The sequence below is a fragment of the Notechis scutatus genome, chromosome 1 (genome assembly GCF_049901735.1).
Source record: "Notechis scutatus isolate UNSWTSFEM ecotype Mainland chromosome 1, rNotScu1.2, whole genome shotgun sequence".
Classification (NCBI taxonomy): domain Eukaryota; kingdom Metazoa; phylum Chordata; class Lepidosauria; order Squamata; family Elapidae; genus Notechis; species Notechis scutatus.
In genome coordinates, this window is record NC_142009.1 from 277,160,952 (window position 1) to 277,305,130 (window position 144,179).

Genomic DNA, 144,179 nt, shown 5'->3' on the forward strand with positions numbered 1-144,179 from the left:
CTGATATAGATACAAGATACCTTTAGGATTCTGCAAATGGATATTTAAATAATCAAGTAGACAACCACTATAAGTGCAAATAATTTTCCAGGAAAACTGAGTTTAATGAATACCTCCGATCTATTTTGTGATCAAAAGTCACAAAATATGAACTAAATGTTTAATTAAACTTCTGAATATTTTAGAAACTTGTGCTAATTTGCATTGATCAGTATAAATACGTAGAACAGAAAGTTCTATAGAATGTATATAAACATGCATGCGTGTATATGCCTTTCATTTTAAAACTGCCACCTTATCCATATAGATAAATGATACCAAAGAATGTAAAACAAAAATAAAAGTAAAGCCACTTTCTTTAAATATATGTCCCAGCCTTGCAGCTGAATCTGGTCAATCAAATCCTACTTATGGCAGATTTCTATATTAGATTTATAGTTTACCTGGTCTTCAGTATGCACATGCATACAAAGTTCGTGCAACTGAACTTTAAAGAGATATAAACTGCATTCTCTAGAATGATGAAGGTAAGAGTTTGCCAGACAGAGTGAACTGAAAGTTGCTCTCCTTCTTCCAAGTCTACAAGTGGCTTTATAAAATTAAAAAAGTATATATTGAAACCAGATCAGATTTGTTTATAAAAGAAAATGAATACAAGAATTATACAAGCACTAAATTATAGAAGCACTTTTCTTTTAAAGAAATTCACAATTCGGTTCAAAAATTTGGATCCCCAAACTCCTAAATTATATTCCTGGACAGAATCCAGCCTCAAGGATTCTTAGTTACTTCAGAAATGATGATCAATGATCTATAAGCATGATCTATCAATGATCTATCAATGATCTATAAGCATTCTGTGTAAGTTCTCATCAGTTTCATACACAATAAACCTCTTTCCTAATTATATCATTTTTGAAAAATAAAATCATTCTCAAATTTTTCTAAGCTTCACCCTATAGCATTCAAGCACATAGTGTTGTGGTAGAGAGGAACTTACCAACTTTTAATGAGAAATTCAACTTCCTGCAACACAGAGCACAGCAAACCTATTTGGTTAATACCATTTATTCTACTATACTATTCTTGCCAATGCAAGTTACGTCCTAATACATGCAAACAGTTATTGCTACTAAAGTTCTATTTATTGTCATCTTATGGCTTTATTTGCATCAGGGATTTCCCCCACCCCCCACATACTGTGCTATTTTGCATTCCAGTTTCAGAGGTATTTTTCCATCAATTCTCCCAATCATCAGCCCCATTTTATTCAATTATACTGCTGTTCAGAAGAGAGCCCCAAAAGATCTCAAGGTCCTTACAATTCATCTCCAAACAACACACCTTGCCACTTTCAATGAGAAAATAGAGAGTTCTTTAAATGTAATTCTGCAATTTACAGAATTACAGTTACATTACAAGTATCATATTATGTTTTGCCAATAAAGAAATACAAAGTCAAAGACATCTTTTCTCTCATCAAGGTGGCCATTTATAGAGAAGTTTTTTTTAAAAAAAAGATGCAGTATCCCCTTTAAGCTAAAAGTAGCATTTAAACCATAAAGATCACAAAGAACTAGATTCATAACTTAAAACATGACTTGTTTAAACCAAAAATAAAGTAGATGAGTTACCTAACTGTGTAATTTCAGAAAAGAGGGGGGAAATCTACTAAGATTAATTACTGTAATATATAGATATTTGGATGCAAGAAATAAATGTGACTAATTAGTAAGAAAACTCCAACAAATGCTTTACCAAAATAATGAGGTAAGCAAAAAGAATATTTTAATAATAAACAATGCTAATAACTTAGATGCATTCAGAATTAGCAGTACAGTGACAGTGTTTCTAGATTAGTCAATTTTGCAAGATGCTACTCTTGATTAATAGCTGCCACATTGCAGATATGTGCAAGCTCCAATCTATCATTCAGTTTCTACAAGCAACAATTACATTGTAAAAGATTACCAATTCCTGTCTTAATGCAAGCACAAAAACAATCAACAAATCTGATTCAAAAACATATCAAAACTTTTTCTGGAAAAAAGCATGAATGGGAAAGACTAGTCATATGCTTATTCTAGTCCCTAAAATTTAAAAATTTACACTATCAGTTTTTTTTTTCTCATTATAGCAAAATATTCCATGATTCACAAGGGGTTTTGTTAAAGATTATTACTTCTATTAGGGTTTTTACATGCAGTTAAGTGCACTCAAAATATACCTGGCTGGTTAAAGATTTTCATGCAATCACTATGAAATTCACATCTCACTGATTCTATGCAGCAGTTTCTTCTACCATTGCCTAGAAAGGACACTGCATCTTTAGACCATGACCATAACCATGTCAGTTTCCTATAAGTTACATAATCAGCTTCATTAATTTGTCACTCTGAAATTGTAAAAAAGTACTACTAGGCTCATGCACTGATCCTAACATGGCACTACAGTTTTGCTACAAAGCACTAATGCTTATGGAACTATACACATTTTAAAATGGAAGACATTGGTGATTTTGTTGTTCTCAAACAACTTGTAACATTTTGTCCACAAGTATTAAAATATATTTATATGTATATATTATACTATTGCACATGCCCCATATTTGCTTCATCTTTCAGATGTGAAAGATTTCCTGCCAAGGTGGACAACAGATGAGTATGTAAAACTAAAAAAAAAAATGAGGCAATATTGCCTGCGAATAGAACTGTTAAGGAGATGCACATGGATAACTAAACTAAAATTATTTCCTGGGCATAGAGAGCAGTGTTGTTGTTTTCTCAAATGCTAGGTTTACTCTTAATTCAGTCCTATTCAATAGAAATAGATACATTGTTACAGTGGCATTTAGTGAGAAAGGAGATAAAGAATCGGTTTTCTTCTTAAACAATATGATCGTTTTCTAATTATTTGGGGAAACTAAATTACATTTCCCCCCCCCCCGCCCCCAATGTACTGTATTATCTTCTCCACAAAAATCTCTGAGGTATAAATAGCTAAAGCAACATCCAAAAAAACTGATTAAATTCACGCTTTCTAATTTTTAGTAAGAGTTTCAGAGAACAACTTCATTAAGATAGGTTTTACTTCTGAAGCCCTGATAAATCCAAAAGGTATCCAAATTATTTTAAAATTTAAACTTGTGTATGAGTAAATTTCCAAATTTCACAACTCTTTTGACTATTAAATATTTCATTTTTGTCCTGTGGCTATAGATTTTAAGCCCTCTGAAAGTGTTCTATTGTAACACTTAAAAAAAAAACAATTGTACAGGTAGTCCTTATTTAGTTCTTATTATGCCAGTTACAATAGTGATGAAAAAGTAACTTTATAACTAATCCTTGCATTTATATTTGCAAGTCTGTAAAGCAAAGGAAAGCGGAAATAAGATCTCAACAACAAGTCAGTTTCATTGACTGACTGCTTTGCTTAATAACCAAGATGCCAGTTCCAACTGTGGTTGCTAAATGAGGACTACCTCTACTTCATTTTTATTCAAATAAAGCAAAAATAATGTTTACTCTTTTATCATATATAAGCTAAACACAACATGATGACAAGCAAATATAAATGCTTTGCTCGGCATATTCCCCTTATTAAACTATTTAAAATATACAAACATCCCAAATGTTCTTCTAGCAGCCACTTTAACTTTGAAAAATAACGATCAGCCAAAAGCATTCAACATTCTTAGCTATGACTAACAATTGTGTTACAAATGTACTTCCTTTAACTAAGAGTGAGGATATTGTTAAAACTATTAGCAAACCCACATTAACCTTTTAATAAAACTGAAATAAGGTGCTCCATGGCTCAGCAAGGGAAGAAGACATAGGCCTTTGCACCCATTGTGGCAAAAAGCAGCTTTTAAACCAGCCTGAAATAGTCTAGTAGAAACAAACACGATGCAAAGAATGTTCTGCAAAACATGTTTAGAACACAATTCCCACCTTAACTCTGGGTGACCTATTAAGAAATAATAAAGAAGCCCTTCCTGAGCATGTCTAATTTTTGTTCATGCAGTGGAGTTTTACATACAAGGTTATACTGGCATTGTTCCTTCTTTCAGGTAAAAGCCTGGATAATTAAGTCATTGTTCCTTTTATTGTTGAATTCCTTAGGGAAGAAATGGGATACCAAGTAAATTCTACTGTCCAAGGATTACTTTCTATACCTTTAAGTCTCCAACCTTCATTTTGTGGGACATATTATCAATATCCCCACTTTCCAGCTTTATAATTCAATTATACATAATTCAATTGATGCAACTTTACATAGTTGCATCAAGATTTACTTGCATCAAGATTCCATTAAAATCTAATTATAAACTGGCTCTTTTAAGGAAGGAAAATCTTTCAAACTATTTCTCTTTTTTCTTTTGTAACACATGTACATTCATGGTCCTTCTGCCACATTTTTTCATCAAGATTTATGAGACATTGTTTCAAGAACATACCAATTTGTTAAGTTCTCCAAAGATTTTGTGGTGAATTGTTTTACTAAAGTATACTGAATGAATCAAAGTGTTAACAAGAATTAACAATTACTCATATTGTAATGCACAATCATGTTTAAAGGGCAAAAACCATAAGCAAAGGCCTGGTTTACATGAGAGTCCATATATTCATTTTAGTTGCTTTGCAAGGATTGTACTTTCATCCCGTATAATTCTGCTTCATGTGGTAATTTTTTATGATGAGAAGATGTAAAAGAATCAAAGCAACATGTCTTCATTTCCATTTAGAGAAATAGAGTTTTCTTCTCAAGATGGGCATTCAGGAATAACAACTCTTTAAGAAACAGAATCTCCTGGGTCAAAAGGAAAAGACCTGGAATCAAACATACAAAAATTATTTATTTATATCTCACCTTTATTATTTTTACAAATAACTCAAGATAGTGAACACTTCCAACAAACCGTCCTCCTCCTATTTTTCCCATCACGAACCTATGAGGTGAGATAGGCTGAGAGAGAATGACTGGTCTAAGATCAGCCAGCTGCCTTTCATGGCCAAGGCAGAACTTGAACACAATCCTAACCCTAACCATTAGATCAGGGGTCTTCAAACTTCACAGCTTTAAGACTTGTGGCCTTCAACTCCCAGAATTCCTCCTCCAGTTATGTTAGCTCAGGAATTCTGGGAGTTGAAGACCACAAGTCTTAAACTTGCCAAGTTTGAAGACCCTTGTACTAAATCAAACCAGGTCTCAAACAAACTGTCTCTCAATTAATATACTGAATCTGAAAACAATATTTCATTTCATAGAAACTTGGCATTTTAACATTGAAAAATAATCTGCAGATGAATTTTAGATAATATGAACAACTGGGGTATTGTGCCATTAATTATGGTCACATTCTGCTTACTCTTAAGACTCATTAATTTCCCACAGACAGCAAGACCACTTTATAAGCCTAGAATCTGAACTATGTTTGCCTCCTGATACATAAATATCACTGGAAAACATTGTCATGAAAAGCAACTGAGTATGGAAAATAAATCTTATTTCTACTGCAAATAGCAATAGCGTTTAGATTTATATACCATCCCGTAGCGCTTTACAATGTAGAAGCATTATTTGCATATGAAAATATTTATTGTGCTAAATGTACAATATAAAGTAGTATAATATCAGTAATAACAATTGAGTTGAGGTCCCAGCCGTTTATCATTTGGGATGCAGGAGAGGCTTATTTTAGGTATTAACGGTATTTAATTGAAAGCTGGCCATGGAATAAAAAACAACAGAAAACAAATTTTCATGAAAATGATAGTAGTATATAAGCCACTAACAATAACAAAGAATGTTCAGTCATTTCAATATAACCTATATTGTGAGTTTGTAAGCAAAGCTTGCAGAAAAGAATTTATTTTGAACCAATTTTGAACCAAGGATGAGAGTTTGAACCAATTCCAAAATACACATACTAATTTTCCATTCCTACATATTTTTTATGCGTGTGTCAATCCAGAGCCTTTATCTGCTGCAGAACCCTTTCCTGAAGGCCTCTGATGGCGAAAAAGAGGCCAGAAGGCGCTGTATGCTTCAATCCGGTATTTTTTTATCGGCTGCAGAAGCCTTTCCTGAAGGCCTCTGACGGCAAAATGTAGACTGGGGGCGACATGCGCAAGTGGTGGCAAGCAGCCACAGAAGTGGGCTGGCAAGGTGAGGCAGGTGTCAGGATGTATGAGGCCTGGCTGCAACTGTCTGAAGGTAAGCAGCTCTACCCCGCTCCATCCCCACCCTGAATTGAGTTTTACCCCATGCGTCTTGCCTCACCCCATGAAACCAGGTATAACAGAGTGGGCAGGATCTTAACTAGGGCTTATTTTTTGGGGGGGTAGGGCTTATATTGGATGCATGTGTAAAAATCGAGCTAAGGATTATTTTCAGGATAGGTCTTATTTTCGAGGAACAGGGTATTATAATTTTAATAATAATTTTAATAATAATAAGCATACTATGGTTTACTGCTTTTAACGTAATCCATCCAGAGTTATCTTGTGATGAGATGGGTAGCAAAAAATATAATAAAATAAATAAATATCAGCACATCTTCAAACTACTGATAATATAAGAGGTCCAAATTAGACTGGAATGTTTTAAAAATGGGCTGAAAGAAGCTATTGGCAAACAACTTCCACATCATGCCAAGAAATCTACCAGTCCATAATTTTACCAGGAAGCAAGATTACCTTGAAGAAGTTTTTATCTTTAGTGATGGATCATTCTTGACTTCTCCTCCCTTTTGGATGATAGGGACATTTGTTTGCTTCCAATTCCATTACAATTTCTCTGTGAATGTAGAATGTTCTTAAATTATAGAAAAGTCCTGATGAAGATATTCTAAGATTAACTTCTAAAGGAGGAGACATTCATATAGAGCAAGGTTCTCCAACACCTCATCCATGGCCCAATGCCAAGCTGCAGCCTGTTGGGAATAAGGCCGTGGAAGTTGTGACTGCATGCACGTGCGAAGCTGCATTCATGAAAACAGTGCATACATGAAATAATCCTCCACCCCATTGCCGCCACCTCTACAGGTCCATCAAGCTGTAAAGATTGGGGACTGCTGATATAGACGAATGTATTCACAGAACATATAATTGGGTTTATTCTTCTGGAATACATAATTGTTATTTTCACTCAATTCTCTAACCTATTAAGATTGTTTTTAATGGAGAGGAGGGAACTTGCTTTCCACCTAATCCAGGGGTGTCAAACTCACATCGTCACATGATGCAATGCATCACATGACGCATTGCAACTCTTTCCCCCTTCGCTAAACCGGGCGTGAGTGTGGCCAGCATATGACGCATCTGGCCCATGGGCCACGAGTTTGACAGCCCTGATCTAATTTATCCTGATCTAATTTATCCTAATTTTCACCTGGAAATTTGATAGGCATTCTCTCTGCTTCCTTATTCAAGTCACCTCATTTTATACCTCACTCCCAACTTGATGAGGAATTACTAATAAGTACTGCTTATTTTCAAACCAGCTATGTATCCATTTATTTCTCATGATATCCAGCCCAAACAATACATTAGCTTGCTAAAGCAGAATCACATGGGGTACCCCACTTAACACTTCACTGAAATCAAGGCATATTTTGACCATTGATTTTCCAAATTACTATTACCCAATTGAAAAAAATGAAGGATTAGTCTGACAAAATTTATTTTGTGAAAAGCCCATTATGATTTGATAATTACTGCAATGTTTTTAAAATGTTTACAGGATATCTCTTTCAGATCTGCTCTAGAATCTGCCCACGTAACAATGGAAGAATGACCATTATGACATTTTCCCACTTTTCTTTCTTTGAACATAGGAAAAACTTTCATCCAATTATCCAGCACTTCATAAGTTTTCTAGAATTTTTCAAATATAAAGCATAAAAGCTTGACACATCAGCAAATTTCTCTAGCATTCTGGGATAGATAAATCTGTCAAATCAAAAAAAAGCAGGCCACACACAATTTGATGAACAAAATGCACTTACCTTTCATTTCATGCTGCACTGATCATTTTATCATTTTTGCCTGTAGCTTTCGGTTAATGCAAATTTTGACTTCCAACTACTATGATATATGCTTGGGCCTGGAGGGGCACAGACCTGGAGGGGAGAACAAGATATTAAAAGACACATTACAAATTGCTGTTTTCTATCTGGTAACCATTAAAGACCTTTATGTTATTCCTTCATATTGGAGCAAATCTCCACAGATATGCATTAAACTCATAATTGACAAGTTTTGACGTTATACCTTTCAAATACAAACTGAATTTATCAAACAGAAAGGTGACAAACAAGCCAGTATTTGGACTATAAAAACCCAGACTTGAATCATAAAATTCCGCCTTACTTATTTTGGCCATGTCATCTGATCAAACTCACTAGAAAAGCAGTTATGCTCAGAATAGTCAGCAATAAAAGGAAACGAGGTCATAAAAAACATGGTGGTTAGATACCAATAGCCAGACCATGAAAGAATTGAAAGAAGCTACACAAGATGGATAATGTGAAGAGAACCAGTCCATAGAATCTCTGAAAATCAGACATGATTGAACAGATAGCATCATCAATGTTCCTGAATGCTGATATGAACACCATCAACCTACCAGAAATACACAATTACATATCCTTATCCATAATTTGGATATGCAATTGGTAAATAATGGCTCGTTAAAACCTTAGCATATAGTCTGCATAAATAGTTTTGGTTTAGATTTTCTTTCACCTTCATTACATGCAACAGTATCAGAACTTTCTAATCCCAATTAGTGTTTGCATTTATCTCTGAAATAGGACAAGTACCGTATATACTCGAGTATAAGTCGACCCGAATATAAGCCGAGGCACCTAATTTTACCACAAAAAACTGGGAAAACTTATTGACTCGAGTATAAGCCGAGGGTGGGAAATGCAGCAGCTACTGGTAAATTTCAAAAATAAAAATAGATACCAATAAAAACTTTCACTAGGACAGTTGAGAATAAGTTTGATGTTCACAATTTCCTCTTTGAAAGAGACCAGTAAATAGGGAACAAGAAGATGAAGAAAAAAAGTGTGTTTTTTCACACTTTTCACACTGCAGTGAACAAAAATGGCATCGTAGGAACAGGCTTATTCTCAGTCCAAAGGTTTTTTGTGATTTCTTTCCTGATTTAAGGGAAGTTTGGGAAAGCGATATCACTATCATGAAAAGTTTAACTGATTCACTAACCCAAAAGATGATGATGATGACAGTGGGAGGCAGGAGTCACTCTCTCCCTTGCAAGAAAAAAGCAAGAGCCGTGCTTATGATCTCTCTCTCTCTCTCTCCCGGTAATACAGTCAAGCCCTTTCCAGCACGCGCAATCTGCCGCGCAGCTTTGAACCTTGCAAATGCAAAATCCGGGGTTTTGCATTTGCAAGGTGCAAAAGTGGCGGCGGATTGCGCATGCTGAAAGGGCTTGACTGTATTACAGGAGAGAGAGAGAGATCATAAACGGCTCTTGCTTTTTCTGCAAGGAGAGTGACCCCTGCCTCCCACTGTCATCAACATCTTCTTCTTTGGGTTAGTGAATCAATTAATTTGGGAAATGATCTCACTATCATGAAAGTCAGTGTTCTCTGCCCGTGGGCGTTTGAAGAAAACGCCCGCGGCATATCCATGCGCATGTAAGGGAATCAGAAATCCCGCGTTCAACGCCTAGCACGCAGCTGTGAGCAAATACTGGGAAAATCTGATTGATCAGAAGGAAGGAGGCAAAAGAGGGAGGGGTGGTGGTGGACGGAGGTCCCACTGGTATTTGTGAAACACTTGGTCGGCAGCGCTTAAAGTCAACGTCCTGGCTCCCACCCACCCAAAGCCACGAAGTCCCCCCAATTGCGCAGGCCAGAATCGCCCTCCCCTCGGGGCAGCAACGACGCCCGGTGTTTCCCGAGACAAGAAGCTCCGCCGTGCAATGAAAGCGCCCTGGCTCTAGGCTCGCGGGCTCAGAAAACAACGCGAGCCGAGGTCGCTTGGCTCCGCTCAGCTTCATTTCCTCAGCCCCAGCTGCTTTCAGTCCGCTCGGGAGGAGGGGAGGAGGTGGTGGCGGCGGCTCACGTTGTTTTCTGAGCTCTAGGCTCTAGGCTCAGAAAACAACGCGACCAGTCGCTCGCTCCGCTCAACTTCATTTCCTCAGCCCCAGCTGCTTTCAGTCCGCTTGGGAGGAGGGGAGGAGGTGGTGGCGGCGGCTCGCGTTGTTTCTGAGCTCTAGGCTTTAGGCTCAGAAAACGCGAGCTGAGTCGCTCGGCTCCGCTCAACCGTTTCCTCAGCCCCAGCTGCTTTCAGTCCGCTCGGGAGGAGGGGAGGAGGTGGTGGCGGTGGCTCGCGTTGTTTTCTGAGCTCTAGGCTCGCGGGCTCAGAAAACAACGCGAGCCGCTCGCTCGGCTCTGCTCAGCTTTGTTTCCTCAGCCCCAGCTGCTTTCAGTCCGCTCGGGAGGAGGAGGAGGAAACGAAGCTGAGCGGAGCCGAAGCGACCTCGGCTCGTGTTGTTTTCTGAGCCTGCGAGCCTAGAGCCAGGGCGCTTTCATTGCACCGCGGAGCTTTTTGTCTCGGGAAACACCGGGCGTCCTTGCTGCCCCCTGAGGGCAGGGCGATTCTGGGCTGCGCGATTGGGGGACTTCGTGGCTTTGAGTGGGTGGGTGGGAGCGAGGACGGACGGAGTCCGTGAAGTGGGGCTTGCCTGCCCTTGCTGGCTGCCTCTGCTTCCTTAGGGGCGGGAAGGGGGCTCATCTGGACCAAGGGTGAGTCTCCCCCTCAGTTTCCCCTGAAGGATCTTCCGTCGCTTTTGCCTTCTCCCTACATCTTCCCTCTGTTAAAAATCGCCCCCCACACACACACTTATTTTCGGCGGATAGATTTCGTGTCTGAGCATTCTCCACATGGCGGTGGGTCTTTCCCCCTAAAAACAGTTAAAAAGAAAAAACAATATATCCTCATGCAAGAACTTTTCTGCTTCCGATTACCCCCATGCTTAAAAGTTGCAAAGGAAACAGGGAAGCAGGGAAGCAGGGAAGCGGCTGCCCAGCTCCGGAGCTCCACACCATTTTTTTTTTCAGAGGGAATCTGACTCGAGTATAAGCCGAGGGGGGTTCTTTCAGCACAAAAAAATGGGCTGAAAAACTCGGCTTATACTCGAGTATATACGGTAATTAAAAAGCAGCACTGGGAGTGGTGGAGTTCTAGTTCCCAGTGCAAGTACATTCTTGGTCTCTGAAGCCCACCTTTAAATTTGGGGAAAACTGGAGAAGGAAATGTTATGTTTGCCATATTGAACTCTTGAAAGAACAGTAGCATATAAAACTAACAAATAAATCCCTACACTAAAATGTAAACTATTGGGAAAAATAGATACACATCCTTAAGCCTTATAGATATTTAGTAACAAAGTTACCATTAACTATTCCTCCCTAAATGCTTTACTAGATTAGGACCCCAAAAAGCACAGTGTTTAGAGTGGGATGTTATAATTACAATATTATCAATTTTATATCCCGTCTTTCCTTCAGAAGTTCAATATCACTGAATAATAACTGGCCTCAAATCATCTAGTTAATTTTCTGCCTGAGAGTAGATTAGAATTTGGGCCTCCCCAGTCTTTGTCCATCAACCTGTTATACTACACTAGTTCACCAGGATGGTCCTTTTTGAGATTTTTGTGCCCAACAAGTAACAGAAAACAGAAAATTGTCCACTTGTATTATTCTACAAAAAGCCTATTTAAATTTTTAAAGAAATATTTATTCATTATAAATACCACCATAATACACATGTGTCATATTGACCAGTTTCAAAGTTAAATCCCTCCATGACTTAACTTATGAAATATATTTATAATACGCCTAGAGTATCACTAAAATAACTACATTCTGAATACAAATATTCAGCCCCTTCATATTTTATATTAAAAGCAATGTCATACTCTTGACTGTTTTGAATAAAATATTTAAGCTACGTAAGTTGTACTTTAACTATTTTTTTTTCAAATGGTTCATTTGAAAATCTTTCAGCTAATAGAAAATATAAAATTTATTACTATGCAGCATTTCTGTCAGGTCACCCTATTTTGTGAGTTCTTTGGAAAAGTCATAAGACTCCAACAAAACTATTCAGAGGAATTCAAGACATTTTCAGGCACCAATTCCCAGCTGGGTGCCATGCTTGTCATATCTGGGGGAGGGGGGAATCTAATTTGGAGATAAGTGTCATCTCTTAAAAGTAATCACATGCCTTCAAGGAAAGAGCCTAATCTAGAATATTCTCTACTGATCTAATCCCCCAAAATGAAAAAAAAAACCACCACAACTACAATTTTGTTTCATTAGTAAGGCTAATAAAAATAACTTCGCATATAAGTCCCCTGTTTCTCCGCATCTGTCCCTTTAATTCAATATTTCAGCAGCTGAATAAATAAAACTCAGAAGTACTCATTAAAAATATCTACTCCAATAGATGCAGCTGCTTTCAGAGTAGGTGCTAATGAATACATTGCCTATGAATCTATTTGAAATTCAATCCCCAGCCATCTGCAGAATTGTCTAACAATTCTCTATTACTGGTACATCCAAAAAGATCTATTCCCTAGATGTCTCAGCATTTTCTAAAACTAGTCATTACCGACTTCATAAGCTCATTGTTCCTACCATTGCTCTTTTATTCCTATTTTTTAAAAAAAAAACCAGTTACTCTTACAAATATGCATATATCACTAGAAACTAAATTGAAAAGAGGAATTCAAAATGGAAAAACACTGACATAACATTGAAATATCAGTTGGAAAAATATATCTGCCTACATTTTGCCCTCCTACCCATTCCCATCCTAAATTTGAATTCCCAAAATACCAGAGGGCATGTAACCAAGTGTAATTCTGAATCCAGGGAAAACAAAAGAATAGCCACTAATCCAGTTTCTTAAAATAAAGGGACAGCCCACTTTTGGCAATATTAAAGTAAGAGATGGGTCACTATACAAAATGCCACGAGCAAAAAAAAATGTATCAATTTGGCAAGAAAAAAATGGACAGAAAAAAAACTCTGGGGCAGGACAAGAAGTCTCAACTACAGCCTTCCTGCGAACCTAGACTCTGTAGAGATGAAAGCAGGAGCCAGAAAAAAATCTGTAGTTTTATATAGCGCTGTATCTATAACCAATAAACCAAGTACAGGTAGTTCTCAACTTACGACCACAACTGAGTCCAATATTTTTGTTGCTAACTGAAACATTAAGTGAGTTTTGCCCTATTTTACGACCTTTCGTGCCTCTCACTGTTAAAAGGAATCACCACAGATGATAAGTTAGTAACATGGTTGTGAAGCATATCTGGCTTCCCCATTGACTTCGGTCATGGGAAGGTCACAAAAGGTGGTCGCAAGATCCCAAGACAACCTTCATAAATTGCCAAACCTTTTGATCGCATGACTATGGGGCTACTGCAACGGTCGTCAATGTGGGAAAACAACGGTCATAAGTCACTTTTTTCAATGCTGTTGTAACTTTGGTCACTAAAGGAACGGTTGTAAGTCGAGGACTACCTGGATCGAGCCTGCATTACAACCGTAATGTTCGCGGCCCAACAGAAACTCTTCCCCCACCCCCTAAAAAAACATTCTGGCTTTCATTAGCCATTCTAGTGGGAAAGGCTAGCGGTGCCTTCCTTCTCAGTCGCAGAGCTCGGTGGCACCCGAAAAGCGCCGCGTTTAACCAATCTCCGCTCTCCCCTTCCAGCTCCAGCAGAAGCAAAAAGCTGCGCCTTTCGGATACTATCACCCCGCTGGCGCCCATTATAGGTGGCACCCTAAACCAGGGAGGGAGGGAGGAAAGCAGCAGGGAGCCGTTTCGAGCCTAAGTCGGAAGAAGAGCTCAAGGTCGGTTCCAGAATCCTGGAACTTCTTCTAATCAAGAGGCGCGCGCGATAGTGGTGGGCACACACTGGGCGCAGGTCCCCGTTCACCCCGCGAATGAGCCGGGCCAAAACAACTCCTTGCACCGAGTCGGGCTTCTGTCCAACAAGGCCCCGGTGCTCGCCGCCCGCTCCGCCGCGGCGCTTGGGTTTCCCCGCTCTCTTACCCCGGCTGGGGCCCCAGGGCCGCAGCCCGCAGCAGCTCTCGCTCCACTTCTTCCCCTTCACTCCGCCATCTTCCCCTCCCTGCTTCCGGTCACCCAATCCGAGCCCGCGCGAAAGGATCACGTTGCCGACGGCTCTCCACTTCTATTGGCCCGAGCTCTTATCGGTCACCTCCCGCTTTTGATTTTTATTGGGCGGCCAACCGAGTCTTGAGCCGCCTCCGCAACACGGAAAAGCCATTGGCCAAAGCGAAAGGGGTGGGGCACGCCTTCCTTCGCCTGGAATTGCTCCGCGGCGTCGCTATAAGGTAGAAGACTCGTGGGTTGGTGCGTTCCGGCCATTCCCAGCGCCTTGAAGGAAGAAATAACCTGCGGGGTGGTTGGCGGCCGGTTTGTATTGGAAGCGACTCGGAGCGAGGAGAAGAAACGTCAGTCGGCTGGGCCTGCGGCTTCTCATTTCCCGTAGAGATGCCTGTCTTTGCCTGCCTTGAGCTCAGTCGACAGCCACTCACGCATGCGCACAACGTTCTCATACCAGCGGTCCCAGTTTTGGAATTGGAAAGGACCGACTGGGATTGACGGGAGGGACCGAGGGTTGGGGGCGCGACTGGAAATCATGGCTTACCTTGCCGTCGTGAAACGCTGAATCGCAGTGTGGTTCTCGATTCAGCATGTGGGGTGAAGATGTTAAAGCCATAGATTACAGCCTAAGTCAAAGGTCTCCAAACTTGGCAACTTTAAGACTTGTGGACTTCAACTCCCAGAAGGCTGGAGAATTCTGCGAGTTGAAGTCCACAAGTCTTAAAGTTGCCAAGTTTGGGGACGTTGGCCCAAGTGTTTTGTTTTGTTTTTCATTAAACCACCGAATGGTTTTACCTGAGGTCACAGTCAGTGTAAGTTGTTTACACACATAGGCAGTCCTCAATTTACAACAGTTCATTTAGTGACCGAAGTTACAACAGGACTGAAAAAAGTGACATGACCATTTTTCACACTTGTGAACATTGCTGCATCTCCATGATCATGTGATCTAAATTCAAATGCTTGGTAACTGACTCATATTTATAACAGATATAGTGTCCCTGGGTCATGCGATCACCTTTTGCCACCTTTTGCCAAGCAAAATCAATGGGGAAGGCAGTCTCACTTAACTGTTACTAACCTCTGCAGTTATTCGCTTAACAACTCTGGCAAGAAAGCTCACAAAATGGGGCAAAACTCACTTAACAAATGTCTCACCTAGCAACAGAAATATTGGGCTCAATTGTCATAAGTGAGGACTACCTGTACTTATTCTAGGATTGCTGAATTAACTCACCTAAAACATCTTCATAAGGCTATTACTGTTCAGATGCATTGCCTTCGTTCCACTAAAGGAGCAAATTTGCAGGAAGAACATACTGGTAGTTCTTGCTTAAATAATGCTTACTGACTTCAAAGTTATAGTGATCTTATGATCCAGTTCAACACTCCTGCAGTCAAATGACTTTGCTTGGAAACCACTTGCCTTTACCACCAGTTGTAGCATTCTGTAGTAGAGTAACTGCAATTTCTTTTTTGGCAGTTTCTGGCAAAATCCTAACCCTAACCCCTGCAAAAATAAAATTATAAAATTGAGTCTGGCTACATTTATCAGTGGAACAACTTCCTCCAAAGGTTATGAATGCTCCAACACTTGAAGTTTTTAAGAAGAGTTTGGATAACCATTTGTCTGAAGTGGTGTAGGGTTTCCTGCCTAATCAGGGTTGGGCTAGAAGACCTCCAAGGTCCCTTCTAACTGTATTCTATTCTACATTGGTGTCTCAGCTTACAACCATCATGACTTACAAATTCCAGCCTCCGTTAGAGTTATAAGTCAAATATTGTAATACACTAGTTTAAATCATAAATCTTACACGAGGTGAACTGGCTGCCAGTTTGCTTCTGGGTCCACTTCAAAGTGTTATTACCTATAAAGCCCTTCATGGCATGGGTCCATAAAACAGCAACAGGACATATTATAAAAAATTAGGTGGAAAGAAAATGCTACTAGCTATATAATTACTAGATAATAAAAACAAGATAGTCAATTTGTTTTCTTAGATCAGGGCTGTCAAACTCAGGCAGGCTGCATCACACCCACACCCAGTTTAGCGAAGGTGGGGAGGGAATTCCGATATGTCATGTGATGCCATTGTGACAATGTGAGTTTGACACCCCTGCCTTAGATTTTATAAGGACTATCATAAGTTAATTCTAGGTCTCTAATCTTCTGGCTTAAGATTCTAACATGTACATAGATAATTGAATCTAATGTCCTCCCCCAACCCATCACCTCAGTTTATTTATTCATCTACTTTATCATTTTATATGGCTATACAACTTGAGGATTGTGACACTGATCAGGTAAAACAGGGTTAAAACAGAGAAAAATAAGAAAATTAGAACATAGTACAACTGAGACCAATTACTTATGCTATAATGATTTGGAATACAGTTATCATTCCCAATCATTACAGCCTAAGTTTGGCTAACATTCTGACCTGACCCAATGCTCAGGTAAGACAGATTTTCAAGGCCTTACAGAAGGCCAACAGGGTTGGGTCTATCCAAATTTTATAGTATGTTCTGTAGGTCAGGTACCATGACAGATAAGGCCAGGGTTGTCAAACTCACAGCCTGCGACCCAAATGCATCACGCACTGGCCATGCCCACATTTGGTTTAGCAAAGGAAAAAAATTGTGATATGTCATATGATGTCGGTGTGACGATGCGAGTTTGATACCCCTGGATAAAGCAGACCTCTTAAATAAAGGAGATCACAATTTTGATCACTTCCAAATAGAGCTATTGTACTCTTCCAACTCTTGAATGGAACCCTGTGATTGACTGCATGTACTGGACGGATTGCTAACTGAAATAATAATTAAACAATTTATTGAGCACAAGCAGATTGTTCTGGGTCAAAGACTTTTAACATTTAATACACCTAAATTAGACTTTGATACCAGGAAATACCAATAATCACTAAGTCTCACTATGGGAGATGAGTCTTCAGTATTGTTTAACTCTGAGTATTGTTTTAGGATCATAATGCCTATGCATGTGTGTGAGAGAGGAAATAATAGAAAAAATAATTTTTAACTGATATTCTCAACGTCCTTATCAAATGTACATTTTCCAGTTATTCAAAAATACACACGGTAGAACAATACCAATTTAATCTTTTTTATGCTTCAACTTTACAAAACATTCTTGCCCTCTATCTTACCCAAGTTCCTCAATGCATTTTGTTACAATTACCTTTGCAAATGTTTCCGTAGCAACCATATTTTTTTTTCTTAATTTAGGCACATTTGACAGTCTAGCTTTCAAAGCCATGTTACAAGTGGGAAAAAACATTTACCTTTGTCAGTGTGATTCTTGGCACTTTAATACTTAAAAGATTTCATCTAGATCTGTCATAGCCTTTAGCCCAAGTTGCAGAGGTTTGTTTGATGGCTACATATCTCCCTATACCTATGCATTTTTGAGGTTAGGATGATAAAATTGGTTATTACTTTTGCCTTCCTTTTCAATTACTGGTATGGTTTCTTCACATTAGCTTTTGTTAATACTAAACAGCAGATGGACTAAACATTTAACTTGTGGAAAAAATCAGTACCTTGGGAGACAAAGTACTCCCTAAAGCAGTGGCCCCCAACCTTTTTTGTGCCACAGCCCGGTACCGGCATCACAAAATGATCCGCAGCCCGGTACCAGCATCAGCATGCATGACAAGGCAAGGCGAGTCGAACGACCGGCCAGCCAGCCGTCCCCTGCTTCTCCCCGCCACCTTCAACTCCTCCTTTGTACCTTTGTCGATGGGCTTCGCTTCGGGACGGCTTCAGGACGGTCACTCGGCTCGCCTTGCCTTGGGTGCTGAAAGAATCCTCGCGCCTTAGTTTCATTCGAAGCCCCCCCCCCTTCGATGAAACTAAGGCGCAAGGATTCCAAACACTGCTTTCCAACCAGAAAAGCTCACCCGGAAGCACTTTCTCGTCAAACAAGATGGCGGCGCCCAGCAAACCGGCGGCCCGGTAGGAAATGTTCCACGGACCGGTACCGGTCCGCGGCCTGGTGGTTGGGGACCCCTGCCCTAAAGAATAGATCTTTTTTTCCTGTAGCCATAGAGATACAGATGTTCCTGATGCTCAGTTTCAGAACAAGGTGTAGCATAGCAGAAGAAATGGCTGGCCAAAGTGCAACAGGTTCTTGGCTATGCTGGCTAAAAGCTGCTTGCAGACAATTGTGCATACTTTGATTCAAGAGGAACTGTAGCCCAAATCCTATCATCATCATCATGTTTGGGAGAAATTGGATTTTCTTGGGAATTGTTTTTTATTTAAATTGCTAAAATAGAAAGTTGGAATATTGCAAAGAAAAGTAACATTTCTCTGAGATTAGGGAGTGCTTAAAAAAAATTGCTCCACAATCCTAATAAGAACAGACTGCTCCGAATGTAGAGGGGGAGAGGTTAAAATTATACACATTCCTTGCAGATTTTATCTCTCTACGAAATCTTACATATTCTTTGTTGACATAATTGTGGGTGTTTCAGTCAATAGTGCATCCAATTAGAATACAACTTTATAACACTGCTTGAAATCAGTTGTAACACTTTTAGATACTTTTAGTATTTTTAGACACTAAATGTTTACAATTAAAACATCCTGCTGTATGTTGTTGTAACTCCTATACACTAATTGGAATACAATAATGGCAGTGAAAAAGTCTTAGTGAAGAGTGAACTCAACCATTTTTCTTTAAACTACTTCTTCCATACCAAATCTGAATTTCTAAGATAAAATTTCAGTCTTCTCCTTTTTCTCCTGACATTCCTGATACCATATGAAACACAGGTAAACTCAAACATGTTCACTTCCATCAGAATGATTAATAACATAATTGTCACTGATGTTGGTACTCAACAAAAATATACTCTAGCCCAATAAGATACTCAAATTCTGAGTACTCTTTTTCAATGAACAAGATCTTCATTGTTAAAAATGCATTATATTCTATTAATGCACCAGACTATCAGAGCTTTTGCCTGCACATTTAAAAGATGGTTCTTTTAAAGATTAAATACTTAAATTCTTTTGAAAAAAAAAGGCTGTTTTAAAAATAAAATAAGAATATATCATTCCGTCTTCAAAATAATCTTACATTTGGAAAAGAAAGGCTCTAGATTTAAGGTTTTATTTATGGATTGTTGATGAATACAATAGATTTTACAAGGAACAATATTAGATTACAAATACACAGGCAAAGGAAGAAAGCTTATTTGAAATATGTACGTTTCATCCATAAAATTCTGTATTTTGGTATTATATTCTTTTCTTTATAAAATGTCTCCATTATATGAATCAAGATACTTTATTTGAGAGAGAAATTGTGTTATTGTTCCTTGGATGTTTCCCTAACTGAAATTATTGATCTGCAAAAGCATTAATTTTTTGTTGCAATATAAGAAGTAAAATAATATTTCAGCTCATTAAATTGTATAAGATTTAGGTAAATTAAATACATATGCATTTGACATTATAAGAACATTTGAACAGTGCTTCTTATTAGAATTTAGCAAACACTGTAAAAAATTATATAATTTTTTGTACTCAAACTATTTGATAACTAGTGCTATTAGTTTACTATAGTAAAGGCAACCTAGCTAGAGAATTTATTTATTGTGTTCATTGTATTGTATTCATTTTAATTCTCAGATTTTGTAATGATATTTTGGAAATATATGTCTATACAGGTGCAAAAAAAATAACAGATTTTCCTACAAACATTACTGTTTCTGCTGATTTCTCAATTCTGAGCTTTGACAATTTTTTGGCTGGAAAGGCAAACAATTCAAATAGGCTCATGCAGCATAAACAGTATGAATAAAGACAGTAGCACAAAGATGACTTTCATTACACTTATACTGTAGAAATGTACTGCAAATATTTATTTAACAACAAATAATAAAAACCACAAGTATTTTAGATCAAATACATTCACAAAAAGCAGTTAAGAGAGAGACAACAGAAAAGCTTTCTATTCAATAGTCTACACTGATGAACTATATTGCAAATTACACTCTTGGCAGGTGTCCTACTTTCCTGTGGACAAATTAATAACATTTGACACATTTGAAAGGCTATAACCATTCTAGCCATTGGCCTTGTTATTCTTACCTTATAAAAGTCTTAGAGAGACTGATAAACATCTATTTAAATGAAACCAAGGGGGAGAAAAGAGGCAGTTGCTGCTATTGCAACATATACCATAATACTATTAAACCAGGTGTTTTTGTTTGAACTGTTCTCAGCTCTTCAGTGGAATTTGCCTTCTTTCTCATTAGAAGTATGTAAAATGTTACAAGCCACAGTACTTGAGGAGACATCAATTTATGGTCAGGAAATCATTCAAGAGCTGAGAAAGATGCCATGTCACTGCTTAATTTCCAAGCTGCATTGCAGCCACGTTCCTTTGTTCTGATGCAGAAGGAATGTTCTTACTGATGGACAAACTAGGACAAGTTTGGAGACATACCTCACATGCACCAATAGCAACACTCAGGAGGAAAGTGAGTAAAATAAGCTGTATTTTTAAATATTAGGATACCATATAAACTGCCCTTGTTTCATCAGTGAAGAAATCGGATACTCATTTTTTGTTCTACATCCACTTTTTCCAAAACCTGTAAAGAAAAAACACAGAATATTTCAGTTTCATTTCATTTTGTTTAATCTTGCTATTCTACAGAGGAATCCTGGTATTTTTCCTCACTGGAAATGCTTATGCTCTGTGTTGTGTGTGTGTGTGTGTGTGTAAAATTAGTCTCAATTAGAGGTTCAACTAACGAACAGCCCATCCAATTTATTCAATCTGTCCACAGGAGAGTTCATAACAGTAGATCCCAAAGAATAGCTGGAAAAATAACTCTTCATTGCTTTTTGACAGCTCAGGAAAATCAGGACTGGCCTGAATTTTCAGGAAACTTTATTTTGAAGAAGCAGGACAGCCACTGAGAAGGGCTGAGCCTGTGGTCTCTACAGATGGTGCTCTCTTGGGATCCAGAATCAATATCCCATCTAAATACCCTTCTAAATCATCCAGAAAAAGACTGCTATATTAAATGTTCTTGGTGCAGAACGATGCCTTAGCTAGCTAGCTATGATTCCTTTATATATTTTATATTTGTTGTGTTATTTATTGATTGAATTTATATTGCCACCTATTCGCCCATGGCAACTCAAGGTGGCTTACAGAATATGAAACCACATTTGAAACAATGAAAACAAAAAGAATCAAATCAAATAAATTAATATAGTACAATATAACAAAATCAAAATCACCCACCAACTCCCCACTCCACCCCTGCCCCGAGCACAGCAGATCACACAAGCCATTTAATGGGTTATTGATCTCCACCTTGAGTTGTAAGAAATAGGCAGTGTTCAAAAATAAATAGTAAAATAAATATGGCCAAGTATTGATAGTATGTAGGGGGGAAAACAATCTGGACAATCTTTAGAGGAAAATGTTCTTCCGACTGTTATAAAACAGAATGACGAATATACTCTTAACACTTGAGCAAACAGATCTTTGATTTGAAAGTTGTCACTAACTTTTACAAACTCTGTAAAGGAGATTGCACTGTCACCATCTTGATCAGCCTCCTGGATTGTTCTGTCAGCAATACTACCAAGTTGTTCATCAGAGATGTTTACACCAACCATCATCCGCAAGACCTGTAATGGACAAAAATTCAAGGAAAATGAGAAAGTAGCTTTTGTTTTAAAGTCAAACTATTAGAAAGAGTCTATCAATCTCATGGCTTGGAAGGCCACCTACCACCCATTTAAATATACTGTGTAAGTGTAAGTAGAACATGAAAGCCTCATTTTTAGATGAAAGGACATCAGCCCACATCCATTTGATACCATCAATACAATCCGGTCTTTCAAAGATAAGTTATTTAAAGAGGTATTGTTACCTTGAAAATTCAATCAAAGTAATAAATAATATTTATAAATTTTTCAATGCCTGGACACAATTCTCAAAAGTAGTTAGTGTAGGCACAATGAATGAAGTGGACAACTTGCATTTCTCATTACTTAAAACCATCCTAGCTACAGCAGATGGGAATTAGCATATCTGAGGGTAGCACACTATCCATAATATACAGAAATGGATTTCAACCAAAGACTGTTCCTTAACCAGAAAGAATAATTAGCAGAAGCCTTTTACCTAAGAATAGCTATGCAAAATCCTTAGAACACTTTCAGGAAAATGAAACAAATTCAAAACCACAAGGAACTACAAAATTGAAATTATAAACATAACTTTACCAGACTAGAAATGTGAGAAGGAATACCTACAGAAACAAGAGGGAGGTAGAACTCAACTACTATACTGGTTGCTTAATGACTATTTGACATTATGATAGACTCAAAAACTATTACTTACAACCCATCTTCCAAGTTACACTGCCATAAACATATCCCAGATATCAGGTGAGTGCATTTTGGATGTTTAGCAACCAGCTCATATTAAACTTGATTGCACCAAACTTGATTGCAGGAAATACAACTTCAGCAACAGAGTGGTCAATGTCTGGAATACTCTACCTGACTCTGTGGTTTCTTCCCCAAACCCCAAAAACTTTAACCTTAGACTTTCTACTATTGACCTCACCCCTTTCCTAAGAGATCTATAGGGGGCATGCATAAGCGCACCAATGTGGCTACCGTCCCTGTCCTATTGTTTCTTTTTATTTTTCTTATATGTATCCTTTTCATGTATTCATAAGTATGTTTATACTTATACCTGTTATCTTATAATCGCTTGACAAATAAATAAAAATAAATAAATAAAATAAAAATTATTTACAATTGGTTGCATCATCCCACAGTTAAATGACCACCATTTGTGATGTTTTTGCCATTTTGTGGCAAAAAACATTCCTTGAATATGCTGTATTCACTTAAAGTAGTTTGCTTAACAATCACAGCGGCATGCTTACTGACCATCATAAAAACAGTCATAAAATCAAGTCAGGTTACATGGTAACAACTGCAATAACTTATGACCAAAATTCCAGGCTCAGTTGTGGTTGCAAAGCAAGGACTACCTTTACGTACATAGCATTTTTTTTCCTATTGGCTTTACTACAGTATAATGTGCAAAACCACATTGAAAAATAAATATAGAAATGCCCAACTGACAAATGATGTATGTTTAGTTACCATTCAGTGTCAAGATTGACTCAGCCTTCCATCCTTCTGAGGTGGGTAAAATGAGGACCCAGATTGTTGAGGGCAATATGCTGACCCTATAAACCGCTTAGAGAGGGCTGTAAAGCAGTTTGAAGCGGTATATCTGTTGCTATTGCTATCCATTAAAAATGATCACTTAGAGATACAAAACTTTTTTAAAAGGATAAAGTAATTTCAATCAGATTAAAGTCATTTATAGATTATGCAATTTTACTCTACCTGAAGCAGTTCATCTCGAGAAATTTTATCGTCTTTATCCAAATCATATAATCGAAAAGCAACTAGAAAATGAAATGAAACAACATTAGCATCTTTGCTACATCTGCCATATACAAACCACATGACATAATCAATATGGATTCAGTGCAATAGACAGGATCATAATATAAAGGCATTCTTTTAATTTTTAAATGTTGCTAATGGACATTACATCTATGTAAACTCATTAATGAATATAAACCTATATTTCTCCAATGACAATTTATATGTAATTTACATTGTTAAATGCCAGCATAATTTTTTATCATTAAATGGTGGTTATATAAACCTTCACTGAAATCTTCAAAAGGAAGATTTCAGCTTTCAGAATAAATTAAGTTGCTGAATTAAAAGTTTAATAAATGCCCAATATTTATGTTGATTCTAATGAAATAGCCATTTCCTTTGCAATTTTGATAAGGTTTTCAATTTATTTATTCTATACTTTGATATACTTTGAATAATACTTTACAGTAATATTCTTCAGTGGACAATATTAAACTATAGAGTAAATAAATTGTACAGCACTCTATAAATCTATACTAAAGTAATATACAGACTAAAGAAAGAAGGGCAAATCTTAAAATGAAATCCATGAGGTAGAATACAAACAATGCAGTTTACGTGAATTACCATTAAAAATGTCTTACAGTGCAATTTGTTGCTCCGGCTGTTAAGAGGTTCTGGCCCATTCTGGTCTTTGTTTTTTTCATTATCTTCAATGGGTCGGAAGTGGGCCAAAGTTCTCATGAATCCACGGAAATTCACCTGATCTTCTCTACATATATACAATACTGATTGTTAGATTATTTTAACAATGCTTCAAATAAATACAAAATGAATTACTGCTATTTTTTGTAACATTCTGGCCCTACTCTAATTTTCTTTTCAATGGCTAGGAATTCAAGGTAAGCTCTTGTTCAACCAAACAGTATTGAACGGCTATAGCAAATCTCTCTAAATCAGACTATTAATTAAATAGTCAAGGTTTTATCAGTTACATGTTTCCTTCTCCCCTGCAGCCTACCACCTGGATGTTCAAATGCTGTTCCAAAATATCTTCCTAACTCTCTGGAATAGATATTTAGGGTACATAGGGAAGTCTTATAGTGCAACAATATATTATCAAACAGGGACAAAATGCTACCTTATTTATACACTGCTCAAAAAAATAAAGGGAACACTTAAACAACACAATGTAACTCCAAGTCAATCACACCTGTGAAATCAAACTGTCCACTTAGGTAGCAACACTGATTGACAATCAATTTCACATACTGTTGTGCAAATGGAACAGACAACAGGTGGAAAGCATAGGCAGTTAGCAAGACATCCCCAATAAAGGAGTGGTTCTGCAGGTGGTGACTACAGACCACTTCTCCGTTCCTATGCTTTCTGGGTGATGGTTTGGTCACTTTTGAATGCTGGCGGTGCTTTCACTCTAGTGGTAGCATGAGACGGAGTCTGCAACCCACACAAGTGGCTCAGGTAGTCATCCAGGATGGCACATCAGTGCGAGCTGTGGCAAGAAGGTTTGCTGTTTCTGTCAGCGTAGTGTCCAGAGCATGGAGGCGCTACCAGGAGACAGGCCAGTACATTAGGAGAGGTGGAGGAGGCCGTAGGACAACAACCCAGCATCAGGACCGCTACCTCCGCCTTTGTGCAAGGAGGGACAGGAGGAGCACTACCAGAGCCCTGAAAAATGACCTCCTACGGGCCAAAAATGTGCATGTGGATGCTTAAACAGTCAGAAACAGACTCCATGAGGGTGGTATGAGGGCCCGATATCCACAGGTGGGGGTTGTGCTTACAGCCTAACACCGTACAGGACGTTTGGCATTTGCCAGAGAACAACAAGTTTGGCAAATTCACCACTGGCGCCCTGTGCTCTTCACAGATGAAAGCAGGTTCACACTGAGCACATGTGACAGACGTGACAGGGTCTGGAGACGCCGTGGAGAACGTTCTGCTGCCTGTAACATCCTCCAGCATGACCAGTTTGGCAGTGGGTCAGTAATGGTGTGGGGTGGCATTTCTTTAGGGGGCCGCACAGCCCTCCATGTGCTCACCAGAGGTAGCCTGACTGCCATTAGGTACCAAGAGGAGATCCTCAGACCCCTTGTGAGACCATATGCTGGTGCGGTTGGCCCTGGGTTCCTCCTAATGCATGACAATGCAGACCTCATGTGGCTAGAGTGTGTCAGCAGTTCCTGCAAGATGAAGGCATTGATGCTATGGACTGGCCCTCCCGTTCCCCAGACCTGAATCTAACTGAGCACATCTGGGACATCATGTCTTGCTCCATCCACCAACGCCATGTTGCACCACAGACTGTCCAGGAGTTGGGGGATGCTTTAGTCCAGGTGTGGGAGGAGATCCCTCAGGAGACCATCCGCCACCTCATTAGGAACATGCCCAGGCATTGTAGGGAGGTCATAGAGGCACGTGGAGGTCACACACGCTACTGAGCCTCATTTTGACTTGTTTTAAGGACATTACATCAAAGTTGGATCAGCCTGTAGTGTTGTCTTCCACTTTAATTTTGAGTGTAACTCCAAATCCAGACCTCCATGGGTTGCTAAATTTGATTTCCATTGATAATTTTTGTGTGGTTTTGTTGTCGGCACATTCAACTACGTAATGAACAAAGTATTTAATAAGAATATTTCATTCATTCAGATCTAGGATGTCTTATTTTTGTGTTCCCTTTATTTTTTTGAGCAGTGAATTTTGCAATTTAGAATCTTAACAGAAATCGCAAGTATCAGGGTATATTTAACTGCTGCTTCTTTTGAGCATATGCAACTGGCAGCAATTGAAGATTACAGACACTATTGATTTGAATTTAATCCAGATGATATTGAAGATCTAGTCCTTAATCGGAAACTTTGTAGATTAGCATTTAAGAATACCCAACTAGATATACTCTACAAGCATTTTCTTATGGAATAAATTGAACTCAGATAACACAGAACTTACCCTTCTGGAAAAAAGGCATTGATAATCCTATCCCCCAATGGGTTAATAGCAAGTTCTGGAATGCGTTGAAAGTCTTCACGGCTACAACATCAAATAAATGAATGTCAGCTCTTAACCAATATAATTGAAGACATCCATTTAATTTTGTATGTTTGGTACTTATAGCACTACACGTTAATAATCAGTGCTGTGAAATCATGAAATATTGAACCAAGTTTAATAAAATATCTGTATATTTATACTGTTGTGATTTTGAAATGAATAATACAATACCTTCTTTAATTTGGAATATTCTAGCTTTCCCATTAGCTCGGTATCAATTTAAAAATACATTTTTACCAAATAGAAAATCTACATTAAATATGAGCAATTTCCACTATAATAAAACTACAAAGAAAGCTTATAAGAAGGCCCATCTTCAAAGAAGTGCAAGATGGTCATTTTTAAATAACTTTCAAGTTGCTACATTATTTAATATCCAATCACTTATCTAGATCTTTGTTTTGCCCTCTACATCGACTCTTAATCTTACTTTTTCGTTCAAATGCCACCTCCATTAACACCTTTCAGTAAAAGCCAAGAGTGCATTAACAAATAAATCACCATACTCAGTTACTTTTGCTTCAACTTTGTTAAACATTTTAAAAGCTTCAGGTCTTTGTGTACCAAGCTTTTTGAACTAGCTATATCTGCCCAAAACTATTCTAATTTCTATCAAAAAGAAAGCTCCCTTAATCAAAATGTTTTTCAAACATAACAAGATTGTAAAGGTATAGTAATCTACAATATTCTAGTTTCTTATAATGTATACTTCTGCAATTATATTATATTTTTATTATATTATTTTAAAGATTATATCATTTAGAATGACAGAGAGAATCACCCCTTCGGGTCTAAATGCACTTGGAAAAAAAAAGAAAAATAAGCCTGGAGTTTATCAACATATCATTTCCCAGTGAGGTAGAATACGTTATATAAAGATTTACTAAAAAAGATTGCAACCTAATAACTCAATTATTTACATTGAAAATCCAATTCAATTGCTATTTTGCCCATCGCTAAGGAAAGCAAGTGTGTTATTTTAAGAATCCTTTTTTCACTTTTGTATCCAATAAGGCCAATAAGATATTTCAGATAACTCCCTCCAATTCCTTCAACCAAATGAATCTTTTCCTGGGCTCTTGCTTCAGTTGCAAAGAGAAAACATCATGTGTTAGGAAAAGCCTCACCACTTTTTAAGAAGTCACAGACAGAAGATTGGATTCAGATTGGATCCTAAAACATTATCTTGGGACACACATTATTTATCTTCATTTGTGAGTCACAGAAAGAGTCCACATGTCTACATGAGTGCTCTCATATGCTCCACGGTACTTTTTTGTCTGTGAATCTAAAGCACAACTCCCAGAATCCTACCCTAAAATAAAATAAAAATTAAATACCTAGCAGCTATTCTAGAAAATATTAAGACTTTGTTTTTATTTGAATATTCTCCCAATGGATTTATAAATGGACATTTAATCCAGAATGTCATTGTGTAAAAGTTTCCCATAGCACATCTCTAGTAATGAATCCTACTCATCCAACCATATCTAATTGTACAATCTGAATCCCCCTCATTCAACCATATCTACCTGTGCAAAATTAACTAATTTACCTCTATTTATTTATTGGTTTGTTGTCCAATTTCTATAGCCACCTGTCTCACACATGTGATTCTTGGTGGCTTACGAAGTTGAAAACCAGAAATTACAGTACAACAATATTAGAATATAACATGTATTTATATAACATATATATATATGTGTGTGTTATATAAATATAACATATAACATAACATATAACAATATATTATCATATATTATATATAATACAAAACAATATTGTATTATATATAGTATATGGTATATGGTATATAGTATATATGTATGTATGTGTGTGTGTGTGTGTGTATGTATGTATGTATGTATGTATGTATGGTATTCAGCTTTGTTCGGGTATTTTCCCACATCATTGTAGTTGTGCTTTTAAAGTTGTAGCGTTTCAGCAGAATCTCATCTGCCATCATCAGGCTTCTGTATTGTGTTCGTTTGTGAGTCAGACTTTCACAGCTGTTTGAGTTTTAAATTTGGGGCTAGCCTACTGCTGTGCCAGAATGGTTTTTTCTTCATCCTGATTGGTTGGGAGTCTTGGTCTGTGTTTATTGGTCTTGGAGTTTGCTGTGTTCTGCTTGATTGGTGTTTCTAATATCTTCTGTCTGTTTTGTGGCTCTTTTTGTGTCTTGATTGGCTGGCAACATTGTGTTCCTGTATTGGAGGCTTTTAGTGCAGCTTGGCCCGAGTAAATGGACGGCTATCATTTGTTAGAAGCTAGGTTTCATCTGGGTGCTTGGTTGGGGTGTGTTTGAGCTGGAGGTATCAGGGGGGATCTGTTTGTGCCCAGGTGTTTGCCTGTCTATTTATTTATTGGTTTGTTGTCCATTCTTAGCCACCTGTCTCACACATGTGATTCTTGGTGGCTTACGAAGTTGAAAACCAGAAATTACAGTACAACAATATTAGAATATAACATGTATATTATATAATATATATATATATATATATATATATATATATATATATATATATATAATATATATAACATATAACATAACATATAACAATATATTATCATATATTATATATAATACAAAACAATATTGTATTATATATAGTATATGGTATATGGTATATAGTATATATGTATGTATGTATGTATGGTATTCAGCTTTGTTCGGGTATTTTCCCACGTCATTGTAGTTGTGCTTTTAAAGTTGTAGCAACGTTTCGGCAGAATCTCATCTGCCATCATCAGGCTTCTGTATTGTGTTCGTTTGTGAGTCAGACTTTCACAGCTGTTTGAGTTTTAAATTTGGGGCTAGCCTACTGCTGTGCCAGAATGGTTTTTTCTTCATCCTGATTGGTTGGGAGTCTTGGTCTGTGTTTATTGGTCTTGGAGTTTGCTGTGTTCTGCTTGATTGGTGTTTCTAATATCTTCTGTCTGTTTTGTGGCTCTTTTTGTGTCTTGATTGGCTGGCAACATTGTGTTCCTGTATTGGAGGCTTTTAGTGCAGCTTGGCTCCGAGTAAATGGACGGCTATCATTTGTTAGGAAGCTAGGTTTCATCTGGGTGCCTGGTTGGGGTGTGTTTGAGCTGGAGGTATCAGGGGGGATCTGTTTGTGCCCAGGTGTTTGCCTGGCTAGTGGTGTGTGTGTGTGTGTGTGTGTGTGTGTGTGTATATATATATATATATATATATATATATATATATATATATATATATATATATATATATATATATATATATATATATATATATATATATATATAAATATATAAAAGCTCCTACACTAACTTTTTATTCGTATTCGTTTTTGTTCAGATTCAGGTTTAAAATTTAAACAGAGAATGCCTGTCTCTATATTATATGCTTTACAGCTAAGCTTTAGGTTGAACATTAACTTCATGTTAACTACACTTTTTAAAAAATCTATTTTTGTCATTGTCAATCACCTTTAAACATGCCATTTTACCCATGAGGGGAATATTATTTACCAGGAATGTTAACTAGAAAATCTGCACAAGTCATAAAAGTAAATGAATACTGAAATGCAAGTTTCATTCTAATTAAACCTTCTTACACTGGTTTAGGTTAGAACTTAAAGGAAATGTTCATTTCTTCCGTTTGTATGCCATTAGCAACACTATCAGGTAAGCTCTACCCAAGAATAATTGTCTTTTGGATCAGTCTTGAATATTTAGTTTTGATTATTATAATTTAGAACAAATCATATACCATATATTTAACAAACCAGCCTGCCAAATTACAATTTAACATTTTCATTTTCATTTTATTTGCAGAGGTATAAATCAACAGATTGATCTATTATGAGATTGGAAAAAAATGTGTTTCCATTTCAAGCTAACATTCGTTATTCTGTTGATATCACCATGTTTTTCTTTTCCCTAAATAGTACACTTTCTGAAGAGTGTGACCACAGAGTAAGTCAAATGTAAACACCAAGTAAGTGCACAGTTACAACCATGAAGTCACCCACAAATTTTCCTATTACAATGTGTAAAACAAGGGTGTGAAGACAGAAAAAAAAGGATAGAAACATGTCATAGTTGTGCATGATTTCTATCTGACTTTAGGAACACTCATAAAGAAATCAGATGCCTACAACGGATGGATAGAATTGCGCAAAATCTTTCTATATTGCATTTATAATTAAGTAAATAATACATTCTATAAACATGAAGAAAAATGAAAATTAGGAATAATGCTAGGAACTGAAGAGATACTTTACTGTTTTATAACTCTCATTAGTATCATATTTGGCATAATGGTGACTAAGGAGAAGGCAGAAATCAAATTTTTAAGGTAAAAAGAAAAGAAATACACATCTATTGTGATCAGGACAAAGAAGCCAAAAAAGTAGTACTTATTTAAAATTAGATATTTTATGAAAAAGAATGCTGAACAAGCAAACAAATAAATAATAGACAAGTATGTCCATTAGTAAACCATTTCCCAATACACCTAAAATATTTCAAAGTCAGCAACATTGTAAGTATTAAAATAATAATATAAGGACTACTGACAAATACAATCTTAATAAATTGGAAGTGCTACTGCACTTAACACATTCAGCTTATATGTAAAGTTCCAAACAGAATTTATATAAGCTTGTTATGTAAGCTTCTGCAGGCTATTGCCTTGCCCTGTTTAGGGGAATGAAAGAAATATGAGTTCTAGGTCATAAGAATTCAGATAATGATTGGTTCTGCATTTGGCAAAAGAAAGCAATATTTATTCCAATGAACATCAACAAAAACATTTCTACATAAAAATTATCTACAAATAGTAACTTGTATTCATCAGAATGGTGCACCATACAGGATTTCATGCTAACTACACAGAGGATGCCAAATCCAAATTTCATATGTATTACATATACACATTTCTGATTTAATGAGAAGTAAAATAACAGATAATTGTGAACTAGTGTTTCAGTTCAAATATTAAATGTTAAATTTCTTTACAGATATCATTAAGGACCTTCCACATATTTATAACCAATAATTTATTAAAATAGCAAAATTATCTCTTGGCATAAAAGACTATGACATGTTGTAATAAAAATACTCATATGATTAAGCTACAGACATTTTCAGCACAACCAGATATAACTATTTTTTTTCATTGGAAAAGTACAAATTATGCCATGCCTTCCCACAGCTCAATGTGGAACAACCTGTTGAACTAAATACTTGAGCAATTTGCATGATAGGGATACTTATTACATTATAATTTTAATTTACTGAAATAATCGGGTGTACAGTAATATGTATAAAAAAATCCCACTTGAGTGGTAAAGGTAAAAGTAAAGGTTCCCCCACACATGCAGTTACAATAATAGGAACAACTCAACCAGATCTATCGATCGATCGGTTGATCAATCGATCGATCTCATTTTGGAACCACCATCTCCTTCACAGGATTTAATAAAAAGGATCTGAAGTTTGTTTTCTATAGCAATAGTATTTAGACTTATATACTGCTTCACAATGCTTTACAGAAATAGATAGAATTCTTTATTGGCCAAGTGTGATTGGACACATAAGGAATTTGTCTTGGTGCAAATGCTCTCAGTGTACATAAAAGAAAAGATACATTAATCAAGAGTCAAGAATCATAAGGTACAACACTTAATAATAGTCACAGGGTACAATAAGCAATCAAATTGTATTAGGAAACAGTCAATATAAAGCAACAAGGTTACAATCATACAGTCACAAGTGGGAGGGGATGGGTGATAAGGAGTGATGAAAAGATTAATAGTAATAGTAATGCAGATTTTGTAAATAGTTGGACAGTGTTGAGGGAATTATTTGTTTAGCAGAGTGATGGCATTTGGGAAAAAACTGTCCTTGTATCCAGTTGTTCTGGTGTGCAGTGCTCTATAGTGTCATTTTGAGGGTAGGAGTTGAAACAGTTTATGTCTGGGATGTGAGGGGTCTGTAAATATTTTCACAGCCCTCTTTTTGACTCGTGCAGTATACAGGTCCTCGACTGAAGGCAGGTTGGTAGTAATTGTTTTTTCTGCAGTCATAATTATTCTCTGAAGTCTGTGTCTGTCTTGTTGGGTTGCAAAAACAAACCAGACAGTTATAGAGGTGCAGATGACAGACTCAATAATTCCTCTGTAGAACTGTATCAGAAGCTCCTTGGGCAGTTTGAGCTTTCTGAGTTAGCGCAGAAAGAACATTCTTTGTTGTGCCTTTTTGATGATGTTTTTGATGTAAGGTGTCCATTTTAGGTCTTATGATATGATAGAACCTAGAAATGTGAAGGTCCCTACTGTTGATACTGTGTTGTCTGGTATTGTAAGAGGTGGTAGTATGGGACAGCCCTCTCAATGCAGTTTATAGAGTCAGCATAGTGCCCGTAAAAATCTGGGTCCTCATTTTACTGACCTTAGAAGGATGGAAGTCGGAGTCAACCTTGAGCCAGTGAGAATCGAACTGCCGATAGTCGGCAGTCAGCAGAATTAGCTGGCAATACTGCATTCTAACCACTGTGCCCCTACAGCTCTATAACAAGTAGTAGAATATCTCATTTTAAACTAGCAGGTTTCAGTATGATACAGAAAACTTTAGCCCACAAAATATTAGATTGGCAATTCTGTGGCATGAGAGTATCAGTGTACTCTCAGACCAAACTAAAATACAATTTTTGCCTCTCCTCCTTACAATTTTCAGTAAAGAAAGATTTTTCTCCTTGTAAAAATTTATGGAGATAAATTTTACTCCTACAGTAGATTTTAGCATAATTAAAACACCTTGTTGTCCCGAGGCTATGTGTATTAAGAATATACAGTACATATCTTTGAAAATTGTAAACTATTTTGGAACGTTAGTCAAAAGGGGCCAAAAAAATGAGGAAATGAAGAATTTGAAGTGAAAAACATTTCACAAAAAAGGAATAATGTTATTCCCACCAGTAGTTTGTTTTCTTTTGAAACTGCTTTTTAGATATTATGATTCATCTTACCGTATTTGCCGGCGTATAAGACGACTGGGCGTATAAGACGAGCCCCCAACATTTCCACTCAAAATATAGTTTTTGTTATATACTCGCAGTATAAGACGACCCCCCACTTGGAGGCATGCTTTTCAAGGCAAAAAAGTCGTCTCATACGCCCGGCAAATACGGTAAGTTGTAACACTTGGGGTATTCTGGATATAATTCTTGATTGACACCCCAACCCCTTTCCCCAAACTTACAAAGCCACCAAAATGCTTTAGAGAGGCAGCTTCGCCTTTCTCAGGCTGGCACTCAATTCCTCTCCCTTTCTTTGTGACAGCCCCGCGTGCGTGCCATCGGGACTCCAAGGGTGGGGGGATGGACAGCTGCCAACTCTCTCTCTCTGTGTGTGTGTGTGTGTGTGTGTGTGTGTGTGGTGTGGAGGGTAATTCCGGCTATCTCTGGCCTCCGCTCGGTTTTAAAGTCGCTTGGCCGGTTCCCAAGTAGCGCGCGCTGGCCGGAGACGCGGCGCCGGGTGGAAGCTCGGTGCAGGGAGGCAGATCTTTCTCTCTTAAGCGGGAGGGAGGAGGGGACAAGAGGAGGGACGGGACGGGACAGGGGGCGGGAGGAGGGCGCTCGCCTTCTTCCACCGCCCACCGGACCCTTTTCTTCCCAAGGGGACCCTGGAAAGCAGCTCGGGAGCCGGGTGGCCCTGCCCAGCGGGGTCCCATCAGGAACTTCCTGAGGACACCCCCCCCAAGCACAGCCCTCCCGGTCTTTCAAAGAGGGAGGGAGAAGCGGGAGGAGCAAATTGCCGCCCGCCCGCTGCCCAGAAGGAGGGGCGCCACAGTCCACCCCCACCACCTTCTCCCCCCCCACTCCCCGGGCCATTCACGCGGCCGGGCTGGCTGGGCGAGCGGCCCGCCAGAGACCCTCCGCTCCACCCCCACCCCACCTCCAGATTGGCTCTCGCAGCGCCCGAGCCGGGCGGAGGGTGGGTGGGTGGGTGGGTGGGAGGAGGAGGAGGAAGAGAGACTTCGGCTGGGCTTGAAGGGGCTTCGCAGAGTTGCGGAGCTCCGCCCCGTCGCTCTTGCACCGGTGACAATGTATTTACCGGCGTATAAGGCGACCCCCCACTTGGAGGCATGTTTTTAGGGCAAAAAGTGAGTCTTATACGCAAAACGGCAAATGCTTTTTTTGCTCAACAGTAAAGTAAAAGCATTTGAGACTTCCGGTTTGCAGGGCTTCGGCGGCGGCAGGAATCGTGCGCGGTTTCTGCTGCGCTCGCCGCTGGAGTGCCCTGATCCAGCTGGTTTTGGGGCTATAGTTACTCCGTAGAGGTAACTGAAGACAGGGGAGATCCGGCAGGGGTCCAGGGGAATCGCAACCCCCCTCCTCAGCTGGCTAAACTCCCTTTTCCAAAAGCGGTGGAGCGGCAGTCAGCAATGGCCGCCACAAAGAAGCTTTCATCCGGATAAGAATGTGCAGGAGGAAGCTGAGAAGTGAAAGTTTTGGCTGACTGGGATAACAAGTAACATTTAAATACCCTGGAATTTAAATTTCATTAAAGATACATCGCTCCCAAAGAAGACGGAAAAAGCGGCGAATGAAAGTAAAAAGGGAAAGTTTGTTTTTTCTCACTCTCCTTCCTTACGGTGATAGCAGATGAATGGAAAAAACGGAAAAACGCATTTTGGCATCAGCAGGTAATTAAACTGGAAAATTAAAGCCAAGGGGACAATAAAGATTTCTGAACATTGGGGGGGATTTTTATGCTATAAGTGGGAAGGGAGAGGAAAATAATTAATATTAAGATTTTGCTGAAGGAGGCTGCTTGGAATTTATAAGACTAGAGCTAAATTGTAACAAGACTTCTACAAGATACATTTTAATTGGAACTTTGCAACTGAACTGTAACCCCAGGAAGAGAAACTGTAAAAAGAAGAAAGTCTTAAATGAAACAGTCTGTGTGTATTTGGATTGCTTGGTGACTTTGGGACTTTTGGGAATTATTATTTGAAAGACTAAAAACATTTGGGTTGTTTAAAAATTTTTTCACAATGGCATTACTTGTCGATGAACTGAAAATGGAATTCAAAAAGTTAAAAGAAGAGGAACAAGAAGGGAAGGGCTCTTCTGGTTCTGTTTTCCATTTTTTAGAAATGGCGATTTCTACTTACCAGAAACTACAAGAACAAGAAGATTGGGATGAAGAAAAAGCCATCTTTAATGAACAAGCAACTTTAGTTGGGGAAGAAAAGGGAAAGAGGGGAAAGAGAATTTAAGACTTAAAAAAACAACCAAAAAAGGGAAAAATAAGGTGAAAAATCGATACAATGTCAGAAAGCAACAGAAAAGAGGAATATAGAAGAAGGTGGAGATCAAGAGGGTGGAGATCAAGAGACAAGGGGGTAAAAAGGCTAGATTGGAGAAGAAAGGAAGGGAAAAAGGGAAGAGAAGTTACAAAGGTTTGAAACAAGATGTAAAGAAACAGGATTTATTTAGAGATAATGTGTAAAAATATAATTAAAAAAGAGATTCTGCAAAAGTACATAAGACTGTATTGTTGTATTTGTATTTGGAATAATGTTACAAAACTGGAACATTATATGATTATAAAATGGGATAAAATATTAAAAGGAATATGTAAAATGTTTAAGACTTAACGATAGAGTTTAATTTGCTATGGATTATTGTTTTAATTATATTATAAACTTATTATTTTTTCTTATTTTAAAATATAGTACCGTATTTGCCGGCGTATAAGACTGGGCGTATAAGACGAGCCCCCAACATTTCCACTCAAAATATAGTTTTTGTTATATACTCGCCGTATAAGACGACCCCCCCACTTGGAGGCATGCTTTTCAAGGCAAAAAAAGTCATCTCATACGCCGGCAAATACGGTAAGTTGTAACACTTGGGGTATTCTGGATATAATTCTTGATTGACACCCCCAACCCCTTTCCCCCAAACTTACAAAGCCACCAAAATGCTTTAGAGAGGCAGCTTCGCCTTTCTCAGGCTGGCACTCAATTCCTCTCCCTTTCTTTGTGACAGCCCCGCGTGCGTGCCATCGGGACTCCAAGGGTGGGGGATGGACAGCCTGCCTCTCTCTCTCTCTCTGTGTGTGTGTGTGTGTGTGTGTGTGTGGTGTGGAGGGTAATTCCGGCTATCTCTGGCCTCCGCTCGGTTTTAAAGTCGCTTGGCCGGTTCCCAAGTCGCAAGCGCGCTGGCCGGGAGACGCGGCGCCGGGTGGAAGCTCGGTGCAGGGGAGGCAGATCTTTCTCTCTTAAGCGGGAGGGGAGGAGGGGACAAGAGGAGGGACGGGACGGGACAGGGGGCGGGAGGAGGGCGCTCGCCTTCTTCCACCGCCCACGGACCCTTTTCTTCCCAAGGGGACCCTGGAAAGCAGCTCGGGAGCCGGGTGGCCCTGCCCAGCGGGGTCCCATCAGGAACTTCTTGAGGACACCCCCCGCCCCAAGCACAGCCCTCCCGGTCTTTCAAAGAGGGAGGGAGAAGCGGGAGGAGCAAATTGCCGCCCCCGCCCCGCTGCCCAGAAGGAGGGGCGCCACAGTCCACCCCCACCACCTTCTCTCCCCCCACTCCCCAGGCCATTACGCGGGTCGGGGCTGGCTGGGCAAAGCGGCCCCGCCAGAGACCCTCCCGCTCCACCCCCACCCCACCTCCAGATTGGCCTCCGCAAGAGCCCCGAGCCGGGCGGAGGGTGGGTGGGTGGGTGGGAGGAGGAGGAAGAGAGACTCCGGCTGGGCTTGAAGGGGCTTCGCAAGTTGCGGAGCTCCGCCCCCGTCGCTCTTGCACCGAGTGACAATGTATTTACCGGCGTATAAGACGACCCCCCCACTTGGAGGCATGTTTTTTAGGGCAAAAAAGTCATCTTATACGCCGGCAAATACGGTATGTAGCTTTAGAATGTACTAAGCAGGATCTGAATGGAAATTATATATTATTTTAAGTGTTATTTAGGGGAAAGATATAAAGGCGTCATACTTCAATCAGTGATTACAGGAGAAATCTTGTGTTAATGAGAAAAGATAATAGATAATTGGAACAGACAAAAGATATAAGCATAATGATTTAAATTGAGATGAAATAAATAAAATAGAATTAAGGGAGTGAAAAGAGGGGAGAAGCTATATAGAAAATGTAGAATGGTAAATATGATATGAAATGGTATATAAAGTGAGCATGAATTCGAATTTATGTCTGTACAAAAAGATGTAACCCGGGACTAAGTCGCTTTCCAAAAAGAAGTTTTATCTTTTCATGTTTTGTGTTTTTGTTTGTGTATGTTTGTTTATTGAAAATTAATATTTTTTTTATAAAAAATAAATAAATAAAAGCATTTGAAATAAATATTCAGCATAGTTCTGTGCAAAATCTACTTCATTTTCAATTAACCAACATAAAGAAACAAACAGTCAAGAAACATACTGCAGAGTAACACTTGGAAAACCAACCATGAAAGCACTGGAAAAGTTGCTGTAATATGTACCTACAAAGATTAGAATATTTCAAGCAATAGTATTCTTTACGACACTTCATGGAATTGAAAGAGTCAAGCACAAAGAACCAGAACAACACCATGAGCTGATCAAAGTTGATGTTGCTCACCTACTTACAGGGATTTCACCAGACTGACTTTGAGTTTGGGGAATTCTGGGGGATATAGTTTGTCACTTCCTGCTACACAAGGACTCTAAGCTAGCCAACCTCTTCACATCTTCCCTCTCTCTGGCTGGAGATTTCACCAGATAAAGTTGCACTTTGAAGATGCAGGATGGAAAGAATACACATAGTCCTCAACTTACAACGGTTCATTTAGTGACTGTTCAAAGTTACAACGGCACTGAAAAAAGTGTATTATGACCATTTTTCACACTTATGACCATTGTAGCATCCCCATGGTTCTGTGGTTTACATTTGCATTCACATGCTTGGCAACTGACTCCCATGTATAAAAATTAGTGTCCCAAAGTCATGGGATCCCCTTTTGCAACCTTCTGACAAGCAAAGTCAATGGGGAAACAAGATTCACTTAACAACCGTGTTACTAATTTAACAAGTGCACTTAACAAATGTGGCAAGAAAAGTCATAAAATGGGGAAAAACTCACTTAACAAATTTTTCCCTTTACAATGTAAATTTTGGGCTCAATTGTGGTTGTAAGCTGAGGACTACCTGCGTCAACACTTTTGGAGAAAACTCCCTAAGAATACCCTGGACAGCCAAGAAAATGTAGCAAATGGATCATTGAACAAATCACTCAAGGCACAACTAACCAGGTTCAATTTATGATAATTTAGACACATTATGCAAAGGCTTCGCTCTTTGGAGAAAGCTCTAGTGCTGGAAAGATGGAAGAGAAAAACAGCAGTAGCAAGGTGGATGGATGGATTTTGTCATCGTGGTGATGGGTACAAGGTTGTAATGCCTGAAGACCAGGTTAGGGATAGATCATAGGGAAGAAAATCTGAACTTGGAAGAATTATTTCAGGAAGAAATGGCAAAGACTATTTGCATAATTAGAAAGCTAAAAGAATAACTACTTACCTTAGGGTACCATTCTCTCCTTTGTCCAGGCTAGTAAATCGACTGTATAGACGAGTAATCTGACTATGAGAAACTATAGAAAAAGAAAAAAATCAGTCTTAAACATAAATACCAACAACAATTAAGAGTTATTTTACAGCACTTCAAAACTTGGATTTTGTAATATTCCAAATTTACAAAGAAATCTTAAAATTGCTCTTGCAGAACATAAAGCTAACAAATTTATTTACTTTAGTTGTAACTTAAAAAAAACATGTTTGCAATCCACGTTTGAAAGCATTATTATCTAGACAAATTTGGAAATTCTATGATTCCTAATGTTTTCTTCAGTCTTCCTGTTTAGAAAAGCACAGTACTCAAAATACATTCTCCCTTCCTTTGCTGCTATATTGATTTCGAAATAGCTCCTTTGGCTTAGTTTTATTCCTTATCAATGGAACTCTGTTGAAGACACCACACTGCTTTTTTTTCAGGCAGTTCACACAAATGGATTCTCAGCCCTTCCTTGAACCAATCACTGCTTCCCAGAAACAATTGTTGTTTGCCGTGCATAAACATTGGGAAATAAAATTATAATGAAGAAGCAATTCTTCAACAAACAGAAGGTTATTAGAATTTCAGAAAGTATTTAACCTACGAAAGGAAGGAAAGTTAATGGAAAAAAATCTGGGTGGAAACTACCTATTAAACTGATATAGTAAAACAATAAGACTTTTTCCTGTCACCTGCAACCCTTTCATATCTTCAAAATCCTTTCCTATGGTTGGCTACCTTAGATTTTAGCAGTGTATAGTGGTAGCATGGAGGAAACACCACATCACAATCATACTACAGAGTATTTAAAGATTAAAATAATTAAAGTAATAATAGTAATAATTAAAAACTTAGACTAAAACCTATTTAAAACATATATTAAGTTAGAGGACTTCCGGTTTGCAAGCTTTCGGCGGCGGCAGGGATTCGCGACCGCGCGATCCCTGCTGCGTTCGCCGCCAAGGTTCCCCCGATCCATTTGGATCTGGGGGTTATAGCTGCCCCGTAGAGGCAGCTGAAGACAGGGGGGATCCGGCAAGGGGTTTGGGGGTGCCGCAAACCCCCTCCCCAGCCGGCTAAACCCCCTTTTCCCGAGGCGGAGGAACGGCGGTCAGCAATGGCCGCCACGAAGAAAGCTGCAGCCAGACAAGCAGGTGCAGGAGGGAGAAAGCTGGAAGAAAAGTGAAAGTTGCTTCTAACCGGGACAAGACGGGAGAAAGTGACCTGGAACCTTGAAGGCTGCTAAGTATATATTGTTCCTTGTGAGAGTTACAAGCTGCGAATACTCTAAAAGGGAAAGTTTTTTCTTTGTTCTACTCTCCTTCCTAAAGTGACAGCGAAAAAAAACAAAAAACCTTTTTGGCTGTGAGTGGGAAGGGAGAGTGAAAAAAATTAGAGCAAAATTTGAAAATAAGGAGAAGATTGCCTAGAATTGCAAAGAGTTGTTAAACATTTAAAAACTTCCAAAAAATATATTTGAAAAGGATTTGTGATTACTTTAACCCCAGAAAGAGAAAGTGAAGAAGAAGAAGGTATCTAAAAGAAATAGTCTGTTTGGATTGTTTGGTGATTTTGGAACCTTTGAGAATTACTTCTGATTAAAACATCTGGGTGGTTGTTTGGAAAAACTTTTTCTCTACAAAATGGCATCATCTATGGATGGATTGAAACTTATATATCAAAAATATGAAAGAGAAAAACAAGGAGGGAAAGATGGTCTTGGCACTATTTTTCAATACTTAGAAATGGCGGTTTATATTTATGTGAAGCAGAATGAGGATGATGGGGACAAAGAAGAAGAAGAAGAAGCCATCTTTGATGAAAAAAGGACTTTGATTGGAGAAGGGAAAAAGCAAGAGAAAAAGGAAAAAAGGTCTTTAAGATCTGGAAAAACAGCCCAAAAAGAGAAGAATAAGGTGAAAAGGGGACATTATGTTAAGAAACAACAGAAAGGAGGAAAGCAGAATAAAAGGGAGGTGGAGAGACAAGGGGTTAAAGAGGACAAGGAGAAGAAGAAGCAAGAGAGAAAGGAAGGGATGAGAAGCCCTAATGGTGGGGAGCAAGATGTTAAGAATCAAAAGTTTTTTTAGAGATAATGGATAAATCTTATTGTTAAAGGGATTCTAGAAAGGTACATAAGATTGCATTTTTATACCTGTATTTAGAAGTAATCATAGAAAATTAGAAATAATATGTAACTTAAAATGTGATAAAATATTTAACATAAATTAGTGAAATTTTTGGTTAAGAAAAAGGGAGTACTGTAATGAAATATGATTCAAGATTGTGATGTAGGGGGGGTAATAATCTTTGGAAAGCATAAGTGTTCCCACAAAGGCATGATATTTAATTGAAATGGATAAAATGTCTAAGATATAAATGATTGTTAATATTAATGATTAGAATATGGTATATTAGTGAATTTTTTTGTGAAATGAGATTTGAAGTAGAAGAAGGAGGAACATTTTAATGAAATATTGAGCTATAATATGTGATGTGGCGGGGGAATAATTATGGAAAATAGGGCTCCAATAAAAGTATGTGATTTAATTGAAAAGCAATGAGTTAAACGTTTAAGATATGAATGAATATCAATACTAATGAATAGATTTGTATTATTTTTGATAATATAGTATAATTTTAGAATGTACCAGACAGAATCCCAATGTATGTCATGTGTTTTATATTAAGTATTATAAATATAGGGGAAAGAGATAAAGGCATCATACTCCATATAGTGTACAGGAGAAGTCTTTCTTCTTTTTTTTAAAGAAGAAAAATAAATGGTTGGCTGGAACAGAACGGACAAAGAATAATAAATATTATGATACGAATTGAGAGGAGATAAATAAAATAAAATTGAGAAAATTTAAAGGAGAGGAGAAGTCATATAGAAAATTGAAAATGTTAATAAGATATGAAATGGTATGTAAAATGAATATGAATTTGAATTTGTGTCTGTACCAAGAGTTTTAACCCGGGACTAAGCAACTTTCAGAAAAGAGATTTTTTATGCTTTTATGTTTTGTGTTTATGTGTATTTATGTATTGTTTGTCTTGAAAATAAAATTTGTTTTTTAAAAAAAAAAAACATATATTAAGTTAGATGGTTTAAAAATGCCACTTTATACATAGGATTAATCACAAATGTACTGTTTGATTCAAGACAATTATTGCCTTGGAAAAGAAACTGTTTCTCAGTCTATTAGTCCTCATTTCAAGACACCTATAACGTCTCCCTGATGGTAACAATTCGAAATATATGCTTTAGATTGTAAATGCAGAATTAAAGAATGTATTTGCTCCTCCTTTCCTTCACTCAGTTTCATCCCCTCTTGTTGGAGTTTCTGCATGGCTACCTTTAGGCAACTGGCATTTGAAGCCATTTGCTCAGATGGAGGAGTCACCTTGTCTGGGCCATGTGGCTCATGCTGGCTTTTCACTTTGCATGACTTTTTCATTCTCAGTAGAAGAGAGCCTCTTGATCATGCTACTGGATATTAATATAATCTTCAACCCATTTATAGTTCTCATCCTCTGAACCTTCCTCTAAGACTTTGCCCTGACAATAGACCACTAATCCAAATTATCAGGTAACGGAAGTAAAACTATGCAAATAATACTCAACTCTTATAAGTCTATTTTGGCATAATAGAAACATTCAAAAGAAGACTTCTATTACTAAAGGAATAGCATTATCTCTATTCCATGAACACTCTATTCTGTCTAATCAGAACATAAATGTGTAGAATTCAAAATATCTATGCATAATATAAAGCAAGTAGGCAACCATTATGTGCCAGTTTGAAAAATGATTGCCATGTCCATAGATTTATGCCAATAAAGAGTTACTGTGCATATCTTTGCAGAATGCCAGTGCTAAATCAAATCAACAGGAACAGCTCTCACGTTGACTAAATAATGACTTCCAAGAACTAGCAGCTCAGGTACTTGTTAAATGATTGTCTAGGTGTTTTAGTTTAAGTAGCAGAAGTTCTGACAGTTCCAGATGAATGTAACATTAAATATGTTAAGAAAACCAATAGGGTGCTTACAGGAAATCTGCAAATCACAACACCTTTCACTCACTCACTCACTCATTCATTCATTCTTTTATACTTAACTGCCCATCTCTTTGATTTACTTTATTTATTAAATTTATATGCCACCCAGTGGTGGGATTCAAAAAATTCTACTACCGGTTCTGTGGACGTTGCTTGGTGGGCGTGGTGTTGCTTGATAGGCATGGCTTGATGGGCATGGCATGGGAAGGATACTGCAAAATCTCCATTTCCACCCCACTCCTGGGGGAAGAATACTGCAAAATCTCCATTCCCTCCCCGCCCCACTAACCTGCTTTCCTGTTCCGTTCTCCTGTGCAGAGCAACAAAAGAAGACCCAGCCGATCAGCTGGGACTCAGGAGGCAGAGAATAGATGGGGACGGGGCCAGTCAAAGGTGGTATTTGCCGGTTCTCTGAATCACTCAAAATTTCCGCTACGGTTCTCCAGAACTGGTCAGAACCTGCTGAATACCACCTCTGATGCCACCCATCTCCCAGTTCCCAAGTAACTTGTACTGAGATATTTCCGATCCTAGCAGCAATATATATTCCATAATGACATAGTCCTACCCTCTATGAATTTCCTCTCTTTTAAAACCAAGAAAATATGTTCAGTGTTGACAGTGACTATATACTGTGTGAAATACTTAAATAATTTTAATTAAGTTGTAGTTTTATATCACACATTTTATTTAGGAGATCTAAGAGATGTACATAGGTAGAGGGACTGGAGAATAATAGCCTTGAAGGACAGAAGGGAGAGCCACTATCAAAGGCAACAATCAGAGAGCCTCCAGGCCCATGCCCAGAAATGAGTGTGAGTAAATATCTCAGACAGACCTCTCCCTAACTGACATGAAGAGAAAGGGAGGGGGAAGCACAATCAGATTTGCAAAGTTTTCTTACTATAGATGTTACAATAAAAGTAGTCCTGACCCGTGAGTCATTTTTTTATAAATTTATTTATTTAGCAAATAAAAATAAAAATAACTGAATATGTCTCTCAATGGCATACAATGATGAAAATATAAAAATCATTGAATCAATTAAACATAGCTAAAATATGTATTAAAAACATAAAAATCAAGATTGTGGAGAATAACAATCACCTCAATACAATACAGCCACCTCATACGCTTCCCATATTTTAAGGGCTTTCTATAAGGCAAGCCAGGGTGGTGCCTAATTTTACCTTGGAGGGAATGACAACATTTTAAAATATATATATTATTTCTTTATATATTGATTTTAATACTGATACTCCTTCTTTTGCCTATGATCGCCCCACAACAATAACCCTGTGTTGGGCTGAGAAAGTAACTGCTTCAAAGTCACCCAGCCAGACTTCATGACTAAGATGGGCCTAGAACTCACAATATCTTTAATCTTCCTACATCATAATGTAGAAAATTTCTTTCCTTGTGAATTAGGGTTTTTTATGTAATAACACTGGTCAAATATTCAATGATCAACAATTATGCTAAGATCCCTTACTGTATCCTTGGTATTACTTATACAGTCCCTAGTTTCAGACTGTTAATGAAAATACTACAATCCCAGCTCCTAAAGTTTCTTTATCATTTTCTATTGTAGTGAAAAATGCTAACTTCATTTAAAAATTAAAATGAAGAATAAATCAGTCAAGAATTGGATCTTTTACTGCATAACAACCAAATGTGTCATAACCTTTGATGAGACTTTGCAAAATCTTCTAAAAATCCAAGTTCACAGGGTTTCCTAGTCTGCTGTTAATTTATCTGTACTAATTTAGTATCCCTATGATAACTAAAGTAGTTTTTTTTAATAATAAATATACTAAACAGTTTCCAAGGATTACTGTTAACATTTGCTGTAGTTAAGAACTGGAAAAAAGAGACGCAAAGTACACAATCAATTATCGCCTGCACAACCAGGAAGTTCAACATCTTAATTGAGAAAATTGAATTGTCAGCTGTGAACTTTTGTACCATGAGATTATTTAGCATTCTTTATCCCAACTACTCCTATTGCAATAGGTCTCTGAGAGCGGGTTTAGAAGAGAAGTCTTAAGGAGGAGGAGAGAGTATGAAAATTTGTTTGTGAGAGCAGGTGAGGCAGGAATTAAGACTAAAAAAATGAAAAGGTAAAGTCTAATTAGCTGTTCTGAAACAAGATCAACACTGAAACAGCTGCAAATACAAACTGACTCCATAGGGAAGCCCTGAAAATATTAGTCCTAACCTACCCCATTATCAATTAAGCAACAGATACATCCACTTCACCAAACTCCAAAGTGTTATTTATTGATTTTGTTTTTGATATCCTAAGTACAGTAACAGAAAATTTTCCATTTATACATCCCTAGCACAGAGGCTGGTATCAGTCTTTATTATACAAGGACACTATTGAGTTATAAATCATTGTTTTGAGTTCTAATATTTTTATGACAAAGCAACCCTATACTACTCAGTGAATGTAAGTTAGCTATCATTGATATTTAATAATCAAGGTAGTATTTCACTTAATTATTAAAAGGCTTCAACTACTGAGGAACACAAATTGTAGGTTTCAAGTTAGAACTAACAGTTGGAATAAAAATCTGCATTAAAAGCACCTTCATCTAATTCAGTATGGCGGTTGTTACCTTAAAGTGCTCAATTGGCTTCTCCAACATTTTTTTTATTTTGATTTGTCAATCGTTTATAAGATAATATGTATAAGTATATACATAGTTATGAATATATGAAATGGGTACATATAAGAAAAATAAAAGAAACAATAGGACAAGGACGGTAAGCACGTTGGTGCACTGTCAGACTTTGTCACACACATGCACAAAACACTGAACATTTGCAAGTAACTTCAAACTATATAACTTGTCTTTCCTCTATTATAAGATGGCATTGCCTAATAAACCCCACTCTTTTTGAGAACAGACAATCCACATTGGGACCCAACTCTTCCACAAAACTAGGCCCCAGGCAACTTGCTCTTTTAGTTTTAATTCCTTAACTATAAAAAGGAAATTACAATGTTATCGGGTTGTTCATCTTCATAAGATAAAGGCTGCAGCATATTTTAAGTTAAAGGTACAGCATATTAAATTATTAAAACTATGCTAAAACCTGCACTATTTTTTTCCGTTTATACGCCTTAGCACAGAGATAGTATCAGTCTTTGGACTACAGCTAGTAGTTGGACTATAGGCAAAAAATCCAAATTATATATATATATTGCTAATTGTGCTTTATTTATTCCGACAAGTCAAGGATAAATTATACTATTTATAAATATGCCAATAGTATGCATGCATTTTACATATATAAAAGCAGATATTTCTAGACTAAAGTAATAGATCTAATTCTATGGAAGAGAAATAGAAATGAAAGAATATATAAGATTAATATATTGTTGTATGACTAAAATTACATTCTATGGTATTTACTTTCCAGTATGTACTTACAGAACTATTCTGTTAGACTTACCGTAGTTATAAATTATTACATTGCATACAATCTAAGAAAAAGTACTTCATATAAATATCAATTTTGAATTGGCAACTCTATGATTATTCATCATTTTAAAAAGATCAGGATATCACAGTTACAAATAATGGTCTTAACAAAGGTTAAAATATGCACAAAAGCACAATCTTTTCTTAATGATTAACTAATAAATCAATGAGAATGAAATATGCTCCATTATCACTACAAGCCACCAAACAGAAATATTTTTAGAGGTTCATCAATGCTTATAATAAAGCAGCATAAAAATCCTAACAAAAAGTTAAAATGATTTGAATATTTATCCAATATTACAAATACGATTCTTGAACAATGAAAAATCTCCAAGTGACAATAATTCAGCAATGGGAGAATAATTTACAGCTATGTTCATATATTTTTTGACCGTATGTCAAAAAACAAAAGACAAATTTTAAAAACCTTCCAGAATTGTTCCCATGACATTATATTCCCTTATTCTAAAATGACTGGATGAGTAACTGAACTGCTATACTTGCTCTAATAACACAATAAAGAATTGAAACTACTTAATAGAAAAAAACTATTTTTTTTGTTAAACACAAAGTAATATCCTTTGGCTGCAAGGGGGGGTACTTTTTCATAGTAGGGGGTATTTATATAAACATAATTTGGCATCTGTACAACAAAGGGCTCATTCTCATGTCATCTTAACTACAGTATTAATATATATTGGTTAAAAAAAAAAAAATCTACGTCCCCCATGATGCTGTCTTCTTTTCATTTCCAGGCCACAGATGAGGCAAACTTAAAATTATACTTAATAATTCCAATTTTAAAGTTGTGCTTTCTGTTGTGCTTTCTTCCTTTTCTCAGCTCAATTTTTTGCTATGGGCACATGTGGAAAACTTCAGTGACAATGTGCTTGGATAATTTTGTTAAGCTAAGATCCACCCAGTTGTTATGAGTTACCTAAGCCTGCTGTAACCTTGCCCTTTTCCTTTATCCTGACTCTTAATGCTATTTTGGCTTGGAAAAAGACTGGACACCTGACTTCTGTAGAGTCTGTACATGTGACAGATTCTTTCCAAACATTTGTGGGATCTCACACAAGATCCTTATATACTCTAATGTAATCCTCTTTTTTTAAAAAAAAAACATTAGACCTCTGTTTACAAAACAGAACTTGCATTCCCTTTGAGAGAACCAGCTTTGTGGTTGTTTTTATAACCACAACTGTCATATGGGGAGGGTTGAAACAGTGGAAATGTTTGGCAGCCAGCCCCTTCTGAGTTCCAGGATCGTCACATCAGAAGGCAAAAAGAACATGGAAGCATTGTGATACCAACCTGCTGCATCATTCTTTTATTGCATCAGATATTTCCCTTATTCGCTCTGGGATAGGAAGCCCTTTTTTCACCATTGCTTGGAACCAAGCCCAAACATGCAAAGCAATCACAAATAGATTGGGTTTACCAAGAGGAAGGAGATTGCTGCATATTCATGTTCTCATTGGCTATTCCTATCTTCTCTTCTGTCCACTTTCAGTTGCTGGAAATGCTCAATTTACAAAATCACCACAACACCCTTATACAGGGCATGTGTGAAAACGTGTATCTGTTCTCATGATACTTTTTGTTCATCTCAATTTGTCCTTTTCACACAATTCTCACATTTACAACCTTCTCAGACAATTGCCCCAGTTCCTTCTTATGCGGCTTATCATCTTTTCCCCAGCGGTACTCATTCTTTCATCCTTATGCCTCCATCTGCCTTGTCTCCAATCTCTTGGCTTGATCTTTCAGGAGCCCATCTTCAGAAACTGATAACAAGCCCCAGGCAAGAAGAGAGGTTGTTCTGAGCCAGGAGCACCAGAAGAATTCCCTCCTGCTTTGCTGGGAGCCTTTCCCTCCGCACCTGTGACCTGCTAGCTAGGCTATTTTTGGACACAGGTGTAGTGTGCTCTTTTCAAGTCTTACCTTTCGAATTGGTTTGACTGAAACTTTACACAGGCTCAAAATACTAGGACCTGGTAGTTGGGCAACTTTTAATAGGTGCAAAACTCACCGTTTAAAGCCCCCACCTGTACTTGGACTATCCTGCTCCTCTCCCTATTATTAAGGAAAGGGATCGGCGATTGTTTTTCTCCACAGACAGGCGAGGTGACACTTGATAAAACAGGAAATGAAGCAAGAGGAATCCACCAATTGGTTTTCTTAACTTGTTCTACATTAAAATGGACAGGACAGTCCCCATTCAGGAGGCCCTACCTGCCCCTGAAGCAAAATCAGGAATGACCATTGGAGCCACCAATTCCCTGCCGGCACAAGATTTCTGCCGACTCAAGGACCCGGGATGCATTTTAACGCGGCCAGATATCTAGCCTTCCCCCAAATGCCAAGCTCTCTCGATGTCCTGTGACCGGATCTAAGGCATAGGAAGACACTTCGTTGTTCCATGAGCCGGGCCTTTTATTTATTTTTAATTTTTTTGGATACTCTGGGTCGCGCAGACGACCGATACCGGCCCTCGTTGAGCAAAGGGCTCGGGCTAGGGAGCGGGAGAGGCAGCTGGGTGGTCCCGCATTGAGCCCAAGGTGACCCGGAGACCCGAGGGAGGGCTTCGAGGCGAGTGATGGTCACGACCGGGAGAAATCACAGCGCCACCCCGCTCAATCCGGCCCCTCCGGATCGTCCGAGGAGGCGACAACGCGGAAGGGCTCGTTTGCCTCGCTCATGCCGGGACAAATGAAAGGTATTCAGCCACGAAGGAAAAGAAATTCGCCCGGTCACAATGCCAAAGGCGAAGGTCAGCGCTCTGCATCTGGCGACGTTGCCGCCGCTAATTGTTTTTTTGAATCGGTACTCACAGCCCGTCTCCTTCTTGATCTCCTCGATCTCTTCGTCCCTAAGCAGCGTAGACGCCCGAGAGCCCATGGCAGCCGCTTCGCGAACCGTCAAAGGAAAGCTCCAGTCGCTTGGCCTAGAGCCGGCGCCGGAACCAATCAGCTGCGCGGACGTCGCGCGAGCTCCAGGCGATGCAACTGACAGGAACGCGCGACGCCCCCTCCCCTCCTCTTTATCATCCCGAACTGCCCCGCCCCCTTCCCGCCCCGCCCCTCTATCGTTGCATCTGCGCAGAGGGAGACGGTGGCGTTTCGGGCCGTTGTTAGCGAGTCTCACGCCCTCCATCTCCCTTCTGGCGTCATCGCGCGGGCGATTCTCTCACCCTTGTCCCCGAAAACTACGGAATGCGGAGCACAGCGCCGGTTATACTTCCCTCATGTGTTAGCTGAGGTCAAATTGGCTTGGACCCCTTTGAACGATTATATTAGGGGGTTTCCTTGGCTCCTAACGTGGTGACATGCGGTTGCTGTTGTTTTTTTTATTACTGTGTCCTCCTCCTTACAGTACAGCGTCTAGTATCGTGAGGATTGTATTTGGGGACCCTTAAAGCATTTTTATGGTTGCCTGCTTTACATTTGCTGCCCGCAAATGCAGTGTATCTCAACCGCTGAGATGCAGAAATCCTGAGAGCTGTGGCTTGTCCACATATATCCACATAGTCTCCACAATGGCTTGAGATCTGATTAATGGATGGAGGAGTCTTGGGCGTGAAGAAAAAAAAAAATCAACTTCACCAAAGTGTCATTTATGTCCTAGAACTTGCTTTCCCCCCCAAAAAAAAGCAGGCTAACAGTTTTCCTACAAAGGATTTCCTAATTTAAGGGGAAATTCTTTCAGTTTTAATAAGGAGTGGCTATACTTGTCTTGATAACCAGTGCTTCACCCCACCCGCAAGTCTTTCTAGATTCATCTGGGTGAGGAGCAGCTCTTTCAAACCAGTTTCCAGAAGAATGTGTGAGGCCTTTTCTTAGCTCCTATGTAGAGGAAATAGAAGCGGTTACTATTTTGACTAGGTTAGGTCACTGAGCACTTAACGCTGAAAGGTGACTGTAATCGTAGCAGTCGCAAACATAATAGAAGATGGGAATAGGCAATCTGATGTTGGCCCCTGAAATGCCAACATCAGATTAGTGTGTTTAATTTAGAAAGGCATACAGAAGTGGTAGGGAGAATTCAAAAAATAAATATGGGTCTTTGGCAGTCTTTATTGAGAGCCAGCTGGGTGTAGTACTTAAGACATGTTGGAAGAAATATTCATCTGGTTCAGTTCCAAGCTGGGGGAAAAAAGCCCTGGAAACATGGAGGCTGGTTGGAAAGATGGTTGATTGATGAAGCAGAACCACCAAGCACATGGTTCTGGCTAGCTGACCACGTGGAGTTGGGAGTGAGGGCTATTTATACCTTCTCCTGGGCTTTGAACTTGAGCTTCCTGTTCCTGTGCAAGAACTTGTATCGGCTGCTGTCAGACACCCGTGGAGCTATGCAGGGGTCATAGCTGAGGTTGTCTGACCTCCCAGGTTTGGTTGAAACTTGCTGGGTGATGTAATGTCCTTAGGAGATTGCAATGCAATGGGCTCTGTGTCTTCTGCTAAATGGTCCTATTATGCCCTGAAGGGCCATAATCCCTTCGCCCTGGAGCTGAAGGTCTTTTGCTGGCCCAATCTTTCTCAATGGGCACAAAAATCTGCTGGGGGGAGAGAGATTGAGTCTGCTTTCTGTCTTTTAAGAAACACATGTTTCTCCATTTCTTATTTAGGGAAATATATTCTGCCTTTTTAATATTCCTCAAAATATTTCATTCTTCTAGGAGGGGGAGGGGGAACTTTCTACAGGCATCAGCTGGGCCAGCCTTTCTCTCTTAGTCTTAGGAAAAAGGTGAAGATTTTGGAAATTTTTCCAAGCAAACTGTGGGGAGTTAACACATTATTTACTACAATGATGTCATTTGGCCCCAGCAGTATTCTTAGAAGTGCCTTTTAGTACAGGTAGTTCTCAACTTGCAACAGTTTTGTTTAATGACCACTCGACATTACAACAGCACTGAAAAACGTGACTTATGGCTATTTTTCAGACTTTCGATTGTTGCGGCATCCCTATCATATGATCTTGGCAACTGACTCATATTTATGATGGCTGTAGTATCACGGTGTCATGCAATCATCTTTTATGACCAAAGTCAATGGGGAAACCAAAATCACTCAACCATGTTACTAACTTAACAACTGCAGTGACTCACTTAACAACTGTGGCTTAAATAGGTTGTATAATGGGGCAAAACTGACTTAAGTCTCTTGCTTAGCAACAGAAGTTCTGGGCTCAATTGTGGCCATAAATCAAGGACTACCTGTACCATTTTTTTTTTCCTTTTGAAGCAGAATGTGGGCAGACTACATTCATTCATCTGGTAGAGTGTTTTAGTTTGAGCTCTGGCCTGGTAGCAGGAAAACTGGTAGAGGTTTGTGTGGCTTAAGGATTTGGAAGTACTAAGGAGACAGGCTGGGTTGAAGACAATTTATCATAATGGGTAGGAAAAGTAGAACAAATGTGATAAAAAATGAAAGCCACATCATTTAGGAGGGAAAATAAATAAGATAGCAATAAAGAAAATCAAAACGTCTGTTTTCCTTGGGTTGTTGCTAGATATGAATGTATGGCAAGGTTTGTATATTACATTAAGTCTTAAGTGATTTGTGGAATATTTGATTTGCCAATTGTTTACAAGATAATAAGTATAAGTGTATACATAGTTGTGAATACATGAAATGGGTACATATAAGAAAAATAAAAGAATAAGAGAAACAATAGGACAGGGACGGTAGGCACGTTGGTGCGCTTATGCACGCCCCCTACAATATACTACAAGTAACTGAGTTCTGAAGTTGGTTCGCAATAAATCCTGTTTTATGAACTACATGCTAAAACCAAAGTGATATTTCAGTGTAGTGTGTGTATGAGAATGAGTTGAAAAGATCAACTCAACTCTGTAGCTTTTAAGTGTTGAGGATGTGAATCTCTGAAAGGAAAGGTTTTGAATGAACACCATAAACTGTTGGGTTCTTGATATTCTCTAAATTAGGTTGTTTTCTTGCAGATTTTTTTTAGCAAGTTAGGTAACATCAGAGCATGGGAAAGTAAGGTTTGCTGATAAACTACTATATACAGTATAAGCAACCAGCAAGATTATTTCCCCATGTGCTAATGATGTTACCTACAGTAGCTTGGTAATGAAACATCTATGGGAAAACATTAAAACTCGAAAAACATCAAGAACTTAACAGTTTAAACTTGTGTTACATATATTCTCCACTATTAGAAAGACAGAACTGTAGGTTCTGTGGAATGAGTATTAGAATTTAGGACCCATACTTATTTTTTATTAAGTTCTTAGATAATTTACATCAGGGGTTGGATTCAGCCGGTGTAACTACCATTCAGTGATTACGTTTTGCTGGATGGATGGATGGATGGATGGATGGATGGATGGATGGATGGAAGGATGGATGGATGGATGGATGGATGGATGGAAAGATAGATAGATAGATAGATAGATAGATAGATAGATAGATAGATAGATAGATAGATAGATAGATAGATAGATAGATAGATAGATAGTGTGTATAGTAAATTGAGTCCAGATGAGATTTGTACTCTTGTAGTTCAGCTTTACTGTGTATAGACCTATATTTTGTGTTTTTTTGTGTCTTTAAATTTTTTATTTTCTAGTTTCAGAGTGGTAGTTGTGTTAAAAAAAACTACCATATAAATTGACCAGGTTTTTAAGTCAAAAGAAAACACTGGAAAATCAACAACTACTTGTTTTGAAAGATGGTTTCTCATTATTTACAGAACTGGTTTAAATGGAATGGCAAACCTTTCAAAAAAACATAGGCCATCCATAAAGTTAACTATCTTTCAGGCCTGCCTGAGGGATCAAGAAACTAGCTACACTGGTTGAATTAGATGCTCTGCATTTATATGTAAATTTTAAAGTCTAGGGGAGATATTTAATTGTGTTACAAAATTCAGAGATAATCATGATGCTGCCTATCATGATAATGGAGTTAGATGAGAGAACAGTGCCGAAATGTTTAATTCTATTAAGTGGGGAGACAGTCTGAATTTCTGTAGATCTCTTCATTTTAAAGGTATACTCAAATTTTCTATTATAACATAGTTCCAATAATTTTACCTCTTTATCTTTTTGATACTTTATTAGTAGCTTTAAATGAAGGGGAAAACATGTTTTACTAAACAACATTAAATTATATAATTACAGATTGCCCAAGAAAGGCAAAATGTATAATAACTTTTATATGTTGTCATTTATTTGGAACTTTAAAGCACCATGAACTTACAAAGAAAACTAAACACAATTGTAAAAGCAACTCATACTCAGTTACGGTATATTTATCAACTTTAGACTTGAGTCTTCCTAAGTGCTATGGCCTAATGTAAGTTTGAAAGTTGTGCTGCTCTGCTGCTTCTTAAATCCCATGTCTGTGGAATTTAAATATATAATAATAGTGATTTTTTTGGAAAATATAAATTCATATTCTCCGTTTGTAATATTTGGTGTTAAATTTGAAAAGAAAGCTGTGAAGCAGCTGATTGTCATATAGGAAACTCTGAAGAGAAAGAAACAAGATACCAGAGGAAGAACACAAGGGCTTTTCTGGAACCAAGAGGACAGGGGCAGTATAAATAATAGAATTGGTACTTTCAGCAACAAATGAAAGAGACATTACATGACAATCTCTTCACCATTTCTTCATCACTTAGGGGTGATGAATGCCTGATCTTCATTTTAGCTTATATAGATATGAGAAACAGCCATATTTTGTTTCCCTGAATAAGCAGTATAGAGTAGAATAACAATATGGTCTATAAAGAAAATAGAGTAGTTTGTGTGTGTGTTTCTTATATAGTATATTAAAGTGTTTGTGTGTAGTGCGTGTGTGTGCACAGCACAATATCTTAATGTATAATATGTGTGTGTGTGTATGTATGTATATGTATAATATGTATGCAGCAGACCATATTATATGCAGTACACCATATTACAGTATATAAATAGACTAGAGTAACAATATCTATTAAGTTTGCTTTCGATTCACAGAATAGTGAAAAATGAAGACAAGCAAAGCAGTAGGGAAGTGAACAGGTAGATGTTCACTGAGAAGGAAGAGGAGGATTCTGCTGCCTTCTTTGTTCATATTGAGAGCCAACAATAAGGCAACACTGCCAGAAGCTATTTGGCACTGTCAGGGCTGGTTTACTCCCTGGGATATCAACATAAAAGAAATATTTATGAATAAATGAAATTGGGCAGTGAACTGGACTTAGTCCATGTGCTCATAGTTCTCTACTCCAGTAAGAGAGAGTAGATTAATGTATAAACCACAGCGTCTTTACAGACTAATCACTCTATTTCTCTTTTTCTGTCTCATTACATGTCTCTGTTATTTTTACTGTATTGCACATTTATTTATGAAATTTAAGCACTGCTCATTTCATAATCCAGGTGACTCTTGGCAGTTTACAAGTGCAAACCATAAAATCATTTCAAAAAGACGGAATTAAAAGCAAAATTAAAACAGTGAAAAACAATAAAAACTGAGTTACAAAGATGAGTTAAAAGGCAGAAGGAATGTTCTCAAGCCACCAACTACCCCACCCCACCCGGGTTGCGTGCCACTCTTCATTTTCTATGCCAATTGGCAGAGCCTGGTCTTCATGTTCTTCCAGAAGGTCAAAACAGTCACCTCCAGGGGCAAGATATTCCATAGGCAGAAACAGTGGCAGAGAAGGCTCTGTCAATTGAAATTATGCTTGCTGGTGAGGCATAAAATAATTATTAAACAGCTATCAACACCTAATTTGAAGAAGATTGCTGATATACTGTATGTTGTTTCTTAACATTTAAATAGTCTTTTAAACAGTGGTAAATAATTTGAGACTGGAAATCCAATTGTAAGTTACAAGTCAAGACAATTAGATTTCCAGTCCCAATTGCAGTTATAAATTGAACAGCCGCATATGGGTTTGTTTATAGCTCAGGCAAAGCACATGTCCATGAACTCATAATTTTTCTTAAAAATTGAAGACATTGGCTTTTCTTAAATCAAATTGGGTTTTTTTCCCAGTTGTCCTGGATCTGTAATCATCATATGGACGTAGATTTTTAACTTCAATTGTATCATTCATTGATGACTTATTTTTTTATAATTTTATATGCAAGATCATTCTACAGGTCACTTATTAGTCTGCATTTCTATGATTGTTTAATTATGTGGGCTTGTGATTAATTAGAGGAAGTCAGACAATGTATCATTTATTTCTTAGGAATTAAACTGGATTGTGTATCACTGGTTGGAGAATAGGTTTTAATTTTATAATTTCCTTAGCATATTTTTATATACTTCTATAAATAACAAAAGATTTATCTTTTTTTAAAAATTTAGACTGAATGCCCAACTCCTTGGAGGAAAAAATCTATAATGGATCCTAGCTCTGATTACCACTTTCTTCATCGTGTTTTGGGGAAAACTCTACACATCACATTGAAATGTGGCACATTCCAGGGGATATTGCAACATGTGGATTCCAGTCAGTGTATCTTTCTAAACAGAGGTATTACTGCTATTTTTAAATTCAGTGTCACATTAGTGTCTTTCAGAACATTTGATTTAACGTTATTTCCTTAGAGATCAAGCTCCAAGCATTTTTCTCTAAAATGTGTTTAAAAGTTCAAATCTGGAAGGGCTATGAAAGTCAAAAATGCTGGACTGAATTCCAACTTCTAGAGACCTGAAATTTGAGAAGGAAATGAATAACTCCAGTGCTCGAAGCTCTTGTGGTGTGAGTTCTTGGCAGATATAGTAGCAAAGCAGCATTCCTCTCTTTTCCTAATAATTTGTTTGCTGTAATTTTTAGGAACATTTGATATAGGATGATCAGCAAAAGAATTGTATAAATTATGATCAAGCTTATTCTTCCTAACGAGAGTTAAACTTAAAATATTGGACAATTTTAAATACCACCAAGCTAAAAATTTATCCTTGTTAATCTTTTATAGCAGAACCCATCCAGGATCAACCAAGATATGTTTCATGAACTTCTAGAAATTTGACAGTGCTAAATAGTTCATGTTATTACAGTTTCCTGGTATTGTCACTAATTCATCAATACAAATTTCTTTCTTTATATTAGCAACATTCCATCATTATAATTCATCTCCATTGATGTTAACACATTAGCAATAATTACTCCTCTGGGTCCATTGAAATTTCCTGCCTGCATCTGAGTGTAATCAACCTGATTACATTCATATAACTCCTTAATGCTCATTAATACTTCATATTAGAATTCATTTCATTATTTAAAATACAGCAGTTACTTTCAAGTTACACTTTTATAACTCACTATGATAAATTTATTAGTGGCATATTGGAGTGCAAATGGCTTGAGATTTCTTTCTATATTTCACATATTAATCCTTAGTCAATATGTATCTTGTGCAGGAGTAAGTAAATAAGTCATTATTATGTATGTGTAAGACTGAATTTCAACAGAACCTAAGAAACAAAATACCCTTAGATTTTAAATAGCTGAGAGAGGCTAATATCTGTCATCTAAATCAGTGGTCCCCAACCTTTTTGTACCAGGGACCGGTTTCAAGCAGAAATTTTTGCAAGGACCGGGGGGGGGGGAGAGAAGAGAAGGAGGCTTCGCTCTCTCGCTGCTCCACCAGCCCAGGAAGAAACTGCTTCAAAGAAGTGGGGAGGGGCTTTCCTGTCGCCGCAGCTATTCCAAAGCGCCCGTTCACCCCACCCGCCCGCCCGCGCCCTGCTTCAATCCACAGTGTCCCGTTCTGCCTGCCTGCCTGCCTGCCTTAGTTTCTGGTTGTTTGGGAGCAGCTTCGGCTGAGAATAATAACTATTCGCCTCTTTTACTCAGCCGAAGCTGTTCCGATTCAACCATTAACGAAGGCAGGCAGGCAGGCAGAACGGAGCACTGGGTTGAACCCAGCGCGCGGCGGGCGGGCGGTGGGGTGGGGAGAAACGGGCGCTTCGGAGGCGCTGCGGCGACAGGAAAAGCCCCCGCTTCTTTGAAGCAGTTTCTTCCTGGGCTGGTGGAGGAGCGAGAGAGCGACTGAGACAGCTGACCCAGAGAGAAGGACAGGCTTCGGTTGCTTCCTCCCTCCCCTTCTTTCATTTGTGTCCTTGATCCCCGATCCCAGCAGCATTCACCGAAGGTGAAGAAAGCCGCCATTTTTTTAAAAAAAAAATCTTTGCGGCCCGGTAGAGAGTGCTCCACGGCCCGGTACCGGTCCGCGGCCCGGTGGTTGGGGACCCCTGATCTAAATTACTCAATAATAGCTATCTATTGATAAATTCCAAAGTACTAACTTCACACCTTGATAGGAATGAGTCATTACGTATAAGATATGTATTAAAAGCTCCTCCTGCTGCACTTTGTGTGCCAGCTTAAGCTTTTTTTTAATGACAGGATTTAGTTTGCTGGAAAAGAGAAGTGCTATAAAAGCTTGATTTTTTTAATAAGAGTGTGTTGCTTTAACAGTGAAAATGTTAGTGAGTTCAAGCAATTTTTTAATGTATACCCTACTTTATAGCTGAACATTCAATGTATGTATTTTAAAACATGCATAAAATAAATATACAAAACCTAACAAGTCTCAATTTTCAGATTAAAAGAAAATTCTATAATTATATTAAATACATTTTGAAATGTTTTTTAAATAAACCTTATTTTAATGTTTGTATCTTATCTGCCTTTTAGGCTTTATTTACAATTATTTTATGCTTAACTATTTTGAGGTTTCTACAGAAAAGTAATGTATACATAAATAGTGAGCTTGAAATAACAGACTGGGTTTTTTTCACCATCAATATAATAATTAAATCATGTGCTTGAAAATAAAATTCAGCGACGTTTTATAGTTTTAGGGCCAGAAGCTATTTTATTAGTAGTCATCTGTCCCATCTCAGAGGCAAAGAAGATTCCTTCCAGCGTAAACCCTAACAAATGAAGACTATTTATATGGAAGAAGGTGGTCCTTCAGATAACTTGATTTGATGCATATAAGTGGGAATACTTTCTTTGGTGTGCAAATTGCAGCCTGCTCTTCTGAAGCTTCAAGCACATTAAATGCCACTGATTCTGTGACAGCAATCAAGCAAACGTAAATTCATTTATACTATAAACTCACTCGCCAAAACCAACACCAACCATAAGAACCTCCGTTGCCGCCCTGACCTAACCATACAGCAACGTGCCCGCTCACGTGCACTCCGCATTGAACTCAAAAACCGTCTAGACAATGGAGAGAAGGACCTGTACATTGACTACCATGCTGACTGTATCAAAAGTAAGCCACGCAACCCAATACTCAGCTTCTACCCTCAACCACAACCCTACCTCAACCGATCCACCATCACCCACGACTAGGCACGCACGCCCCCAACTACCTCAATTCCAACTACTGCCGGCCTTAAATGCAAACTACTCAATGCAAGAAGCCTCGTGAATAAAATACCTGAATTTCTCATCCTCCTAAATATGGCTAACTTGACATTATATTTGTCTGTGAAACATGGCTCAATGCATCTCTCCCCGACTCCATTACCACAGTAAGAGACTATCATGTTTACCGATCAGATCGTGAAAATCGTCGAGGAGGTGGTGTTGCTATATTCTATAAAAAATCCTTACATCTAAAAAATATCCAAGTTACCCAGGAGCTTGCTCTTCCTGAGACCATCATCTGTGAACTATCCTTAAATATCACAATTCGATTCTTACTATGTTACAGAGCACCTGATTATGACATCGAACATGTAAACAAGCTAAATACATTACTAACATGGGCTGCATCCTGCCCATACCCTTTTATCTTTCTTGGTGATTTCAATCTACCTCATATTGACTGGACCCTAAATGATTGTACGACTGAAATCATACACACAACCTTCTACAATGCTATTACAAATCTGGGACTGGAACAACTAGTAACCAACAACACTAGACTAAACAACTGCCTCGATCTCATCTTCTGCAATAGTTTGAATTTAATTTACGGAATACAAACTAAAGAACCCTTTTCAGTAGTGACCACAATATGATTGACTTTTGTCTCAACATACGTCCACACAAAAATCACCACAATGATGTAATCCCCAATTGTAACTTCAAAAAAGACAACTATGATCTTATAGACAACGATCTCTCATCCCTGGATTGGCAATCTCTATTCACTGGATGCAATACTGTTGAAGACCATTACAACATATTTTTACTTGAAGTCAAAAGAGTCATCAAACTATATGTACCAACAACAACTCCCAAAACAAAACAAAAAAGCAGATTACCCATATCAATAAGGAAACTTCAATCCAAAGAGATCACTCTGGAGGAAAAACAAATCTGGTCACGTTGCCAATTTCAAAAAACCGATACAAAAATTTATGCCACCAGATAAAGACCGAATGCACCAATTATCACATTAAACAAGAGGAAAACCTTCTAAGCACCAATTCCACCGTGCTTTTTACAATTTTGTAAACAACAAACTAAAAGACTCAAGGTCCATCCCTCCCTTGATAGGACCTGATGGTAAAGACTGCAACGACGACACCATTAAAGCCAACATCTATAACACATTCTTGGCTCAGTATTTGTAAACAGCAATGGATCATGCCCAGTATTTCCTAGCCGCACCACAGATAACAATAATGATCTAATACATATCGATTTCACAGAAGACAATGTTGAAAAATCACTACGCAATCTAAAACCATCTCTATCTATTGGACCGGATGGAATATGTGCCTACTTCTTAAGAAAGCTATCCACTGCCATAGCCAAACCTCTAAGCATAATCTTTGAAAAATCTTTCAGGACCAGCTCCTTGCCTAACCTATGGTCACAAGCCACAGTCATCCCCATCTTCAAAAGGGAGACCCAAGCCTAGTTGAAAATTACAGGCCAATCTCCTTATGCTGCGTCACCTGTAAAGTCATGGAATCAATTATTAACCAATCCATCATCCTCCACTTAGAGACAAATAACCTACTCTCCAATAAACAATTTGGTTTCAGAAAAAAACTATCCTGTAATCTACAACTCTTACACTGCAAAAACATATGGACGACACAACTCGACCAGGGCAAAGCAATAGGACGCAATCTACATAGACTTCTGTAAAGCCTTTGATTCAGTGGTACACGACAAACTACTCCTAAAAATAAAATCCTATGGTATCTCTGGACAACTGAATAACTGGATAGAAGCATTCCTGTCAAACAGACAACAAATGGTCAAAATCGGGAGCGTCCTATCAAATCCAGTACCTGTCAATAGTGGTGTCCCCCAAGGCAGTGTTCTAGGACCAACTCTCTTCATACTCTACATAAACGACCTCTGTGATCATATTAAGAGCAATTGCGTTCTCTTCGCTGATGATGTAAAGCTGTTCAATACCACAGACAATACTGCTACCCTACAAAAAGATCTTGACTATGTATCAGAATGGTCAAACAAATGGCAACTTCAAATCTCAACAAATAAATGCTCTGTCTTACATATTGGCAAAAAAAATCAGAAAATAAAATACAAGCTGAATAGTCAAGAACTTGTTGATGACCCAAGCTCTGTAAAGGACCTTGGAATACTCACTTCTAATGATCTAAGTGCTAGAGCCCACTGCAACTACATAGCCAAAAAGGCATTAAGAGTTGTTAACCTAATCCTACGTAGCTTTTTCTCTGGTAATATCACACTACTAACCAGAGCATACAAAACATTTGCTAGACCAATACTCGAATACAGTTCATCAGTCTGGAACCCACATTACGTATCTGATATTAGCACAATTGAGAAAGTCCAGAAATATTTCACAAGAAGAGTTCTCCACTCCTCTACTCGTTGTAGAATACCTTATGCCACCAGACTTGAAATTCTAGAACTAGAAAACGTTGAATTACGCCGTCTTCGGTCTGACTTAAGCCTGGTATATAAAATCATACATTGCAATGTCCTACCTGTCAATGAATACTTCAGCTTCAACCATAACAACACAAGAGCACACAATAGATACAAACTCAAAGTAAACCGCACCAAACTTGATTGCAGGAAATACGACTTCAGCAATAGAGTGGTCAATGTCTGGAATACTCTACCCGACTCTGTAGTTTCTTCCCCAAACCCCAAAAACTTTAACCTTAGACTGTCTACTATTGACCTCACCCCTTTCCTAAGAGGTCTGTAGGGGGCGTGCATAAGCGCACCAACGTGCCTACCGTCCCTGTCCTATTGTTTCTCTTATTCTTCTTTTATTTTTCTTATATGTACCCATTTCATGTATTCACAACTATGTATACACTTATACTTATTATCTTGTAAACAATTGGCAAATCAAATAAAAATAAATAAATAAATAAATAAATACAACGGACCAACATTCAAGTCAAGGCAGTATTTCTATAGTTTTCTACATGTATTTCTGGATTAATCTATCAATATTTTAAATTGCAGAAAGACTGCAAGTGGTATAAAGAACTTAAAAATATTAAGAGTGGAGTTCAAATTAGTCATTACTATACTTTTAACACAATAAAAGCTAAACACATATACTCACCCTGCAGAATCAAGCCAAAGAACCTACTAATATTATAAAGTAACCAGTTGGATCACTTTGGGAATATTTCAAGCAGAACAGCTATTTTGAATTATTAAACCCTTCTTTAAAAGCAATTTAAATTGGTGATCATTGTCATTTAGGATGCAGTGAATTATTTGGATTAACCATGCTTTGTATGAAGATGTGCTACTACCTATTGATCTAGAACAGAGGTGTCAAACTCACATTGTCACGGCAGCATCATATGACATATCACAATTCCCCCCCCCCCTTTGCTAAACTGAGTGTGGGCATGGCCAGCGTGTGATGCATCTGAGCTGCAGACTGCGAGTTTGACAGCCCTGATCTCGAATCTCTTCATGTTTAATTTCAATGGATGACCCTCCATTTCATCAGTTGAAAGAGAGAGAAAAACTTGTCTTTGACCTCATTTTCTTCACCTTTGTCTCACCCATACAAGCCTTTGCTCTAAGCTGAAAAGTACATTGTAGCCTCATAATAATTTTAGTTATCCATTTCTGCATATTGATTCCAAAGCCTTTGTAATGTATTTTTATAATGTATTTTTATAATATGTATAATATTTTAGACTTGGTGTGTAAAAGATTGCTAGCGAAGAAGACAGCTTTATCAAAAGTAACATTAGTGTATATTTAATTAATTAAAGAATAGAAGTTCATGGGAGGGAACTTGCTATTTCTGAATAAATTATAACTATAACTATTTAAAGAGGAAATAACTATTTCTGAATATTCTCGCCTCCTAATACATTATATTACAGTATTCAAAGATATTTTATTCTTTTTAGAATTGGTTTATTCTAACCAATTTAGAATTGGTTCTAAATTTTAGTATTAAACTGAACGTTTTATTTATCTAAACAGAATAATTTTTTATTTTTATTTATTTATTTTGTCAAATGCTTACAATATAATAGAAATAAGAATAAATACAAGTTTAAATATAAGAAATAGGAACTAATCATTGGGGACAATAGGACAGGGATGGTAGGCACAATTGTGTGCTTATGCATGGCCCTTACAGACCTCTTAGGAATGGGGTGAGGTCAATAGAGGTTAGTTTGAGGGTAAAGGAGTGGGGGTTTGAGCAGGCGACAACAGAATCAGGTAGTGAGTTACAGACATTGATCACTCTGTTGCTGAAATCATACTTCCTGCAATCAAGTTTGGAGTGGTTTACATTAAGTTTATATCTGTTGTGTGCTCTTGTGTTGTTATGGTTAAAGCTGAAATATTCATTAACTGGTAAGACATTGTAACATATGATTTTATGTACTATGCTTAAGTCCAATCTTAGCCAGTTTAATTCAAGGTTTTCTAAGCCTAGAATCGCAAGTCTGGTGGTATAAGGGTATTCTGTTGGGAACAGAGGAATGTAGTGTTCTTCTGGTAAAATACTTCTGGACTCGCTTAGTTGTATTTATGTCTGATATACAGTGCGGATTCCAGACAGCAGAGCTGTATTCAAGTATTGGTCTAGCAAAGGTTTTGAATGCCCTAGTTTGCAAATCAGTATTACCAGAGGAGAAGCTTCATAAAATTAGATTTACAACTCTTAAAGCCTTTTTGGCAATACGGTTGCAGTGAGCTTTGGCGCTTAGGTCATTCGATATGAGAACTCCAAGGTCCTTGACAGAATGAGGGTCATCAACAAGGTCGTATCCGCCTAGCTTGTATTTGGTGTATTGATTTTTTTTACCAATGTGTAGGACAGAGCATGTGTTGGTCAAGATTTGGAGTTGCCAACTGTTAGACCATTCAGACACATAATCAAGGTCGTATTGAAGGATGGTAGCATTGTCGGTGGTGTTGAATAGTTTTACATCATCAGTGAAGAGGATGCAGTTGCATATAAAGTGATCACAAAGGTCATTTATATGGAGTGTAAAGAGTGTGGGTCCTAGAACGCTCCCTTGAGGGACACCACTGTTAACTGGTGCAGCATTTGATAGGGTGTTTCCTATTTTTACTATTTGTTGCCTGTTTGACAGGAAGGCAGTAATCTGCTTGTGATGGGATCTGGAAATGCCGTAAGTATTTAATTTTAATAGTAGTTTATCATATACAAAACAGCAGTTTGTCATGTCAAAGGCTTTGCAGAAGTCTATGTAAATTACATCTATTGCTTTGCCCTGGTCAAGTAGTGTAGTCCATATGTTTTTGCAGTGTAGAAGTTGCAAATTGCAAGACAGTTTCTTTCTGAAATGAATTGTTTATTGAAGAGTAAGTTGTTTGACTCTAGGTGGAAGGTTATGCATTGATTAATAATTGATTCCATAACTTTGCATGTGACACAACACAATGAAATTGGTCTGTAGTTTTCAACCAGGCAGGGGTCACCTTTTTTGAAGATAGGGATGACCGTTGCTAAAGAACATAGGCTTGGTAAGGAGCTGGTTCTGAATGATATCTCATATATTATGCTTAGGGGTTCTGCTATGGTAGTGGAGAGCTTTTTTAAGAAGTATACACGTAAGCCATCAGGGCCAATAGATAAGGATGGTTTTAGGTGATGTAGGGCATTTTCTACGTTATTTTCAGTAAAGTCAATTTGTAAATCACTGCAGTTAGTTGTCATATGATTAGGAAATGTGGGACATGAGCCATTACTGTTTACAAAGACTGAACTGAAGAACGTGTTGAAGAGGTTTGCCTTAACAGCTTCATTGCTATAATCTTTCCCATTCGGTCCTTTTAGGGGTGGGATGGTTTTTGAGTCTTTAAGTTTGGTGTTTACAAAGTTATAGAAGGCACGGGTGGATTTTGTGCATAGAAGATTTTTCCTCTTGCTTGCAGTAGTGATTGGTTTATTCTGCCTTTATCTGTCGGCATAAGGTGTTGTATCGGTTTTTAAAGTTAGCTACGTATTTAGTTTTGTTTTTACGCCATAACGATTTTTTTTAGATTGAAGTTTTCTTATCTTTTTGGGTAAATTGTTTTTTTGTTTTTGGGAGTTACTAATGGAACATATAATTTAATGACTCTTTTGAGTTCAAGCAAGAACACTTTATCATGCTTATTCTGTTTGTTTCTTTCAGTTAAGAATTTGGAAAATGGCAGAAATGTACCTGGAATAAAGAGGTTCTTTGGCTATGAAATTGTTAATGGTGAGAATATTTTATAAATACATTCAGAAAATATTTGATATAATGTTAACTGATATTTTCACGACTTCATATTAGTTCAGAGTATTTTTTTAATCTCAGATTTTCAGCTGACAATGTTTACCATATATTCTTTGATACTGACTGAAGTATGAAAGATGTTTTAAATATATTTTTGAATATATTTTCATTAGATCTTTGATTTTATCTTAAGCCTTAGAAAACAACGGTGAAATGAATTACTATAAAACTAGTTATCAAGAAATATTGCAATTCTATTGCTTTGATTTTATTGAATTGGTTTCTATTTATAAATCAATTACATATAAAATATTTTGGATCCATTGGAATCTATAGATACAATCATTCAGTCTTCACAAAATACTTTGTAAGCCTATAGTAAGGTCTGTTGGGTAAATTCCGATATTTTACACACATTATTTCTAAAGTTTATTGAGACCCAGTTAATCTTCATTTCCTTTAAAGCAGAACGTTCCGAGATGAACAGGATTTGAAAGCTAACCTATCAAACAAAGCAATTAGGTCTAATACAATGCATGCTAAGGGCATTTTCATATGAGGATTTTGTATCAGCATTCCCAACCAGTATTGAAAACCTAAGTGGTTGGTGCTCTTTTCACAATTAACTGCATTACAGGCAGTCCTCGACTTGCAACTATAATTGAGCCCCACATTTCTGTTGCTAAGCAAAGGAGTTGTTAGGTGAGTTTCACCCCATTTTATAACTTTTCTCACCACGGTTTTTAAGCAAAACATTGCAGTTGTAAAGTGAATCTGGCTTCTTCATTGACTTTGCTTGTCAGAAGGTGGCAAAAGGTGATCCCATGACCCCGGGATACTGCAACTGTCATAAATATGAGTCAGTTGCCAAGCGTCTGAATTTTGACCATGTGACCATGGGGATGCTGCAACGGTCATAAGTATAAAAAACATGCTTAACGACCGTTGTAACTTTAAACGGTAAGTATGAATAACATACGGTGCTGTTGTAACTTTAAATGGCCACTAAATTAACTGTTGTAAGTCAAGGACCGCCTGTATAGTTTCTTTTTTCTTTTTCTTTTTGCTTAAGATCTTCTGTTTCTCACATGACATGGAACTCTTGTCTCATCTTTCATTTCATCTTCTGGTTTCTGATCCTGAAAAGGAAATGCTGGTTTTGGATTTCTGTCTTTTGTAGCCTAGATCAAACATGCAAAGCCCCCAAGACTCAGCTGGCGGGGAAGAGGGTATATTTTTGTTTTAGATGGTATAGGACTGAAGGGAGCTTCGCTGTTGGACCTGCAGCAGCTGGAGGTGGGAGAGTGACTTCTGCTTCTTGTTCAGGTCAGCAGATAGCATTTCAAGAAGAGACTGGATAGCCATTTATCTGGAATGGTTGCTTAAGCATAGGGTGGACAAGGTCCCTTCCAATCCTGGTATTCTAATTATGGATCATAATAGTAGTAGTGAGAAGTGTCTTAAATCAGGGGTCTCCAACCTTGGCTACTTTAAGCCTGGAGGACTTCAACTCCCAGAATTCCCCAGCCAAGGTTGGAGACCCCTGTCCTAAATTGAGCTAGAAGTCACTGGGAGTTTTTTCTTCACATTTTTAATCTACTGGTATCTGTGCTAATAAAATGAAAGCCAGTTTATTTGGAAAAATATTTGGAACTGTATATTATTTGAATATATAAGCTGCATGAAATTGCTCTGAAAATTGTAAATTATCTGCATGTAGTATTTCTGAATCATGCCTGCTTGTTCTCTTCCCTCTCTGCTATTTCTAATTTATCTCAAAACCTTGAAAAGTTCCAAGGTACTCTTCTGAACTTGCCATATTTAAGAAGGTCTTAAACAACAAGCTGCTATTGCAAATATATGAATGGTGTAATATGAGCTTCTTTGAGAACAAAGCCAAAATAGTTTTAGGAGAGTTAATTTAGAATAAATCATTGCAGCCTATATTCTATTTGCATAAAGCTTGCATGCAAAATTATGTAATCCTGTTGTGGTATGTAACATGCACATTTCATAGCTTGTTGCTATTTGATTAAACCTATATTCTATCATGCTCTAATCCTGGCAGGTTTACTGTGTCGGTATTCACTTTTAACTTATCTCATCTGGTTATTAAGTACAGTTCCTGGTTGAACTTTAAATCTTTAATAGGAACTGTTGATCTATGTTTCAGTGGAATTGCTCGATGACCTAGAACAACCTGCTGCAGAAAGAAATTTCACTCCTACTAGATCCAGGTACACATGAGGTTTTCGTTATGAGAAATGACTGAGATCCTGGGTATTAGGAAAAGCTATTCTCAGTGGAAAGTCTTATTTGTATACTAGTGATGTATCAAACCCAAGTGGACCAGGAACATAAAGAAATTAAGGCTGCCCACTATTATTTAATTATGTGCATGTGTATATACAGTATATATAGTATGTGTAGCTATAATACATAATATAGCCTTCTCCAATTTAGTGTTCAAGTTCTACACCATTATTTCCGGCCAAAGTAATGCTGTTATATACCATCATACTACCGGTATAAATATGTATTTGTCATGAACCTATTTTACTTTAATATCAATAAGATAAGGATGACTGTGCATATTGTTCTGCTTTCAAGGTCCTTACTCCAAAATTATGTAAATTATTGGCTAAGAAGTCAGAAAATTTCCTAGTGTCCTATTTTAGATCTCATTTCCTCCATATCCTTGTCAGAAATAATAAATTATAATGAAATTAGCTGAAGTAGAGATTCTGCCTAGACTCAGACATTGGGCTAAGTCATGTTTTTGCTTAATCATGATTGAATCCACAAGTGTTGGATGAAGACACCCATTTTACTGTGGGGTCCTTGGTGCTCTTTCAGCTTTGTTGTTTTCTTGCAGACATTTCATTACCCAGCTCAGTAACATCATCAGTGCTAGAGAGGAGTAGCATTTGCTCCCTTCTTATATACTAGTGGCTTACCCTGTCAGCGTTGGTGGGAGTGTTCTTGGTGGTTCCTTGATTAGGCTGTTGTTTACTGTTAGCTCCCACCAAGGAAGAACAACAGAAATCAAGGCATAACAGGAAGGTCTTCGCTTTGCAGGATAGTACTATAAAACCTTATGATAAGTAGTCCTCGACTAATCACTGTTCATTTAGCAACTGTTTGAAATTACAATAGCTAATGACCAGTCATCATTTTAGGACTATCGCAGCATTCCCAAGGTCACTTGATCAAAATTCGGGCAGTTGGCACGTATTTACAACAGTTGCAACATCCCAAGGTCATGTGATTGCCATTTATGACCTTCCTAGCCAGCTTCTGACATGCAAAGTCTGGGAAGCCAGATTTATTTAATGACTGCATGATTCCCTTAACAATTGCAGTGATTTACTTAACAACAGTGGCAAAAAAAGGTTGTAAAGTCAGGGGCAGTTCACGTAGCAACTGCCTTGTTTTGCAATGGAAATTCTGATCCCAAATGTGGATGTAATTCAAGGACTACCTATAATGAAGCTTATCCATCCATACTGATCTGTGGAGATAAAAGCAGTTCATTGTGAACTCCTATATTGTAACTTCTATAGGAATATTTGGGATAATTACATATTAACTCTCAGTGCCCAGGAAGGTCAACCCAGGAAGGATGGATAATTATTTTGTAAACCAATTCTTACAGATATGAAATTACTTATGATGATGAAATTATTTGTGATAAGCTAAATTTTGTCTTACTTTGATGAAAATGAGGCAACAGTTGATACAAGTCTTTAGTAGCTTTCTAAAAAAAACACAAGAGGATGGGAGCCAATCTAACATTGGAAGCAGGGGGAATTTTCAACTGATGATTGCATTGAAAGTGCCATTTACTGCCCAAATTTTATCTTTTTCAAAATTTTGTAAAATATAAATAAGAAAATTGTAGGCCATTTATTTCACATTCCTTTGTCTTTGGGACAAAGTCTATACACGTACTGAGATTGAATTCCTTAGATCTAACTTTATTTAGATCAGAATTAGATCTGCTCCATTACCCACTAGCCATGCCTCAGTTGCTGCCTTATTTGATGCATTAAAGTTCTTTCTTATCATAATCTTTATGATTGAGCTTGCCTTTGGTAATGCATTCAGCTAAAGCTGAAACCCTTTTTTTTTCTTTTGAATGATGTTTGAGTAACTAGCTGATAAAGCAAGATTTAAAGAACAGTTAACATCTGTAGCCAAAAGCATATTTGACAAAAAAAAAATCCTCATAACTGTATATAAAACAGTTTTGTTTGGGTAGGCTTAAATGTAACCAGCATCCTGTCAACAATTTTACTTTTATTAAACAAAATTCAAATAATATCTTCTACAGGGAATCTCCACTTACTAAGTTGTCTGAAATCAGCCAAGGATCACTGCGGGATCAAAGCATCCATAGAGCTAATCTTGTTTCCCCAGTGAGCCAGCAACTCTGTTTGGGTAATGTTAAGTATAAGTTTCCTGATAATTATCAAACATTCACTTCAGTACTTAATTTGTAAGTCATTTATGTCCTTCACAATGCATGAACATCCACGGAATGGGGTGGCAAACCAGTGGTGGGATTCAAATATTTTTACTAACGGTTCTGTGGGCATGGCTTGGGGGGCGTGACAGGGGAAGGATACTGTAAAATCTCCAGTCAGAGGTGGTATTTGCTGGTTCTCTGAACTACTCAAAATTTCTGCTACCGGTTCTCCAGAACTGGTCAGAACCTGCTGAATACCACCACTGTGGCAAATGATAAAATGTGTGTGATGACAATGGCATGCTAATATAGAGGTACAAATATGTAATGGCAGCATTTGTCTGAGGACATTATCATAGTTCACTAAGAGATTGCTGATACCACTTCTACTATCGTCTTAGTGTTTAGATACCTCTAGAACCATCCAAGACCACATATTGCAATGTGCTCTACATGGGGCTGCCCTTGAAGAGCATCTGGAAGCTCCAGTTGGTGCAAAATGCATGGTTTGGTGCAGACCCCGATGTGCACATATATCACCTCTCTGTGGAGCTGCATTGGTTGCTGATTTGCTTCTGGGTACAGTTCAAGGTGCTGGTTGTCATCTTTAAAGCCCTTCATGACTTGGGACCATCTAAGGGACCATCTCTTGACGGTCACATCTACCCGACCCATCAGAGTGGGGAGGCAGGGAATGTTGCAGGTCCCATCCCCAAGGAGATACATCTGGTGGGACCCAGAACAAGGGCCTTCTCCATGGTGGCTCCCTCTCTCTAGTACATCATTTCCCCAGAGATTAGAACAGCCCCCATTCTAATACTCTTCTGGAAGGCACTGAAGACTTGGTTCTGCCAGCGGGCCTGGGGAACCCAGAGTGGAATGGAGCCCATTAAATGGCTCGTGTGATCTGCTGTCGCCAGGGTGTGGGGTGGGAGTTGGGAAGTGATTTTGTTATATTGTACTATATTAATTTATTTGATTCTGTTTGTTAGTTTTTATTGTTTTAAATATGGTTTTATATTCTGTAAGCTGCTTTGAGTCGCCATGGGCGAATAGGCAGCAATATAAATTCAATAAATAAATAAATATTACTGAAATTTGGTGGCAAACCTTTATATAACAAAAAGCAAGTTTTCCTCACATTTGTCAGGAAGAAACAGTTGTATTAAGTTTTAAATGGACTAAAATGTCTCAACAGGTAGCAACATCTAATCAACCCTGGCTGATCTTGGGAAAAAACTTACTATCAGGTTTTATTCCAACCATTACTTAAGAGCTAGTGGGTGGAGATTCAAGGACACAGCTGTTTGATTAGCTAATTGTATTACAAATATTAGAAAAGTTGATATTGGAAAAGAAAGCTAGCAATGGATAACTATAAGCCTACAGCCATTTGGCACCCTCTTTTTTTTTCCCCAGTTGGTTCCTACGTTAAAATCTTATATCTCTTTTTATTTCCCTAAGTGCTGCTATGGACCAGAGTGAGACCTGGTTGATTTTCAGTTGAAGAAACAATTGATGTTTGTGAACTATTATGGTAATAGGCCGATGAAGTCTAAGACTCTTTGAATCTGACTTGGTCCTCACAAGTAGGTTGGCTTAAACCTGATCTCATTTGATGAAAGAGCACATGGAAATCCCAAGGCTACAGGGCCGATGGGGAAGCTGAAAAAGGGAAGAGTAAACCATTTTTTAATTGCCACCGAAAACACCACATTGAAAAGAGTATATAGCCACCAAATGTTGATTTCGACTCAGGGAAGTCTTTACTTTTACTTTAGGTTTATTATGCCTAGAAAAAATTCACCAAGAAACTAGAAAAAGCAGAAAAATGGAGGTGCAGCATCTAATTGGCACATATTTGCGCTCTTTTTTCCTAGTCATATTATAAATATGATCTTTCATGATCTTTTGAAGTTCAACTTCCTTTTTCTTCAACAGACATACATTGCATTCACATATTTCTAAAAGGCATATTGGGTTTTCCATTTTTTGAAATACCTGATTTATTTACGCATATGCATATATTTACATAGATACATATGCTGCAATAATGTGCTCGGATTCCCAGGAGTTTACAATAATAAAGCAATATTTAAACTAAAACAGCATTACCTTAATAATACAATACTATCTCAATACTGATAATACATATGTATCATTCCTCAAATACTCGCTGAAAAACTCTACTTTTACTAGCTTCTAGAAGGCTATTGGGACTGTTGCTGAACTGACCTCAGGATGGAAGCTGTTTGTAACATAGGGGCTGCAGCAGAAAAACAGCATGAGGTCATACTGTCTTATTTTGTTAGAGAGAATACATTATGTGAATTGATCTCCCATATTTGGAATGTCTAAATATTATAACATAGAACTAATACCTTTGCTAAGGAATGCTTTATTGTAAGCTTTATCATAGGGTGGATTTTGATGGCAGAAACAGAAGTGGTTCTTTGTTTATCTTGGGCTCTTGAACTAACATGGCACGTAGCCAGGTTATTTGAGGAATCACTTCTCCCCAGTGATATCTCTTTAGCCAATCAGGTGAGCAGAAGAGGCTTGTTGAAGGTTCTGTCCACTTGAGAATGTCATCTGCTGAGACCCAGGAGGTAGGCCTTTCTGCTACTGCACCCTCTCTATGGAACAACATTCCTATCAAAGTCATGTTGATGATTATTCCAGGAGAGCCAGAAAACCTGTTTTGTCTTATGACCCCAGGGATTAGAGCAGGGGTGGGCAAACTACGGCCCGCGGGCCACATCCGGCCCGTTGGTCTGTCCAATCCGGCCCGCCCCTTTGCAAAAGCAAAGTTTGCAGGCGGGAGCGTCTTCCCACTGAGGAGCGGGAAGGGTTCCGCCCGGCAGGCGGGCTGCTTGGAGCGGGCTGCTTGGAGCCACCTAAAGCTAGGCCGCTGCTGGTGGAGCCTTGCCCTGCCTTGGTGCCCCATTTCCCGGCTCGGTGGTCCTGCTCAGGTGGCACTTTAAAAGCCTGCTCCCAGCACCCGAGCAACTTCCCAGCAACTTTCGGCTTCCTTTTAACTCGCGGGCGCTCGCGCCTGGCCCCGAGCGCGCGGCGGAGGGGAAACCGGAGCGCCGCCGGGTTGCCTCCTCAGCAGCCTGCCCGCCCGCCGGCGGAACCCTTCCGCTCCTCAGCGGGAAGACGCTCCGCCTGCAAACTTTGCCTGTGCAAAGTTTAAGTCTGAAGCCCGGAAACCCGAGCAACTTCCCAGCAACTTTCGGCTTCCTTTTAACTCGTGGCCGCTCGCGCCTGGCCCCGAGCCACGCGGCGGAGGGGAAGCCCGGCGGGCGGGTGGGCTGCTTGGAGGAGGCGACCCGGCGGTGACCTGGGCTTCCCCTCCGCTGCGTGGCTTGGGGCCAGGCGCGAGCGCCCGCGAGTTAAAAGGAAGCCGAAAGTTGCTGGGAAGTTGCTCGGGTGCTGGGAGCAGGCTTTTAAAGTGCCGCCCGAGCAGGACCACCGAGCCGAGAAACGGGGTACCAAGGCAGGGCAAGGCTCCACCAGCAGCAGCCTAGCTTTAGGTGGGCTTGGATGCCCCTGAGCGAGGTTTGCTGTTTGTTCTCTGCTGGGACTCGCGTTTGGAAAGCATGGAAAGTAGTAGCAGGAGCAGCCGCGGTGTTACTTTTTCTTATATATATATATATTTACCCGAAGCCAAGCCATTTACCCGAAGCCAAGCTGCACTAAAGGCCTCCAATAAAGTAACACAATGCTGCCAGCCAATCAAGATACAAAAAGAGCCAAAAAACAGACAGAAGATATTAGAGACACCAATCAAGCAGAACACAGCAAACCCCGAGACCAATAAACACAGACCAAGACTCCCAACCAATCAGGATGAAGAAAAAACCATTCTGGCACAGCAATAGGCTGCCCCAAATTTAAATCTGAAACCACTGTAAAAGTCTGACTCACAGACGGACACAATACAGAAGCCTGATGATGGCAGATGAGATTCTGCTGAAACATTGCTACAACTTTAAAAGCACCACTACTATGACGTGGGAAATGTATGGCCTTCAGCTTTTAAAGCGGGTACTTACATGTATGGCCTTCAGCTCTCATCTGCCCAGAAGGTTTCTGTCTTCAGCTCTGTGCTTCTCAGAGTGATGTGAGCTTGCAGCTGCTTCTTCCTTTTAACTGCTAGTGGGGGTGTGACTTGATTGAGTGGGGGCTTACTGTGTTCTTATTGGGTGGGGGTGTGTTCTCATTGGTTGGGGGTTTGGCTGTGTTCTGATTGGTTGGGGGTTGGCCATGTTCTGATTGGCTGGAGGTGTGTTCTGTTCAGGTGGGGGCTTGGTTGTGCTCAGGTTGGTCTTAGTTACTGGGGGATTTGAGCTGGTGAGCTGTGATCTTGCTGTTTGGCTTCGAGTTCGTGGTCGTGCTGCATCTTCATGGTGGGGGTCAGTTCGCTTCATGTATGGCTCAGAGGGGTTTGAAGTGGGTAGTGATGCAGCTGCAGTGCGGCTTCTGGTCTGTGGTCGTGTCTCATCTTCTGTGTGGGTGTGAGTCTGCTTTTTACGTGGAAGTGTGGTGGTGGCATCTTGTGTGGCCCTCGTGGGTGTGGGTCTGGTGTCATTCATCATGTTAGGCACTCGTCTGTTCATGAGGGCGGGTTTCCAAATGGCTGGTAAGCGGGAGGTGTCATCTCTTTTATTCATGCTGTGTGGGCGTTTTTCTATCTCTATGGCTTCTCTGATTATTCTGTTGTTGAAGTGTTCGGTTTTGGCGATAGTTCTGGTATTTTTAAAGTCAATCTCATGTCCTGTGGCTTTGAGGTGTTGGACCAGGGAAGAGGTCGGTTCTTCTTTTTGATTGAGTTCTTATGTTCTTCAACGCGTGCACTTATTCTTCTGTTAGTTTGTCCAATGTATGTGGTGGGGCAGGCGGTGCAAGGGATTTCGTATACTCCTTGGTTTTCTAACTCGATTTTGTCTTTAGGGTTTCTTAGGATGGTGGATATTTTTCTGTTTGTGCAGAATGCTGTTTTAATGTTGTGTTTTTGGAGGATCTTGCTGATTTTGTCTGTAGTGCCTTTTATATATGGGAGGAGGGCTTTGCCGTTCTCTTGTTCTCTGTCTTGGATTTTGGTTGGGGTTTCTTTTTGGATTAGGTGGGTAATCTTCTTTCTTTGGAATCCATTGGCTGTTAGTACGTTGGTGAGAGTGTTTAGTTCGGTTTTTAGGTGTTGTTCATCAGCTAAGCATTTTGTTCTGGAGATGAGTGTCTCAGCTACGGAATTGATCTGTGCTGGGTGGTGGTGTGAGAGTGCATGTAGATAGTTTGTATGTGTTTTCTTCTGGTAGATGGTGTGTCCTAGGGAGCCATTGGGTTTTTTGTATACCAAGACATCTAGGAAGGGAAGTTGATTGTTAGCTTCTGTTTCCATGGTGAATTGTATTTTGGGGTGTAGGCTGTTGAGGTGTGTGAGGAAGTTGTTCAGTTTTTCTTTCCCGTGTGGCCAGATTATGAAGATTATGGCCAGATTATGAACATGGCCAACCCCCCAACCAATCAGAACACAGCCAAACCCCCAACCAATGAGAACACACCCCCACCCAATAAGAACACAGTAAGCCCCCACTCAATCAAGTCACACCCCCACTAGCAGTTAAAAGGAAGAAGCAGCTGCAAGCTCACATCACTCTGAGAAGCACAGAGCTGAAGACAGAAGCCTGAAGATGATGAATGAGACTTCATCGAAACATTGCCTAGATACTTCCAATCTTACGCGGGAGAAAACCCGAATAACCAAATATATATATATATATATATATATATATATATATATATATATATATATATATATATATATATATATATATATATATATATATATTTGTTTTCTGAGGTTCTCATGGTATTTGTATGTGGATCTTTGGTTATTCGGGTTCTCTCTCCGCGTAAGATTCAAAGTATCTAGGCAGCGTTTCGGCGAGGTCCCACTCGCCATCTTCAGGCTGGTGCTTTCGGCTTAGAGAGTATATAGAGAGAGATGGCAGCTCCGGTCACACACTGCTTGCACTGGCACTAAGCCGAAAGCACCAGCCTGAAGATGGCGAGTGGGACCTCGCCGAAACGTTGCCTAGATACTTTGAATCTTACGCGGGAGAGAACCCGAATAACCAAAGATCCATATATATATATATATATATATATATATATATAATATTCTTATATATAATTTGCTGCATTTTATAATGGGCCCTTTATAATGGCCTTTTATAAAATTGGTTTGGCCCTCGAACGCAGATCTGATTTTCCATGTGGCCCCCGACAGAAATTAATTGCCCACCCCTGGATTAGAGAGTGGTGCGGAGCTCATAAAATGGCTATACTGTTCTTGAGTATCTATCTTCTTCTGGTGACTTCCTCTAAGACTTTTCATACTTAACTAGACAATCCGTGATCTGTTGGGTTATCCTTTCAGAAATATTTCTTACCCAAATAAAGAAGTAAAATGACAAAGAGTGGGCACAAAAGCAATGGGAAGAGATATGTCACCCCCCCAAAACAAAGAGAGTTGACTCTTCCTTACTTTAGTTTTCTTTACTGTTCCACACCTGGAAACAGAAACATGCAAAACTGAAGCACCCTACTTTCTAAATCAAGCGTAACCTCTGATAACTGTTAGGGAGGGACTCATCTACTTGGTCTCATACAAACTGTCTGAATTGAACTGCTGCTTATTCCTCTGTAATGCACCTCCTCTCCCCTGGAAATCCTGCCCACAACATACTACCATGGGGTGACTTCTGACTTCCTACTGGCTTCCCCATTGATTTTGTTTCTGGGAAAGCTGGCAGGGATCATCAAAAATCATGATCACAATGACTTCAAACTTGGTTTGAAGATGCTTGAAATTTTAATTACATGGAAGTAATAAGCCCTGGATTTTGTACATATTGTATAAGTTAATGGGCTTGAGTCCCAGATTTTGTATGCATTCTGTAAATTAGTGGATTTGAGTTACCTGGATTCAGATTTCTGCACAATGATGCCCAGTTTGGGCTTATTGAAGATTGCAAACAGTGTTTTAGTAGTTATATATGTTTTTATTGTTTGTATGGGTTTTTTTTTGTTTGGTAATGTTTATGTTTTAATTGTAAACTTCTTAGAGTCATGAATGTGAGATGGGCAACTATATAAATTGAATATATAAATAAACACCTCAAATATTAATTTCATATTAGCATAAAATATATCCGAGCAAAAGCGGACATTGATTTTCAACTACCCTGGCTTCTACTGTATACTATTAAGTATAGGATTAGAACCTAAAATAGTATTTTTTAAAAACATGGAAAAAGCAAATATATATTTTAATGATGTTTATAAGCATAGGACTCCATTTGTAACTGAAGAGAAAAATATGGCATGTTCCTGTACAACCAACCATAATAGCTCAAATAACAAAACATATATTTATTAAAATCGTTCATAGATATATGGATTGAATAATAGAGCCAAATGGAATTTTCATGTACAAAAACTGTATATTAGGAGTTATTTATTTATTTAGCATATGATGAGAACATGACAAAAGTGAAGTAAATATATACCACACAATCCACTAAATTATATACAAAACTAATATGGGGAAATGGCAGTGGCCTCATAACTTTGCGTTGTCCTGGTGAATAAGGAGGGCCTTGTTCAGCATCCTTGACCAGAGCCAAAGGAGAGCTTGTTGTCTTCTAATGCAGGGCCGGTATGATATTGCTAAGTATTGGTAACTAGTGCACAGGAGTGGAATGCAACATGCCAGTGATGATACACATTGTCTGGTGGAATTCGACATCAACCATTTGGGGGTGTGGCTGATGTTAAGCCACACGCTAGCACAATATTCAACTGTTGGAATAAAGTAAATCAATATTAAGAATGAGGTTCAACTTGAGGGATTCTTTGGATTCTTTATCTTGTTAAGCGGCTAGCAAAATACTGCTTATCAGGAATCCAATTGAATAATTTGGTCTTGGAGGCATCTTAAGGGAGGATGCTTTCAAAAAGCACCTTTACTATCTAAACCAGCTTTATCTTGATTGGTTTGATTTATTAATCTTAGTTTATCTATCTTTGTAAAGGAAGAAACATCATATATATTTGGAAAGTACTTTAGGACAGGGGTCCCCAACCACCGGTCCGCGGACGGTACCGGTCCGCTGGAACAAGTCCTACCGGGCCGCTGGTTGCTGGGTGCCGCCATCTTTTTTTGATGAAAAAGTGCTTCCAGTGAGCTTTTCGGGTAGAAGCCATTTCTACCCGAAAAGCTCACTGGAAGCGCTAGCGCCGCCATCTTTTTGATGAAAAGTGCTTCCGGTGAGGTCACGGAAGCACTTTTTCATCAAGATGGCGGCGCCCACTGATGCCGACCGGGCGGGCGCCCAGCTGATGCGGTACCGGGCGCGGCATAAAAAGGTTGGGGATCACTGCTTTAGGAGATTATATAGTGATTACAGGTAAAGTTAACACTTTCAGAGGTTGTTTTAATTTTATTACAGATGAAGATAGCGGGGAAGACATAGAATATATTGTTATTAATCAATTCCAGAAGACATTTGGTTCTGCTGTAAGTAGTTGCTTCTTCTCAAGGGTGTTTTTATTATTTTGCTATATCCCAGGGGGCTTAAACTTGAATAATCCCAAATATCAAGAGGATTTGTTCAGGGGCTGCAATAGTGAAGCCCTTTTATATGTAAATTTCTTACATTAAAAAAATCACACATGAAAAAAGCCAACTCCAATTTAAAGTTTTCCACTATAATTAATGGAGAAACATGGTTGTTTATGGTTTTGAATCATATTTGAGCCTAAATATAGTAACCAAAGTATTCCAGTCCTCTCTTTCTCTTCCAGATCCCCTAATCAGGGTCCAAAATTCATATAATCCACTTACTCAGAAAATTGTATTGGGATAGAAATTTTGATTTCTTGTTCGTAAAATGCTTTGGTAGATTTGTCTTGTTGCAGACCAAGAGAAAACTGAAGTGTGCCTTCAGAGATCTAAAATTAAGATCTGATGGAGACGAGGAGGGAGGAAAAAGGAGCTGCCATCTTGCTAGCAGCATAGAGAATAGGAAATTTCTCATTCAGTGTACACATAGGAGGGAAGTGACTGCCAGAAATAGGGTGCAGCTTGCCAGTTTAATCAGGCACTATATATCATTGCCTGACAAGAAACAGTTCTGTTTCTGGGCAGGGCAGGCTAAGAAGCAGCTGAATTCCTAACTTCAGAGTGTCATCGCAGCTAAAGCATGGTCTGCTCTATAGTCACCACCCCTCTTTATGGCTGTAAAGTGAAAAGTGTAGCTCTATATCCAGGCAGGGCAAATTGAAGAGTAGTTGCACTCTAGAGTCCTACATTAAGATACTAGTAATGCCCTGATCTGGAGCTTGGTATGCAACTGTCCTTTGGTCAGTCACATTTGAGTGGCAAAATCTGTATTGAACTTCCCTATATTGCAGCTTCTCCATTTCCAGCAGAAGAATCCTTCAGTGGATCAAAATTTTCTTCCCCACCTAACCCCTCACCTCCAAAAGGTTGTCATATTTGTGGAGCTAAGTTAAGAATAAACCCAGCTGATACAAGATGACCCTGGGCACTATTTTTGGCACACTTTTTAATTGCTTATAGTATGTGAGGACCTGTGTGCTCTCTCAGCTTGGTTGTTTTCTTGCAGACATTTTATTATCAAACTAGATAACATTATCAGTGCTAGAAGGGAGTAGAATTTGCCCTCATTTTATATAGCTTGCCTTGTCAGTGTTGATGGGAGTGGTCTAGACGGTTTCTTGATTAGGCTGTTGTTTACTGTTAGCTTATTCGGTGGTTCCTTGATTGGGATATTGTTTACTTCTTGATTGTTGGTCTAATGTAAATCTCTCATCTGGGTATTGATTGCTGGTGAAGAGGTGTTTTGGTCTTCTTTTTTCTTTTTGGTTGTCTCTTTTGAGTGGGTTGTAGATGTTCTTTATCTCTATGTGCCTGTTGATGGGTAATTTGTCTGAGTGCCAGGCTTTCAGGAATTCTCTAGCATTTTTGAGTAAGTTTGGTCTAGGATGCTCACAGTTTCCGAGTTGAAATTATGATTGTCTGACCATATGTTGTGAAATGAAGGGGTTTTCATCATGTCTTCTGACTACTAGTTGGTTTTCATGAATGTTATCTATGTACCTGTCTAGAATCTATAGCACTCCCATACTTATAACCCAAAGTATGGATCTGGTATGTAGATGACATTGCCACACACTGTGCTTATCCAATCTTTTTTAATCTTCCTACATTTAATTATGCAGTTTAACTTTGTATTCAAAAACTAGTTTCATGTTGTTTTACATGTCTTCCATATCCTGCTATATTTTTTGTTTCCCTATTAGATGATGCACATCAAAAATCAAAGGGTATGTAGTATAGCAGCAGAGGGTGTACATTTGTGCCGGCATGGAAAACTTTCTTGGGTACAAGTAAGAATACACAATATGCCTTACAGTTTGGAATGTAAATGTAAAAAAATATGATAGTTCTCTTATTAGCAAATATAGTCTAAGAATAAATATATATCTTTGCCTTTCAGTGTAATTCCTCATTTTTGCTGTTTTATATTTTGCTGTTTTTATATCTGATGCCCTTCATAGAATTCTCAATTTCTATAGAGAGATGTTTGGGTTGTAATTTGCTTTATTATGGAAGGTGTTAGTTAGAATCAATCCATATCAGATGCATCAATTTAAATAAACAAAAATATTGCCACTGTGACATCTTTAGAATTAAGATAAGTCAAAAATATTGATACTCTAACTATATTCTAGTACTGATATTTGAATTACAGTAAATCCATAATTTTGTTCTTTTCTATATGTATTTATTATAGGTTGCAACAAAACATCAGGTTTTCTTATTTGATGTTTTTATTTTGGGAGCTCAAGTGTTCAAGAATGGATTACAAATGATACTGGAGGACCAGAATATTTTGAAAGTATGTATCTATGTAAAACAATTATCCAATAACATATAGAGAGGTAACATAAAATTATGTTCTTTAAAAAGCCAGAAAATGTGTTACTTTTATTATATTCCTTGGTCAAAATGATCTTGCTTCTTTTTCATATTTCTTAGGTTATCCATGATTGTCGCTGGCTCTCAGATTGTCTTTTTCACCAATATGGAATTGTGCTCTCCAATGTCTTTGATACACAGGTAGCTTGTCAAATACTCTTGTATGTAACCAGATTTGAAGGGAAGTAGCTTAATATGCTACTCCATAAAGTAATGTTTTGGCTGAAATGTATCTGTCCTTCATAATGCATAAAACATTCCATACAACTTACCGTATTTATCGGCGTATAACACGCACTTTTTTCCCCCTGAAAATAGGGGGCAAATGATGTATGCGTGTTATACGCCGATATAATGTTAAGAAGCCTTCGGTGAATGCTGCTGGGATCGGGGATCAAGGACACAAATGAAAGAAGGGGAGGGAGGAAGCAACCGAAGCCTGTCCTTCTCTCTGGGTCAGCTCTGTCAGTCGCTCTCTCGCTCCTCCACCAGCACAGGAAGAAACTGCTTCAAAGAAGCAGGGGGGAGGGGGCTTCCCTGAAGCGCCCGTTTCTCCCCCACCCCCACCCCGCCCGCCCGCCCGCCCGCCCGCAGTGCTCCGTTCTGCCTGCCTGCCTGCCTTCGTTAATGGTTGAATCGGAACAGCTTCGGCTGAGTAAAAGAGGCGAATAGTTATTATTCTCAGCCGAAGCTGCTCCCAAACAACCAGAAACTAAGGCAGGCAGGCAGGCAGGCAGAATGGGACACTGTGGATTGAAGCGCGCGGGGGTGGGAGTGGGGGTGAAACGGGCGCTTTCCTGAAATTTCCCTCTTAAAATGAAGATGCGTGTTATACGCCTGTGCGTGTTATACGCCGATAAATACGGTAAGTTTCTCTGTCAAGATATTTATTTTATTGCCTTTCTATTTCCTAATAACATCTCACTGATTTGCTGAAAAATATTCTTAAATCTACAAAAGCTATTTGTTGGGTTAATATTAAAATGATAATGACAGAAGAATAATCTATATTCAAGTTTCTTTTTGTGAACTACAGCAGTGACTGATTGATCCTCTCACTTTTTCTCCCATAGGTTGCTGATGTATTACGGTTCTCAATGGAAACAGGTGGCTACCTTCCACACAGGATCAGCACCTTACAAGAGTGTTTAATGCGATATTTGAGGCTGCCTGACAAATGTGTTTCTTTTTTGGAAAGCAAAGAGCAAGCAATGGAGGTAAAGATGGTTCTGATGGCATCATGGTGTGAGTTGAAGGAAATCAGATCTGCTTGTAGCCTGTTATCTATTTTATACCTTCTTCAGGTTGTAATAGAAATTATGTTGAAAATAGCATACACTTAATATTTATCCTAAATACTAATCCATGATTTTTCTTTCAATTTGCTATAGAGTTAGATGTTGCAGATAACAAGGTAGAATTTATATGCGAAATATTTAGTAGCCCTTTCAAATGAAATTTTCTGTTAGACTGTACCTGCAATTCCATGAACAAAGTCAATTTTGAGGAATAACGAAAAAATACTGTTTTATACTTTTTTCATATAGGAAGATCCTGAGGTCTGGTTTGTGAGACCCCTTCCGCCTGTATTGTTGAATGTATTGGCCCTGGAAACAGTGTATCTCCTCCGTCTCCGTTTGCTGCTGTTTGATGAAATTATGTCTGATTTAACAACATTAGTGGATAGTTACTTGAATGCATTTCGGCAAGGATCTGCAGATCCCCTGGGGAGCATCAAGGTAAGTTCAATCTCAGTTGTACACTGTTGGGTAGGATCATCTAATTTATTAATGCTATTAGCACTAATAGCACTACTAACTACTAAAATACTTTATTGGCACTAAATCCTGCATTAGTGAAGGTTTTTTTTAAAAAAAAAACAACCTTTGCTGTTATTCTGTTTTAAAGAATAGTAGTTACAAAACTTTTTAGTACATATCTTACTTTTTAGGGCATTAGCAAAAGAGAAAGTTCATTAATATTAAATAAAATGTAATAGTAAGTTAAATCAATTAAAAATGGATGCCAAATAATGTTTATATTTAAATATCAAATAAAATTGGAAGTACTAACAAGTAAGTGTTCACCTCATATCAAAATAATAGTAGTATTGGAACAGGAACTCCTGTTTTTAGAATAGAATTATTTATTGGCCAAGTGTGAATGGACACACAAGGAATTGTCTCCAGTGCATAACCTTTCAGAGTACATACAAGCACAAGTGATATTTTAATGTATCTAATGATCAGTGGCTTAATATTTTTGGGAATATTGGTGAATTTCATATTGAAAATATGCAGAAAATACTCAAGTGTGTACAAAGGATTCAAAACAGGTAGTCTGCAAGCAGCTGCAGCTTTGAGCTTTGCTTATACAGGTGTATCCATGCAAACCTCATTTTAATGCTGGGATGGAAAGCCTGGCTGTGTGTGGCCAAACACATGCCAATAATCATGTGTGAAGTTTTTTCCAAAGAACAGAGCTGATTTAATGTTTTGAAAATAGGGCTTTAAACAAGCTTTGCCAATTACCTTTGTCAAATACCTTGCACAGCCCTAGTAAAATCTCCTCAAACATTATAGAAAATATTTTAAACATTCCTTAAAGTAACGAGGGAACTTCTGCATTCAGTGCAAAGTACTGTATTCTTCACGTTTACCTCATTCATTGATAAAACATAGCACTTCAAAGAAATAATGATAATGAAGTGTTACTCTCATCTGTTTGTGTTCCTATGTTAATCAGATATCTTCTATGGAGTTACCAGAAGAACTACGACAACTGGCAGATCTTTATAACTTCCGAAGAAAAACTGCAGTGCAAAAGTTCCAGCTCAATGAGGAAGGTTTCCTTATCAGAGGAATGGGGGCAATAAGAAGAAAAAAGGCAGAGAATGAACTATATCCTAAAACATACTGTCCAGGTTTTGATAGACAGGGCAGCTGTAAAAAAGAAGAGATAGATAACCATAATAATTAAAAGCCCATAGTTGGCAATGATGACATAGGCTCTAAAATGGAAAGGGGACATTTCATGTATACTGGCATTGGAAGAAACTAAAACCAAGGGGAAAATAACCACAAAGAAAGTTCAGTTTTTCTCTAGAAAAAAATTGAGGCAGCTCTTCTTCAGCTCTGAGAAGCTTCTTGCATAAGAAGCAAAATATCTTCAAAGAAAAAAAAACCAGAAAGTCCAGTTGCCTTTTGAAAAAAGCACCTTTGGGACAACCATGACCTGGATGACTGAGAATCTCTGTAGATTTAATATTAATCTTCTTTCTTTAATCTGTTCTGTCTAATTTTCAGAAAACATAACATTCTTTTGAGTTTTTTTCCCTTCAGTAAAACAATTTGAATGTTCAGTTTAAAATAAAACTTTAGATTTGTTGTTAAACTCTTTGTGTAGAATGGATATAGTAATAAAATTCCTTATTTCCAAGGGGAATAGTGCAATGGATCTTTGTGTTATTGTGTGTGGTCTCTCTTTTAAAAGAGCTGGATCCAGTGGTGGAATTCAGCCAGTTCAGGCGAACCGATGGTAAAAATTCTGGCTGGCCCCTTCCAGGAGTCGTGTCCCCCCCCCCCCCCATGCCCCGTTTTGGCTCCCAGGAGTCTACAGGGAAGCCTACTAGGCCTAAAATGGGGCATTTTAGAGAGAGAAAGTAAGCCTTCAGGGGAGGGAGGGAGGGAGGAAGGAAGAAAAGAGAAAGAAAGAAAAGAAAGAAAGAAAAAGAAAGAAAGAGAGGGAGGGAAGGGAGAAAGAAAGAAACAAACAAGGAAAGAAAGAAAAAAAAGCCAGAGGGAAAGTAAAGTAAATGAGATTGGGAGGGAGGGAAAAAGGAGAAGGAAGGACCACAAACCCTGGCACTAGATGCAGTTTCAGAGGATGCTATGAGACAGCACAGCAATCCAGGCCTGGAAGGAGCCTTGGAGGTCATCTAGTCCAACCCCCTGCTCCAGCAGGAGACCTTATATCATCTTGGTTATTTTGGTGCCTCTTAACACAGAGGAGAAATTCCCAGAAATCCCCAGGTATTGCCAACCTCTCCCTCCTAGTAAAAAAATAACCTAGAACAAAAACTTCATGCAGTATTAAAAAGAAGAACAGAAAAGGGGGCTGTTGTGTATTGTTTAATGGAATGCTAAGTTGGCAAAATCGACTGCTAAATTGGCCATGCCCACCCAATCACACGACCACACAAAACCAGTAGTAAAAAATTTTTAATATTAACACCAATTGGGACCAGCCTTGGAGAAAGGAGCCAAACCGGTCCAAGACTGTGTTGTCCAGCTGCAGACTCCGTAGCCAGCACAAAAGGGTACCAGGGTTGATGGTATCAAAGGCTGCTGAGAGGAGAGCAAGGGTGATTTTTATTTTATTTTATTTTAATTTTTTAAGTTTTATTTGGGTTTTCACACACACAAAATACAAGTAAAACATCTTTTTTGAAAATAGCATGGTCCTGGGTTACACTTCTTTATAGACACAAACTCAATTTCATGATCATTTTTGTGTTCTATTCCATATCTTATTACTATTTTGCATTTTCTACATAGTTTTTCCCCTCTTTTAATTTTCTCAACTTTATTTTGATTATCTCATCTCAATTCAAATCATTATGTTTCTACTATTGTCTGTCCTGTTTCAATTTCATATTATCTTTTCTCATTAAACAAATTTTCTCCTGTAGTTACTAATTGGAGTATGACACCTTTATATCTTTTAATTACATCCATTCAACTCTTATTTAAACTTCAATATATACCTTAAGGTTATAACCTTCAATATAATACATAATACATAACTTCCAATCGAATTCTGCTTGGTACATTCTTATAATACACACTATATTCTTTTTTTTTTTAAAGAAAGATTGTAAATATATGTAATTATAAACCCTTATTCCATTCCAATTCAGTTCTATCATTAATATTCATTAAAGTCTTGACATCTTTAACATTTCTTTTCAATTAAATATTACACTTCGTTGGGGACATGTATAATCTTTCCATAATTAATTTTTCCCCTATTTCTCTTCACTTGTGTTTTATAAATCATTGAATATTCATTTTATTACATTTATTTATTAACAAACATTCCACCATAGTACGATAACTATTTTATCCATCATTTTGATCATACATTGTTTCATATTTTCTGAAATTATTTCTGTTTCTAATATAACAATACTATTTTATGTACCTTTGCAGAATCCCTTTTTCAATTAGATTTTCACCCATTATCTCTAAATAGGCCCTGTTTCTCTATATCTTGTTTCTGTCCTTTATAACTTCTTTTCCTTTCTTTCTTCCCTCTCTTCTTCTCCCTCCCCTTTTTCCCCCCTTGTCTCTCAACTTCTAATTCTCTCTTCTGCATTTCCCTCTTCTGTTGCTTTCTAATTTTATACTTATTTTTCAAGCTATTCTTTTTTGGGGTTGTTTTTCCAAATCCTAAACTTTTCATTCTCTTTCCCCCCTTTCCTTTTTTCCCCCCACATAAAATTACTTGTTCATTAAAATGGCTTCTTCTTTGTCTCAATCTTCTTGTTCTGCAGGCATTTCTTGTTGTTTCTCATAGTTCCAAATCTCCATTTCTAAGAATTGAAATACAAAGCCAAAAGAACCTCTCCCTTCTTGTGCATCTTCTTTGTACTTTTTAAGTTCCATTTTCAGTTCTTCTAAAAGTGGTGCCATTTTAAACACTTTTAAACAACCACCATGTCCCGGAAAACGGGACAAAATTTTCCCCCCCCCCCTAAAAGGGAAAAAAAACATTTTTTTTGCACCACCCCCCAACCCCCCCCCCCCCCCCCCCCCCCCCCCCCCCCCGGGGCCCCCCCCCCCCCGCCCCCCCCCCCCCCCCCCCCCCCCCGCCCCCCCCCCCCCCCAATTGATTTTAGTCATTCAAATGCAGTTACCAAAAATCCAGAAGTCACCAAGTAATCCAAATACTCCCGAGCTGTTTCTTCTTACTTCTTTTTTCACTTTCTCTTCCTAGGGTTTTACTATTTTGTTGCCATGTTTCAGTTAAAATGTATCTTTTAGAAGTCTTGTTGAGATTTTACTGTGAGTTCTTTTTAATTCCAGGCAGTCTCCTCCCTTCCAGATCCTGCCCTTTTATTCTTTTTCTCTCCTTTCCTGCTTTCAAAAGCTTTTGAGTATCCAGCAATCTTTATTATCCCTTTGACATTTTATTTGCAGCTTAAATGCCTATTGATGTCAAAGTAGATTTTTTTTCTCAATTTCTTGCTTAAGTCTCTTAGCTGTCAGTATAGGGAAAGGAAGAGGAGAGGGAAAAAAACCAAATCCTTTCCCTTTTTTCTCTCCTTCGCTGCTTAAAAATCTTCTTTGGGAACAGTGTTATTTTTTTTATAGTTTAAATTCCAGGGTACCTTATTTGTTGCTTTTGCTGTTTGACCCGGTCAACCAAAACTTTCTCTTCTTATCTTCCTCCTGCACATTCTTTCCCGGTTGAGTTCTTCTTTGGGGTGGCCATTTCTGACCACCGCTGCAACCGTCTTTGGGAAAGGGAGTAATGGCAAGCTGAGGAGGAGAGATGCGGCTCTCCTCAACCCTGCAGGCAGTCTCCCCCCTCTTCACCACCTCTACAGGGTGGCTTAGCCCTGAAACCAGCCGGCTCAGGGTGCTCCAACGGTGAGCACGGATCGAAACCACGCAGAGACACCGTTTCAGTCTGTCGCCAAAGCTCAAACCGGAAGGCCTCCGCTATTGAGCTTTTTGATACCTGAAACTAAATGATTTACAGGTTCTAGTAATGAAACACAATGAGCACAATAAAATTATGATACTAAGATTAAAGAAGATTAAAGAAGTACAGGTATAACAACCAGGCTTCGAATTGACAATGAAGATATTGAAGTGAGAGCTAGCTTCTGCCTTTGAAGATTGACTATCGATAGAAATGGAATGAATAATCAATACTCTATACTACACTAGTACATTGCAAAGTAACAATGATGGCATTAGAAAATATATTTGCATGCTGCAGTGTCTTTTGTACAAGGAGTCATGCAGAAAATAGTTCTTACTTGGTTGTTACATGCTAAAATTGGAATTTGAAGAAGCAGGACAAAGATTAGTACACTTTTGAATATTGATTTGTAGAAAACTCTCAAAAATACCAAGATAGCCAAGAATCCAATGAATCACAGAATAAACCAAATGACTATTCTCACTTGAGGAACAAATGTAAAATCTTACACAATATTGTAAGCCACATAGCCATGCATCTGGTGGGACCTAGAAGGGCTGTCTTTATTTATTGTGGCTCCTTCCCTTTGAAACATCATCTCTGTAGAGATTAAACCAGATTAAACTTTGACATTCTTTTGCAAAGCCCTTAAAGACCTGGTTTGCCAATGAGCCTGGGGAACCCAGAGTGGGATGGAGCCCATCAAGTGGCTTGCTTGATTGCTTATCACCATGGGTGGGGGTGGGTGGGGGTGTTATTCTTTTTATATTGGGTTTTTTATTGTAGCCACCCAAAGTCACTAAGAGTGAATGAGTGGTCATGTCATAATAGCAATAGCACTTAGACTTATATACCACCCCATGTGTTTTATAGCACTCTCTGGGCAGTTTACAATGTCAGCATATTGCCCCCAAGCAATCTGGGTCCTCGTTTTACCAACCTTAAAAGGATGGAAGTCTGAGTCAATATTGAGCTCATCAGGATTGAATGCCAGACTATGGACAGAGTTAGCCTGCAATACTGCATTCTAACCACTGTGCCACCAGGGCTCCCATAAATTCTCTCAATAAATAAAAATATGTGAGTTGAGCAGCTAAATAAATTAAGTAAATAAAATGACAGCTCAAATTAACATGCTTTGGATGCAAGAACTACATGGAATGAACTACATGGAAGGAAGCACACAGTGGGGTACCACAAGGTTCTGTCTTAGGCCCAGTATCTTCAACATCCTTCATAAACCATTTAGATCAGGGGTGGGCAAACTACGGCCCGCGGGCCACACCCGGCCCATTGGTCTGTCCAATGCGGCCCGCCCCTGAAAAAAAATCGCTGCCATTGGTCTGTCCAATCCGGCCCGCCCCTGAAAAAAAATCGCTGGGCGTGGCGTATTGCCCTGTGCCGTGTGGCCCCCAAAGCTGCAAAACAGTGCGGAGCGATCTAGGGGTAGGAAAGAAAAGAAATTTGCAAAGGCCTCGGCTGGGAGTTCGAAATCACCTTCGAGTGCGACCTCTCCGAAGGTGAGTCCCCTGTCGCGTCGAGCGACCGGTCTGTTGTTTCGATCTTCCGGTTTGCTGCTGAATCCCTTTCAGAAAGCAATTTAGTGAGACCCTCGCAAGGGTGAGGTTTAGCGGAGCCCTCGCAAAGGCGGTTTAGCGTAACCCTAGCAAGGGTGAGTCGAAGCACAAGGAAAAAAGACACGAAACAAATGATTTCTTCAGGTGAGGCAGCACATCGCGCCTGGGGCAGATGGAATTGTCCGGCGGCCCGATTGCTGCGCTGTCCTCTTTTATTGTGCTGAATCAAAGAAGGGGGTGCAGGGGATAGCAGGAAGACAAAGAAGTTACAAAGTTAATCATTGAAACCAGGCTACGTGATACAAGTAACGAACTTTGTGACTGATACTTTCAGGCAAACATGTCTTAATACTGAATACACATCTTTTAGCTGACACAGACTTCTGAAGTTAATCCTGTCAGCTTCTTTCCTGTCAGCTCAGTGGATTTTGACCTGAGAGGTATACGTGCTGGGCAGGATTTGTTCTATGGAAAAATACTAAGGCAGAATAGCCACAATTCCTCCTTTTCTTTATTTTTGTGCTCAAGATTCTAGGTAGAGTCCTTTCTCCTCCCGAGTAGTCCCATAAGGTGGCAACAAACCCTTCGGTTTGTTGATGCCTTGCAGAACCAACTCATACGAGGAAAGTCCTCATCCCCAAATCATGGCTTGGCAGAGTTAACAAAACTTCTTTGGGAGAAAAGGAGTTATTAGTGTCTATTTGCTTTTCTGACTCTAGGTCAGAGTACCATTCCACCAAAGGTTTTTGACAAGATCTTTTGTGAGAAAGCTAACCGTTTTTTGAGTATTGTTAACTTCATTATCAAGTGTATTCAAGCGATCAGTTTTAGATGAATCATTAAGTGTAATTGCTAGCAATGTGTAAGAAGAATTGACCAACTGTACTAATGGATTCACCTGGATATTGGGTTTTTGTAGAAAGGTTGATTTTAAATTGGGATTGGGACCAACATCATAATTAGACATGGATATCGAGGCGAATTGTAAAAATATTCCCTTCATCTCCTTGACCATCCCACTGACGTCCTCCCAAGTAAACCCAACCATCCATTGTTTTTTGTAAGTGTCTTTCCTGTGCAGTAAAAGTGATTCTGAGTGGATTTATTCTCTGTCCACAACAAGGCCATGAAGAGCAGGAATGCTTTGCTTGGGCACAGGTAATATGAATATAGTCATTTTTGGTAGGTGCTTCCCACCAGATATGACCTGTGGATACACAACTCCATTTTTACAATATCTGTCAACTACCCCACCGCAGGCAGAACGAGAAGTGCCAGTATTGTGAGCAGGGCAAAAATATAGTCTATAGTTGTCAGCAGGTGCTGGAGAACAGGAGCCTTGCTTGTCCCATGTATCAGCTTGTAATTTTTTGTCTGCGAATTTTTGACTCCTGTTCCCATTTCAGCAAAATCCATGAAAAGCTGAGGAAACCATGGCCATCTAGTATAGTTAGTGGTGGTATTTAAAATTTTTCCTTGAAAGTCAAGGATAGTCCAGGTATAATTTTGAGGTTGATGTTCATTTGTAGAAGATGATTGTATGCTTCGAGGAGTGCGATGATAGCCAAATCGTGGAATAGCATGAGATGCAGACTGCTTAGAGATGGAGCTGTCATCAATGAAGGCAGGATACCGAAGATGGCGAGCTCGAATGAGAGCCGTAGTCTTGCGATGAGTGTCATCATGGATGAGGTGGCGTCTTCGCACGACAGGTGGTTTATAGCGATCAGGAACCCAGGAAGATGGATGATGCAATATGCAGTTGGTGACATCACAAGGTGGAAAGCAGCAACGAAGATGCCATCATAGTTTGTCTCAGGAAAAGTTGTCTCAGAATTAGCTTGAGATGGCAATGTAAGGAAAACAGAAGATAGAGGAGGAGATGCCACTGAAGGAGTGGAAAGCAATAGAACAGTGTGATTGAAATAGGTGTGATTGTGGAAAATTCCTAAGCAAGAATAGGAACCTATAGTAAGCTGAGTGACATGTATAGTTAAAAATATTAAACAAGGAGAATAGTAATAGTGAACAGTTATGTCAGAAGTAGGAGAAAAGAAACGACCATTGTGTTGGAAAACATAATTACATGCAGGAAGGAGATTATCTTTAAAAACAAAGATAACAGTGTCAGCAAGGAAAGCAAAAATAGCATCAGGAGATGCCCTTAGTTGAGAAAAGACAGGAAGTATTGATATCAGAAGAAAGATTAGGGTTAGAGTCAGGTTTGCCATGGTAAGGTCTGACACAGCGAGCAGGAACCCAAAGCACTCGATCAGGAAGTTGGACAGCTGCGTAGCCTCGATCCCAGGTGAAGAGACCAGCAGGGCCCTTCCAAGTAGGGTCTGGCAATTGGTGGTAGTATACCTGTGGTTTGGGAGAATCAGGGGAAGGGGAGGAAAAATATCGCTCCGCTGCCGTCATAGCAGGGGTGCTGGAGAGATTGAGGAAGTTGAGGGTATAAAGACAGAGATTAAAAGTGTCTTGCATCGCCGGGAGGCTAAGGGTTTTTTTCCCTTTGATCAAATGTCGTTCTAACGCTGTTTTTAGCGTTAAGTTGGCCTCTCTATCAGGGCTTGTCCTTGACTATTAGCTGTGCTAGTGTATGCAGGACCATTATCTGTTTATATTTCATTTGGGCGTCCCAACGATGCAAAGTTGCAAATGTAATGATTGATGACATGTTTGGAGGCTTTTTCCCTATGCGGGTTTGCCATTATAAACCCTGAATAGGTGTCAATAGACACTTGAAGGTATTTCCAAGGGGCGAAAGGTGAGAATTGAGTGACATCCATTTGCCATGTTTCGCAGGCTTTCTCTCTAAGTAAGGGCTTCAACCAATGGAGAAAGAATATCAGTGGTTAAAGACAGGAAAGGTCGGGCCCAGTTTATGGTACCCAGATATTGCTGAAGTTGAACCAAGGTGGGTTGAAAAGGTAAAGACAGAGAGTTTTATTCAGAAAAGCAATGGGCTGGTATTGCCCCTCCCTTTCTCTGATATTTTGGTGGAATCAATCTATGTTCTCTGGAAAGGCCAGCCCACTAGGGGTCGCCCTCCCATTTCTTTTTCTTTGCTACTTTCTTGTTTACTTTCAAACAAACATCCAGAATTCCCCTCATTGCATTCACAGACACACACATCCTTCTCAATTTGTACACACATCTTTCCTCTTCCAACTCATCTTTCTCTTTTTCCTCAGGTTTCCAATCCTATTCTGATTTTCTCTTCTATTTCTAGCAAGGGAATTGATGCCATTACCAGCTCTATTTCCTGTAGCTTCAGTCCAGATTGTCACATCAATCCCTTCAGCTAACTCCAGAGGCCTCTTCAAAGCCTCTTTCCTTCCTTCAAACAACACATCCACAAACCATCTCTCTCCTTCCTACTTCCATTTCCTTCCTCATCTTTATCATCAAATCTACGTGCAACAAACAATCTTAGCTTCCCACTCCTGTCTTCTCAAGTACACCAGAAATTGTGGAAAAGCAGAACAATAGGGTAGCAAGACATTATTTACATAGTGTTGACACATGGTAGAGTTTTAGCAAAAGATTCCATTAATCAATAATGAGTTTTGTGTTAAGTTGAGACATAAGATCATGGCCCCACAGGTTGAAAAGTTCCCAGATTTCTTTTTATGACAAAAACAGGAGTATTATAGGGGTTAATGGATGGTTCAATGTGGCCAGCGCTCAATTGTTCAGAGACCAGAGTGGTTAGAGCGAGCACTTTTTCTTGAGTGAGTGGCCATTGATCTACCCATACAGGGATAGAGGACTTAAGAGTAAGTGGAAGAGAGGCAGGCATAGTGATATTCACGGAATGTGAAAGGTAGCTCCAAGCTGTCCTAAAAGATCCCACCCCACAGATTGAAAGCAAGGGGAAGGATATAAGGTTTGATGAGAGCAGAAGAATCATATAAGTAAGGAGCAGCAACCACACCCTCTATTGTAAGGAAGAATTGGGAATAAGCAAGACAGGTGTGGAAGGAGGCAGAGGTTTGAGAAGCGTTGTAGTTAAAGGAAGAGTAAAAACAGCACCAGGATCATCATACACAAGATCCTCTAACAGCACCACAGGAAATGTTGTGACAGGTAATTCAGCCTTTGTGGCGGGCTAGCTGAAGACCCCTCAATTAGTTTCCCCGAAGGCTGAGAAGGAGAAGGATTAGAACGACATTGTGAAGCCCAATGATAGCCTTTCCTGCAGCGAGGACAGATGGTTTTTGGCTTAGATAAGGAAGGTGGACCTCTAGTTTGGCCACAAAGAGCAGCTCCACCCCTGGCATACGACATTGATTTTTAAAATGTCCAGGCTTGCCACAGTTAAAGCAATTGCCATTGCGTGTTACAGCAAAAGCATCAGGAGGAGAAGTGAAAGCAGAATTAGGATTAGGTAATGAAGCAGTGATAGCAGTGGCAAGCATATCCATTTTATGAGTGGTTGTTCCTACAATTCTACAGAGTTGTAAAAACTCAGCCAATGTCACGCCTGACATATTAGCGACTGGCCGTAGAATTTTTTGACAATCCTGATTTGCATTAGAAAAAGCCAATTTTATAAGTAATTCTTGTTTAGCAACAGAATTATCTATCTGTCTATCTAGGGCTGTCTGAAGGCACTGATGAATGAAGCATATGGCTCATCAGGACCTTGCATAATTTTAAAAATGCTTGAGTGGACTGCTAATCTGAATCATCCACTCGCTTTAAAGCATTCATAGCACACATATGAATAATGGCAAAACTGCGGACGGGGAGAATTTTGTTGTTGTGCTAGAGTGGAGAATTGACCTTTTCCCATTAAATGATCTACAGTTACTCCAGCAGGCAAACCCCTACGAATTTCAGCCTCAACACCTTTTTCATATTCAGATTGCCACACAACATATTGCGCTGAGTCATAAGCATAGAAAAAGCATTTTCCAATCATAAAGTAACATAACTGTATTAGCTGTAACTAAAGAATCAAGTATTCCCTAGTAAAAGGAGAATGTAATCCATAAGTTGTAACTGCATCTTTTATATTTTTAAAACTTTAAACTCAATGTTGCTATGAACATTGCCTCCTGCTGCTCCAGGGATGATAGTCATAGGATAAGCAGAAGGATCTTCTGTTTCTAAAGGCAGAGGTGATGACAGAAGATTAGTTATAATACCTCCACAGGTTTTATCGTAGAAGGATCAGAAAGAGAAGAAGGAGCAGAAGGAGGAGGGGAAGAAATGTCAGGATATGGAGGTGATAAGGAAGAAATTGTATCAAGATGAGCCGCAAGAGGCTTAGTAGTTTTTGAATGAGAAGAAGGGGAATCAGAGGAAACAGGAGAAAAGATGTTTCAGGAAGACTAGAAGGAGGATAAACAATTGTTATGGCAGCCATTATCGCTCTCCAAGAAATGAGTATGTCCATGGGAGCTCTGGGAATTTCATGTAGATATTTCCTAATTTTTCCCATAAAGAATGGCTAAGAGTTCCAACAGATGGATAGGCTGGACAATGTGCCTCAATGTAAATTATAAATTTATTTAAAGATTTTTTTTCAAATAGGGTACACAGTGGTACCATTGATTTTCTGAAAGGAATTAGCCTTCTTCACTAAATTATAAAAGATCGTCCCTTTGCCCTGACGAAACTTTGAAGTGAGGAGCCCATTACTTACGTCGTACAAAACCTATGCCAGGTGCGTAGAAATGGGAGTGAAGGCGATGCACCCCTAGACAGAAGTCACACCGTGGAACCAGAAAATCAAGAGATCCCGGACGAATCAAGGGATCCCGGACGAGCCCTCAGCTGTCGCGTCGCAGCGACCGGTCTGTTGTTTCGATCTTCCGGTTTGCTGCTGAATCCCTTTCAGAAAGCAATTTAGTGAGACCCTCGCAAGGGTGAGGTTTAGATGGAGCCTCGCAAGAGCTTAAGTTTAGCGTAACCCTAGCAAGGGTGAGTGCGAAGCACAAGGAAAAAGACACGAAACAAATGATTTCTTCAGGTGAGGCAGCACATCGCGCCTGGGGCAGATGGAATTGTCCCGGCGGCCCCGATTGCTTTGCGCTGTCCTCTTTTATTGTGCTGAATCAAAGAAGGGGGTGCAGGGGGATAGCAGGAAGACAAAGAAGTTACAAAGTTAATCATTGAAACCAGGCTACGTGATACAAGTAACGAACTTTGTGACTGATACTTTCAGGCAAACATGTCTTAATACTGAATACACATCTTTTAGCTGACACAGACTTCTGAAGTTAATCCTGTCAGCTTCTTTCCTGTCAGCTCAGTGGATTTTGACCTGAGAGGTATACGTGCTGGGCAGGATTTGTTCTATGGAAAAATACTAAGGCAGAATAGCCACAGTCCCCCGCCGATCCCCCTTTTTTTCCGGGCTTCCAGGCTTAAACTTTGCAAAGGCAAAGCTTGCAGGCTGGGCGTCTTCCCGCCAAGGAGCGGGAAGGGTTCCACCCGGGCGGGCGGGCTGCTTGGAGCGAGCTGCCGTGCGGCTCGGGCGAGTGCGAGCGCCCGCGAGTTAAAACGAAGCCGAAAGTTGCTGGGAAGTTGCTCGGATTTCCGGGCTTCCAGGCTTAAACTTTGCTCGGGCAGCACTTTAAAAGCCTGCTCCCAGCACCCGAGCAACTTCCCAGCAACTTTCGGCTTCCTTTAACTCTGCGGGCGCTCGCGCCTGGCCCTGAGCCGCGGCAGAGGGGAAGCCCGGCGGGCGGGCGGGCTGCTTGGAGGAGGCGACCCGGCGGTGCTCCGGCAGCCGCAACAGGCAGTTTCGCCCAGGCTCCGCTCAGGTGTCCAGCTGGGGCTGTCAGGAGTTGCTACCGCGGCGCAGCTCCGTGCGGCTCCAGTCCCGCATTGCCTTGGGAAGGAAAAGGCAAAACCAGGAGCCGCTGAGCCTGAGCCTCCGGTGTCGCTGCTCCTGTTGGCAAAGCACCGCCCGTGGTTCTTCCTTTTTGCCTTCCTTCCCGAGGCAACGCGGACTGAGCCGCACGGAGCTGCGCCGGCGGTAGCAACTCCTGACTCAGGGGGCCTCGAGGGAGGGGAAGGAGGAGAAGAGAGGGAAGGGGGGGCGATTCCCAAAAAATCTTGTGCTGACCCGGGCCGTCTGTCAAATTTTAAAAGTCAATGCAGCCCCCGAGCCAAAAAGTTTGCCCACTCCTGATTTAGATGAAAAGTTAGAAGGGGAACTCATTAAATGTTCAGGCAATACAAAGCTGACCCTTTTACAGCATAGGTTCAAGATCCAGAAGGATCTTGACACACTTGAACACTGGGCTCTATCCAACAAAATGCAATTCAGTGGTGAGAAAAGTAAGGTTTCACATTTAGGCAAGAAAAACCGAATGCACAGGTACAGCACAGGTGGTACCTGAGTCAACAGCAATAACTGAGAGGGAACCCACAACCATGAGCCAGCAATGTGCTCCAGCTGTCAAAAAGGCCAATGCTGTCTTAAGCTGCATCGAGGGCTAGTATCAAGATCATATGAAGTGTTACTACTGCTTTATACTTCTTTTGTAAGACCATACTTGGAATACTGTGACCAGTTTTGATCACAATACAAAAAAATGATGTTGAGACTCTAGAATAGGGCTGTCAAAATCCTGGTCCACAGGCCAGATGCATTACGTGCTAGCCCCGCCCTGCCCGGTTTAGCGAAGGGGGAAAAAGTCCCGATACGTCACATGATGCCACCGTGATGACATCAGTTTGATACCCCTGCTCTAGAAAGAGTACAGAGAAGAGCAATAAACATGATTTGGCAACTGGAGGCTAAAGCATATGATGATTGGTTGCAAGAACTGGTTATGTCTAGTCAGATACAGATAATCAAAGTTGGAAGGACCCTTATAGGTCATCTAGTCCAACCCCCCCGCCCAAGCGGGAGACCCTACACCATTTCTGACAAATGGCAGTCCAATCTCTTCTTGAAAGTCTCAAGTGATGGCGCTCCCACAACTTCCGAGGGCAAGATGTTCCATTGGTTGATTGTTCTCACTGTCAGAAAGTTTCTCCTTATTTCCAGGTTAAATCTCTCCTTGTTCAGTTAGTCCATGGGTGTCAAATTCGCCGTGACATTTTGTGATGTTTTTCCCATTCGCAGAGCTGGGGTGGGCATGGCCTGCACGTAATGCATCCAGCCTGCCAGTTTGACACCCCTCACCTAATCTAATAAAGAGAAGAACTAGAGGTGACATAATAGCAGTCTTCTAATATTTGAGAGGCTGTTATAACAAACGGGGTTCAATCTATTCTCCAAAGCACCTGAAGACAGGACAAGAAGTAATGGATGGAAGCTTATTAAAGAGAGATCCAATCAATAACTAAGGAGAAATTTCCTGGCAGTGAGAATAATTAAATCAGTGGACTGGCTTGCCTGTGGAAGTTGTCAATGCTCTGTTCTAAGGTGGTAAAAAAAAGATCAGTCAGCCTTTAGTCCTGAATGATCTAGGGTCTCCTGCTTAAGCAGGGGTTGGACTAAAAGATCTCCAGCGTCCCTTCTTATTCTGTAATTCATTAAAACGAGCTCTCTTCAAAATCTATAATTGTGAAAGGTAGAAGGAAGACAATCAACAGCAAGTCAGATAAACTTGATTATGAAGGCAATGGCTGAACTTTTGGAAGACCGAAGGTCTCTGTTGAAGACCAAGCATCATGGAGAAGGTCTACCTACTGACATCAATTTTATGGCACATTAGTAATGTGGGATTTATTAATCTCTTTCCTGTAATGATATGCCCCTTATTAGTGCCAAGACATATAATGATGACACACATCCAAAGCAAAACCAGACAGCCAATTTGATATTAGGTTAGAACCTGGGATACTTTGAAGTGTTAATCCACCTCGGGCATGAAGCCAGATAGGTGACTTTAATCCAGTCACTTTGCCTCTACCCAGAAAAGGCAATGGCAAATCACTTCTGAAAATGTTACCCAGAAAGCTGCAGGGACTTATCCAAGCAGATGCCAGTACAGTCCTTCTCTTACAATCACAATTGAGCCCAAAATGTATGTGGTTAAGTGAGAATTTGTTGAGTGAGTTTTGTCCCATTTTACAACATTTGTTGTTAAGTGAATCATTGCAGTTGATAAGTTAGCAACACGGTTGCTAAGTGAATCTAGCTTCCCCATTGACTTCGCTTGTCAGAAGGTTGTAAAAAGTGATCAGGTGAACCTGGGATGCTGCAACAATCCTAAGTATGAGTCAGTTGCCAAGAGTCTGAAAGTTGATCACCTGATCATGGGGATGCTGCAAAGATTGTTAACTATTGTTGGAAGAAATATCCTTCTGGGTTCAGTTCCAAGTGGGGAAAAAGATACTGGAAACATGGAGGCTGTTTGGGAAGATGGTTTAACAGTGGACAGGATCACATGCCTGGGAGCTCCTAGGCAAAAAAGGCAGAGATGCTGACAATCCCTTGGTTTCATACCCTCTGTTGGGTCCCACCTTAGTGTTTCCTGTTCCTGTGTAAGAAATGTATCCCATTGACTGTCAGACTCCCAGGAGTCTGGGAGGGTCTAACTTTGTAGACTTTGTCTGGACCAGGGGTCTCCAACCTTGGCAACTTTAAGACTTGTGGACTTCCAGCTGGCTGAGGACCTCTGGGAGTTGAAGTCCACAAGTCTTAAAGTTGCCAAGGTTGGAGACCCCTGGTCTGGACCACATGGCTTCACCTGATTGCTGGCTAATGCAATCTTCCCAGGTGCCATGTGGTGAAATGGGTAATCCTATCATTTCTTGGGGGCCATGTCTTAATCCCACCAGCCTGGAGCTGAAAGAGGGGGGGGGGAGGCAGGGAGCTGCAGGAAGCTGCTTTGTTTTTAAAACACGTTTCTCCTTTTTCTTCATCCAGGGAAATACAATATTCTGCCTTTTTAATATTTCGTAGAATATTTCATTCTTCTAGGAGAGGGGTGGGTGCTAACTTTCTACATTGTGAAGAACGGTCATGTCACTTTTTTTCAGTGGCTTTGTAACTTTGAATGGTCGTTAAATGAACTGTTGTAAGCCTAGGACTATCTGTAGTCAAGGCTGATTTGAACACATCCAAAAAAAATCCCGAAAACTACTTTTTGAGAATCTCCGCTGGAATCCATAAAATGGAAATAATATCGCAGTTTTTGCCAATTCTAAAATAATCATCTTTAATACTGAATGGGTGCAAACAGTCAGAAAAAAAATAAATCTAAAGCATGTCAGGTATGTTTTCCGACACAGTAGCCATCTACAGCCATTGGCAAGCGAGAACGCTAGGAAAAAGGCCCGATTTTAACGTATCTGGAAGGGTGGTGAAGGTTTTTGAAGGTGTTCATAAGCCTCCTGTCCACATAGCTGGAGACCTAGTTACCCGAATCAAAGTTGAGGCCTATCTGGGCCCGCAACTACTCTTTACGCCTAGCTAAGATTAGGAGAAACTATACGTCACTTCCAGGGAGATCCCGTTGGAATCGCAGTCTCGCGACTCTTTCCTTAAGTTTCGCGCGAGAACTGCTAACTCACGCTACTTTCTGGGAGCCGAAAGCACTCGGCAATTTCCGTCACTCTCAGACTCAACCAATCGAGTGATAAGCGAATCGTTTCTGGATTACTTCTTTTGGGTTCTGTATGGGGACCGAGCGCGGGATATGAACTTAAAGTCCGCATGAAAGTTGCGGCAAAGCCCATTGGGGAATGTTGGTGTGTCTGTGCTCAGAGCACTAGCTGAGGGTGCCGCTTTCGATTATTCTGGCCTGGCTATGGCGCCTCTCCTCCCCCCCGCCATGGCTCCCCGTGTCCCTGCTCCTCTCCTCTCAGTGAGCGAAAGTGGCCGCCGCCGCCGTCCCAGCGCCCGCAGCCGCCGCCTCCTTCTCAGCAGCAATAGCGCGGCCGCCATCTTGTCGAAGCAGAAGTCGAGGGCGCCGCGGCAGGACACAGGCAGCGCCAACGCAGCAAGGGGCGAGAGGCCGGGAGGGAAAAGCGGGGCGGACAAACTCAAGACTTACTCTCGGCCTAAGCCGAGCTACGCGCGCAGGTGAGGCGCCGTGATGCCCGGGCCCGGGGCAGGTAACAGCAAAGCGGGGACCGGTTAGACCAGGCCGCGGGATCAGCCCCCGTCCGACCACTCCTTCGCAATCCCCCGGCAGTCACCCCAGCGGCCGGGCCTACTCTTAAAGGGACAGGATGTTGCCTGGGTGGAGGGGGGGGACCATCCGCTAGTGGGGAGGGTGCTGTACTCTGGGGGTCTTTCCTTTCCCCACCCCAAAGGCTTCTGCAGGGCGAGGGAGGTTCCTCAGGCGATGCCTCGCTACCTTCTGGCTTCGGGCAGCATGCGGTGTGTGAGTGTGTGTGTGTGTGTGTGTTGGTCACACCCAGTCCACGGTCACACGTGCGCACCTTGCTTGCTCAATGCCTGGCAATGGAAAACGAGGAAGCCGCCAGGCCTGATCAGTGCGCCTTTCTCTGAGTTACGGGGTTTCTAGCTGTGGGAATACCTGGGAAGAGATTCATGTTAATATGTTGAATGAATCTGAGATCCAGGTATGGCCGTTTATCAAGGATGAAATCCAAGAAAAGTGGGCATGGAATGTCAGTGTGCATCTTTGTCATCTTAATGAAAAATCTCTGCGTATTTATATATCTTAACCAGGATACATTTTTAAAAAAATGCTTCTTCGTGGAATATATCACACGAGTAGATGATGCTTCAGTGGCTTTTGGTATTGATTGTTGTGCCAAAGGTCTGATCTTTAATGTTTTCTACACACTAGTAGACCTTTAATGGCTAGCAATTTTGCCTAATTATAATTTTGGAATTATAATTGACTTTGTATATTTCTTTTGATTAAATGTACGAGTTGACCAAACGCTGCAATGTAGCATACAGCACAATAAAGGTGATCACTTTTAAAACCCCTTTTTGCATGCTTGGTCTTCACATCAGATACATTCTTGTGGTAACTTGATTGGTAGGACTTGAATATATCTTTAAACAAATTTGAGTTGAGATTGTGGAATGTAAGGTAGAATTAGTAAAACTGCCCTTGAGAAATTATTTGGAAAAAGGTGATTCAGAATGCCTGGAGTGCAAACTCAGCACTTTGAACTCAAAAAAAGATGTGGTTGCAGACAGGTACTCAAGTTTTGTTCCCATGTTCTCCAAAGCACATTTTCTGAATTGTTTCCCAAGTCTTCCACAGACCTAATAAAATGTTTATTTGCTTTCATAAAATCTTTCATAATATTAAATCAATTTTATTTTGATTAAGCATTGAAGCACTTTATCCAGTGATGTTGAATTAGAGATGTAGTTTGGGGTGTGATGTTTTGTATGATAATAAAAAAAAAATCTGTGTATAAGACATATATATCATCAGAGTGTTATTCCTAACCTAGATATTCTTCTACATTGGTCATATATCAATACATATTTATTGATTTTTATTGATTATTTATATCCTGTCTTATTTTTAGAGCTAATTTAAGATGGTGAACATATCCAACACACTTTACTCCTACTTTCCCAAGAAAGCATACCAAATATTTGTGATTATGTCTAAATACCCAACTAACAAAACACTGGTGTTTTTTCCTGAAAAGGAAATATGTTAATTCATTATTACGCTTGTTACCTTTGCAGTTACATATAGGGTTTTGGTTGAGTTATTCCTTTTTCAAATATGCTATTTTGCCTTTTAAAATTTTTCGAATACAGAAGGTATTAGAAGTATAAAAGCACAAGGAAAAGGTTTTCTCAGAAATTCTTGTACACAAATCAATTATAAATAATAAAACAATAAAAAATAAATATTAATATTTTTATTCTGAACTCATAAAATGGTTAAATGTGAAAAATTGAGCTACATTTGAAAATACATCAAATAAAAAATATCTCTAACATGAAATAGAGTCCCAAATTTTAGTAATTCATGAAATTAAGGGGGAAAAAAGATCTAAAATATAGAATACCAGCATTTCATATGTAGAAAATGAGAGTGATTGTACAACTTTTCCTTGTTGCAGAATATGCTTTTATAACTTTTTTCCCTGAACCCTTTCTCAGTGTTCTAAATGTATTTCATGCAGAGAAAGAAAATACCCACTTTTATATCTTCTTTTGTTTTATTATAATATTGGTGGACTTCTATTTGCATTTTTAATTTTGCCTGCCTGCTTCTATTAAACATCCAAAAATAAAAAGGTAGCTTATTTCTCGGAATTCAGCAAACATGCATATATTTTTATTTTTTCTAAATTTTCAGGTTCTTTCTCCAAATACATTCTTTTAACAATATTAACATTTTTGGAAATTTTAAAAATGCATAATTGAACACAATTGAATGCATTTCTGATCATGAGTTAGAGTAGGAATTAGATGCTTTGCAGCATGCTGTTTCTGGAGGCTTATAATTTTCATTTCCTGAACTTGTGCTAGTGTTAAGTAGAAAGTCACATAATCTTCCAAATAATATTTTATATAAATTCTGTCAAAGTATTACAAGATTTGGAATATTTTACCTATGCTGCTGACTATAATCCAGGATGGTACACTGGCCTGCCATGACGTCTGAATGTCACCCAAAATATAGATTGTACAGATAATTTGTGATTCAGCATATTGCGTAATCATGTTTTGTGCTAATACCACTCATGATTTATGATTTAGCCTCTCATAACAAAATAGAAAATTGAGTTCCATGAGTAAAGGTATGGTTGAGGTTTCTATGTATATAATCCTAGTGCAGCTACAAGTACAAATGGCCATATGCTATTATGGGCCATTGACATTAGTGAGCTAAAATGCTATATGCACCTAGCAATAAAAGATTAACAAACATGCCTATTTTAATTAAAATAGCAACACTGACCCATTTCCTTAGCAATACAATTGACTTAAAACAGTTATTGTAGCTTGATGATATTTTACCCAAAGCTATAAATTGCAATAAATTAGTCAATATAAGGTAATGATGGACTGTATTTGTAATGTCATCTATGTCTCCTTACCCCATCATCATAATCTCGCCTGCAGCTGCAGAGATCCTGTTGGGTCCTTAATACAAGTACAGTATTAAGCATGCGTGCAGAGTAGCATTCTCTACAGGTGGTTCAAATATTCTTGGATTAAAAACATGAATCATTTATACAAATGATTGAAAAGTGGATGCACAAAGCATAGACATTTAAATTAAAATAAATAATGATCTCTAGTGCTTACTGTAGAAGACATAACAGAAAATGCATTTGGGAAGAGCAGTTTTGAATACATTGTGAGATGTAGATGCTTTTTGCCAGAGATGGGAAGAGGAATTGCTTATTGGAAGTTATAGTAAGCTCAGACAGAACAACTTTGTTACTTGCCTTCTTAGGTCAAGGAAAATGAATCTTGTGATATTTCTCATAGCAATTGCCTATTTGTCTTATGTGTTTGAAACATGTTAATTAACTGCCAGAGTGCAAAAATCCTATATTGGCTATCAATTCTTTCCAATGGGAAAAAAGAACTAAATAAAATATGCGTTTAGAACCCAAGCCCTGTACTCTTAAAAAGAACCTTGTTTAACTAAGTGCCAACCTCATTTGCTTGACATTATGCTTAGTCTCCTTTATCTTATTCATCTATGACTGACACATTTATCTGGCTTGTTTCCAATATGTTGATGATGCCAGGCCTCCAGACTTTCTGGAAGTCATGTGAGAGGACCCTACTGTCACCCAGCCTCTTGAGCCTCAAAAAATGCCCAAGAATCAGAGTATGTTTTCCTCCTCTTTTTCTTGGAGGCTGCAAGGCCACATAAGACAATTCTTTGAAGTTTCCAGGCCTTGTGCAACCTGGAGCTGCCTGCGATATGACTTTTTTGGGGAAAAACCTATTAACTATTTATTAAATACTATAAATGTAATTAATTACTCTTGATCATGAATTGTTTCTCTTCTGTCTGGAGGAAGGGGGTGTCAGCAGAGTCAAATTAGGCATTTTCTGAACACACCAAGTTCAAGAGATTTGTCATCATTGTTCTAATACTGTTGGGAAGTATTCAGCCTGGCAGGAGCGTAAAGCATGGAGCTAGCTTGGAGTCACTGCACAACTGCAAAAGACTAGGTCTGACACCCCTCCCCAAGTACCCTGGAGCCTTTTCTACCTGTTCCCAGAAGTAGGCTGCCAGACTGGATAGATTCCTGTATTATAGGGAGAACATCATAAATCAGTTACTGTATTTTTCAGAGTATAAGACGCGCCGGACTATAAGACGCACCTTGGTTTAAAGGGGGAAAATAAGAAAAAATATTTTGCCTCCGTGCATCCTGTTTTTCTCTCCCCGGCATCCAGAGGCACTCTGCAGGCCAAAAACCTGCCCGGGAGGGCAAAAATGGGACCCGTGGAAGCCTCCGGAGGCCAAAAATGCACCCATTTTTGGCCGACAGAGTGCCTCTGGATGCCGGGGAGGGCAAAAACAGGACCTGAGGAGGCTTTGGGAGGCCAAAAATGTAAATGTAAAATGTAAATGTAGATAATATGTAAAAAACGCCATTCATTGGTTGGTCAACAGTGGTATTACAGAATAATTAGTACTATGGAGGTTATTGCTGGATTATTTCTGAGTCCAAGTTGCTAATTTATACCTCAGGTCCTTGCCATCTTCTGAACCAAGTGGCACCTGTCTGCCCACTAAGTTTGTGTCAAGAGAATAGACTGTAACCTCTCTCCTTGAGATGTTGTAGGGAGGATGTTCAGAAGCAGCTCTCTCTTTTGGAATAACCCACTTCATAAAGTGAGGGTAATCCCTTACCTGCAAATTTTTTGAAAGGCACGAAGGCCTTCATAGTGCAAGTTTGCATTTAATTAGAGGTAGTCTTTGACTTACGACCCCAATTGAGCCCAAAATTTATGTTGTTAAGTGAGACATTTGTTAAGTGAATTTTGTCCCATTTTACAATCTTTCTTGACATTTGTTAAGTGAATCACTGCAGTTGATAAGTTGGTAACATGGCTGTTAAGTGAATCTGGCTTCCCCATTGAGTTTGCTTGTCAAAAGGTTGCAAAAGAGATCACATGACCTTGGGAAACAGCAATGGTCATAAGTATGAACCAGCTGCCAAGCATCTGAATTTTGATTACAAGATCATAGGGATGCTACAAAGGTTTTAAGTGTGAAAAATGTTCATGTCACTTTTCGATGCCATTGTAACTTTGAACAGTCACTAAATGAACTGTTATAAGTCAAGGACGACCTGTATAACATTGTGTCATGTGCTAAATATTTTAATAAGAATATAGTTGGCCAACCATCTGCCTAAAGAAGCCCAGTAGTGACCTGGTTTATATTATCTTAGCGTATCTAGCCTAAATAATTCTGAACGACCTATGAGAAGGCAGCTTTTCTTATTTCTTTGCTGTTACCTAGATTTTTGCATCAAATTTGGTATCTCTAGTTTACACATCCTGTGCCATAACGTGATTTGCTTTACTTTGGCTTAGGTTTAGCATGTTATTAAACTACTCACTTATATGTAAACCATGGTTTCTGAGTTATAACATTAGATTAACTTGCCAATTATAGTTTATTCGCTGTGCAAACCCAACTAGAAAGTATGTATCTAGATTTATGTATTGTGCTAATGACGTTGATATACAATTTATGGAATAAATTGCATTTTGCTGCATTTATTCAGCAACATGCAATTTATTCCATAAACATAAATTAGCTGAAAACCAAATTATATTATGGCTTAATATAACCAAGTCAGCCCATAGCAAGGACATTCGTGGGGAGAATCAGCAAAATCAGATGGCAGTTAGGACTGCTATATTGATGTCTGGCCCTTTTGTATCTGTACCAAGGTCACATGCACATGAAAGGGAAAGGCTTCAATTGTGTACCATCTTCACTTTCCTGATTATCCATCCCTGCGCGCACAGTGCTAGCTCCTAATGTATCAAATTTGTTGTAGAAACAAAATTATGAAAGTTAAGACTTTTCAGTTCCTGTTGTGCCTTGGCTCAGTTCTCTGAAACTGCAGGTTTTGGTGCATATATCTATAGGTTTGGATTCTGCAGGATGAAGGCCTTATTGTTGGCAGTTAAAGGTCATAATTACCATACTGGTCCAGTTAGGGGTTATTAGATAGATGTTTTTCAATTTCCCAGTCTAGGAGAAGCCCAAAGACACCTAATACCTTCCATGCCTAAGGAGGGACTAGAACCTGGGGGACCTGGCACCTGCTTCAGCACCTTAACCAATATGTTGTGGTTGTCCAGTCATTAAGTCACGTTCAACTGTTTTCCATAGCAGGCCAGCCCCCGGCCCATCCTCTACTGTGCTGTAGTTTACCCAAATTAATGTACATTTTATGGATGACACTATCTAGCTGTCTAATCCTCTACCATCCCCTTCTCCTTTTGCCTTCGATCTTTCCCAACATCAGGATCTTGAATCCTCTCTTCTCATTAGGTGACCATAGAATTTGAGCTTCAGCTTCAGCGTCTGTCCTTCCAAGGAACAATCAGGGTTGATAGATTTGATGTCCTTGTAGTCTCAAGGGACACCACAGTTCAAAAGCATCCATTCTTAGGTGTTCATCCTTGTGGTCCAACTTTCACATCCATACATTACTACTGGGAAAACCATAGCTTTGACTGTACGGATCTTTGATAGCAAGGTGATGTCTCTGCTTTTTAATATGCTGCCTAAGTTTGCTATAACCTTTTCCCCCAAGGAGCCATTTTAATTTTATAGTTGCAGTCACCATCTGTACTGAGCTTGGAGCCCAAGAAAATAAAATCTGTCACTGCTTCCATTTGTTCTCCTTCTACTTGCCAGGAAGTGATGAGACTAGATGCCCTGATCCTAGTTTTCTTAAGGTTGAGTTTCAAGTCAACTTTTGTATTTTCCTCTTTCATCCTCACGAAGAGATATTGTCCGCATGTTTGAGGTTATTGATATTTCTCCCAGCAATCTTAATTCCTGGTTGTGGTTCATCCACTAGCATTTCACATTATGTACTCTGTATATAACCTAAATAAGCAGGATGGCAATATGTAGACTTGTTGTATTCCTTTCCCTATTTTGAACCAATCAGTTGTTCCATGTCCAGTTCTAATTGTTGCTTCTTGACTTGAATACTAATTCCACGGGAGATAGGTAAGATGGTCTGGTACTCCCATATGGCTCTTTAAGAACTTGCCATAATTATAGTGATCTACACAATCAAAGGCTTTAGCATAATCAATGAAGCAGAAGATGATTTTTTTTTTCTAGAACTCCCTTATTTTCTTCATAATCTAGCAGATGTTGGCAATTTGACCTCAGCCTCTTCGAAACTCACTATACTGACTCTCATGGTCATGGAAAGGATAAGCTGGTTATCTGTAGTCTGGGGTGTGATCTCTCTTTGTTGGAAGGCCTTTTTCTTTTCATTAATGATATCACCAAGAAACTTCTAAAGAGCCTTTGGTTTTCAGAGGACTATTGGAAAATCACGTCCCTTGTTCAACTGTGAGAGATAGAGCGCATTCTGTTATTTGCTACCAGTACAGGTGGTCCTTGCTTAATGGCGTTCATTGGAACTTTAGTCATAAGCCGAAAAACAATGTATCTATCTACGCTGCTTAGCAATTGCAGTTCTAGCAAGTCCTGATTGCTGCTATTAAGTGAGCATCTCACCTGATTGTGAGTTGTGACTTTTTTTCTAGCTTCACCATTGATTTTGCTAATGGGAAGCAGAAGGAAAAGTCACACATTGTGATCACGTGACTGATGAGAGGCTGCAACATAATCGTGAGCCAAGCACTTGTTTTAGTTATGTGACCGTGGGCATCCTGCAACAGCTCTAAGACTGGTTCTAACTACTATTGTTTCAGCACTGTCATAGGTTTGAACAGTTGTTGAACAAGGACTATTTGCATGTTACATTCGATGTATGTAAAATTGTTAGCATGTTTAGAGTAGTTTGCAATTCGACTAATACGTACAATAACCTGTATTTAAGGAAATGTCATACATCATAAATATTAAAGCAAAGTATGCATAGAAATTCACTATACCATGAAGAAAATGTTTGTAAAAATGCAGTATATATCATGTGAAATTCAGTATATATCATGAGAGAAGAAAAAAAGAATTGAAGAAATCATTTTGAAAATGAAAAGGGTAGACTTGACTTTTCTTTGCATTAAGAGAAGTCATCACAGAATGGCCTACAACGGGGGGTGTCAAACTGGATTTCTTTGAGGGCCAGATCAGCATTTTAGTTCTCTGTGGGCTGGCGGGAGGTGGGTCAAGATGGATGCACCCTGCGGCATCCTGCCAGCCAAAATGGGGCACAGGGGGTCCATGCGTGCCCCCATGCCTCATTTTCGCCCTCCATGGTCTCCTGCAGCAGTCTGGTCAGCCATTTTTGGCCTGCTTTTCCACCATTTTGGACCCGTTTTCCAGCCTGTTTTGGGCCCGTTTTTCAGCCCATTTTTGGCCCATTTTCGGCTAGCAGAGTGCTGCAGGAGGCCATGGAGGGTGAAAACAAGCCCCCCAAGCCTGTTTTAGCCACCAGAGGCATCGCGGGCTGGTCCTTTGTTAGTTCCAGGCCAGCCCGGCAAGCCAGATTTAACCACATCGTGGGCTGGATCCAGCCCGTGGGTCTTCAGTTTGACACCCTGGTCTACAATTTAGTAAAGAATCATAAAACTTCAAATAAATTGGTCATATACCAAAATTCATCTCTATATTTCCTAAAATGTTTTCTTGAAAAAATAACATTTTTACATATCCCGTTCATGCTTTGACATGAGATATTAGAGGTAATCCTCAATTTAACAACCAGAATTGAGCCCAAAATTTATGTTGCAAAGTGAGAAATTTGTTAAGTGAATTTTGCCTCATTTTATGATTTTTCTTGTCACATTTGTTAACTGAATCACTGCAGTTGTTAAACTACAAACATAATTGTTAAGTGATTCTGGTTTCCCCATTGACTTCACTTGTCAGAAGGTTGCAAAAGGTGATCACAGCATCTACAACACTGCAACTGTCATAAATGTGAGTCAGTTGTCAAGCCTTCAACTATAAATCATGTGACTATGGAGTTGCTGTAATCGTCATACATGTGAAAAATGGTCATGTCACTGTTTTCAATGTGGTTGTAACTTCAAAGGTCTATAAATAAACTGTTTAGGACTACCTGTATTCTGAAAAACATTTTTGAGATTCCCCAAAGATACCAGATTTTTTTCAGGGAAGATTTAGTTTGAACAGGTTTATTATATTCTATCGTATCGTCCACTATTCAATTAATTGTCTGGTTGTGTTTTTGTTGTACTAAATTCAGTTGATTAGGAAAAAAATAATATTTTTAGAAATGCACATTGGGTTTTTTTGACTTTGAGTTGATAAGTTATACAGTACTTGGTTACCATTCAACAGAGTTGAATATTATAGACTAACATTTATTTTCTATACACATATTTTGTCTCTTATAACTATTCATTTTCATGTAATTATGTCCCTCTTGTCATTAGCCATTGCAACTGGATTCAGAAATTTGTTTGAGATCCATATCAAGGTAATGCTGTTAGCATGAGAAAGACTAGGAGTATAGGAGACTTTAGAACTTTATTTGGACCAGAGATTATAACACAATTCCATTAAAGCAGATATTTGTTTGTTATGACACTAGAGGCAAAAGATAAGTCTAAAATAGACAGGATGCAACCGCTGTATAGGGAGATATACAAAATACACTATACATTTAATCAATATGGCAGACAATTTTTGAGGAATTATGATTTGTGTATTAGCAAAGATACACAAATAATTGGATAGTAATTTTTCTTTGGGAAAATACCTATGGGGAGGATATAATTTAATTGCCTATTGCAGCACTATCTCCATACTTTCTCTTTCAGGTAGAATTAACTTTATGTAGAATCAGTGTGCAATTGTGCAACTTCTGATTTCTTAACTCTATTCTGTTTGGGCTTGTTATGTGTGAAATGTGAGGTGGGAAAACAATGCATTTTCTCTAGCCACTGAAAAAAAAGATCCAGAAAATGGGTATGATATGTTAAACTACTACTTTCTGTTTCGAAACAGCTGTCCATTAGGAGACATCTTTGCATGAAGAGAGACTTGTTCTATGGCCTCAGAGCTGGGTTCAGGAGAGGATGGCAACTGCACAGAGCTGGCAACGCCTCTCTATCTGCGGTATTTGGAGAAAGCTTTGCGGTTGGATCACTTTTTACGACAGACCTCTGCCATCTTCAATAGGACTGCATCCAGGTATCAAAAATATTTTGATGTGGACTCAGTTAAAAAAGCAGTCATTTCATATTCCGGCTATCTTAATTCCTAACATTAGTTTCAATAATGGAGGTGAATGAGCTCCATAAGGATGGGGACCTGCACATAAATCAGCAGATGTCAGCTTCAGATTTTAATATTCAAAAAGGAGCAGAGTATATACCCAAATATCCACATGCATATTCTTGTGCTGCTGTTAATGCTTTTAAAAGAATGGGAGATGTAACCAGAACTTATGTGTTTATTTTTCATTTAGTTATGAAAGCATAGGGTATTTAAAAATACACATACTAAGTTTGCCAAAGTCATTACTTGTTTTCTAATGTGAACTGGAAAATTTGAAATAATGGAAGAAGAAAAAAGATTTCTAGAAAAATGGAAGAAAATTAAAAATATACAAAACTTAAGTTCCTATACAATACTGAATGTGGAAAAATGTACTTTATATAACAGCATTTTAAATTGTATTACGTTATATATTTATAAAATCATACCTGATTTTATCTTATTCAAACATCTAACACATTATGTCCATCTAGGGCCGTGATGGTTAACCTTTTCAGCACCAAGTGCCCAAAGCACGCGCATGCATCCCCAAAATGCAACGTCTGTGCACGACCCCCGTATATGCGGCCTATCCTCCGCACATGCATGCTCCCTGTGCATGCGCCCTGCGCATGCATGTGTGACTCCCACATATGTGTGGCAGAGACCCGAAGACCAGCTGGCTGATGGGAGGCATACATGCATGCACAGCGGAACTGAGTTGGGGTGATGGCTCATGTGCCCAGAGAGAGGCTCTGCATGCCACCTTTGCCATCACAGATCTAGGGTTAGAGCAGTAGTCTCTAACCTTTTATGGTCCGTGGAGCGGGGGGTGGGAGATAGTTTTGTGCACCAAATGAAGCTTCATGCGCTCGCCTACCACTTGCAAGGTCAGATTCTCAATGGGCCGCAGACTGGTACCGGTCTGTGGACCAGGGGTTGGGGACCCTTGGGTTAGAGTGTCAGGCAACAATTGCTTAAACCTGCCTGAGTATGGAAACTAAACAGAGTTGGGCATAGTTAGTATCTGGAGACCACAGAGAATATCAGGGTTTTAGGCTAGACTGAAGTTTAGCGAACATTCAAGAAGGTGGCAGTGGCAAACTGCTCCATTTTATTGCCAAAATATCTTCTGTATATCAATGTATCCACAGGATTTGTAGTCAACTTCACTTCCTTCTGATGTTAGAGTTGAGGAAAATGAAAGTTACTCTGGAGCATAACCAATTTTTACAGCATTATTCCTCTTTTATTATGATAAAATGTATATCTCTATCTTTCTTGTAGTGATGAAAGTGAGGATGGATTGGATGACAATCCTTTGCTTCCTCAGCCTGGGAGTCCCTTGATGCAAGTGAAGGAAGAGCCTGCAACCTCATTGCTTGGAGAACCTTCTGGAGCAGGAAGTTCAGGAATGTTGAACACACATTCACTCAATGGAGTGTTACAATCTGGTAAGAATGTTTTAAAAATAATTTTAGTTCTCTTTGATGATAATTATGTGAGCTAGTCTTGCAGATCACTTGGATCCAGGGTTTAATTAATAATTCATCAAAAATGCAATGTGCTTATAAGCTAACAGACATAATCAGAAGATTCCTTTTTTTGTAGTTCAGATTACAAAATGATTCAGTGGTAATTCAATTTGGAGTAAATGCTTTCTCTATTGAAAGTATCTTTAAGTTGAACTGTTTGCACAATATAAGTATTTTGATATGTTCTTTAAACAGAGCCAAAATCAGAAAAAGGGAGTCTATATAACTTTTCCAAATTGAAGAAAAGCAGAAAATGGCTAAAGGTGAGTTTTTTGTTACTGAAATCCAGATCTGTTCTTAGTGATCCTTCTATTACCTTATTCTGATCTATCTGATAGACTTATGATCTATAAAAACTGCAACATTTTCTGAAAAAAACAAAAATGCCATCCCTCTTAACATTTTATAGAATTGATGCATGTGATAAACATCACAGATTTTTAATACCCCCATGTTCTCATGGTTTGTAATGCACAGCATCAAGCTTTGATAGCTTTCCTCAGAACTCCCTGCCCCCGAGTTTTCAGTTGTCCAGTTCCTGGTTTTACTCTTTCATCTAAATGCTAAACCTGAGGTGAAAAATCCTCATCTTTTCCTTTCCATCCCTTTTGCTGATCTAAATGGGTTGACCAAGCAGCAGTGAGATGGTCTGTGGCAGTGTTATCCTTTCAGCGTTCTTGTTCCATATGCAGAAGTTAACAACGTAACTTGCTCCCTTTTATTTTCTGTTCCTTTCCCACTCCACTCCAGATGATAGCAGCTCCTTCCAGCACTACTCAAAGAAAGCATAGCTATTAGCTGATTCTCTCCAGTGTATTTGTATCTTAAGTAAGTGGGGCTGGGGGTGGGGGAGTTTAAGGATGGGGGAAACATCCACCATGATTACAAGTTGTCCTCAACTAGTTGGGACCAGAATTTCTGTTGCTAAGCAAGGCAGTTATTAAGTGAATCCTATCCGGTTTTACAGTCTTTTTTGCTATGGTTTTTAAGTGAATCACTGCAGTTGTTAAATGAATCATGTTAAGCTAATCTAGCTTCCCTCATTGATTTTGCTTTTCGGAAGCTGGCTGGGAAAGTTGCAAATGGCGAGCACATGTCCCCAAAATGCTGCAACCATTGTAAATACTTGCCGGTTGCCAAGCACCTGAATTTTGATCATGTGACTATGGGGACACTTATAAAAGTTAGGGATGGCCATAAGTCACTCTAAAAAGTGATTTATGGTCATTAAACGAATGTTATAAGCTGAGGACTACCTGTATAGGGTAGATCTGTCAAGAGTTTACTAACAATGTACACTAATGCAAACTTGTAGAAAAAAAGTCCTTACCCCCAAAACATTGGGCTTCTCTTCTTCCAACATGGCCAGAAAGAAGACTATTTTTGTAATGTGTCACTGGACCAGACATGTGGATTATCACTAAATTTAATTTCAACAAGTCAACTTCCCAGTTCACTTTGCCTGAACATATAGAACAGGTCACTGTTGAAACATTGCAAGGAAATTTCCCACTTGCTACTGATAACATTAGGAATGTGATGTTCCTAAGGCTAAAGTGGAGGTCGCCTGGCAATGATTTTGAGAAAATGTATGCATGAAAGCAGTAAAGGAGGAAATCAGAAATGTTATGTGTGCACCATCCATTGAAGCAGCCTCAAAAGATTCCATGAAGGTTAATACTATGGTAGGGGAAGAAACAGTAGGAAATGCTAAACAGTGAAACTGTTCTATGTGTGTAAACGTTATTAGTTTTTTTTTTCTCCCCCTTTTCAGAAGCTTTAATCCCATTGGCCTGTTTCAGAAATTCTTATTTCCTGTTCTGGTCATTTTGCTCACTGTTGTTGAATTGAAATTCTCTCGTTGGCAGAGCATTCTCCTGAGTGATGACTCCAGTGACAGTGAATCAGTAACTGATGAAGATGGGGAAGGAGAAGAATTCACTCTTTCAAGAGAAGAACTTCACAATATGCTGCGATTGCACAAGTACAAAAAACTGCATCAAAGTAAATACAGCAAAGACAAAGAGGTAAAAAGGCTAGAAAGAAATTTGCAAGCTAAATTCAGTAGCAAACTATAGTGAGGAGTAGATCAAATTGGCTTTTCTTCTTATATACATATATTCTTATATCCCATACTTTCTCTAAGATGCTCAGGCAGCATAAATGGGGTTATTCCACATTTTTATCCCCCAAGCAATCTTGTGTAATAGGTTGGGTTGACAGGCTCAATATTATACAGTAACTGGTTTCCTTTGTTATAAAAACGGGTAACACTAGCAAGAGGCATTGATTTCACTAGAAAGAGGGATTGGTATTACTTTCTATTTTTCCCCTCAAATTTTATATTATACCTTACCATTTTATAGCTAAGCGTATTATGTTAATATACTCAGTAATTACCAAACATAAAAACAATCTAGTAACTTGAACGTTTTATGCAGCTATATTTCTTACTTAATCAGGACTTAATTTTTAAAAAGTAATTATTTTTTTATGTCTGCTTCAGTTACAGCAGTATCAGTATTACAGTGCAGGTTTACTGTCTACATATGATCCTTATTATGAGCAACAGCGTCATCTCGTAGGGCCGAAGAAAAAGAAGTTGAAAGAGGAAAAAAAATTAAAAGGTGCATATCTATGCTAACTCTTTTTTCTGAGCATTGATTTGTATCATGTATTTATCATCAGTCTGTGAAATTTTACTAGCTGTATATTCCTGTCGCCCTACTGCCATATCAACCATAGATGCTACTATTAACTGGGGGTTCAAAGCAGTTATCAATATCTTGTTGAAATCCTGTAACTAAAGTGAAAAAGAAATGCTAGAGATTGAGTTGGGCATACTAAATCACACTGAACCTAGTGAAAGATCCTAAGACCTAGTCTGGGCAAATCTATTATGCAGAACATAATGAAGAATTCAGAATGCTGTGGTGCAGTTTGCCCATTTGTCTGCCATTATAATTACACACACTAAAAATCCAGTTATTGAAAAGGTAGAGAAAATGCTTTCACTATATATAGAACATGAGATAAGAAATAAAACATGCTTAAGTAACTGTTCAAGAATAAGGCTCTAAAACTGCAAGAGCATGTTTGTCAAAATTTTATCCATACCACAAGACCCCTTTGTTCTGATTCAGCATCTCACATTATGTGAGATTTTGGGGGTATATAATCCTAGCATGAAGAGGGAAACCTGTATTAACTAACCTGGAAGTTACTGCTATACAATAAGTGACTTACTGCATTTTAGAAATAAATCATAAGAGTGATCTTTCTGAAACAGTTTTTTTCCAATCTGATATGCTTTCTCTAAAACTGTTTTATACTTCCTCTTTTGCCATATTGTAGATTTCATCTGCATTATTAGAACTCAGTTTTATTCCTTTTTCTTTATTAACTATGTTCTCAAATATTTGAATAGCATTTCACTTAAAAGAGAAACTATAAGTGACAGGGTTTTCACATTTTGATATTGCTTATAGTCATTCTATTTGAATGATTTAGTCTTTCTTTTTCCTGCAGATTCATAGAGAATTGAGAAATTAATTGCTACTTTGAATTGGTTCCATTATTGGATGGAATATATTCATAGGCTATGAGTTAATGGTATGAATTCAAATGATTATGGAAGGAAACTGATCATATTCTGTGCTGTCCTCTTCCAGCAAAATTGAAAAAGGTGAAAAAAAAGAAAAGAAGGGATGAAGACATTTCGTCTGAGGAGTCACCGCGACGTCATCATCACCAGATCAAAGTTTTTGCCAAGTTTTCTCACGATACCCCTCCACCAGGGTCTAAGAAAAAGCATTTATCCATTGAACAATTAAATGCACGCCGGAGGAAAGTATGGCTGAGCATTGCTAAAAAGGAGCTGCCCAAGGTAGGCTCTTCAAACTAAAATATACTACTAGTGGGAATACAGAAATCATACGAGCTAAAATTATATTCAGTGGCAAATATATATATATAAAAATTCCCCCTGAATCAATGTATTCTACTTACATAATCTGGTAAACTGGTAGAAGTAAAAAGACAGGAAAGCTATTTTATTTTGGTTGTTGGTTGTGATTTAAGTCACCAGTCCCCAACCTTTGCGGCTTGGCAGCCCAGTAGGAGGGGGCAAAGAGGAACTGGGCCACGAAAGTGGCAGGCCTGCATGCACGCAGCACGCAGCACAACTTCCTGAAATGGGAGGCTAGCTTGCATGCACACGATTAACCACTGGCCCGCCGTTCATGCAAGTTGAGTTGTGCATGCATATGCTCTAGCCAGCCACTCACGTGGCCCAATGCTGAATAGGCCACGGTCCAGCAATGGGCCACAGCCCAGGGGTGGGGGACCCCTGATTTAAGCAACAAATTCAAATGAATATCATTGCATCTTCGAAGCAAGTTTATAATTATAGTTGATATTTTTAGTTGTATGAAAAAAATTCACTGTGATAGTATGACATAATATTGTATCCTTTTCCCCCCATTTTAGGCATACAAGCAAAAAGTCTCTGCCCGAAATTTGTTCTTGAGTAATAGCAGAAAGGTATACTATGCAACATTTTGTACCATACTGGGACTGAAATAAATTGCTTTTTTAATGTTTTAATATTAAAATAATTGATATCTTGTCCTTCAACTACAGTAAATTACCTATTTTTTGGTACTAATGGCACAGTGAAATGCACCTCCAGGCAGAAGAAAAACATATTGCATTGATAGGGTCTAATATCAAGTTAGGGTTAAAAATGCACTTAAAACATTTTTAATCATCAGAATTTTAAAGATTAAAAATATTTTTATCAACTTAAAAATGAAAAATAAGTAGAATAGAATAGAACAGAACAGAACAGAACAGAATAGAATAGAATAGAATACTTTATTGGCCAAGTGTGATTGGACACACAAGGAATTTGTCTTGGTATAAATACTCTCAGTATACATAAAAGAAAAGATACATGGCAAGAGTTGAGAATCATAAGGTACGACACTTAATGATAGTCATAGGGTACAATCAACAATCAAATCATACTAGGAAACAGTCAATATAAATCGTAAGGATACAAACAACAAAGTTACAGTCCTACAATCACAAGTGGGAGGTGATGGGTGATAAGAAGTGATGAGAAGATTAACAGTAATAGTAGTGTACACTTTGTAAATAGTTGAACTGTGTTGAGGGAATTATTTGTTTAGCAGAGTGATGGCTTTTGGGGGAAAAGCTGTTCTTGTGTCTAATTGTTCTGGTGTGCAGTGCTCTATAGTGTCGTTTTGAGGGAAGGAGTTGAAACAGTTTATGTCTGGGATGTGAGGGGCCTGTAAATATTTTCACAGCCCTCTTTTTGACCCAACAAAGGCACTAGGAAAACTTTCTGGTAAGAAAATTTCACAGCTGTGTATTATAACAGCCTACCTCAGATGGCAAGGAATCAACAGGTAGACTTTAATAATTAGCTTAGTATACAGATAGGCTTATGTAGAGGCAAAGAGAAATCACTCCTGGAATCACAGTTCCAGGAACAATGGTCCTTGAAGGTCAAAAAAAGCATTTTGAATTGGGCAAAGAAGGAGAACAGCGGACAGTGAAGCTGGCTAAACAAGTGAGGGCTGCCTGTAATTCTTTGAAAATGGAACAGAATGGGACCTGATCCTCTGGAACCTCAACAGTGAAAGATAAATTATACTGTCTTGTCTGGAATGATTTTGGGTTTTTTGGCACACATGTCCATTGTGTTACCCAGACATAAATTCATTAGGAATCTGTATTTGCTGTGATTGTCATTTTTTAATAGAAATAATATATTTGTACAACTATAGCTGTACTCACGGTTTTTCCCAATTCAACTTCCATAATCTATTTAGTTCCAATAAGAAGAAAGCATCATTTCCATCAGAAGGATAAACTTCTGTTTTTAATCTTAAATTGATTTCATTTACAAAGAAAGTATTTCATACATAGGACCCCAAAGTATTATTAAAGCAGCATTTGTAAATTTCAGCTCTGGTACTAGGAGATACTCAAGAATACTGTTTCCAGTGCAAGGCTTGAGAATATAAACTTCTCTTGCCAGTTTTTCTCCCTTTGCCTAATTGTAATTTGTCCCCCTTTTCTGTTTTAGCTGGCTCACCAATGTATGAGAGAAGTGCGTCGAGCAGCTATTCAAGCCCAAAAAAATTGCAAGGAAACTCTACCAAGGGCACGTCGGCTTACAAAGGAGATGCTTCTATATTGGAAAAAATATGAAAAAGTGGAAAAAGAGCACCGCAAAAGAGCAGAGAAAGAGGCATTGGAACAGCGCAAATTGGATGAGGAGATGAGAGAAGTAAGTTGTTCATTTAGGGAATGAAACCTAGATATTAACACAGCAGACATTGCAGCAAACAATCAGACAGACTGGGACACCTTTTCTGACAGATTTCACTAGGGCATAAACTCTTTTGAACTGCAGCTCACTTCATTTGATTCAACTGAAGTGCATGCCTTTGATGAAGTGAGCTGCAGCTCACAGGGCATCTTATTTTTTGCCACCATTGACTAATATGGCTCTTGTCCTATGGAGTCAGTGCAATATATGGTATCCACTGTTTTTCTTTTTCTTTCTGGAGATTATAATTTTTATTTAATTCTGAATTTTGAAATCAATTTTCTAGAGGAAGGAAAGGCAATCCTTTGGACTGGTAGGCACCTTTAGAATTCTGAGGGCTGGTCCTGAATGCTGTCCCAAAATGGTTATTGTATGGTTTTGGTTTTTATGGATCGGCCATTTACCATGAACAACGTGACAAATTTGCTCTTTTCTAGCTCCATGTAGTACTCTCAACCATTCCCACTTTTTTTTCCTGGACAGATGTACCTATCTACTATTCTTATTCTCTAAAGGGATCTACGTAAGAACCAGAAACATTTCTGTAAATAAAGATGATGCTAGAAGCTAGGGATTTAGTTTCCATTTTGCCAGTTTCCCATTCATTAGTTTCTTTTTTAATTAAATGAATCTGAAAATACATTAAGTTAGGGCAAGGTTCCTGTGAATAGATACAGATACCTGGAACTGTGCAAACAAGCATATTATTGCCTGTGAACATCATGTTGACTAGTCCAAATCTAGACTACAAAATTCTAGTAAATATTACCCATGTCATAAGTTTAATATTAATCTAAATTATTTTTAAAATTTGCTTAACAAATGTATATGCAGTCTTAGCATGCATGACATAATTTTCCAAGCTGAACCTACATTTAAAACACTAGGATTCTTCTTTAATTGAAAAACAGGATTTTCTTTTCCCCTCTCTGAGAGTGCAAAATACAAGATTCGTTGTATGTTTTATTACCTGTTAAAATTGTTGTAACTTTTGAATGTGCTCTCTTCACATTTCATTTTTTGATTTTGTAAAGTTAGACTGATCTATTTTATAATAAGTTTTAATAAGTTTGTTTTTAATTAGCAAGAATGAATAGGTTGGATCTTTCAGCTAGTTAGATATTTTGGGAGATGTATTTTTTACTCAATACATCAAAAGCCATCATTCAAGAAATCATTGTTTTAGGTCCTCAGTTGTGAAACTATTCTGTGTGAATCTTTACTGTGAAATTATTTATTTTATTCACTTATAAATGACTTTAGGCTAAAAGACAGCAGAGAAAACTTAACTTCCTGATAACCCAAACGGAGTTGTATGCCCACTTCATGAGTCGAAAACGAGATACAGGACATGATGGAATTCAGGAAGAAATTCTGAGGAAACTTGAAGATAGTTCTATCCAGAGGCAGATTGATATTGGTGGAGGAGTTGTTGTCAACATTACTCAAGAGGATTATGGTAAGGATGAAACTAAATTCTAGTGAGATTTAAGAGAATCCTATCATTGCTACATTGCATGCTTATCCTGAACTGTGAACTAGGGCTGATTGTTTAATGAGGGGCATTGCTTGCAAATGAAGTGCCTCTCTGAAACCCTTAATTAAAGGCACAAATAGTAAGACAAAGAGAGGCACTTTTCTGGATAAGTGAAACATGTTAATCAAACAATCTGTTCAGCTCTGTTTCAAACGTTTAATTTTCAGAAATGTGTGAATAGCTTATAAGTAGAGTTTTGTAATTTAATCCTTGTTTTATTTTCAAATTCTGCTTTATTATCAGATAGTAACTATTACAAGGTTCAGGCTTTGAAGAATGCTGAAGATGCTTTTCGAATTCATCAGGCCCAAGTAAGTGTGTACAGTAAAGTATAATTAAATTGGAAAGTATTTTAAATTTTAAAATGTCTGGAATTGGCATAGCAACTTTTCAATATTTCTTGTAAATTACTAGTTTTATTCTTAAAAAATAAATATGTCCATAATTAGGTAATGTGTTTTTTAAGATTAATCAGAATGGCATAGATTTTAAGTGAATGTTATCCCTTCGAACTGTATGAAGAGTAGTCCATAATAAGGTATATCAAGTATTTCAAGTTCAGAATTTGAATCGGGAGTAAAACTTAAGATGAAGATTGCAGACTGTATTAGTTTCTATTACTTTAGTTCTATCCTTCTCATATGTATGAGACCAAGTTAACAAACAAAAGATGGATCTTGTCCCATGTGTTTTTATTCAGCTGTAAACTTGGAATTTGGACTTGCTAATTTTGTGTAAGATTACCCCTCTAACCCTCCTCCCCCCTTTGTTTAGACCAGGTCTTTTGATGAAGATGCTAAGGAGAGCCGGGCAGCTGCACTTCGAGCTGCCAATAAATCTGGCACTGGCTTTGGAGAGAGCTACAGCCTTGCCAATCCTTCCATCCGGGCAGGAGAGGACATTCCACAGCCTACCATTTTCAATGGCAAATTAAAAGGTTACCAACTGAAAGGCATGAACTGGCTAGCCAACCTTTATGAGCAGGTGTGCTTGTTTTTCTTGAAGCAAAATCTTTAAAACAAATTACTTCTTGGTATGACTCCAAAAAGAGGACTGCACTAAGGTTACTTATATTGTGTCCCTACTCCTAAAATTAAAATGTCATCTGTGGAAATGAATGCACATATATTTTCAGAGATGTTTTCTGGAAAGGAAATTACAGAACTTTCCAGAACTATGATTTCATGGTCTTTGAAAACAATGATGAAGTTTAATACTGAATTGATTTTCAAGGTACTATATATTCTTATTTTTATGCCTTACTCAGATTGAAGTTTTCAATTTCATTCCTTCAGGGCATCAATGGTATCCTAGCAGATGAAATGGGGCTGGGTAAAACTGTGCAGAGTATTGCCTTATTAGCTCATCTGGCTGAGGTAAGTAGATTCTTTGTGCTTTAAACCTCTGGCTCCAAGCAAGCATCTACATTATATGCTTGAAATGAGGCCCATGTCTATGCAATGTGACTGTGTAGTAACATTTCCTTTCTGTGTGCATTATTGAATTGAGGCATTCATTTCTTTCATTTCAAAGTCCTTTCTGGTACTCAACATCTCTTATGCTTCCTGAGGCTAATTGATCCTCCCCAGACTTTTGTCTCTACTACAGCCTTACTCAAAGTATTCTTCTTTTGCCTTTCTTTTTTCTGTTTTGAACTGCAAGCCCAGGTTGCCCATGAAGAGATTTGTGCCACACTTATACCACATTAGATATCCTGAGTTACACAAATATAAGTTTGCACTGGAAAAAAAAGCAAAGGTTGCTAGGTATGCATATTACTGCCATACCTCAAAGTAATTATTGCGTTAAAAGAATTATTTAGGGTTTTTCCCCCTTCTTTTTTATCTTATTTTATGAATAAAGAAATCAATATAAATTGCATGCATTGCTTTGCTTACTCATCATATTTGATATTTATTTAAAGATTGTGTTAAACATTCTTTAATTAAAGTTTTTTTTTTTTTTTGCTTCCAGAGAGAGAACATCTGGGGCCCCTTTTTAATTATTTCACCAGCTTCCACATTAAACAACTGGCATCAGGAGTTCGCCAGATTTGTTCCAAGATTTAAGGTGACTGCAGACATGATCATTCCATAAATTCGATTTTCCTAAGTTCTTAAAAGAAATTGTAGATTTATATTACTTCCTATTCTCCTAACTCTGTTTCTGCCCTGTTCAGAAGCCTGATGTAAAAGAGCAGAAATCTGAATCTGATTAACAAGGAGTGACAAAAGTCTGAAAGAACTAAAGGACTCCTGTATAAATAATAAGTACTTATATGGGCTGTTTTTTATATATTGTAGGTGCTACCATATTGGGGAAATCCCAATGACCGAAAAGTGATCAGGAAATTCTGGAGTCAGGTATTATTCCTCTCAATTAACTAAAAAATAAATGTATTTTTGTCTTTCTGTAATAGATTTGGGAATATTTTTAATAATCAGCTTTCTTAATGTTTGTCTTCCCTTCAGTATTTGCCCTACATCTTTTTCTTATAATATTTATATTTAAGGTCCTAAAACCCCAACTCTTAACTGTCCCTATCAACTCTTATTTTCATGTACACATAAAGTCTTCCCTTCACATGTGAGAATTTCGTTCTCTCTGGCTAATGATTAGAATTAGAATTTGCAAAATGTTTGGCTTTTACTATTTAAATATATCTGAGGACTAATTGAGTGATTATCTGAATGCATATAGATTTTTTTCCTTAGTGATTTAACCTCATCTTGTGGTGTAATAAGAATAATACAGAGCTCCAGTCAAGAGAAATCCATGTTTGAAGGAAGTATCTGCTGCTGGAATGCTTGTAAATTGAACTGCCATGAAGATTGTAACCTTCTACTTCAATCATATGCATATAAATCTGCCTAATCATATGTCAGAATTTTAAATAGATAACATAAATGTCGAGATAGAAACAAGCTGCTCATTCAGCTTGGAAACTGATTTTAAAATTATTGTATATATTCGATCAATTTTATTCTTTATTTTTATACTTTATTTTTTTCCTCTGATTGCAGAAGACTTTGTATACTCAGGATGCTTCTTTCCACGTGGTTATCACCAGTTACCAACTTGTAGTTCAAGATGTGAAGTATTTTCAGCGGGTGAAATGGCAATATATGGTGCTGGATGAAGCACAGGCACTCAAGAGTAGCTCCAGGTATCTTATGTTTAATGATTTTACCAGTGAAGAAAGGAAGTTTAGATGCAGTAATTAATTGTGGTGTTAAAATGTTGTCACTTTTTTAAATGTATTTTAGTTTTATTCACAGCTAGAAAGATTCCATGATTTATTATTATTTTTTGTAAGTAGTTAGGTTGTAAGTCAGTAGAAGCACCGACTATGTTAGGTTCCATGGGCCCCGCCAGGACTATTTCCAGTAACAAAGAAGTTACAACAACCAGGTTTCTCCTTATTTCCCATTGTTTGGGTAGTGGCTTTGAAAAGCTATCAGATGCTCTTCTCTGGGCAAGCAAAGGTGGCCAAGGAAGTAGCACGTGCAGGAGAGAGTCAAGAGAGAAGAAGGAGTGCCATCAGCTGTGCTGCTTAAGACCCAACTTGACTGAACAAATTGTACTTTTATAGTTATATTTGAGCTGCTTACCATATTTTTTGGAGTATAAGATGCACTTTCCTCCCCCCAAAAAGTTAGTGGAAATGTCTGTGCGTCTTATACAGTGAATATGGGCCCATTTTTGGCCTCCCAAAGCCTCTGCACATTATGTTTTTGCCCTCCCCGGCATCCAGAAGCACTCTGCAGGCCAAAAACTTGCCCGTTTTTGGTGTCTGGAAGCTTCTGCAGGTCCTGTTTTTGCCCTCCCCAGCATTGGAGGCCAAAAACAGATGCATTTTTGGCCTGAAGAGGGCTTCTGGACACTGGAGAGGGCAAAAATGGGACACGTGGGGGCCAAAAACTATTTTTTTCTTGTTATCTTCCTCTAAACCAAGGTGCGTCTTATAGTCTGGTATGTCTAATAGTCGGAAAAATACAGTATAAATTGTTCATATCACATTGTAGAAGCGCTTTTAGAGACAGATTAAATGGAAGTAAAATCCGTATAATATTTTATTTTTCATAGAGGTCTTATGAATTAACATTATAAACACAAAAGTAGCAATGTGTTCCTTTATTGCCACTTGCTAAAACAGTTTCTTCAAAATCTCTTGGTATTTAGCGTCCGCTGGAAAATTTTACTTCAGTTCCAATGTCGAAACCGACTATTGCTGACTGGAACACCCATCCAAAACACTATGGCTGAGGTATGCATGTTTTTTTCTCATTGGTTTCTATAAATAGTAGAAATCTAATGTTTTCACACATATGACTGAGGTATAATGTGAATTCTTATAGTCTTGCCTGCCTCTTTCTGTTTACTTTGTGTCCAAAGATGCTCAGAAAACGGCATTCCTCAATCTATTATTAGGTTTTGATGTAGTGCTTACTGTCATCGTTACTGAAAGGTTTTCTGAATTATCAGTCCAATTGACTCAATGTTGACATTTTTGGAAAGAAATTTCCTTGAACCTGTTCAATATATGTAGGAAATGAGTTTTAAGATGTATTAGTTAGTGAGTTATTTATCACACTTCTTTGCTTTTGCAGCTCTGGGCTTTGCTTCATTTCATTATGCCAACATTGTTTGACTCCCATGAAGAGTTCAATGAATGGTTTTCTAAAGATATTGAAAGCCATGCGGAAAATAAATCTGCCATTGATGAGAGTGAGTATGCATGATTCAATATACTTTGCATTCAAATTCTACAACTTGAGCAGAATTGCCCACATGTCTTAACCAGTTGTTACAGGTTGTTTAGAACATTAGAAGAACTCCACTGAATCAAAGTTAAAGGCTCAGATAGCTTATTGTTCTGATCTCTCAATAGCAAACCAGATGCCCATGGAAAGTTTATAACCATGTCATTCATATAATAGTGCTGTTCCATTCACCTTCTGCAGCAATTAGTATTGCAAATATACTGCTGCCAATATTTAAAGTAATATTTAATAATTATGACTCATCGCTCTGTTGTAAGTTGTTGATGGTTTTTCAGTCACTTCTGACCCCTCATTACCCAATGGACATTAATTCTCTTCCAACTGTTTTTGATTTTTTTCAAGCATATAATCTTCTCCAATGTCTCTTTCCTTTCTTTTGCTTTGTGTGTCCAAAATAAGCTTTACCTTCACTGTTAGTGCTTTCTGTGAGCAGTTTTACTTGAGCTACTATTTTGAATGATTTGCTTCTTGCTGTGTACGATATTGTCAACCATTTTCTCTAATATCACAATTCAGAGACATTTGTTTTTCTTTGTTCAGCTGTTTTGATTATTCACCTTTCACAACCACGTTACTGTTGGGAAAACCATGGTCTTGATAATATATACCTTTATTGTCAGTGTGACATATTAATATTTTGACTATATATTATGTTTAGACAAGATCTTCCCATTTTCAGCCCTAGTTGTGACTGTTTCTTTTTTCATGGCTATAATCATTATGAACACTTGATCCTAGGAAGATAAAATTGTTCAGTGTCTTCCCTGCAAACATGCATTGTGTTGGCATAACCTGTCAACATAATCTTGGGACTTTTTAAAAAAATGCTGACCAATAGACAAGCTTTTGTGCACCCCTTTTCACCTTCAACATAAGATTCCTTAAGATTTTTTAAGTCTTCTTCACTTCCAGATATCAAAGTAGAATGCTCAATATGGCTGATATTATTGATGTTTCTTCCATCAATTTCAATTCCAGTTGCTCTAATTCTAGTTACTATTGTTCTGTTCATAGGGTAAATAAAATGCCAGTATATAACTATGGCAGATTCTTTTTCCAGTTTTGAGCCAATCACTTAGAACATTTTTAACATTAGGTAAATGATTATGGATTGTTTTTCTCTCAATTTCAGATCAACTGTCACGTTTGCACATGATCCTGAAACCTTTTATGTTGAGAAGAATTAAGAAAGATGTGGAAAATGAATTGTCAGACAAGGTGCTAATCAAAATAATAAACTTTTTTGTCTTCTTGGGGTTTTTTCCCCCATTATACATCATTGTGCGATTTTTCTAATTGATGTGAAATGAGCATTCTTAAAAATGCTTATTCAATATCTATTAGATTTGAGCTAGATATCCCTTCAGCTAAATAATCTGCTTCAGCTAAAGATATCCCTTTAGCTAAATAATCTGCTTTCTTAAAAGAAGAAGGGAAAGCTATTTTCATTTATTTTATATTTCCCCTATAGTTCCCCCAAAAACTGTTTCCAGGGAACTCTGGGAATTGCAATAGGGAAAAATTGGCAAAAAGTACATCATTTGACCAAAGTGCATCTTGGGATCCATCTTTTTTAGAGAAATGATAATATTTCTCTACTTTCAGACCTTGTGTATCTGCATATATAAATGTATTTGACCATAAAATTAATAAATCGGAATAGTAAACACTTAAAATCAAAGACAGGGTTGTCACCAGCTAATCCTTTCAACCCAGAAGCATTCAATGCTCTGGACAGGACTGTAGTACGACTTCTGAGTGTTTGTTAGGTACTTGATTTTTCTTTGCAGTGATTATCATTGCAGTGCAATGGTAATATTTTACATAATTAAGTTTTTAAATAACTTTTAACTTATCCAATATATGCACAGTTTTGATCTTTTAATGTCATACATGATAATTATTACATAAATGATACCCTTAGGGAATTCTTGATCCATGAACTGAATGCATTTTGATATATGATATTTTGCACTTGTTCTACTGAAGTGGGGAGAAAAGTGGGGCAAGGTCGACAGAATTGACACTAGTTGACCACCTCCCAAGTTGGACATAAACCTCGTACAAAATCCTCAGGATGTCCCAATGCTTTGTTATTCTTTGAAAAGGATTCACAATTGTAAAGTTTGTAATGAGAATAATAGCAAGCCAATTCTGCAAATTAAGAAGCAAGAAAAATCATAAGAGTAATAAAAGAATTGTGAAAAGAGAAGAGGGAGCAAAAATCAGTCAAATGAACAAAATCTCCATCCAGTTCCATGGATCAGTAGCTGAGAATAATCCTTGACTTTATACCTGTATCCTGTTCTGAATAGTACAAATAACGTTTGTATTTTTCTGAGTCAATTTATTTTGTAATCTTCAGAAAATTTATCATTTATGAACATAAAGTATGATACACAAATCCATAACAAAAACGTGTCACTTGTAGACTAGGCTAAATCATACAAAGCTGTGAAGAAGTAACTTTGAAAGTATCATTCCAGTTTTTCCTTAAAGAGAACTCTTATATTTCATTACTGTATGTTATATAGTAATATTCTATAGATTTTTGACAGGGTTCTTCCTATCTGTATATTTGTAGCTAGGAATATTAATTCTGCATTCGTGACATTACAATGAAGATTTCTGGGAAAAACTTATTCCCCAAGATTACTTATGGATTGTGTTTATGAACTGGGATTTAATATGATGTTCTATTGCCAATAGCTTACTCTATTTTCCTCTCTCTTAGATCGAGATTCTTATGTATTGCCAGCAGACCAGTCGACAGAAATTATTATATCAAGCTCTGAAGAATAAGATTTCAATTGATGACCTTTTACAATCCTCCATGGGCACAACTCAGCAAGCCCAGAACACTACTAGTAGCCTCATGAACCTTGTCATGCAGTTCAGGAAGGTGAGTTTAGGAAAGCCTATCATTCTGAAACACTTGTCTCAAGAAAACATTTGTAGCTTTTACCCACATTCTGTAATGAATGATTAACAGGTTGCATTTGGTTAACTTACTTAAGCCCTTCCTCCTTTGTTTTATAATTTGCAATGATAAAATTGCTACTTTGTGTAATACAATTTATAGTCTGTTGGAAAATTGAGTATTTTGGCAAGATAATATACTGTATAAGAATGGGGAAGGCCTGTACTAAAAGAATGTATGTTGCAAATTATAGTTTACAAATTGTTTACAACAATTAGTGGTTAAATGTTCAACTATGACTGGAAAGACTCACATTTAGATTTCAGTTTGGTTGTGAAGTTCTCTGAGTGACTGTGGCCCAATATCTGGACAGATTGCACAGCCTTGTTCAGAATTGATTCGTAATTGGGAATCTCATGGATTGATAGCTCCTTTTGTAATCCAACCTCTCAATTGTGGATTACTGTAGTTTGCTGTATGTGAGGCTGCCCCTGAAAATCATCCGGTAGCTACAGTCTCCACAAGGCAGAGAATCAAGAATTTGCAGCCACTTCTTGCTTCAATGGCTTAATACTTTTACTCTATGAGTTGTGCAGGTTGACAGTTGGCTTTGAGGTTCAATTTAAAGCATTGGTTGTCACCTCCAAAACCTAGATATCTTACTGTTCTCAGCATTATTGGCCCTTTCAGAAAGATCCAGATAGAGAGGGCTCTCTTTGGGATCTTACTTTGAGAGATGCTGTCTTCAGGAACACAAAAGTGAACCTTCTCTTTTACTGTCCCCTTCTCTGAACAACATTCCCCCCGGAATTAAAGAATTCCCAAATTTATCAGGATTTTGTAGGTTTTTCTATGAAGCCTCTCATACTGGACATAAATATGGATTCCTGTACAATAAGTGGTTATATATATTATTGTTTTATGAAGTGAGAATATATCATGTTGTTAGATATGTTATTGTTGTTTTGCATTATTTTATTCCTTTTTACTGATAAGGTATATTTTATTTGTGACTGAAGTGGCATTGACTGATGAAAAAATAGCTATCTCTTATCCTGTTCTGCTTTACAGAGTAACTATGAGGATAGATAGAGAAATAATCATGTGCTAATGTGTCTGTTTTGAGGAAAAGCAGAGCAAAAGAATAAACCCTGAGAATTGTTCCTGTATTTTTCTAAACAAATAAATGTCGAATAATTATTTTTGTAATTTTATCACAAAATATTACATTATTATTATTATTGTTGTTGTTGTAATAACTGTTACATTTCCATACAGGTCTGCAATCATCCAGAGCTCTTTGAGCGACAAGAAACATGGTCTCCATTTCACATTTCATTAAAGCCATATCAGATTTCAAAGTTTCTCTATCGCCACGGGCAGATAAGGGTGTTTAACCATTCACGGGACAGGTAAGCCATATTATATTCTGTTCATTTTTTTCCAATGCAACCTATCGAGTTAGGGGAACCTCTTCAATTATTGCTCTTAACAAGAGATCTGTAGCTCCTTCAGCCCCTTCTAATGTTATGCTAAAGTGGGCTCATAGCTTAGCTGAATAGGAGCACAGTATATACTTCCAGGCATCTCAAGAGAACGATTCTGGCTAATAACCTAAAGACAACAATATCCCACAATTCTTAGAGCAAGAATAGGTGACAAAGCAAGTTTGAACTCAATTTAATTAATATTTACATCCTAAGATTTTAAATCTTAATTAATTTCCAGGTGGTTGCAATTTTTACTTTCTCCTTTTGCACCAGACTACATTCAACAGTCTCTGTTCCATAGAAGAGGTAAGTTAATGGACTGGGAGAACATTAGGATTAAATTAATTCATATCACTTTACCTAAAATGACAAGAATACATTAATTTTCAGAAAGCCTTAATTTTCATAATAATCTCAGGCTCATGTGATCTTCTGCTCTAGAGAGAAGGTACAATACAGATATTCTTTAACTACCATAATTGGGGCCAGGAACTTGTTGAGTGAAGCAGTCACTAAGTGAAGCCACAGTTGGGCTTGTGGTTTTCCTTCATCATTCTTTTGCTTTAAAGACCTGAGAATGTCCTAAACGCAAGGATTGATTGCAAAATTACTTTTTCATCACTGTCCTAACTGCGAATGGTCCACTAAATGAGGACTACCTGTAATTGACTGGGACAAAGTTGTAATTAATATTCCCTCTTACATCTTTTTTGTCTTTTAAGCAATAGATTGTTTTAATGATGAAAGATAAAAAATGTGAGACAAGGGAGAGATGCAGGTATTCATATACAAGACAGTTTTAATAAAGTCAATGTGTCAGGAGCCCATTTTAATCGTTATTATATGTTACAGGTGCTGAGAAAGGGAGTTGTTTCTCTTTCCTACGGTTTATTGATGTTTCTCCAGCAGAATTGGCAAACCTCATGCATAAAGGACACCTAGCCAGGTGAGAAATCTTGAACTATTGGCACATTTGGTTTAAGTAATTGTAAGAATAAATTTTTTAAAAAAATATGAATACAGTCTATTGCCATTTGGGTGGGGGGGAAAATATCCATTGCATGAACAATATTTATTACCAATATCTGGATAGCATTTATACTCTCATTTCCTATACTTTAAAATGTTGTATTTGAATGATCAATTCTTGAAATTGAACAAATATGTGTATAGCATGAATGTAGGCCAATTATACCAGTTGTGCACTAATGTCCCTGTAGATCTTAGCAAAAAAGGAATAATTTACACTTACAAGAAACTATCCTGCATAATTTCTTTTTAAATAATTAAGCTTCCAGGCTTTTGCTTGGGTCAGGCTAAACCATTCTGTGTCTATTTGTTATCAAATATGTACTGTTGTTCTCTATAGAACTATATGTTAGCTTAACAATATTAATCATTCACTATTTGCTAGTTTTAAAATCACCTTTCTGCTTATAACACATGCATATAACTTTTGGTTGGACTTTAGAATTAAAGGGCAGATTGAATGGCTAAACGTTATGCCAAAATAGCTGTTCTCTTATATTCATGTTTTAAAAATAATGATTCATTAAGTAATTCCCCCCCTTTTGCATATATTCAATACTTGACTTAACAACGACAATAACTACTGCAAACTGTGTAGCTCAAGTCCCAAATATCTGCTGGAAGACAAGGCAGTTGTTAAGTGAGTTTTGCCCCATTTTATTGCCTTTCTTGCCACGGTTGTTAAGCAAATCACTGTAGTTTTTAAGTGAATCATGTAGTCGTTAACTGAATCTGGCTTCCCCATTGATTTTGTGTGTTGGAAACCAGTTGAGAAGGTTACAAATGGTGATTACATGATCATAGGAGACAGTGTAACTGTCATAAATACATGCCATTTGCCAAGCTTCCAACTTTCAATCACTTGATCATGGGGATTCTCCAATGGTTGTAAGTGTGAAAACCGGTCAAAAATATTTTTTTTCAGCGTTGTTTTAATTTCTAACCAACTATACAAATGATTGTAAATTGACTATTACATTTCTGTTCAAAAGGTGTGAATGTATACTTCTTTCCCCCAGATGGTTAGCTCTTTTCCTGTCTCTGAAAGCCGCCTACAGGCTCCACCACTTTCGATTCTGGAAAGAGCCAGAAAAAGAAGACCAGCATCAGTCTCAATATCTGAAGAATCAAGATTTTGTGCTGGATGTCAGCTTCCCACTCTCCCCACCCAACTTGCACAGCTGCACTTTGCTGCAGGTGTGTAACATCTTCATTTCTGTGCAAGGGAAAATACTTTTAATTCAACTAACCTTCAGGAATTCCTGCTAAAGTGAATATCCTCTAACAATCTTAAATTTTTTCCTGCTCATCGATTTAAGGCATTCCAGAAATCTCAGAATTAAATAATCTGATCTACAACTCTTGTTTCAATATTCAGTATTCATCCTTTAGGTGTCATGCTCCCTTGCAGCATGGAGCATGGGAGCCAAGGCACATGGAATGACATTAAGAATCACAACTCCCTACTATCTATTTTAATGCATATGTACTAAAAATATGTCTCTTAAAATTGTATTTAATTTCTGTGCAACAATCAGAACTGCATGTTGTATCAAAGAATCCTAATACCTTTCCTATCAGGCTTTTTTTTTTTTTTTTTAGGAATGTTGTATTATAATGTTCCATTTTTTGGAGCTCTTCATCTCCTATAAAAAAAGAAATATAAACAGAGACCAGTGGCCTTAGAATGTCAGAGCAAGATAAAAGTTTCATACTTCAAATGAACACATTTGGTCATTACTCATTTTTGGCATTTCTTAGAATAGAATTGCTGTAGTAAAACATTGTCCAAATTTTGGAAACCTTTTTGAATTTTATCATTTTTAGGGCCTTGTATTCGCAAGCCACTGTAAAGCAGTAATTGGCCACTCAGATTACATCGTTCATCAACAGCCAGCTACCTCATGGAAACAGTATTGTCAAGTCACAGAGCCGCCGTCCTTTCTGTCCATTGTGAGCCCACGGGTAAGTCTTTGTTAACCCTTTCTGAACCCATTTTGAAATATTTCTATGTGATGAATTGTCTACGTTCAGCGCTTTTAATCTCAGAATATAAACTTATAAATGTTCTTCAAAAGGCAGCTGCCTCATTCTTTTGATCATTTTGTGTTCCTCTTCCTGCTCTGAATATCCATTCAGACAGGCCATATAGAGGTCACTATGTGATTTTTTTTAAGGGTACTGCAGTCATTCTGATACTGACATTCTTTTGTTTTTTTTAAGGCATTCTGTAATAGGCTGACCTTTTTCATAACAATCTCACAGACCCTTGATACTTTTGTTGGGATACTCAGCTAAGTTATAATTTGCTCATTTTTCAGCAGCAAACTGTAAAGTTAGCATGTGTAAAGACTATGGCTAAAGTCATGTTTTAATGCACAGCTGCAAATATAGAAGTTTATATTAAGTATCTTAAGTTTTTAACTTCTGCAAGGTAGGAAAATAGTGCACACAAATTTCTATAAGATTCAGGATCCTTTTTAAGGCTTGTGTCTGTGTCTTAATTATTATCAATCATCATTGAAGTTGTTAATAATTATTAAAATCTGAAAAGTACCGTATATACTCGAGTATAAACCGAGTTTTTCAGCCCATTTTTTGTGCTGAAAAAATCCCCCTCGGCTTATACTCGAGTCGGATTCCCCTCTGAAAAAAAAATGGTGTTGAGCTCCGGAGCTGGGCAGGCGCTTCCCTGCTTCCGTGTTTCCTTTTGCAACTTTTAAGCATGGGGGGTAATCGGAAGCAGAAAAGTTCTTGCATGAGGATATATTTTTTCTTTTTTTAACTGTTTTTAGGGGGGGGGAAAGACCCACCGTCATGTGAGAATGCTCAGACACGAAATCTATCTGCCCGAAAATAAGTGTGTGTGTGTGGGGGGGATTTTAACAGAGGGAAGATGTAGGGAGAAGGCAAAAGCGACGGAAGATCCTTCAGGGGAAACTGAGGGGGAGACTCACCCTTGGTCCAGATGAGCCCCCTTCCCCGCCCCTAAGGAAGCAGAGGCAGCCAGCAAGGGCAGGCAAGCCCCACTTCACAGACTCTGTCCGTCCTCGCTCCCACCCAAAGCCACGAAGTCCCCCAATCGCGCAGCCCAGAATCGCCCTCCCCTCAGGGGGCAGCAACGACGCCCGGTTTTTCCCGAGACAAGAAGCTCCGCCGTGCAATGAAAGCGCCCTGGCTCTAGGCTCGCGGGCTCAGAAAACAACGCGAGCCGAGGTGGCTTCGGCCCGCTCGGCTTCTCCAACATCTGGCACCGCCTTGTTCTATGTGCCGGGCCCGGCAAGTCCGAGCAGCCAGCAGCGTGGAGCAGGACGGCGCCGGACATCGTTGGCTGCCTCTTTCGCAGCACGAGGAGGCCTCCCGGCTGGCCAGCTGCTCTCCTCCTTCTCTGCCTGTTTGTTCTGTGTGGCCGAGGAGGAGGAGACCGGCTGGCTGGTTGGGGGAGGCTTTCTACCGAGGAGGCGGCTGCTGGTCTCCGGCTTTGCTCCGCTTCTCCGATGGTCCGGCGCCGCCATGTTCTTTACTTGGGCAGCCGGGCGCCGCAGCGGCGCCCACGGCGGCAACAGCAGTTCCCCGGGCTCCGCTCAGGTGTCCGGCTGGGGCTGTTGGGAGTTGCTGCCGCCGGTGCGGCCCCAGTCCCGCGTCGCCTCGGGAAGGGAAAGGCAAAAGGCGCTTTTGAAGCGGGGCAAAGGCGCTTTTGAAGCGGGGCAAAGTCTTTGAAGCGGGGCTTGCCTGCCCTTGCTGGCTGCCTCTGCTTCCTTAGGGGCGGGAAGGGGGCTCATCTGGACCAAGGGTGAGTCTCCCCTCAGTTTCCCCTGAAGGATCTTCCGTCGCTTTTGCCTTCTCCCTACATCTCCGCTCAGGTGTCCGGCTGGGGCTGTCGGGAGTTGCTGCCGCCAGTGCGGCTCCGGTCCCGCATTGCCTTGGGAAGGGTGGGGCAAAACCAGGAGCCGCTGAGCCTGAGCCTCCGGTGTCGCTGCTGCTGTTGCAAGCGCTGCCGCGGCTCTTCCTTTTTGCCTTTCCCTTCCCGAGGCGATGCGGGACTGGGGCCGCGCCGGCGGTAGTGACTCCTGACTCAGGGGGCCTCCGAGGGAGGGGAAGAGAGTGACTCCTGCCTCCCGCTGTCATCATCATCATCTTCTTTTGGGTTAGTGAATCAATTAAACCTTTCATGATAGTGATATCGTTTCCCAAATTAATTATTTTTATTTTTGAAATTTACCAGTAGCTGCTGCATTTCCCACCCTCGGCTTATACTCGAGTCAATAAGTTTTCCCAGGTTTTTTTTTTTTTTTTGTGTAAAATTAGGTGCCTCGGCTTATATTCGGGTCGACTTATACTCGAGTATATACGGTATCTACTTAATTCACATGTTATCTCAGTTTGTTTGCTACGACAGTTTTAAATCAATTCCTGAAATAATTTTTATGACTGAAGCATTTAACATTGTACCTAGTTAGCTCTTTATGTCAATACAATTGAAGTCCTTAATCTGCTCTGGAAGGATAGTTCCATTTAGAGGGGACACATGAATAGAATGGAATGGAGAAGGAAGGAGCTGGGTGCACAAGTGGCCCTCAATTATACCCAGGCTGGAGGTGGCTACTCCCAGGCAGGGGTGGGGGGTGCATAAATGCCCCTTGAGGTTGTGGCAGGGTTGGAGGTGGTTGCTGCCAGGTGGGTGAGGATTTGAGCAACTTGTGATCTTTCCTGCCAGTTTCCCCATTGACTTTGCTTGTGGGAAGCTGTCTGGGAAGGTTGAAATGCCTACCAGATGCCCATAAGATGTTGTAACCATCATAAGTGCAAGTGGGTTGCCAAACACCCAAATCATGAGTACCTGGGACAGCTGTAACTTTGAGGACTGGTCATAGGTATCATTCATTCATCACTGTTGTTATTTTGAATGGTCACTGGATGAGTGGTCATGTATTGTTCTTTATGTCCTGTCTTGAGCAAACATTTGAGCATTCCTGTTTCAGATGTAATCTCTGTTCATTCACATAGGTTGAAAAAACTGTGATGTTGAAAAGAATGATTCTTTTTTTCATAGTGAAAAATTGGGTAGCATTGTTCAGTTGGAAAATTGTGTTCTTAATGCAGTTTGTGAAAGTCGTTCTAATTTCTTAGCTATAGATGGCAGTATTGCATTGTATTGTCAGATGCTATACAGTTTTTTTTTTAGTCCTGGGTTTAGAGTCAGAAGTAATTTTTTTTTTCATTTGGAGCTTATATTCAATTTTAATGAAAATGTGTTTATATACTCTGCCTCATTGGTATTGTATTTTCTCAGCAAAATAAGGAGCATCAGTATTTCTTCTTGTACTATATTGTCCTGGCAGTGTAGTTAAACATATTGTGCCTAAGTAAAGATAGGGTAGGCATGCTCCAGATCCCTTCCCTGAAATTCTGCTAGTTAGTGGGACCTTGGAAGTATGCCTTTTCTCTGGTTGCCCCTAACCTATGCAACAGCCCCCCTCCACATCATTTGGCAGATCGCTACCCTTTTAGCCTTTCAGAAGACCTGGCTTTTTACCGAGACATTGGGATAGGACAGGAAAAAATGGAATAAGGATAATTGGATCTAGCTCCAGAGCATCCTAAGGGGATGATGAAGACACAGGTTTTTTGTTTTATCATTTTACCATTTTATTGCTTCATGCTTATGTTTTATATTTCCTGTTTTTATTGCTGTCATGAGCCATCCAGAGTTGCTTAAGAAAGGTAGCAATAGAAATCAAATAAATAAATCAAGCAAGCAAGCTCCGTTATTAGAATAAATTACAGTAATGATTGTGAGTAGTTTTTTTCTAATGTATTGATTTTGAAGAAGAGATTAGACAATTATTTGTCTGAAATATTATAGGTATAGAAGGTTGTACTGGAACACCTCCAAGGACTCTGTTATTCTGTTAATGGACAGAATCACTTTTTCAATTATTGATTTCACATGTGAGCCCCTCTTGCATTCTGTTTTGATTATCTCTGCCATACATTATTTGGAATAGGAGAAAAAAATTGCCCACCTAACTTTGGCTCTTTATTTTAATTTTCAATAAATGCTCACCTCTTCTACCTCCCTTCATAACATGTTTCTGTGAACTTAAGGTTCACAGGTATCAGAATTCTGCTTCTTATCCAAATAACTGAATGATATGTGATAAATTCTTTTAATTCTAGTCATTAGTGTCCTTTATTTTGTTGTATGTAAAATTGAATAATTTAAAGAACAGTATTCTCAAATAGAGTGTTTATGTCAGTGTTATGACATATAAACAAGGGACTCCTTTCTTGTTAGTAAACTTTTGATGAATAACAGAGTTTTATATGAGAAACATACTCTGCTTTTGCTTGGCTAATATATACATATAGATAGTCCTGATTGCAACTTCCACTGTTCTCTTTATCATGGTCATTGAATCTTATGTCCATCTTGTTGTTGTTTTGGCCTTCAGCTTTCAAAATATATGTGTTTGGGAACAATAACATGTTGTACAGGATGATATCACAGACTTGCTGTTTAGCCTGTTAAAGAGAGATAAGAGGTGTGTGTGTGTGTGTGTGTGTGTGTGTGTGTGTGTGTGTGTGTTTTCAATAAAAGCAATCTTGTCTGCTGGAACATATTCCTTATCTGGAAACTATTCAGCTTGGAGAGTTTGCTGTTTGCTGCTATCTGGATGAAGCAGAATGTTAGCCAAAGATTAAAATGATGGAGATGGTCCAAGATGGTTAGCTTGATATAAAGTTAGATTCCTGTGTTGGCAATATATTTACTTTAGCTAAATAATTTACACTGAAGTTGTCAGCGAAGAAAGTTGTAAGTACAGGAAGATAAACTTTTGTTCCAACTTATTTATTTATTACAGAGATTTAAAGAACGGCTGATTCTATATGATTTTGGGTGCTTTATATAATTACTCAGAACAGTAAAATAGAGAAACAGATGATTCCCTGTCCCCCAAATGAAATGGCATAAATTTGTTACCACCCTACCCTGGGACCTGGGCGAATAGCCAGGTTTTCGGTACCTTGGAAGATAAGGGTAAGAACCAAACAGGTCAATTAAAACAGTATTTGCAAAGTTATGGGAGATAGATCAGTACTTCCCAAAGATTGCATAATAGTGTATGATCACTTGGCAATAAATACATAATAATAAGAGCAGTGTTGCTGGTACTTTATTTACAAAAGTTTTGTATTCGTAAGATTGTTGCGTTTTAGAAAGTTCATTGCAGCCAAGACAAAGATTTCTTGCTGTTTATTGACTGTTTCATACTCAGCTCAAATCATAGTTATGTAACATGTTCTTTAAGTGGAATTAGTGTCGTATTAAAACTATGGCCCTACCCAGAACTGAGCAGAGCAATTCAGGATCCTAAATCACTGGAGTATTCTTAGTTGAATAACAAGATATTCCTCAGGAAACAATGTGTTGACATATGTCATTCCTGAAACCTTTCTTCCTCTTAGGCCTCATGCAATTTTACTCAGTATTCCCATCACTATCATCTTTTATGTTCAAAATAATTGTCTTCTCTTTTTATTAGATCTCACTTTATGCTATTATCTTGCTGTTTAACATGTTGCTCATCAAACTCTTTTCTTTGTTCTGTAGTTTTTAGTATATTATAAGATCTATAAGCAAGAGATATATATATTCTTGGATTCTGTTCGCTTATTAGATGCTGAAATCTCATAAGCATCAAATAAAAAATCAAATAAAAAATTCCATAAAAAAAGAAAATACCTTTATTAAGCCTTAATCTAGTTAATTTTGTCATATCTCTTGCTTGAGCTCTCACTTGAAAGATCTAGAGGGCATTCAATTATCTCATAATTACTTTGCTTCTGCATTCTGTTTCTAAGGACCAGTCAGATTTTTTTTTCATAAAATCTAGAATAACTTTAGCCTTTTGATTCACAGGTAACAGCTGTTCCTTTGGATTTCTATTGCAATGATGGCAGTGCAGAGTATGAGCGTAAAGCACTTAAAGAAGGAGGAACTCTTGATGCAAAGCAATGTGTGTTTTATGGAGCGCCTGAATTAGCAACTAGCTGGCTAAAACGATGCTCTCGGTTGTTTCCTGAAGCCCCAGGAGGACTATTGGGGCTCAAACCTCCAAACGGCTGGTCTTTCATCAGGATACCAGGTGGTTTTCAGTTTTTGTAATTCAGCATATACTATTATCGCTAAGAAAAGAAACTATTGCTTATACCATAACAATAACTGAGTTAGGAAATGATTTTTTTTTTAAGGGAGAGGCTTCTTATAAGGATAGGAAAAATATGAAAATAACTTCATAGGTTATTCTCTTCTGACACTACCATTATGAAACTATAATTCTTTTGTCACTCTTCTGTGCTCCAGTTTATCCCGTTTTCTGGTTTTGCTCTTGATGAATTGCACCTGCCATTTTACTTTTATTTTAAATTGTGGTCAGTAAGGATTTTGATATAGAGTATTTTCTTCATCTTTGGCAGATAAATCTGTAGAACAAATAAAGGTGTATTTTGTTTCTAACATGCACATGTATCAGTATGTGCAGATGAATTGTAAAACAGCATGCAGTTCATTCTATTCCATTTTATTTATTTTGCCATTTGTACTCTGTCCTTCCATGCCAAAGTCTACTCAAAGCTTTATATAGAATAAACATTGTCTTGGGCAAGTATACAATGAATTTGAAAAGAGATATTTCTTGATGCACATTCACATACATACCAATGTTAGTAGATCAAAGGTTGATATGTTAATAAATTTGTTATGTTTTTTGTATTGTCAAATTACTCCTGCAGCTTTTTAATCAGTGCAGACCAATGAATATATAATAGCTGATTAAGGTGAATTGGGAATAAGTGGGTTTGAATAATGATCATAAATGTAAAAACAAGAATGGAATAAATGTATCTTAAAAGAAAAAAAGAAAAATTTAAAAATGGTGCACAATATTAGTTCTAATTCATTGCTGGCACATTTTGGATGGTATTTTTTTTAACTGAGACAAAATATCAGGCGTCAGGTTAGTAGCACCTTTTCCATCTCTACAAATTCTGTTAAAAGACATTAGTACATTACAATAAATAGTGTACATTGGGAGGTCTTATTTCTGTTTCATTGAGTAAAATACAAACTTTATACAAATTCTCCAGCCATATTTTCTCGTGATATTTCAAAACATAGTTGTAGTACAAAACTAAAATAAGTAAAACTGCAAAGAAAATAAAATAAACAGCAAGAATACTATAAGCTAGAACAAATTGATATTAAGGTAATTTATGGGTGTTTATTGAGAATTGTAAAGAACTATTAAGAAAGAAGAAGTATTGAATTAAATTCAGGTATCAGTGGGATTATGCTTGGTGTTGAAATTGAATCAAAGAACAATTCTGTATACTGTAGATTTTTAACTCAAGCTGCAAAGTTGCAGTGATTATCCAGGGGAGCAGCAAAACAGCTGCTGTTGCAGTTAACTCTGCCCTTCTCTCTCAATCACTGTTCCCTGTTACGATCACTGTGGGAATCTCTTAAAGCCTTTCCTGTTCTTTGAAAGAAAAATGGTCTTAGATTAAATGGCAGGAAGTGTCTGAGTCCTTTTTGCATCGATAAAAAGCACCAACTTCACTGGCTGTTTACTATGAGAGCTAGCTAGCTCCTCACTGACCCCATTGTGCCCTGCGGACCACTATGAAAGGAAGGCAACTGCTGGAAGCCAAATTTTAGCATTTTTGACTATCTATTTTTACATTATTCTTAATGGTGTTTTTTTGCACAAAGAAAGCCTAATTTCTCCCTGATTTGACAATCAAGTTTGATTTAACCCAGCTAAAATTCTTCCTTTGAATGAACTGAAGACAGACTGAGTCATTACTTAATAATACAAATTTGTGTCATAAGGCAGATAGATTATCTTTGTTAACTATTACAAGTATTGTACAGAAAACAAAAGGTCTTTGATTTATAATGTATATTTTTACACTGAAAAATTACACACAGAAGTCATTTTTACTGGAAGCAGATAAAATAGGGTCAAAAGGATAAAACCTTCCCCAGATAGAAGGTTTTTCACTCATTGAAGGCTAACTCCAGATTTAAGGCGTGATTTTAGTAAACCAAATTGAATTATATGTAACAGGACAAAAATCATGTTATATTTTCCTTTCTTCCTTTAGACAAAGAGAGCTTGATCACAGACAGTGGAAAGCTTTATGCCCTTGATGTTCTATTGACAAGGCTAAAATCTCAAGGACACAGAGTCCTTATCTACTCTCAGATGACACGGATGATTGACTTATTGGAGGTAGGATTATCATCTCTTCAGTGGGAATGTTAGACTTCATGGCTCAGGAAAAGAATAGTGATTTATGAGCAGAATTATCTTATTTCTAGGACAGAATTAGTACCGGTAGCTATTACAGTGGGATTAATAGTGTAGGTAGGTAGTCTTCAAGTTACAGCCATTCATTTAGTGACTGTTCAAAGTTACAACTGTAAAAAGAGGCTTATCACCATTTTTCACACTTATAACCATTGCAGCATTCCTGTGGGCATGTGATCAAAATTTGACATTTGGCAACTGACTCATATTTATGACGGTTGCAATGTCCCATAGTCATGTGATCACCCTTTGCGATCTTCTGACAAGAAAAGTCAATGGGGAAGCCAGCTTCACTTAACAACTATGTTATTAACTTCACTCCTGCAGTGATTCACTTAACAATTGTATCAGGAAAGGTCGCAAATTGGGGCAAAATTCATTTAACAACTGCCTCACTTAGCAACAGAAATTTTGTGCTCAATTATAGTTGTAAATTGACCTGTAACCATAACTATGTTTCATATGTTCAATCCTGGCTGTTTTCTTTTTATTAAAGAGCCAATGGATTATGTTCTAAATGAATTGCTTTGATGAACATTCAGGTATTTATCTTTGAGTTGAATATTTGGGTAGTGTACAGATTTTATTGCCTTTGTCATTCCCAGTGGATCAGAGGATGACTCAGTGTTTTAGTTGCCTCAGTAAACAATTTTTTTCCACTTAAGATGGATTTTACTATTTTACAAAATTAGTGTTTCTGATGTCACAGTGACCGCTTCTGCTCCACAGGCTTAGTGAAAAGATGTTCAAGTGATTTGAATAGAAACATTCTATTAATATTTTATTGGTATCTCTTTTTTCTATTATTTTGGCAAAAGTTCTTAAAGCAGCATAATTACTGTTTTGTTGTTAAGATCCTGAATAATTAAATGTGTGTGTGTTTTTTTTTTAAAAAAAGTTCAATAGCCTAAGCATTTATTGGTCCAGATATTGCAGAAGAGCTAAGATACTACATTAAGTCTTGATTAGCCTCATCCCTTTTATTTACTCCATGCCCATATTCAGCTCATTTAAGATAAATTCCTCTTTCCTCAGAGAAAGCTTAACATATTTTCTGATAGGTGATAAAAACTTTTGGAATCTGTAAAACTAAACATTGACATGCAGTGCCTACCTTCTGGACACTATTCCCCTGGAGATCCATCTGACCTCTTCCCTGGTTCCGCTTAAAATTAAAATCTAGTTTTTCCATCAGATTGTGGTTTAGGGGATATAATGAACTATTTAACTGATTCTACATGTAAATTTGAATGTTTTTTTTCCCTGTTCTCTGGAGTCTCTTAATTCTTTAATTTGTTATATTGGTTCTTTCTGATTTTAATGTATGTTGTTCAGAGTTTTTATGTAATCAGACAACCTTATAAGTTTTATAAACTTATATTTGCTAGGTGATATGCAATAATTACTTAGCCAGTATCTCGGGTCCTCCAGGAACCAAATACTTACCTTCCCTTTACAAGAAAATGACTAGGTTTTATTTGAGTGTTAGGAAAAGAGCACACAAAGAGTACTTGTCGTGGTCCTTGGTAATGGTAGCACTAAAAAACAGCTTCAATTGGCAGAAATTTGATTAGCTGTGTCAGTGAAATCCTGTATATTATCCAGTATTTTGTTTTATTTATAGGCAAAGTTAATTATTAAAATGGATAATTTTAAAGCAAATCTACTTTTATAAGTAAAAAAAAAATTTCAGTCCAATCTTGTGGTTTTGATTTTAAATAAGAATTTGTTTTTATTTTGGGTTCTGGTTTTGGTTTAGGTAATTTAAAGTATGAGCATTTCATAAACTTGATCTTAAAAATGTTTTTAAATGTACCCTAAACACCATTAATACGAGTTTTTTCATTGAAGGATTTTTTCAAACAATAGAACATGTTCATCTTCTATGATCATTCATTTAAAGTACATAAAAAACAAAATAAAAACTATTGTGTTCTTGGCAGTGAGGTTTCATTTTGAACATTTTTAAAATAAGTGTTACTTCCCAACACAGATACTGTACTCATAATATTTTATGCAGCTCCATTCTCTAGGAACGACTATAAGCATTACAAATTTCAAATGGACTGGAGCTTCTTGTTTTTTGTTGTTTAGGAATATATGGTTTATAGGAAGCATACATATATGCGGCTAGATGGCTCCTCAAAAATTTCAGAAAGAAGAGATATGGTAGCTGACTTTCAGAACAGGTATGTTCCCCCTCCTCTTATTTAAATATAGTAATAATGTGTTGACAAGTGCTTACCTAACTCCTAAGGAAGAAGCTTCCACCCTTTACATAACATTTTTGTGTTGAGACTTTTCTATTTTGCTGAGTGGGCCAAAGCTCATTGTTCTATTTCATTAACATATAAAGGGCTTCTCTTTCCCCACTTTTATTACATCAACAATCATTCTAACAGCAAACATGAATATTGTGACTATTGAGAGCCTCTGAAAAGGAGGAGAGGAATGCCAGCATATTAACAAACATATGATTTGCAGAACTATACCTTCTTGTAAAAAAATGTCATGCAGCCAAGATCCATAGAGCAATCTAGTGAGGCTAGTTGCATAACCACTATAATAGTGGCACGAGGAACATTTTAACGTCATGCTACTGTAAATTTGAAATGCTCCATTTCAAGGTTCGAGATTGTTGTTTTGAGCTTGCCACAAAAACTTGATGACAATTGATTTGGGCAGTGCATTTCTCCCCCCTGCCCCATTTTTGTTACTGTTAAAATAAGAAAAATAAATGTATTTTGCTCTGGCTTAGCATATTTACAGTGTTTTGTATCTTGAATTTTCCACCAGAACCATAAATAATGTGGAAATATAGGAGCCAACATTTCAGACTAGCCACTCTGTGGCTATCACTGCAATGTCACTGTGCTGCTTGCAACACTTAAAATCTCCCACCCCCACCCCCCAAAAAAGTATGTTTCATCATGGGAATTCAAGTTATAAAGCAATTAATGAAAGACACTACAATAGTTATTCATTGTATTGGGATATGCTTTCAATCTAGTGTAAAAATGGACAAAAAACCACAGGAGGAGTTAAACCTATTATTTGAGTTTAAACCTATTGTTTTAAACTATTACTTGAGATGGAGAGAATATTTGCTCAGAATAGATGCATTCACTCTGTTGAGTGTTTTCTTTCCTAATTGGGTTTTCGGAAGTTAAAAAATTGCACTGTTGAAAATACTCATTTTGCTGCAACATGATTTTAAAATGTGGGCCCTTTTAGAGTCACAGAAATGGATCTAGGAATCACTTGTCTTTAGAATTGATCACTGCCGACCTTTGTTTTACATAATTGATGCAGAAATCTATTTCTGCATTAAATGGAGCTTACTCCTTTTTACATGTATTTAGAACTCTAGCCTATACTCTTTTATTAGAAGAAATATAAATATATATAATATTTTGATTCCTGGCTGTCATGATGTAAGAATGCTTGTGCAGTAAAGTGATTATTACA

At 38.4% G+C, this 144,179-nt stretch overlaps 3 protein-coding genes and 2 long non-coding RNA genes across 11 annotated transcripts in view; 2 read left to right on the plus strand and 3 right to left on the minus strand.

Moving 5' to 3' along the window:
• The window catches only part of LOC113410145 (uncharacterized), a 17,238-nt gene extending 3,032 nt beyond the window's left edge, over nucleotides 1-14,206 (minus strand). The window contains exons 1-4 of one of the 2 annotated variants that reach the window (XR_015746738.1): nucleotides 14,112-14,206; nucleotides 8,012-8,125; nucleotides 6,702-6,937; nucleotides 1-4,832 (exon numbers count right to left, since the gene is read on the minus strand). The exon at nucleotides 1-4,832 is cut by the window's left edge and continues 3,032 nt beyond it. This is a non-coding gene — a long non-coding RNA (uncharacterized LOC113410145). The remainder of the gene's footprint in view (nucleotides 4,833-6,701; nucleotides 6,938-8,011; nucleotides 8,126-14,111) is intronic. The other variant, XR_003370625.2, reaches the window with a different exon arrangement.
• Nucleotides 14,207-19,313: 5,107 nt separating this feature from the next.
• CHP1 (calcineurin like EF-hand protein 1) lies at nucleotides 19,314-49,889 on the minus strand. The gene is made up of 7 exons (XM_026664590.2): nucleotides 49,705-49,889; nucleotides 39,280-39,352; nucleotides 26,637-26,717; nucleotides 24,308-24,435; nucleotides 23,619-23,680; nucleotides 21,750-21,872; nucleotides 19,314-20,818 (listed from the first exon to the last, which is right to left on the minus strand). The coding sequence occupies exons 1-7, from the start codon at nucleotides 49,769-49,771 to the stop codon at nucleotides 20,765-20,767; spliced, it is 588 nt and encodes a 195-aa protein (XP_026520375.1). The 5' UTR covers nucleotides 49,772-49,889; the 3' UTR covers nucleotides 19,314-20,764.
• On the minus strand, nucleotides 30,196-33,725 carry LOC148133395 (uncharacterized). The gene is made up of 2 exons (XR_015746736.1): nucleotides 30,734-33,725; nucleotides 30,196-30,424 (listed from the first exon to the last, which is right to left on the minus strand). It is a non-coding gene; the product is annotated as an uncharacterized LOC148133395 (long non-coding RNA).
• An 83-nt stretch (nucleotides 49,890-49,972) lies between the features above and the next one.
• EXD1 (exonuclease 3'-5' domain containing 1) lies at nucleotides 49,973-84,542 on the plus strand. 5 transcript variants are annotated; one of them, XM_087951687.1, is made up of 12 exons: nucleotides 49,973-50,131; nucleotides 56,203-56,371; nucleotides 65,458-65,526; nucleotides 67,718-67,781; nucleotides 69,878-69,984; nucleotides 78,532-78,599; nucleotides 80,408-80,494; nucleotides 80,902-81,006; nucleotides 81,147-81,227; nucleotides 82,160-82,303; nucleotides 82,634-82,825; nucleotides 83,832-84,542. In XM_087951687.1, exons 2-12 carry the CDS (start codon nucleotides 56,239-56,241, stop codon nucleotides 84,063-84,065), a joined length of 1,284 nt encoding a protein of 427 aa, XP_087807813.1. In that variant the 5' UTR covers nucleotides 49,973-50,131; nucleotides 56,203-56,238; the 3' UTR covers nucleotides 84,066-84,542. The 5 variants fall into 5 exon arrangements, with proteins under 5 accessions (XP_087807813.1, XP_087807814.1, XP_087807812.1 ...); XM_087951688.1 differs by having other exon boundaries at nucleotides 49,976-50,131; nucleotides 80,408-80,431; XM_087951686.1 differs by having other exon boundaries at nucleotides 49,981-50,121.
• Nucleotides 84,543-99,886: 15,344 nt separating this feature from the next.
• INO80 (INO80 complex ATPase subunit) overlaps nucleotides 99,887-144,179 on the plus strand; it is a 55,560-nt gene continuing 11,267 nt past the window's right edge. For both annotated transcript variants that reach the window (XR_015746737.1, XM_026664589.2), the window contains exons 1-28: nucleotides 99,887-100,376; nucleotides 110,428-110,613; nucleotides 111,967-112,133; nucleotides 112,410-112,477; nucleotides 114,083-114,241; nucleotides 114,721-114,841; nucleotides 115,886-116,100; nucleotides 116,703-116,756; nucleotides 118,330-118,533; nucleotides 119,839-120,034; nucleotides 120,356-120,423; nucleotides 120,887-121,096; nucleotides 121,408-121,488; nucleotides 122,087-122,182; nucleotides 122,416-122,475; nucleotides 123,136-123,278; nucleotides 124,295-124,379; nucleotides 124,723-124,840; nucleotides 126,029-126,114; nucleotides 127,631-127,798; nucleotides 129,095-129,228; nucleotides 129,545-129,612; nucleotides 130,159-130,252; nucleotides 131,355-131,532; nucleotides 132,163-132,300; nucleotides 138,260-138,485; nucleotides 140,506-140,633; nucleotides 142,806-142,900. Coding sequence is in view for 1 of the 2 variants with exons in the window: in XM_026664589.2 (XP_026520374.1) it covers nucleotides 110,471-110,613; nucleotides 111,967-112,133; nucleotides 112,410-112,477; nucleotides 114,083-114,241; nucleotides 114,721-114,841; nucleotides 115,886-116,100; nucleotides 116,703-116,756; nucleotides 118,330-118,533; nucleotides 119,839-120,034; nucleotides 120,356-120,423; nucleotides 120,887-121,096; nucleotides 121,408-121,488; nucleotides 122,087-122,182; nucleotides 122,416-122,475; nucleotides 123,136-123,278; nucleotides 124,295-124,379; nucleotides 124,723-124,840; nucleotides 126,029-126,114; nucleotides 127,631-127,798; nucleotides 129,095-129,228; nucleotides 129,545-129,612; nucleotides 130,159-130,252; nucleotides 131,355-131,532; nucleotides 132,163-132,300; nucleotides 138,260-138,485; nucleotides 140,506-140,633; nucleotides 142,806-142,900 (3,503 nt within the window). In the remaining variant the exon portion in view is untranslated. The remainder of the gene's footprint in view (nucleotides 100,377-110,427; nucleotides 110,614-111,966; nucleotides 112,134-112,409; nucleotides 112,478-114,082; nucleotides 114,242-114,720; nucleotides 114,842-115,885; nucleotides 116,101-116,702; nucleotides 116,757-118,329; nucleotides 118,534-119,838; nucleotides 120,035-120,355; nucleotides 120,424-120,886; nucleotides 121,097-121,407; nucleotides 121,489-122,086; nucleotides 122,183-122,415; nucleotides 122,476-123,135; nucleotides 123,279-124,294; nucleotides 124,380-124,722; nucleotides 124,841-126,028; nucleotides 126,115-127,630; nucleotides 127,799-129,094; nucleotides 129,229-129,544; nucleotides 129,613-130,158; nucleotides 130,253-131,354; nucleotides 131,533-132,162; nucleotides 132,301-138,259; nucleotides 138,486-140,505; nucleotides 140,634-142,805; nucleotides 142,901-144,179) is intronic.

What these genes read in the sequence shown, in the direction of transcription:
- CHP1 (XM_026664590.2), bottom strand. Translation starts at nt 49,771, where the DNA reads ATGGGCTCTCGGGCGTCTACGCTGCTTAGGGACGAAGAGATCGAGGAG. An exon ending in GATCAAGAAGGAGACGGGCT is followed by an intron (nt 39,353 to 49,704) that starts GTGAGTACCGAT and finishes CTTTTTCTATAG; the next exon opens with TTTCTCATAGTCAGATTACT. An exon ending in CCGGAGCAACAAATTGCACT is followed by an intron (nt 23,681 to 24,307) that starts GTAAGACATTTT and finishes TTCATTTTCTAG; the next exon opens with TTGCTTTTCGATTATATGAT.
- EXD1 (XM_087951686.1), top strand. Translation starts at nt 50,086, where the DNA reads ATGCGGAGCACAGCGCCGGTTATACTTCCCTCATGT. An exon ending in AGAAGACATTTGGTTCTGCT is followed by an intron (nt 78,600 to 80,407) that starts GTAAGTAGTTGC and finishes TTTCCCTATTAG; the next exon opens with ATGATGCACATCAAAAATCA. An exon ending in GAAAACTTTCTTGGGTACAA is followed by an intron (nt 80,495 to 80,901) that starts GTAAGAATACAC and finishes TATTTATTATAG; the next exon opens with GTTGCAACAAAACATCAGGT.